This window comes from Jaculus jaculus, chromosome 7 (assembly GCF_020740685.1).
Source record: "Jaculus jaculus isolate mJacJac1 chromosome 7, mJacJac1.mat.Y.cur, whole genome shotgun sequence".
Classification (NCBI taxonomy): Eukaryota; Metazoa; Chordata; class Mammalia; order Rodentia; family Dipodidae; genus Jaculus; species Jaculus jaculus.
This window is the reverse complement of record NC_059108.1, coordinates 125,349,543-125,493,721: the sequence shown is the minus strand read 5'-3', so window position 1 is coordinate 125,493,721 and position 144,179 is coordinate 125,349,543. Positions and strand designations below refer to the sequence as shown.

At 45.6% G+C, this 144,179-nt stretch overlaps 1 protein-coding gene and 1 pseudogene across 2 annotated transcripts; one reads left to right on the top strand and one right to left on the bottom strand.

Annotated features, from left to right (window-relative positions):
- Positions 1-29,773: 29,773 nt before the first annotated feature.
- Map3k9 (mitogen-activated protein kinase kinase kinase 9) lies at positions 29,774-114,179 on the top strand. Of its 2 annotated transcripts, XM_004649312.2 has the most exons (12): positions 29,774-30,197; positions 37,881-38,294; positions 77,381-77,561; positions 88,792-88,940; positions 89,837-90,012; positions 93,618-93,858; positions 95,899-96,021; positions 97,208-97,361; positions 100,721-100,789; positions 102,407-102,519; positions 104,058-104,858; positions 106,245-114,179. In XM_004649312.2, exons 1-12 carry the CDS (start codon positions 29,774-29,776, stop codon positions 106,727-106,729), a joined length of 3,330 nt encoding a protein of 1,109 aa, XP_004649369.2. In that variant the 3' UTR covers positions 106,730-114,179. The 2 variants fall into 2 exon arrangements, with proteins under 2 accessions (XP_004649369.2, XP_004649370.2); XM_004649313.3 differs by lacking the exon at positions 100,721-100,789.
- A 24,790-nt stretch (positions 114,180-138,969) lies between these two features.
- On the bottom strand, positions 138,970-140,243 carry LOC123462194 (annotated as a pseudogene).
- Positions 140,244-144,179: the final 3,936 nt, after the last annotated feature.

The following is a 144,179-nucleotide window of genomic DNA, read 5'->3' as shown; positions in this document are numbered from 1 at the left end:
CAGGGCCCTTTAGCTTTGCAGTTAAGTGCCTTAACCACTAAGCCATCTCTCCAGCCCTTGCATTGAAGTGTTGAAGGCTCTAGTCCATGACCTTTCAAGCCCATGGCTAGGCAGTACACCATGTCAGGAATCATGGTGGAACAAAACCATTCACATCACAAGAAAGGTCCCCTCTGATGTCCTCATCATAAAAAGCTTCAGGAAGTCCCAAAGATACCACTATGGCATGGACCTCAACATCCCCAGGATGGGTGGTGGCACAGATAAGATCGACGCAATGACTAAGTATGACTGAGAGCCAGAGAGAAATCAGGAGGGTAGCTCGTAATTACTGCAGTGACAATTGCGATTCTTATATTTTGAAATAATGAACCTGTGGCATTTTTCATTTTCAATCCCTTATAGCTTTATGCTTTTCTAATATTAACTAGCATTTACTACTGCGGAGTATAAGTGTAGTTTTTTAAAAAGCCAATACTGCTCCCAACCCATTGGGTTTTTTTTTTTTTTTTTTTTGAGGTAGGGTCTAGCCTGACCTGGAATTCACTATGTAGTCTCAGGGTGGCCTTGAACTTATGGCCATCCTTCTACCTCTGCCTCCTGAGTGCTGGGATTAAAGGCATGTGCCACCATGCCTGGCTATTTTTTTTTAATGAGAGAGAGGAAGAGTTGGTGCACTAGGGCCTTAACCACTGCAATTAAATTCCAGAAACACACGCCACATTGTTTGCATGTGTCACCTTGTGCATCTGGCTTATGTGGGTTCTGGGGAGTTGAACCTGGGTCTTTAGTCTTCACAGGCAAGCACCTTAACTGCTAAGCCATCTCTCTAGCACCCAACCCATTGTTTTTATTCTTCTTCTTCTTCTTCTCATTATTATTATTTTGGTTTTTAGAGGTAGAGTCTCTACCACCCTGAGACAACAGAGTGAATTCCAGGTCAGCCTGGAATAGTGTGAGACCCTACCTCGAAAAAAAAAAAAAAAAACACAAGAATAAGACAAACTTATTTATAGTAAAGTTTATCTCATGTAGTGTACAGTGCCATGAGCTTTAATGAGTGTATAGCCATGCAAACCTCACCACAATCAAGTGACATAGCGCCTTCAAATTTCCCAGCAGGTCTATTTAAGGACCTGTCGGCAGATATTTTGGTTGTATGAGAGAGGACTAAATGGAAAGAGGCCAGTTTTTTTTTTTTTTAAATGATTGGGCTGACTCTAAACCACATTTAATTTTTAATACACAAAATTCACAGAGAGTTAATTATGTACATTCTTACCAATGAGCTCTGGCATTGCTGAAAACTAAACTAACTTTCCAAAAATGGTTGTCTCATTTACTTGCAAAACCTTATACCTGATTATATCTCAATTTTAGAACCTGAAGACTTCCAGTTCTGGATTCTTAATTGAGGAAGTGTGTAATCACAATATTTTGAAGGCTTACCTACATTGCTAGGAATATTTGATAACTAATAAATTTATATAAGTCAGGATTCTTCAGAGAATCAGAACTAATAGTGTCTGTGTGTGTGCATGTGTGTAAAGAAATTTATTTTAAGGAATTACCTTAGCATGCCTCATAGAAGCTCCGTGAATCCAACATTTAATGAGAGAGAGAGAGAGAGAGAGAGAGAGAGAGAGACAGGGTGGAGATACAACAAAAAGTTGTAGTTTTAGTGCAAAGGCAGTCTGCTATAGAACTAAGAAGAGCTGATTTGCAGATGAAGCTCAAAGTCAGCCTGTTAAAAAATGTGTCTGGCTTGGAGAAGGTCAGCCTCTTGGTCTAGTCAGACTTTCAGTAGATTGGGTGAGATCTGCCCATGATGGAGAATAGTCCACTCTATTCAGAGTACACCACCAGTGCAAATGAAGACTTTATCCAAAAACGCCATCACAGACATACACCAGATACTGACCGGCACAGTGGCCCAGCCAAGTTGACCATAAAATTAACCATTGTGAAATCACTGTCTCCAATGCATACACTGAGATGATATGATCTGACCCAAGTGGTTCGAGGGGATAAGACAAGTAGAAAGAAATGATGCAAAATGCTAAGGGTAATTGTACTAAAATGGTGGAATTAAGTTCATTTATGGTTTTTACCAAGTTCTTGGCTTGAGGAAATTTCTGATTCAAATATATTCAGATGAACCATAAATGAAGACGACTGAGTGGGGCAGAAAGAGTAAACGCCATGGATGGGTAGACCCAAGAACAGGACCTTGCCAGAAAGATCCCTCTGAAAGGTAAAGAAACAAGAACTCCAAGATCTGGGGCTTTTAAAAAATTTTTTTTGTTCATTTTTTATTTATTTATTTGAGAGTGACAGAGAGAAAGACAGATAGAGGGAGAGAGAGAGAATGGGCGCGCCAGGGCTTCCAGCCTCTGCAAACGAACTCCAGACGCGTGCGCCCCCTTGTGCATCTGGCTAACGTGGGACCTGGGGAACCGAGCCTCGAACCGGGGTCCTTAGGCTTCACAGGCAAGCGCTTAACCGCTAAGCCATCTCTCCAGCCCATCTGGGGCTTTTGAGTATGAATGCAACATTCCCTACACCTACAAAGGAAGCAAAAGGAATGAGGAGGAATGTGGGAGAGAAGGACAAAGTGTAAGAGCCTTGTCACAACACAGAGAATGTTGAGATCAAAAGCTGACCTTTTAGTGCAGAAATTACGCTCCTTTTACTCACAGGTTTGCTAGACATGCTGTCTTTTATATTTCTTATTTTCTTGATCTTTTATATGTGCATTTCCATTGCCTTTCAGGTGCTGATGGAAAATTAGCTTCAGTTACATTTCACGAAATAAATGAGTTTTGGTGAACACTATTAAATGAACCTCATAAATCAGCTTCCCCATTCCCTAATCATTTATTCTGCTCTAGCCTGCCCCATCTCCCAGCTATCTCCTTCTGGCATGGAGTCCATGGCTGAACACAGTGTTCTTGATTGTGGCACTCAGGGTTATCTCACATCCTCGCTCCTATCTCTCCCCAGTCCTTCTCACCATCTCTCCCTTCCAAGGACCTCACTTAAGTAGAATGTATTTTAGACGTTGATTGGGGCACCGCTCCCTGGACAGCACTCCAAGCCAAATCTTATCTGGGCACTTCTCGTGGACGTCTCGGCATTTGCCTACAGACTTGGCAAACTTCTTCCAACAAGAGTAACAGAGGTGACGCACTCATGACCCAGGAAACTCCTGCAGAAAATGTGACGAGGTGGAGGCTCTTGGGAGCTAGGGGCTGGAGTTCTAGTGGCCATGGTGAGGAAATGATTATGGAGGCCTTGGGGCTAAACTTGGACAAGATTGCAAGGCTGGCAGAATTTATTATCAGACCCACAATGTTCTTTCCAGCTCTCACAATCCCTCCACATTTTCAATGTTGGATATTCTCGTCTTCCAGACCTGCCAAACCTGAACAGCCAGTAATATTCTGGATCTGATTTTCCATGTTAACGTGTATTTAAATTTAGATTTAATTAACTTCCAACCAATAATACTGGGGCAAAAGACTTGAACAGATAGTTCATTCAAGAAGGCATGATGGGGCTGGATGGCTTAGTGGTTAAAGTGCTTGCCTGCAAGGCCAAAAGACCCAGTTTTGATTCTCCAGAACCCACATAAGCTAGATGTACAAGGTGGTACATGCATCTAGAATTTGTTTGCAGAGGCTGGAGGGCCTGGTGCTCCCATTCTGTCTTTATCTGCCTCTCTCTCAAATAAATAAATAAATAAAAATTTAAACAATGAAGACATGATGGGGGCTAGAGAGAAGGCTCAGAGGTTACAGTGCTTTCCTGCAAAGCCTAAGGACCCAGGTTCAATTCCCCAGTACCCATGTAAATCCAGATGCACAAAGAGGCACATGCATCTGGAGTTCATTTATGGTAACTTGAGGCCCTGGTGTTCCCATTCTCTCTGTCTGTCTCTCTTCTGTTTATCTTTCTGTTTGCAAATAAATAAACAATATTTTTTTTAAAAAAGAAGACATTGATGACAAATATGTGCATGAAAAGCTGACCAATCTCACTGGTCATTGGGTGATGCAAATTCAACCCACATGAGCTACCAGTACATATTTACCAGCATGGGTAAGATAAAAAGGATGGCTCCACACCAGGAGCTGGCCATGATGTAAAGCAACAGGAAACCGCATTCACTGAGGATGGCAGTGCGAGATGGTTACAGCTACTTTGGAAAACCATTTGAACAGTTTCTTTATATGGTACCTGCAGCACAGAGGCCAGCCATCCCAACTTTTAGGTAAATGCCCACAGAAATGACGGTCATCTCCACAAAAATGTTCACAGCTCCGAACTGTCAACCACGCGTTAGTGGTTAACTGACATGGCCATGCCACGGGCTGTATGGATTAAGGAACCGAAGATTATTTCTTCAGAGTTCTGGAGTCAAGAAAAGCCAAGGTCAAGGTTCTGATTGGATTTCTGTTTAGACCTCTTCCTGGCTTGCAGATGTCTTCTTCACGTGGTTTTTATCCCCCCCCCCCCTTTGAATATGCTCTGGGGTAGAGGCAGAGACCTTGAAGCTTCCACCACGGTCCTCTTAGGTTGCTCCTGCGGCCGTGTGAGACAGTGTCAGTCCACTGGTGACCTCAGCGGAGAGGAACAGCCAACACTGGTGAGCATTATGGCCCCACGCCTGTAAATGAGCTCATCTTGGATTATCTTGTTCCAGTCAATTCACACAACTACGGGCAAAAGTGTCCCTCCATGAGACCATAAAGCTGTGTAGGAGCATCCAGTCCCAAGTGTAGAATCATGGAAATACATGGGAGTTACCTATCTATATCTATCTATCTATCTGTCTGTCTATCTATCTATCTATCTATCTATCTATCTATCTATCTATCTAGATAAAATTTTTCTTTATTTTGAGAGAGAGAAATAGGCAGGAAGAGAAGGAAGAAAAAGGGAGAGAGAGAAAGAGAGAGAGAGAGAGAGAGAGCGCCAGGACTTCCAGCCACTGCTAATGAACTCCAGTTTCATGTGCCCCTTTGTGTACCTGGCTTATGTGGGTACTGGGGTGTTGAACCTGGGTCCTTTGGCTTTTCAGGCCAGCGCCTTAACTACTAAACCATCTCTCTAGCCCGATGGCAGTTGTTTTTAGGGATCTGATTCTTGGAGCGACTTATTATGCAGCATTACATAACGGCAATCCTCACCTATGCACCAGCCATTTGTGAAAAGAAAGGCAGTTCCCAGCAAGATCCTGAGAACCTATTTCCAGTGCTTTCACTGCCTCACTGTATAATAATGGACAAGTCAGTTGCCATTTGTACGTCAGTTATTTTGCTTTTATTCTAGATTTTTTTTTGGGGGGGGAGGGGGTTGAGGTAGGGACTCCCTCTATCCCAGGCTGACCTGGAATTTACTATGTCGTCTCAAACTAGCCTCAAAGTCACGGCAGTCCTCCTACCTCTGCTTCCCAAGTGCTGGGATTAAAAGCATGTGCCACCATGCCCGGCTGCTTTTCTTTTATTCTTGATTTAGTTTGCTTTATTTTTGCCTTGTTTGTTTTGAGACAGAGCTTTACTAAGGAGTCTTGGTTGGCCTGGAACTCCCCATGTAGCTCAGGCTGGCCTTGACCTCACAGACCTCTTGCCTCAGTCTTCTGAGTGTCGGAGTTACAGCCATGCAGCCCTGTGCCTGGCTGGTTTCCTTTTCAAACAGGGATGCCACCATGTATTTTGGAGGGGTGACTTGAAGAACATTATTTTTGTAGGATGTTTCTATATGGAGTTGAGTGGGAGTGAAAATTTTGGGTATGTATTTAGTAAGTGGGTCTATTTTGATAGGTTTGGCTAATAAGTTTTCTTTGTTGGGGCTGTCCTTAAATAGACTCACTGTCAGGCTGTTCCTGGTTCTACTTACAATCTTCAGGCTTTTCACAATTGCCTCTTCTCTCACAGCTACTCCCACTCTCCTCCTCCCCCTCCCTTCCCATGCCCTTCCTGTCATCTTGGGGACATTCTGAGATTTGTGTGGTGAATTCTGTCACCTTTATCCTCCTGTCTGAGGAAAGCCTGTGTGTGTGATTCCTATTTCTGGCTCCTAAAAAAGTGTCCTGTATGCAGTTGGTGCTTGATATATGCTGAACCATTAAGCAGCCAAGCTTGGGTAGAAGGGCTCCATCAAAGCCAAGATTTAGTTATGTTGAGAGAGAGAGAGAGAGAGAGAGAGAGAGAGAGAGACAGAGAGAGACAGAGAGAGAGAGAGACTGCATTCAAGGGGCTTCTGCTAAAGACGCTGTCTGTGATGGGTGCAGATTCCCTTTTGTAAGATTGAGTCACTGGGCTCTTTGGTTAAGCAAAGTTGAAGCAAGTGGTAGCCACTGTCCCGCAGGAATAAAGCAAGCAGGACAAGTGGCATGGCTAAGGTTGTTTCATCTCGGATATGTGGTTGACTTGGAGAACGAAGGGAAAATATTCCCTGGAAACCAAGGGTTCCCAGTGAATAAAAGGGATCTAATAATTGACTCTCTCTTGGGGTTTAACATTATTTGATGCTTTCTGATGCCTGTGATGGTCCAAACTAAGGCTAACAGACAGAGAGGGACATCAAGACTCCCCCACAGGTAACCTAAATTAACAGCACAAGAAACCTGGAATGGTAAGTTGGCTCAATGCCAGCACCTATTGGAAAGGCTGGTATGGGCAGAGTTAAGGTTGAAAAGTTCTTCTGGCCTAGTTAACCTCTCAGTGAGCTATGGAGGAATAACTGTACAAATGAAACACAGGTGTAACCCCCCAGGGCCCAAGACTCTGACCTCGTATAAAGCCTGGTGGGATGGCTCTTTTTCTATGGATGGTTTAGGTGTGAACTGTTGAAGCTTGCTCCACAGCTGGTGGCTCCACTCACTGGGGTGGGTGGTGGGGGGCGGGATTAGAACCCAAGGCTTTTAACTTCATCGGTGAATTCATCCACTAAAGGCTTCATAAGTAGGAGGCATTATCTGGAAGTGGTGGGAGCTGGCTGGAGAAGTAGGTTACCCTTTAAAGATATCTTGTTTCTCTCTCTCTCTCTCTCTCTCTCTCTCTTTTTCCCCCCTTCCTGGCTGCTGAGGTGAGCATCTATTCTTTGCCATGATGGTCTTCCTTAGTCCCACTTGCAATGGAGCAAGTCAATCATGGACTGAAACCTCTGAAACTGGGGGCCACAAGAAATCTGTCTTCTCGTGAACTGTTTCTCTCAAAAAGCAAAACAACTGACTAACAAAATCCTGTATATACTGGCTGTCTTCTCTCTGATGCAGAGTGTGTGGTGTAGAGTTTAAGAATCAGGGCACAAATCTCCATTCTAACAACTGCCACGCAGGGAGGTTAGGTCTAAATGGCATGTCTGCGTAACTTGGAACAAGTGCAAGTACAGAGGGAAAGGCCAATAAATGTTAATGTTGGTTATGGGTTACTTGTTTTTTTGGCTTTGCAAAGTGGGTCTCACTGTAGCCCAGGCTGACCTGGAATTTACTATGTCGTCTCAGGCTGGCCTCAAACTCATAGCGATCCTCCTACCTCTGCCTCCTGAGTGCTGGCATTAAAGGCAGTTTAAAGGCATAAGGCTGGTTGTTTCCTTTCAATATTTTCTTTTTTAAAAATTTTTAATTTTTATTTATTTGAGAACAACAGAGAGAGAATGAGGCAGAGAGAGAGAAAGAGAGAGAATGGGTGCACCAAGGTCTCCAGCCACTGCAAATGAACTCCAGATGCATGTTTCCCCTTGTGCATTTGACTAACGTGGGTCCTGGGGAATCAAGCCTCGAGCTGGGGTCCTTAGGCTTCCCAGGCAAGCGCTTAACCACTAAGCCATCTCTCCAGCCCTCAACATTATATTTTTATCTATCTATTTGAGAGGGAGAGGAGGGAGAGATAAAGGGAGAGAATGAGCATGCCAGGGCTTCCAGCCACTGCAAATGAACTTCAGATGCATGTGCCACTTTGTGCATCTCGCTTATTTGGGTCCTGGGGAATTGAATCTGTTCAGTGCTCTTGAAAGCAAACTGCCAAGTGTGTCCATGGTCAGCATCAATATGAAATCTGGCACTATCTAAGCACCGAGTCCTCCCCGCCAGCCTTGCTTCACTCCATCCTGCTTCCTAACGGTCTTCACTCAGAATTACTTCCTGCAAACACCCCTGACCCTGAGTGACCTTTGTGAGAAGTCGGAAGCCTTCTATCTCAGCTGGGAGCCTAGTGGAAGCTACCAGATAACCACCATATCTTGTCACTCTGGCTGTTGTGTCCTAAAGTAAACCACTGAGCACTCAGGATCTTTTCATTCATCTGGGAAACAGAAATTTGATTTTCTAAGTATCAACTAAACACCCAACATGTATGGAGACCATAGCTGGGTACTGGGGATCTAGATACAAAGATAATTAAGATATGCTCTCTTCCTTGAAAACAATATAAACTCAAACAAGAGAGAACATGTTAAAAGTAGAATTCACAGAGTAGGGTATCTCTAGAAGTAAGACCATTACTAGGCAGGGATAGCAGGCGGATCTGAAGACCCCGCTGCTCTGGAGGCTATGGTTGGAGGCTTGCTTGATCCTAGGAGTCTGAGACCAGCCTGAGCAACATAGCAAGACTCAGTCATACACACAGCAACACATATCTGATTTGCCCTCTTCGTAGGAGTATATCAAGAATCAAATGAAAGAAAAGCTATTTTTCTTCAAACACTATACAAAGGAAGGAAAATACTGTTATTATATAGCTTCTGAAGGAGATACCAACTAGCTGAGTTGTCGGCCCAAATTCCTTTCCCCAGACTAGCTCCTTCAGCCACGTCTGCATGATAATAGAGGTGCCCCTCCTTGGGCACCAGTTCGTCCCAATTGGTTGACTGAACCAGATGCAAGGTCCTGATTCCAGCTGAGTGCCTTGGAGCCCTTGCACTGGGTTTGCAATGGGCGTAAATGGACCTCAGTCTCACTTTGGGGAGGGGGCAAGGGTTGAACATTTAAAAAAATGCTGGCCTGCAGCAGGAGAAGAATGGAGCAGAAGTTCAGAGAGGAGGAACAACGAGACACAAAGGATCCCTGGACTTGGTTCACATCTGTCCCCACTTGTCAGAAACAGAATCCTAACAAAGACCATCTTTTTTTTTTTAAAGATAGCTCTAATCCCTTCAACACTTCAACTGTATGATTCATAATCAGTTTCTAAACTAACATGATTAAGACAAATGTAGAGATCAAACTAAAGGTTGTGCCACTTACTCACTCAATCAGTGAGTATTATCAACTATCTCCAGGGCCACAGCCAATGAACTCCAGACACATGTGCCACCTTGTGCATCTGGTTTATGTGGGTCCTGGGGAATTGAACCTGGGTTCTTTGGCTTTGTGGGCAAGTGCCTTAACCACTAAGCCATCTCTCCAGCCCACTGTCCACCTTTTTTTTTAAAATTTTTAAAATTTATTTTAGAGAGAGAGAGAGAGAGAATTGGCATGCCAGGACCTCAGCCCCTGCAATTGAATTCCAGATGCTTGCGCCACCTAGTGGGCATGTACACCTTGTGCTTGCCTCAGCTTTGTGCATCCAGTTTACGTGGGATCTGGAGAGTCAAACATGGGTCCTTAGGCTTTGCAGGCAAGTGCCTTAACTGCTAAATCATCTCTCTAGTCCTTTTTCTAAATTACTTTTTTTTTTTAGTTAATTTTTTAACCTTTATTTTTTGAGACAGGGTCCCTCACTAGTTTGGCTTAGAAATTAGGCTAGACTAGCTGGCCAGTGAGCCCCAAGGATATACCTCCCCATCATTGGGATATACCTCTCTGCCTCCCCATCATTGGGATTATAAACATGCACCACCACACTTAGCATTTTCTAAAAAGAAAAAAAATTATTTATTTATGAGTGTGGGGGAGAGGAGTGGGGGCATGCAGGTGTCAGGTTCTCTTACGACAGCAAACAAATGTCAGAAGCCTGAGCCACTTTTCTTTTTTTTTTTTTTTTTTAAATTTTTTTTGTTTGTTTTTTGTTTTACAAGATAGGATCTCACTCTAGCCTAGGCTGGCCTGGAATTCACTTTGTAGTCTCAGGCTGGCCTCGAACTCATGGCAATCCTCCTACCTCTGCCTCCTAGTGCTGGGATTAAAGATGTGTGCCACCATGCCTGGCTCTGAACCATTTTTTGCACCCAGCTTTGGGTGGTTGGGTAATTGACCCAGCCTTCTAAAGTACCTTTAACTGCTGCATCATCTCCCCAGACCCACATAACATGTTTTCTGGGTATCAAACTCAGGTCCTCATGCTTACCAGGTAAGTGCTTTACATACTGAGCCATCTCTCCAAGTCTTAGATGTTCCTTGAAATCTGTAGCCTTTCTAGTATCCATCAATCAAAATAAATAAATAAATAAATAAATAAATAAATAAATACCATTTTCGCAAAATTAGCCAAAAGTTTTTTTTTGGGGGGGGCGCTTTTTGAGGTAGGGTCTCACTCTAACCCAGGGTGACCTGGAATTCAATTCACTATGTAGTCTCAGGGTGGCCTTGAACTCATGGTGATCCTTCTACCTCTGCCTCCAGAGTGCTGGGATTAAAGGCGTGCACTGCCATGCCTGGCTCAACCAAAAGTTATTTTTAATGGAATTACCTTGATACATCTCCTTTATGCTTTTCAAAATAAATACCATGAGTGAGTGAAGAGAAGAGAAGGGAAAGGTTGTAGAGAAAAGTTGTATCATATTCCTCCCCAGGCTCAGAGCCCCAGCCAGGCTCCTATTTTAAGACCCTTCAATGAATCTATATTTACCTTCATGTTTTTATTTATGGACATCTACACAAGTCACTTGGCTTCAGGTTGAAGCTTATTTCTGGCCAGTGAGTCTTATATTTGTACAAAGCCCCCATCAGTCCCCTCTGCACCTGTTTTTGTTTTCTCTTCTGCCAAACCACCTATGCCCATTTCCAAAGGCGAAAAAAATAAAATCAGAGCTCAGATTCCAAAACAAGATGCAAATGGTACTTAAAGAAACAAGACTAAGCCAGGTACACAGGCACATGACTTCAGTGCCAGCTTCCTGGGAAGCTAAGACCAGCTGAGCCTGGGGCTTCATAGCCAGCCTGGGCAATAGATAGAGAGAAACTTCAGGGAAGAAGGAGGGAGAAAGAGAGAGAGGAGAGAGAGAGAAAGTGAGAGAGAAAGAGAGGGAGGAAGGGAGGGAGGGAGAGGGAGAGAGAGGGGGAGGAAAGGATTTTAATGGACATTATATGTTCTCTCAAGTCAACACAAATGCATCTTTTAAAAGTATTTCTGCTGTCATGTGTTTCCTCCAACACCAGCACTCAGTAATAGACCAATAACCTGACAGCGGTTCTAGACTCAGCACGCAGGCCTTATCACCACCAGAGTAGAGCTCATCCTGCTACCCCATGCTTTCTTTTACATTGCAACTTATTTTCCTCAAGTACAAGTGTTATGGTTTGGATGTGAAATGTGCCCCACGGTCTCACGTGTTTCAACACTCGGTCACCATCTGGTGTCACCATTTGGGAAGATTATGGGACCTTTAGGAGGTGGGGGAGTGGCTTGATGAATTATAGCCGGGCCCACTCCACAGTGCTGCCCAATGAGATGTGAGCCAGCCTCCTCACTCTCCAGGGGAGGGAGTCCCTCCCACCTCTATGAAAACCACCATGCCTTCCTCACCAGGAAACTGTTAACTAAAATAAATTCTCTCCCTAAATCGTTCTGTCATGTATTTGTTAACTAAAAATAAATTCTCTCCCTAAATCGCTCTGTCATGTATTTTGTCCTAGAGATGGGAAAAGTAACTAATTAAATAAATCATCATCCATTTTTTACCCTTTCCATATAAATGTTTCTTCGGGTAATAAATATTAGACAAAGAATCTTATAGGAATCTCTAAAATCTTTGTTTCCACTAACATTCAAGGCACACAGATTATGCCAGTAGGATGCAGAATCCAAACACCAATTTAATGCATGTTCAACTCCTAAAGTTAAAAAAAAAAATTATTTATTTATTTATTTACAAGCAGAGAGAAACAGAGGCAGAGAGAGTATTGCACACCAGGACCTTTTACTGCTGCAAACCAACTCCAAATGCATACACAACTTTGTGCATCTGGATTTTGTTTGTTTGTTTGTTTGTTTGTTTGTTTGTTTGTTTTTGTTTTTCAAAGCAGGGCTTCACAGCCCAGGCTGACCTGGAATTCACTATGTAGTCTCAGAGTGGCCTTGAACTCATGGAGCTTCTCCTACCTCTGCCTCCCAAGTGCTGGGATTAAAGGTGTGCGCCACCACCAGCCTAAAGATGTGCAGAGTGCTGGAGCTCTGTCTGGGGTTCCTGGAGTGGGCTTGCTTACGGTGCTGGAGGCGGTATTTCTCCCTTGGTGGGCCTGTGAAAGGGGGCCAGCTTCTCCTGCCATTATGGAACTTTCCCTGGATCTGTAAGCTTCAAATAAACTCCCTTCCTACCATAACCGTGCCTGGTCTGGAAGCTCATCCCAGCATGTGAAACTGTCGGCTGCAGAAGTGCTCTTTGCTGAACCATCTCACCAACCCTGATGCACATCCGACTTTTAACCTGTGATGTACGTGAAAATGTACATGAAGCTTACAATGAGTTCACTGGTTTTTGATGGTTGTTGTTGTTTAGCTGCAGGTATATTTGTGGGTGTTATGTGTGTGTATGTGTGTTCATATGTGTGTGACTGCATGTACTCAAGTGTGTGCATGTGTGTGGAGGTCAGAGGTCAACATTGGGTGTTTCCTCAGTCATTCTCCACCTTAGCTTTTCAATTTTTTAGTATATTTATTCGTGAGGGGAGAGAGAGAAGGAGAATGAGAGAATGATGTCAGGATCTCTTGCAGCTGCATATGAACTCCAGATGCATGCACCTCTTTGTGCATCTACCTTTACATGGGTACTGGGGAACTGAACCCAGGCCATCAGGTTTTGTGAACAAGTGCCTTTACCACGGAGCAATCTCCCTAGCTCTTTCACCTTATTTTTTTTTATTTTTATTTTTTATGTTTTGGTTTTTCTAAGTAGAGTCTCGCTCTAGCTCAGGCTGACCTGGAATTCACTGTCATCTCAGGGTAGCCTCGAATTTGCGGCAGTCCTCCTACCTCTGCCTCCCAAGTGCTGGGATTAAAGGCACGTGCCACGCCCGGCTTTTCACCTTATTTTTTGAGACAAGGTCTCTCACTGAACCTAGACCTCACTAATAAGGGTCAGACTGGCTAGCCAGTCAGCCCTATGGATCCTGCAGTTCCTGCCTCCCCAGTGCTGGGATTAAAGTCGCACGCTGCTGGCTGCAGATTTTACGTGTGAGCTGTGGGTCCGAATTCATGTGCTTATGCTGGTATGGCAAGCACTGCCCTGCTGAGCCGTCTTCCAGGCCCCTGCTGTTATTGTTTTTAGCTTCCCAAATAACTCAATTATATAGCATAGTACATGCCTTCTTGTTGCTGGGATGAGATGCCGGGGCAGAAGCAGCTTATGGGAGGGATGGGTTTATTTCAAGCTTGCAAGTTTCAAGGAGGTTTCAGTATGGTGGAGGAAGCCTGGCGGAGCAAGCAGCTGGGGTGTCACATCTCTATCCCATGCAGGAAGGAAGTCAACTGAGTGAGCCAATTCGGAACACCTAGTGGTCTGGAATAATCAAACCCAAGGTCCACACCTAGCAACACCCCTGCCTCCAGTAAAACTGTGCCTCCCAAAGCCTCCATGAGCTGGGTGAGGCCTAAGTAGGAGGCTTAATTGGAAACATGACAGGCTGTAGGAGATATTTTACATCCAAACCACTGCATGCAGTAAGATCAAAACTAGGAAAAGGAAATGATGGGAAATTTGATTTGGGTGGGGCATGTCCAAAAGAACCTTCACATGTGGGGAGATTCCCATTACCAGGGGTCAAGCAAAGATTAAACAAAACCATTTGGCAAGGGTTCTGTAGGACAACAGTTTTGCCACTTTCTCAAGCACAACAGGGTTGATAGTTAAGGCAAGAATGCTGGGTCTCACAGTTTCCGCTTCAGAGCATCTGCAATGGGCTTGGGATTCTGCCCTTCTGCCCAGGGACAGACAATGCTCATGACACTCGTCCAGGACACACACGTGCCCTGTGAAGGAGAAGCCAGTGAATCTGCCACTGCCACCCTAGAGGGCACAGCTGGATTAGAGGGCATACTGCCCACACCTATGTCGCCCTTGCTCATAACTGTTACAACGCACGCACAACCAGGGGCTGCAGAGAGGGCTCAGTGGTTAAGGTGTTTGCCTGCAAAGCCTAACAGTCCACATTTAATTCCCCAGTGCCCAAATAAAGCCAAATGCACAAAGTGGCATGTGTATCTGGGGTTCATTTGCAGTGGCTGTAGGGCCCTGGAGCACCCCTTCATTCCTCCCTATCCCTCTCTCTGCTTGCAAATAAATAAAAACAAAACAAACAAGCAAAAAAAAAAATAATAATAACCAGGGCTGGAGAAATGGCTTAGTGGTTAAGGCACTTGCCTGCAAAGTCAAAGGACCTAGGTTTGGTTCCCCAGTACACACGTAAAGCCAGATGCACAATGTGGTGCATGCATCTGGAGTTTGTTTATGGTGGCCGGGAGGCAGAGGTGGGAGGATCATTGTGAGTTGAAGGCCACCTTGAGAATACATAATGAATTCCAGGTCAGCCTGGGCTAGAGCAAGACCCTACCTTGAAAAACCAAAAAGAAAAAAAGCAAGGAAACCAAAAAAAAAGGAGACAAGTGCACACCTTTAATCCCAGCACGTGGGAGGCAGAGGTAGGATCACTGTGAGTGGACGCTAGCCTGAGACTACATGGTAATACCCGGTCAGCCTGGGCTAAAGTGAGACTCTATCTTGTAAAGCCCCCAAAAACAAGGGAGGAAGAGGAAGAGGAGGGGGAGCTAAAGCAAGGAGAAGGCTGAAGTAGGAGTAGGGAGTACGGGCTGAAGGCTTTACGGCCAAGAAAAACAAGCTTCCATGACTGGAGATGAAATCAGCACCGGAGAAATCCTACCCTTATCCGGACCACCGGCTTTGGAAGCTCTAGGACACAGCATCCGTATTGTCCTAGCACATGACTAGAAGGAATCCAGGTGGCTGATGCCGAGGGTTTATCAGAATGACCTATATTATTGTCTTCTTTTCTTCTGTTCTTCTCACCCACCCCTACTAAAGATCTGCTGTCACCGCCCTAGGGACAGAAGCAGACCATTAAGGGTGGAACGTGGGGTGCAAAGGAAGGAAGAGAAGCAAACCAGGATGCATAAAGCCTGCAGAATCTTGGGAGCTACACAAGCCCCTCAGCCTGGGTGGGAAGAGCTGTGGGGAGGAGGGGAGGGAAGAAAGGGGGTCACCGAGTGGTTCGAGTGACAGGAGGCAAGTGTGCTGAGAATAGGTTATTAATAGGAACTAGACTATATATAACACACGACTTAAATAAAGGGTGAAACTGTCACACCTAGAGCCATATGAGCCCCACACAAAGGCATCCCAGCAGCAGAAAGTGATTGAGCGTGCTTGACCCAGTTTCCCCAGAGACAAGGGGCTAGGGCACGGGTGGCGAGATCTTTGGTTCATGTGTGCTAGGGCTGGGTACTTTAGCTCTAAGGGAGGGAGGAGGAGAGGGAGGAAAGAGGAAAAGAAGAAAGATATGGAGAGAGGAAGAGAAAATGAAAGAGAGAGAGAGAGAGAGAGGACACTGGGTTGCTCATGTCAAAATGTAAGTCCCGCTGGGTGTGGTGGAGCACACCTTTAATCCCAGCACTTAGGAGGCAGAGATAGGAGGGTCACTGTAAGTTCCAGGCAAGCCTGGAATTACAGAATGAGTTCCAGATCAGTCTGGGCTAAAGTGAAACCCTAACTCAAAAAACCAGAACAACCCCCCCCACTCCCCCTACCCCCATTCCCCCTCCCCGCCACACACACCCACGTCCAGGCCAGCCCTCTCTGAGGTGTCTATTTTGTCTCCAGGTTCCATCTGAATTGAGGGGGGGGGGATGGAAATTGTATTTTTTAACCTTGAGAGGGAAACTAACTATTTGTTCCATTCTGGAACCTCTGGACATCTAAACATCAAAAGACAGTGAACCGAAGCTCATCTCCAGAGGATGTCTGCAGTGTGGGAAGTACAAGCGAGGCCCACTCACTGGAGCATGGGACTCAGATGTCCCAGCTGATCCCACATCAGCAACAAATTTGGCCATGTAAAGATCCAAAACTGTGGGTAGAAGACTGGGCCTGGGCTGTGCTCTGCCGCGGGCTTGGCAAGGAAGAGAAGTGAAAGCCCGAGGAAAAGAGGCTTCTGGGTGTAATGTCACTGTTGGCACTGCCAGGCTCGCTGAGGCTGTGGCGAAGAGCTGCCAAGAAATGTGTCCCCTTCCATCCACCAGGAGTCCTGAAGGAGGCCCACTGGGTAGGGCATGCTGTGATCTGTCCACAAAGCTGGGCTGCTGGCAGGGGGGTCTTGCTGTTGTCTGAGTCCTGGGAACTTGATCAGGATTGCTGAGTTCCCCTTCTCATTCCAATGAGTCCCACCCCTGTGTCCCAGTTTTAATTGGAGGGGGTCACTGAAAGTACCAAGTGCATGGATTTTTGGTGAATGAGAAACTTGTGAAGTGTCTGACGCACAGACTGAATACTCCCAAAATGCTATTTTGGTTATTCCCCTTGAACTCCCAGCAAGTTCTTTCCTAGACAAAGCCATTGGACGCCAGGAGACAGGTTAGAAAAGGTGGGTTGTGTAATGGTTTAAATGTGAAAAATGTCCCCTATATGTTCATGTGTTTGAACACTTGCTGGCGGCACTGTTTAGGAAGGTTGTGGACCCTTTAGGGAGGAGGATCCCTGGGTCACTGGGGCAGGCCTTGAAGTTTAGACCCCAGCCTCACTTCCTGTTTCCCCTTTGCTTCCTCACTGTGATGTAATGTGACTGGCCATGCTTTTCCTGCCATGATGGGATGCATCCAGTGGAAAATTTTAAAATATTTTATTTATTTCTTTACTTGAGAAAGAGAAAGAAGGGGCATGCCTTTCGCGACTGCAAATGAACTGCAGATGCATGTGCCACCTTGTGCATCTGGCTTATGTGGGTCCTAGGGAATTGAACCTGGGTTGATAGGCTTCCCACACAAGAGCCTTAACCACTAAACCATCACTCCAGCCCATCCAGTTGAAATTTTAAGCCAGAAAAAAAAAAAAAGAAAAGAAAATAAACCCTCCCTTCCTTAAACAGCTTCTTGTCAGGTATTTGGTCATAGCAACCAGTAGTAAAGTGAGGAATAGTTTATTCAACACAAACCAGCACACTCCAAAGAAATATATTCCTACCCCATTTTCTGTTGCTATTAGCAGGTATCACAAGCTGAAAAATCTTTAAAGAATAAAGATTAACTTGGCTCAAGTTTCTGGAAGCTGGGAAATTCAAGATGAGTCATCAACACCTGGTAAATTTTTCTGCTTTATGGAGACTCGCACAGAGCCACCTAAGTAGTCAGCAAGTATGGTGCAGAACGCTGGCTTTTTCAACAAAGCCACTCCCTCAGTCGCCCATGGCTGAGTAGACTAATCCATCCTGTCGTCTCCAGATGCTACTAATATGTGACTCTGGGGAGTGAGTTTCTAACACATGAATTCTGAGGTGGTGGTGGAAGGGGGTGGCATGTAAACTTTTGCACATTCCGAGTGGGGATAGCCTGTGAGAAGCAGGTACCTGTGAGTGGGTGTGATCAGCTTAGTATTGCTTGCCACGTTGACTAACCTCTTGGAGCCTAGTTTCCCCATTCGTTAAGCTGGTTAATAGATTACCTATCACATAGGGCTTTTTGAGGACCCAGGCGTGAGCAATGGCACACGTCTTTAATCCTAGCAGTTGGGAGGATTGCCGTGAGTTGGAGGCCACCCTGAGATTGCATAGAGAATTCCAGGTCAGCCTGGGCTAGAGTGAGACCCTACCTCCTAAAACCAAGCAAGCAAACAAAAACCTTGAAATCACCCTAGACACCTGACTTTCTTTTGGCCCTTTTCTGAGTCATCGACAAAGCTGGTCCACCCTTGAAATAGGTCTTAAGGTTCTGCCCAGCTTCATTCTCCTCTGTCACTTCCCTGGTCATTACTGAACAGCCTGTCTCCTGACCTTGCTTTCTGCAGTCCACTGGGAACCCATTAGTCAGTCTGCCCACAACACTCATCTGCTCAGGGCTCCTCCATGGTCTGCTGCTCTAAGAGTCAAAGCCCAAATCCTCCTTTGACATGCAAGTCCCCACATGAACCGGACCCCCATCACCTCCTGCAGCTCCTAGTAGCTTTGAGTTCTTATTCTGTTTCTCCTTCCTGGAGTATTTTCTTGCTCCAGGGCCTCTGCACAAAACTTGCCTGAATGCCTTTCCTGATATCTGTAAGGATGATTTTTTCAAGTTGTTTTCCTTTGGTCTTTTGGGTCTCGTTCAAAGGCCTGGCCACTGTGAATTGTAATACTTTCTAGCATTTCATATCCTCCACCCCCACCTTTCTTCCTGGTACATTATTTGTGCGTCTCCTCGGTTGGATCACGGGAGGGGAACTTGCCTCACATATAAATATAAATATAAATATAAACATAAATATAAATATAAATATGCATATAAATATTTGGTGAGCAAATGAATGGGTTCAATAAAAATCAATGGGCTTCAAATTAGCTGAGAACCCTTTAGCAAGTCATTTTATGCCTGGAATTTGACTTTTTTCTTGTGAAACTGAGTATCTCGCTCTAACTTCCCCACCAGGCAGCCCTGAGTTTGTTTGGAAAACTGGGAGCTGCTGTGTTGAGAAAAGGTTTGCGCCAGCATCTCTTCTGGGTCTTCGTTTCCACAGTAACTGAAAGGGCGCCACCTAGTGACTACTAACGTTACTTCTAGATGAATTAATTAATTTTGGTTTTTGGAGGTAGGGTCTCTCTCACTCTAGCCCAGGCTAACCTAGAATTCACAATGTAGTCTCAGGCTGGCCTCCATCTCACGGTGATCTTCCTACCTGGGCCTCCCGGGTTCTGGGATTAAGGGCGTGAGCCACAGCCCCCACTTCTAGATTTTTTTTTTCTTTCTCTTTTTTATCAAGGTAGGGTCTCGCTCTAGCCCAGACTGACCTGGAATTCACTATGTAGTCACAGGGTAGCTTAGAACTCATGGCAATACTCCTACCTTTGCCTCCCAAGTGCTGGGATTAAAGGTGTGCGTCACTAAATCCAGCCTACTTCTAGATTTTAAACACGTAAAACCAAAACCACAAAACAAAACAAAAACCCCCCGAAAGACGCCACACCCTTCAGCACCACGCGGTGGCGCAGTCGTCCGCTATTGTCTTGTGTTGCTGTGCCAATTCCTTTACAAAACAGCTGCGGCTCCTGTGACATATGTTCATGGACAACGGTGAGACTTGCTAATTCATCATATTTTATTGGTTTGTTAAATAGCAAATAAAAAGAACTTTAAATTACTATAGCTTCAGATAGGTAAGAAGGCATACATCTCATATCCAAAGCAATAAGTCTGAACTAAGGCTTTTAAAAAATTTATTTATTTAAAGATCAAGGGTAGAAAAACTGAAGAATCAAAGGAGGGCGTGTCAGTGCTAGGTCAGGGATTCCACACCAGGCTAAATAGTCCACAAGCCCATCTGCACACCGCCACCACCATCCTCTCCCTAAGGTGGGAGGCTTAGGGATTGAATGGAGTGTTTGCCTTCCAGGATTTTGGTTTGTTTGGAGGCCTTTAAAGTTCTGATAAGGAAAAGATTGTGAACCCTATGACACCCAGCAAGCCTGCTTTTATTTATTTATTTATTTTCAAACAAACAGCTGTTATGACTGTTAATTATTATTATTATATTATAATATTAAATTATTATCTATCGCATGTTAATTATTGTTAGCATTATTGGTTGGCTCTGATGTTTGTCCTTTCTCCACCATCTCTGCAGCTATCGACAACACCTTCACTGTGAATTCATTTCATTAGCACAAAACGCTAAGTTATTTTGTAGCTCTTTATTTCACTTATAGACGTATTACATGGTTATTATGACCACACAGAAAACAGCGTTAAAAATGAAACAAGAAAACTTACCTATGTTCTATCCCTTGGCTCAGAATGTTAAGAGTCTGATACCCACACACATTTGTGATCACATCGTGTGAAAAATTTTCACTACTTTTCCAGTTATCAGCATGTTGCACACAACTCCATGGCATTACAATGTTTTATAATCACCAGTAACATTCTATTCCTTTTGGGCGGCATGATTTTTAACAGACAAAATTATGTGCATTTATGGAGAATAACGTTTTGCTGCATGGACACTTTGTGGAATGATTAAATCCGACTAACTAATGTATGCTTTGCCTATCACACAGCAAGAACACTTAAACAAGCTCTCAGCAACTTTCAAGTATAAAATATATGTGTTATTACCTTTGGGGGGATGTAGGGGTTCGAGGTAGAGTCTCACTCTAGCCCAGGCTGACCTGGAATTCACTCTGTAGTGTCAGGTTGGCCTCAAACTCATGGTTATCCTCCTACCTCGGCTTTCCAAGTGCTGGGATTAAAGGCGTGTGTCACCACGCCTGGCCTATGTTATTATTATATATTATCTCTTGGATCCTTTGCTCTTTTCTAGCTGAAATTGTGTATGCTTTTGACCCACATCTCCTCAACCCTCCAGGTCTACAGATCCCCATCACTGTAGGGGTTCTTGAGTTCAACTTGTCTGGAGAACACATGAAAGTGAGAACATGTGCTGTCTGTCTCTGTGTCCAGCATACTTTTCTAATTAGCTAAGCAGCACATTTTAATCGTAGGAAATACTAAATGGGGGCTGGGGAGATGGCTCTGTGGGTAAAGCCGTTGTCATGCAAGCTTGAGGAGCAGAGTTTAGGTCCCCAGCCCCAGCAGAAACGTCAGGTGGAGTGCTGGCCTGCCTGTAACCCAGCACTCCCTCTGGGAGGCAGAAACAGGCGGATCCCCGGGGCCAGCTGGCCAGCTGGACTTAGCGAATCGGCATGATCGGGGTTCAAAGGAGAGAGTCTGCCTCAGTAAGTAAAATGAAGTGATTGACAAGACACCCCACATCACCTCTGGCAGACACACCTGCACACATGTGTGCCCATGTGTATCCACATACGTGTATCACATACACACCTGCACATAAGAAAAAGGGAAACACTAAATGGCACAGGACAAGGAATCATCTCTAATCCCAAAGAGGTATGCTGTTCCCATCTGGATACAGCTTTTACAACAACATTTGGTTGTTGTTTTTTTGTTTGTTTGTTTGTTTTTGTTTTTGTTTTTTCGAGGCAAGGTCTCACTTTAGTCCAGGCTGACCTGGAATGCACTATGTCGTCTCAGGGTGGCCTCGAACTCACGGTGATCCTCCTACCTCGGCCTCCCAAGTGCTGGGATTACAGGCATGCACCACCACGCCCGGCTTCTTTCAACAATATTGATGGACTTAATTTTTCACCAAGTTAGGAAATCTTTTTCTAGATTTAACAAATTAAAAATCCTGTTAATAGTTGGGCATGATGGCGCATGCCTTTAATCCCAGCATGTGGGAGGCAGAGGTAGGAGGATCACCGTGAGTCCAAGGCCACCCTGAGACGGCATAGTGCATTCCAGGTCAGACTGGGATAGGATGACACCCCGCCTTGAAAAACCAAAAAGATTAAAAAAAAAATAATTCTGTTTAAATTACTACAGATGGAGCTGTAACTTTTTCACTTTATATGATTATTTCTCCAGCTATTATTTTTACTTATTATTATTATTTACTTATTATTATTTACTTATTATTATTATTATTTTTACTTCATAAAAAGCAATTAAAGAAATAATTTCCTTAATGGAATCTCTCTTCTTTTGATGGGATTGACTTAGGGTCCTAGTTGAAAAACCTAAATGAAGTCCTTACAGGTCCAATGGTATAAACTCCTAGAGACCTGTCTCAGAGGTTCATTCTGCTGTGCATCTGGATGAAGCAGAAATTCTGTTTAACTTTCATTTCTTGACTCAAGGCTGTGATCATTGTTAAATGCAGCTCTCCAGAATTTCCAGTCTAAATAGTCCCCATAATCTTTTCCTTTCCTGAATCAAGGTTTTCATAGCAAAGTGGGAAAGGAGGGAAGATTTCTTCCCATTGCGATGTTTCAAGCAGCATTAATTCTCATAAGACAGAAATTAAAATACTATCAATTGAAATAAGATCATTTACAAATTAATTTAGTCCTTTTACATTAAGTACTGCCAGGAGACCTCTTATTCCAGCCAGCCCCTTCAGCAATCCCATGTTACACACTTTTTCCTTAGAAACAGAGAAATGGGGCTGGAGAGATGGCTTAACAGTTAAGGCTCTTGCCTGCAAAGCTAAAGGACCCAGGTTCAGTTCCCTAGGACCCATGTGAGCCAGATGCACAAGGGGGCACATGCATCTGGAGTTCATTTGCAGTGGCTGGATGCCCTGGTGTGCCCATCCTCTCTCTCTCTCTCTCTCCTCTCTACCTTTTTCTCTCAAATAATACAAAGAAAGAAAGGAAGGAAGAAAGGAAGAAAGAGAGAAAGAAAAAAAGAAAGAAAAAGAAAGAAAGAAAGAAAGAAAGAAAGGAAGAAAGAGAGAAAGAAAAAAAGAAAGAAAAAGAAAGGAAGGCTCAGGAAAGGGAAGCACCTCACCCGAGTCATGCTTCCGCTGGCCGGGGTGCCTCCCAACTTCTGTCCTATCCCCACTCCACATACCTTCTGAAAGCTTTTACTTCAAATTCTACATGATGCCAATGGAAGGTATATGAATCAGGAACTGAGCACTTCTCTCCTGAAATGGCATCATGTGTGAAATGAGAGGGGCACGCTAGCTTTATTTTTAAAAAGGTCAATATCTGCTTGAGGGATTTCAGCACCAACGTACTAATTTAAAATGGTCCCCAATTATGCACTGCTGATGGGAATGCAAATAGGTTCAGACACTGTGGACATAAGCATGGAAGTTCCTCACAGCTAAAAATAGAACTACCATATAACCCAATATACCATTCTTGGGTACACACCCAAAGGACTCTAAGTCAGTGTACCAAAGAAATGCACATCCATGTTTACTGAGGCACTATTCACCATAGCTAAGGCATCAGTCCAGATCTATCCATGGAGAAAGGGATGAAGAAAGTGGGGTATATATAGACAACAGACTTTTCTTCAGCCATAAAGAATGATATATCATTTGCTGGCAAATGGATGCCACTGGAGATCATATGAAGAGAAGCCAGACTCATAAAGACAAATATAGCATGATTTTCTCATTTGTGGAGCCTAGATTTTATAATATAGCTACATAACATCATTCATATAGATGACATAAAAGCAGAAGGGAGACTAGAGGAAGACTAGAAGGAAGGGCAGCGGAAGAGAGTGGAGTAGTGGATATGGTCAAAGCACATGGTATACTTGAAAGAAAAGGGTATCTTGATGAAACCCATGTACAATGAATACATGCTAAAAACAAAGTAACAGGGGCTGGAGAGATGGCTCAGTGGTTAAAGGAGCTGACATGCAAAGCCTGACAGTGAGAGGGAGTGCAGTTGGGGTGACTGGACCCCTGGAAGTAAAAAAAAGGGAGCAAAGTCTGCACTGACTAGAAATCAAAGGTGATCTGATGTCTTATCTAGTTTCCTAGACCAGCTTTTCCACAAACAACCAGGATCCCTCCTGGGAGGAAGGTCTTTCATAGGATTTAAACACTGTGGTTGGTCAAGTTCAGCCCCTGGAACTTGGTGTCAGGGCTAGCCTTGTCTTGAGATAGTCCCTAGTCCTAACCAAACAGATGTCACTCTGGTTCACCTGAGCTGGAAGACAGCCCAGCACTATGAAGTTATAAATACCTCTGCAAGGGGAGGGCAGACTCTGACCACTTGGGAACTTCTGTCTGTGGGTGAGGTCTCCCTCGGCTGGGCCCAGCCGGGCTGAGCTGAGAGCCCTCTCGGCCTTACTCTCCACATGGGTTCTTTATCCCCACATGGCAGGAGCTCCTTGAACTTTCTTTTCTCTCTTTTCTTTCCATGCTTTTTCCAGGCCCTCCATGTGGGATCTCTAGCCATGTGGGTGCCTTTCCTTGGCTCTGTACCTCCCTCAGTAAATATAAGAATTTAATAATTATCCTTATCGGTCTTCTTTTTTATTCAATTCTTTGATTAAAATTAGAAATGAACCTAGGATTTGGGGTTCAAGGACTTACCTGGATCCCGCCCACCCCATTATAACAGCCCCGGTACAGTTCCTTAGTACCTACGTAAAGCTAGATGCACAAAGTGGCATATGCACCTGGAATTTATTTGCAGTGGAAGGAGGCCTTGGCATGCCCATTCTGTCTGTCTGTGTCTTCTCTTCCTCTCCGCTTGCAATGAAATAACTAAGTAAAAATATATTTTTTAAAAAAGCCATGCAAGGTGGTGTATGCCTTTAATCCTAGCACTCGGGAGGCAGGGGTAGGAGGATCACTGTGAGTTTGAGGTCACCCTGAGACCACATAGTGAATTCCAGGTCAGCCTGGGCTACATTGAGACACTACCTCGAAAAACCAAAAATAGACTCAAATAACAAGTGCCAGAATCCGTGTTAAGCATAAAGTATATATCCAGTCCCTTAATCAGTCTGGGAGGCCAGAGAGATCCAATTATTATCCTTGACTTCCAGAGGAGGGATTTGGGGCACAAGGGGATTAACTTGCCTATAGGCATCAATCAAAATTCAAATTTAAATTCAAATTCAATCAGAATCCAAGGCCTTATTCATCTGTACTTCTTCACTCCCTCCCTCCTTCCTCTCTTTGAAAAACCCATGGCTCAGCTCCCAATCTAGAGGCCTCTGCAGTTTTCCAGAGTGCAAGTAAATGATGTTTTTGAGGGTGACGTACAAAGAAGATGCACTAACTACTTACTGGTGTTAAGTAGCATGCTTCTGGGAGGTAGTCATGTACCTTTGTTAGGTAGTGAATTGGCCCCTGAAGTAAAAAGCAGAACTGTCTTTAAGTCTGCCCTTGGTTAAGCTCAGCCCCAAAACTTGTCTTCATGGCTGGCTGGCTTCTTTTTAAGCCAGGGTCTAGCCCAGATCAGCCAGTCTTCACTCTGGCTCATGTGAGCCTGAAGGTAAGGCCCCCCACAATAAGGTTATAAGGTGGGCAGGTCCCTTTATTGCTGGCTGTCTTTCCTGAACATCCTAGTTCAGGAGCTCTCTGCACTTTATTCTCTAAATCACTTCCCACACAGGTGATAGGACCATGTGGCTGTACCCATTTTCCCTTGCTCAGTTTGTGGACCCTCCCTGTCCCTCATATATTCCTGAATAAATGTAATAATTTAATAATTATCCTTCTCAGTCTGGTTTATCTCAATTCTTTGAGTAAATACAGACATGAACTCAGGGCTTGGGATTCAAGGACTTCTCCTGAACCTCCCAAACCCTGTTACACTTCTGTATGACTGAAATCATCCATAAAAAACCAGGTTCTGAGCCGGGCATGGTGGCGCACGCCTTTAATCCCAGCACTCGGGAAGCAGAGGTAGGAGGATCGCCGTGAGTTCGAGGCTACCCTGAGCCTACATAGTTAATTCCAGGTCAGCCTGGACCAGAGTGAGACCCTACCTTGGAAAACCAAAAAAAAAAACCAAAAAAAAAAAAACAGGTTCTGTTATTTTCTGTTATTATACCTATCTTAAAGAGTGTCTCAAAACTTGTCTTGCATATAGATTTTTTTTTTTCTTTTGAGGTAGGGTTTCACTCTGCCCAAGCCTGACCTGGAATTCACTCTGTAGTCTCAGGCTGGCCTTGAACTCACAGTGATCCTCCTACTTCTGCTGGGATTAAAGGCGTGTGCCACCAAATTGGTCCCATAGATCTTTTTATTTATTTTTTTAAGGGATACGGTCTATATACGTGTATATTCCGCAATCTTCTGACCTCAGTCTAGTGCAGACTTGTATCACTGTTCTTGCTTTGTGCCTTTCTTTCCACTGTGGTCCTTTTTTCTGGGTGACATCTGTCGTCTTCCTGCTTAGGATCCCTATAGTGGGGAAATTCCAGTAATTGAACCTGGATTTTGAGTCTCTTAGAACCTGTCTTTCTTTTATTTCCTGTTGCCTTTCCTTCTCCTCTTCTCTGACTGGAATGCCTATCACTGTTAGTCATTGCATTAATCCCCACACCCAGGCCTTCTCTTCTCCCCTAATCCAGTTGCACGTGACCCTCAAATCCCAGCTTCAGCACTACATGCAATCTGCATCTAGTCCAGTCCCCATAAAGGTAACAGCTGCCTGTCTCACAGTTCAACTCATTCACTTCACCCCAGGCCTCTCAGTGATGATCATTGATCTGCCCAAGCAAATCCAGACTTCGTCGGCTGGCAGCCAAGTCAGTCATCAGGTGTGACTGTCCTGAGAGATGTCTATGGGCCATACTGTCTCAGATGCCAGGGCACTGTGAGGAACGAGAAAGGCAGGGCCCTGCCCTTATAGCAAACACCTTGGGCATTAAGTAATTACAAATGATCAATTAAATAATTACTACGGTGAATCAAGTCATGCAAGGGCCTCTACAATCTTCTCAACTTAGGTTTAGAGAATTCTTTCACCATCCTTTTATGTCAATCAAATGGACCAACCTTTCCACAATTTCCCACCTCTGTGGTATCTACTCCTTTCCTCCTTCCCTGAACACAAGATCTTCCCTACTTCACCCTATACGCCCCCAGGACCAGTTCTGTTTCTAGTTCTTCCACAAAGCCCTGCCAGGCAGCTTTGGTCTCATGGATCTCTCGTCCTTTGAATTCCTGGCACTTATCCATTCAACAAATATTTACTGAGTGACTTGTTGGAATGTCTGGTGAGCGATGGTTCACGAGATCCTAAACACATGCTGTGGTATGAAGTATGTAAATTGTACAGGGAGCTATTTTTCCTGTTCCTAAGGGAAGAGGACAATAGTCCTCTTCCCTTCTCCCTGGAGAAAGGGTGGGGGATCCACAAAACTATACTGTAGGACATATGAAATTACAGAGAAGCAGAATGACAATAAAAATTTCAATTACTCATAATCCTACTACTTGAAGAATTTCATCACTGACATTTTTCTTTTCTTTCTTTCTTTCCCTTTTGTTGTTTTTTAGTTTTTCGAGGTAGGGTTTCACTCTTGTCCAGGTTGACCTGGAATTCACTATGTAGTCTCAGGGTGGCCTGGAACTCACAACAATCCTTTTACCTCTGGGAGTGCTGGGATTAAAGGCATGAGCCACCATGCCCAGCACTACTGACATTTTTGTCTAGTGTTTTTTGTTTCTTCATCCAGTTTGAAAGCTCATTTTCCATATAAATGAAAATTTAATCAAGAGAGTGTTTTTTCCCCTTGTGCTTTTTTTTTTTTTAAAGCTATTATATGCGAAGTACTCCCACTCCCCAGTGGCTTTTTTGTTTGCAGGTGGGATGGTTTTGTCTTACCAGCTAGAGAACTTACTCAGACTCATGTGACCTTTCCTAGTTCACTGACCCTATCTGCACTGGAAACTCAACAGTGTTCTAGGGCATCGCATTCAGGGATTCTTTCTTAGGATCGACTCTGTTTTGTTTTTCAAGGTACGTTCTCGGTCTAGCCAGGCTGACCGCAGGACCTACTCTGGATGCTCTTTTGAACAGCACTATCTCATCTCTCTCTCTCTCTTTTTTTAAAAATTATTCATTTGTTTATTTATTTGAGAGCGACAGACACAGAGAGAAAGACAGATAGAGGGAGAGAGAGAGAATGGACGCGCCAGGGCTTCCAGCTTCTGCAAACAAACTCCAGACGCGTGCGCCCCCTTGTGCATCTGGCTAACGTGGGACCTGGGGAACCGAGCCTCGAACCGGGGTCCTTAGGCTTCACAGGCAAGCGCTTAACCGCTAAGCCATCTCTCCAGCCCTCTTTTTTTTTTTTTTAAGACAAGTCCACCGGACTGGCCTGCTTTTTATATGAGAGAGCTACAGCGACAGCAACAGCGCGAGAGAGCGCGAGAGTGCGAGAGAGAGCAAGAGAGAGAGCAAGAGAGAGCGAGAGAGAGAGAGAGAATTGGCATGGCAGAGCCTCCAGCGACTATAATCAAACTCCAGATGCGCGCTGCCACCTTGTGCGCATGTGCGACTTTGCACGCTTGCATCTCCCTGTGCTTCTGGTTTACACACCAGGCAAGCGCCTTAATCGCTGAGCCATCTCTCCAGCCCATCACCGCTCTTCTTTTAAGACCTTAAAGGTACAGGGTGCCTAGGTTTGCGGTGCAGTCATGTTCACCTGTAAACCACATGCTGTCCGGCCGTACAGATCTTTCTCTTACTTCAGAATGAGCAGGCAACAGTAAGCACTAAGCCCTTGCTAAAGTCATGCTGCGATTACTTTTCCGAATTGTTTCAGTTTTCCCAGCAATGCACTTCAAACTAAAAATTACACGAAATGGGATGGGCATGGTGGCACATGCTTGTAATCTCAATACTCGGGAAGGACTGTGAGTTCGCAGCCAGCCTGGGCTACATAGGGGTATACTAGAAAACCAAAAGAAAAAAAGTCCTGCGAAATAAATAACTCTTCAGTTCTTCCTCGGACAAGGTACCAGTTTGCAAACACCAGAACAGATCCTTCGGTACCGGCTTGCTTTCGAAATATCAGAACTTTTCTTTTTTTCTTTTTCTTCAGTACTTTTATTTTTATTTATTTGCAATCAGAGAGAGACAGAAAGACCAAGAGAGAATGGGCACGCCAGGGCCTCCAGTTGCTGCCTGCTGCAAACGATCTCCAGATGCACGCACCACTTTGTACACCTGACTTTACGTGGGTACTGGGACATTAGACTCGGGACCCACCCTTCCTTCCTCACGCACCCAACGAGACCCGAGCCTCCCGCGGGTAGCCGCGAGGCGTCCCTGTCCCTCCCTCCCCCGCCTCTATCCGCCCGGAAATGGACAGGTGCCGCGGACCAATGAGCGCAGCCGCGGCGAGCCAATGGGAAGCGAGCGCTGGGTCGACCTGGGCTTTGCGAATCGGGGAGCCGGCGAAGGGGGCGGGGCGAGCGCAGGCGCAGGAGGTGGAGCCGGACCTGCCTGCGAGGTGGCTGACGAGAGGAACCTGCGGACGGGGCGGGGATAAGCGCGACCAATCAGCAGGCATATTGGCGTGAGGGGGCGGGGCGCCTGCGTGGCTCCGCCCACACCTCCCTCCTCCTCGGGTCCGCAGGGCTGGGGCGGAGCCAGGCTCACGTCAGGTGGTCTAGGGCGTGCGGGGAGGCGGGGCGCGCGGCGGCGGCGGCGGCGGCTGCAAGGGGAGCGGCCGCCGGCGGGCAGGTACGGGGCGCTGAGGTTGACTGGGGCCACCCTCGCGGTGGGTGGGTGGGTGGAGGACCGGCGACGGGCAGGCCAAGGCACTGGATCCCGCCGCGCCCCTCGGGCTCACGGTGAACGCTCGCGCTCCCGTGCACTTGTCGTCCCGCCGCGCGCGCTAGCCTCGGGCCGGTCGGCCGGCTGCTCGGGTCCCCGCCAGTCCCCGGGTCCTTCACCTACAGCGGCCGCCGGGGCGGGGGGGAGACGGGGGGGAAGTCTCCCCATCCTCTACCCCCCCCACCCCACCTCCCACCCCAGCGCTGCGGAGCCGTATGAACAATAGGCGGCGGCGGCGGCTCCTGCGGGCGGCGGCGGCCCCGCACCCTATGGATCGGCCGCTCCATGGAGCCTTCCAGAGCGCTTCTCGGCTGCCTGGCGAGCGCCGCCGCCGCCGCCGCCCCTCCGGGGGAGGATGGAACGGGGGCCGGGGCCGAGGAGGAGGAGGAGGAAGAGGAGGAGGAGACGGCGGCGGCGGCGGCGGTGGTCGTCCCCGGGGAGCTGAGCTCCGACACCCCGCTGCCCTACTGGACGGCCGTGTTCGAGTACGAGGCGGCGGGCGAGGACGAGCTGACCCTGAGGCTGGGCGACGTGGTGGAGGTGCTGTCCAAGGACTCGCAGGTGTCCGGCGACGAGGGCTGGTGGACCGGGCAGCTGAACCAGCGCGTGGGCATCTTCCCCAGCAACTACGTGACCCCGCGCAGCGCCTTCTCCAGCCGCTGCCAGCCGGGCGGCGAGGACCCCAGTTGCTGCTACCCGCCCATTCAGTGTAAGGCGAAGATGGGGGTTCTTTCCCCCCAACACACCCCCGGGGAGGGGGAAGCGGGAGGGATGGAGGGAGGCCTGGCGTGGTCGGGGAGCGAAGGGCAGGGGAAGGGGTGGGGGACGGAGGGCTGTGGGTGTGTTCGCGGGTGCGGCGGCCGGGGTCCGGGGTGGGGTTGCGTTGGGTATACTAGATACGCCGTAGAGCCCTGCCTGAAACTCGGATTTGGCTTTTTAATCTCAGCAAAGACGACTCTTGGTTTCCACCTTGTGAAGCCCCACTCTATTTCCCAGTCTCCCTACTTCCCAGTCCCTTCCTCTTCCTCCTCTCGCCGTCCCCCATCCCCCCGCAGATTACTGTCATCCATAACCTTAGTCTCCCAGTCAAGGACCTTGCTGACCTTTGCTGTGGCCTGTCCTGCCTGTTAAAGGTATTTCCCTTGAGAGATGGAGGTGTTCATCCCCCCCCCATCCCCCGCCCAGCCCGCGTGGGCTGGCTCTCAATTCCCGGAAGCATGTGTGAACTCAAGCCTGAAGTGCTTTTGAGATACCTTGTATCGTTATCCTGTATCTCAAAGTTGTACTTTTTTGAAGAGTCTCACTGAATACTGTTTAAAGAAGGTGTGAGGAGGTGGGGTAGCAGTCCTCAACAGAGAAATAAGCAAGGGAAAGTATGTCTCGTTCCTTTAAAGAATTGAAGCGCAAGGTGCAGTGGCTAAGCCCCTGTCCCTTACAGCCGTACCATTTAGACAGAACCTTTTATTTTCCACTCTAGTTCCTTGCCTATATTTGGAACTGGACCAATCTCAGGAGGGCCAAGGTTCCCTCCCAGGGCCTTTCTCCCAGTGTCCTGGTTTTTTTCAACTTCTCAGAGCACCCCTGTTCTACACTCTTAACGAAATTGCCTCTCTTTTCAAAGAGGTTAAACTGCCATTAGAATTCCATAATCATTTACATATACTTGGTTGGTATAGAAGATTCAGATAATCTGATAGTACTATTTACAATATTTGGAAGTTTCCATAATTTCCCTGTTAGCATTCCTTATGTGTATTTTTACTACTGTTTACTCCTTTATTTATATACTCTGCATCTTAGCTGAGTTAAAACAAATCCTTCCCAAAGTCCAACTTTGATTATTTAGCTTTAACTTTTCATTGGTAACAGCTGTCTTTCATTTTCACCTGAGCAATTATGTTACTTTAAGATGAGTTTTAAATATTAGCAATGTCAAAATCTTAACCTCTTTGCTTTTTTTCCTACTCTGCTTTTTCCTCCCAGTGTTTTGACTATCAAATTGACATCCAAATTCCTACTTCTTCTTATGTCTCCTCTCTCAGTTTATGTTTATTATTTCTACATTTTTCTTATAATGCCCGGAGGTGGCAAGTTACTTCAGATTGTTTCTCTATGGTACTTTTTTTTTTTTTTGTATGTCAGAGGTCTTGGCATACTGTTTTGAAATAGTATTTAACATGAACTTGACCATAGAATAGTCTTATATGTTAGGCAAGACTTTAGTTTTAAACGTAAGTCAGAATTTGAGGTTCTTTGTGAGTGAAGCTCTGGGATTTATTTTTAGGGATAGCTAATGTGAGAGTATAAGAGCTCTGTGAAGTTGATGAGCAGAAACTGTTTCTGCAGTGCCTCATTCCAGTCAAGAGTGAATCTGACTTAGGGCCTTTCCATAGAGAGCCAGCCATGTCAACAGTGTGCTACCTTGGGAGCTGATTCCTTGAAAAGGGGGCCAGGACTTAACTTCATTATAACAGAAGTTAACCTTGCAGAGAGTGGATTCCTCAGTGCAGTATCCACATGGGAGGACCTTGTACTTGGTCAAAAGGACTGACGTGAAGAACATGGCATTTGAAAGTCCTGCTGAATGCTGTAATCTGACCTCATTGGTGACTGGCATTAATTCTTGAGTACCTACTAAGTGATAGATGATGATGTTAAGTACCAAGGGATAAAGATGGTAAGGAGTTGCCTGCAAGTTACACAAGAGAGACTGGTGACATAAAGTTTCAGTGCAGTGCTTTGAAAAGTCAGGTGTGTGTCTCATCTGTGAACCCTGGCCCACCCGTTCAGTTAGTGTCACTTAGAAAACAAAGCTAATCATCAAAAATTTGGCCGCAAAGACTTGGAATAAAGTGAAGCTGCCAACAACTCTGTCCAGAGATATGCTTTTGAACTTCCACTCTGGGGACTGTGATGTGACATTCTGGGCGGTAATAGAAGACAAGCCATAACTTTAGGATATATATATATATATATATATATATATATATATATAATTTCTTCCAAGTACATTTTTTCAAGCTTTATTTAAAACAGAAGAGGAAATTATTTTTCTTTTTTGTCAAATAAAGGATGGAATAGTGGTGTTATAAACCATTTTACATTTATATTTATAACCCTTCTAGTGGGTTCTCCCTGAATGATAAATGTATTTATAACCTAGGAGCCTAGTCATCCTCTTTATTTTCATGGAAGATAAAAAATATAAAGCTCCCCAAATTTGTCATCTTGGGAGATATAGTCCTAGATATTAAAAAAAGTTTCTCTTGGGCTGGAGAGATAGCTTAGCAGTTAAGGTGCTTGCCTGTGAAGCCTAAGGACCCAGGTTTGATTTCCCAATACCCACGTAAGGCAGATGTACAATGTGGCACATGCATCTGGGGTTCGTATGTAGTGGCTAGAGGCTCTGGTGTGCCCACCTCCACCTCTCTCTCTTTCTCAAATAAAAAATACTTTAAAAGGTTTCTCTTGCAGGGTGTGGTGGCACACACACCTTTAATTCCAGCACTTAGGAGGCAGAGATAGGAGGATCACCATGAGTTCAAGGCCAACGTGAGACTACATAGCTTGGAGTAGAGTGAGACCCAACCTCGAAAAACAAAAAATAAACAACAACAAAAAAAGAAAAAAGTTTCTTTTAAACAAGGGTTGTGCCTTATTTGCAAATAGGACATTAATGGGGTCATTATTTATTTATACTTACTTTTCCTAGATCCATTACAAATGTGAAGATACAGTTTTCTATGTACATAAAGTGTTTAATTTATGTTTTGAAATAGGCTCTCACTATGTAGCCCAGAGTAGCCCCAAACATAAGACCCTCCTACATCTGTCACCTGATTGATGAATTACAGGCATATATCACTGTATCTGGCTATGTATATGACATTTTAAGTATGAGCAAAGTATATCATTTACTTGTTGAAAAATCCCCTGTACATCCACTTTCCAAGCGTATAATCAAGAGGGAATAACACCTTGATTCTAGAATGAAATGAAGTTTTGTTCTTGATATTCCTGGAAATTATCCTCCCACAGAAACTAAAAAAAATGTACTGAATGCAAGTTGACCTGATTTTTGCTTAAAACCAGGTCTTGACTGGAGGGAGCGGTGCAGGGAGCAGAGAAGAGGTAGCTTTGAAGGGAGGACAGTCTTGCTCCCCGTTCAAGGTTGTCTTTACGTGTGGGCAAGCTGAGTTCCATGCTTCTCTTCAAGGATGCCTTCATTATATTCCTTCACTAAGCAGGGAAAGGCTAGTTCTTACCTTTTACTCAAAGAGTTTATTTCTCTTCCCTTGGCCACTGAGGGCTTCTGACCCTGTGACATGCCCGGGGAGGAGCTGTTCTTTCAGCACCATGGCTGGAGTTAAGCTCTTTTGCACCCTCAGGCATTTAAATAAACATTGAACATCTACTGTGCATTGACAAATATGCTTTAGACTAAAGGAAAGAAGGCAGAGTATTAGAGAAATACAGTAGTTCATTCAAAGACTTCATTGAGGAAATAAAGTGGTAAATATGATTTGTAGTAGAGGCACATATTATAGTTTTTGGTCAGTGTAACCGCTGATGGGGTGGGGGGGATATTCTTGGTCCTCCAAGACCAAGAAGACTTTTGACATACATATTTCTTCAAAGGGATTTCAAATCTCTCTTTAGTGTAGGCATGTTTTCTCATTCATATAGATGGCATCAGGCAAGGATTCGTGGGAATAATCAGGGATCATTTTTAGGATGCAAAACATTTAAGCTATTTTAAGCAGGGAAGGGATTCAGCACAGGAAATTAGGTGCTTGCAGAACTGTTGGTAGGGCTGGGAGAAGAGGCTTTCAGCTGGACCTATGGAAAGCACTCCCAGAACACTGCAGTGCTGGCTTAACCAGGCAAGCCTCCACTGCTCTGTGAGGGAGGGCTCAGGCTCTGGAGCTGCCACTGAAGATGTTGGCTTCAGGGACGTCTTGTTATGTCTGCAGCCTGGAAATGAAGCAACCACTTTGCCATGACTCCCTTCCATCTATATAGACCTAGTGTTTGGATGCTTGTGTGCTGATGTAGACCGTCTTGCTTGCCAGGAGAAGTCACCAGAAGATGGTCTCCACCTCTCTTCTGCCTTGTACATCTTATGTGTCTAGTTGGCTTAACTCATAGGGAGTCTGGGATATATACTTTAAAAAAAATACTTTCTTCAAGGTTGGGTCTTGTTCTAGCCCAAGCTGGCCTGGAATTCACTATGTAGTCTTAGACTGGCCTTAAACTCATTGCTATTCTTGATTCTCCTACCTCTGCCTCCTGAGTGCTGGGATTAAAGGTGTGCACCACCAAGCCCAGCTTGGGGATATGTCGTTTTTAGCTCTCTAACCTCTCCAGTGCTGAAAGGTATGTTAGGAGGATTTTGGAGTTCATGGTGCCGGCTAGCCTACAGTGTCTGCCGTTTCATTTGTTCAGTAAGACTGTCAGGTGAGACAGTAACTCAGCCCCCCTTTTTTTTCCTTCCTCCTCTTATTTATTTATTAAGTTTTGGTGGCACTGATGACCAAAGGGAGACCCTTGCCAACGCTAACTAAGCGTTTGTACTCTGTCACTGAGCTACACCCTAGGCCCAAGGAGAGAACCTTTTTATCATTTGAAACATTTGAGGGCAGGATGGGTGCTACTTTTCATGTCCCTGAAGACAGCTCATCTAACTTTTCCTACAAGTTTCCTTTGTGAAGATTGACAGTTGCATTGCAAAATACAAATCAATATAGCCCCAGATAGGATTGAAAGTACTATAATTAAGGAAGAACAGATTTTTTGAGCACTACCAGCATCTGAGTGGAGAGCGGGGTGTGACAGGGGTGCCCCAAGAAGGAAGGGAACAGCCAGCAGTGGGCAGTTCCTCTTTTTGTTTTGCCAAAAGTTAGAAACATATCTTTGTTTCACTAGTTATTTTTGGCACAGTGTGGTGATTCTCTGTTTCAGAAGGCCCATTTCTGAATTCACTTTTCTTTTGCAGATCTAGATTTGGTTTATGTCCTACTGAGGTAGATACTTTTATTGGTCACCTAGTAAATGTGGTGCAAGGGCAGATAGGATCTGCCCAGTGGGTGTCATGGGGCAGCAGGGTGACAGGCAGGGGACAAGTAATTAATGGTAAACTTGATGAGTCTTGCAGAATGGAAATTGCTATGGAAGTGTTTAATGTGGGTTTGACTTCATTTGGTCTGGGGATTCTGTGAAATTGACTATTTATTTGCACATATATTCACGTGTATGGGCATGCCAGGGTCTCCTGCCGCTACAAATGAATGCCCCTATGGCTTTACATGAGTGGCTGGGGAATTAAATCTAGGCCACTGGGGTTTGCAAGCAATGCCTTTAACCACTGAGCTGTCTCCTGAGCCCCCAAATTGGCATTTTTAAGTTTAGACCTGAGGGATGAATTTAAATTGTAAATCAGCAAGATAAAGTCAGAAGAACAGGGTTTCATGAGAGAAACATGAAGTAGCATTGGGTTCTTACAGAACTGAACATCATATCTAGCCCAGGATTTATAATCACTGCTAGCTCTGTTATCTATCTATGAAAGCCTTTCCACACAGAGCAAAAGGTATAATCAAGTGCTTGTTCAGACTCTGGACTTGGGACGTAGAATGAGTGTTTGAGGTGACGGTCAGGCCGAGCGGGGACACTGATGTCTTCTGGAGTGAGATGTCTCCTCTGACGCTTCTCTCCTATACTTCTCGGGCACCAGTCCTGATAGAACCAAGTCCTGGAAGTCTCTCCTGTTGATTCAGAACTCCCCGTATTCACTGCTTCTGAGGTTCAGCAGGCCTGGGTCACTGCATGAGCCTCCTTAGTGGTTCTTTTTGCTGTGGATTCTCTTTCCCATTCTATTCTACATGACTGCAAGAGTTGATGTTCTTTGTAAATCATAGGTCTGACAACACTCCTCTTCTGAAAAACGTACAACTCCAGTTACTTATAGTGTAAAATTCAGTCCCTTCATTAGGGCTTGAAAGCATTTTACCACCTGGTTACCTCCCAGTGCACACAATCCAGCTGCTGTGGTTCCCTGCCATTTCTAACATTTCATGTATCTCACACTCTATGTTCTTGCTCACGTCTTTCCCCTGCCTGGAGTGTCCTTTGCCCCATTCACTTCATTGTCTGATAGCATCCCTTCTACTCTTTCTTTTTTAGAGCAAAAAAACCCATACATATATGTGTGTGTGTGTGTGTGTATGTGTGTGTGTATATATATATATATATATATATATATATATATGTATATGTATATATGTATGTATATATATATACATGTATATCTATATATATATGCATACACACACACACACACATACATGCACATAATTTATTTTGAGGTAGAGTCTCACTCTAGTCCAGGCTGACCTGGAATTCACTATGTAGTTGCAAGGTGGCCTTAAACTCATGGTGATCCTCCTCCTTCTGCCCCTCAAGTGCTGGGATTAAAGGCATGCACCACCATGCCCAGCTAAAGTATATTTTAAACATATTTTATTGATTTATTAGGGGAGGAGGGAGGGAGAGAGAATGGGTGTGCCAGGGCCTCAGGCCATTGCAGACAAACTCCAGATGTATGTGCCACCTAGTGCATCTGGCTTGCGTGGTTATTGGGGAATCAAACCTGGGTCTTTAGGCCTTGGAGGGCAAGCACCTTAACTGCTAAGCCATCTCTCCAGCTCCTGTTCTTTCTTTAGGGCCCATTTAAGATGTCCCTAAGAATCCTTTCTCCATTCATCTTAATCCCATGTTCTGTGGTGGGAGTTACTGACTTCCTTTATCCAATGATCATATTTATTTTCTTTCTCTTTTTTTTTTTTTTTTTTTTGAGATAGGGTCTCACTGTAGCCCAGGCTGACCTGGAATTCACTATGTAGTCTCAGGCTGGCCTTGAACTCATGGTGATCCTCCTACCTCTGCCTCCCGAGTGCTGGGTTTAGAGGTGTGCATCACCACGCCCGGGTCACTGATCATATTTCTATAAAGTATCTTTACAAAGTACACTGTAGCTGTTTCCTGTCTCCCTCAATACCAGACTGTGAGCTTCTTGCCACCAAGTATGAAACAATGCTGAATACTTCTCAGGAAACGACCCTAGGGTTCTCTTTTTAGTTAAAATGGCTGATTCTGGTACAAGATCCTCCTTGATTTTCTAAGTAGGATTTATTTTATGAATGTTTACTGGACATCTAGTCACTACTTGCTAGTCAACGAGGATAATGCCAGTGAAGCTTACTTTGTAACAGGTCGACCAGAAAGCCTGGTGCACATACAGCTAGCTCTCTGTTTACCCATGCAGTATGTGGATGGTTAGCTAGATGGTGTGCTCAGGGTAACCTTGACTTGTTTCTTGTCCTTTTCCCTTCAGTGCTAGAGATTGACTTTGCGGAGCTAACCCTAGAGGAGATCATCGGCATTGGGGGCTTTGGGAAGGTCTACCGTGCTTTCTGGGTGGGCGATGAAGTTGCCGTGAAAGCAGCTCGCCACGACCCTGATGAGGACGTCAGCCAGACCATCGAGAACGTTCGCCAAGAGGCCAAGCTGTTTGCCATGCTGAAGCACCCGAACATTATTGCTCTTAGGGGAGTATGCCTGAAGGAACCCCACCTCTGCTTGGTCATGGAGTTTGCTCGTGGAGGGCCTCTGAATAGAGTGCTGTCTGGGAAGAGGATCCCGCCAGACATCCTGGTGAACTGGGCTGTGCAGATTGCTAGAGGGATGAACTACCTACATGATGAGGCCATTGTCCCCATCATCCACCGCGACCTTAAGTCCAGCAACAGTGAGTATAGAGGACTGGGCTGGAGGGTACATGGACTCTCGTGTGGAACCTGCTCCAAAGCGTTTTGTCCTTGAGTTGAGATGTAGAGGTGGAATAAGGGACAGGAAGAATTGGTCTAGGTAGAGAGGAATAGGCACCTCAGGGGTCTGTGCTAATTGTTTCATTTTTTGTCTTTTTTTTTTTTTTTTTTATGAGAGAGAGAATGAGAATGAGAATGAATTGGCATGCCAGGGCCTCAGGCCACTGCAATCGAACTCCAGACCTGTGTGCTACCTGGTGGGCATGTGTGACCTTGCACTTGCCTCACCTTTGTGCATCTGGCTTACATGGGATCTGGAGAGTTGAATATGGGTCCTTAGGCTTCGCAGGCAATCACCTTAACTGCTAAGCCATCTCTCCAGCCCTGTGCTAATTTTGAAGTGGTATTATGTGTGCTTCTGATATGCTGGGCAAAATCTTGATTTAATCTTTTCCTTACTTATGGAAAGTATGTATATAATCCCAACAGGGGTTGTCCCCTTTGTGGAACAGTGGGTAAAGCAAACCTATATGCCTGTTGAAAATCCTCCTGAGCACCTCAGCCTGAGGCACTCACTGGAGTGGGGACCATCACAGAAAATGAGGCATGTTATTAAACTGCGGCCTGGTGTAGGTAGTGATGTCAGTTTGGAGAGCATGACCTGGCTGGTGGTGATATAGACCTGGTGGCCCTGGGGTAATATTAATTAATTCTATAATTCCTGGTGTTTAATTGCAGGGAACTGAGAAGTAACTGTTTATCAGATGCCTTGATCCCATAAACTGGGTTGTAAAGCAAGCCTTAGGTATAATTAAATAGTAAGTTGGTAGTGCCTTTCCCTGGGCTGAATTAGAGGGCTGGGAGTAAGCTGCTCTCGCTTGTCCATGCTGACCTTAGAGCAGTTATAGCTGATTAATGGTACATGTTTGAGATCACTTGGAATATTCTGTTCCAGAGAGGGGGCAGTGTAGAACGTTGGGGGCAGCATTAGCCCCGGGGACTTCACCCTCTGCCTTCTGCATCAAACCCAGAAACCCTTCAGTTCTTGTTTTGTTCTGAGTTGTTCCCAAATGTGGCTTGTTTTTCTGGGAATGCTGTTGTGATTCTCCTTGTGTGTGTTTGTGCACGTATGCACATAGGGGGGTCAGAGGACAGCCTAGGGGTGTTGGTCTTCGCCTTGTACATGTTGGACACAGGATCTCTTGTTTGTTGCTACTATGACCACAAGACTAGCTGTCTCAAGAGCTGTGGAATTTCCCTGAGTCTGTTTACTTTTTTAAAATTTTTTATTGACAACTTCCATAAATATAGACCATGATCATAATCCCCTCCAACATTCTCCTTTTCTCTGTCCCAAATTTCACCTCCACTGAATCCTTCCTTTCTTCCATCTACTCTGTCTTCTAATTTGATATCATCATTGTTTCCTTCCTATTATGCAGGTCTTGTGTAGGTACCCTCAGCCACTGTGAGGTTATGAATATCAAGGCCATCTTGTGTCTAGGTGACAGCATTGTAAGCAGTCTTTCCCTTCCTTTGGCTCCTACAGTCTTTCCCACATTTCTTTGCAATGGCTTCTGAACTTTGGAGGGTGATAGATATGTCTCGCTTAGTGCTGAATGCCCTACTGTTTGCTTTTTTTTTTTTAATTTTTCTTTTTATTAGAGACAGAGAGAGGGAGAAAGTGATAGTGAGTGAGAATGGGCATACCAGGGCCTCTAGCCACTGTAAATGAACTCCAGACACATGCACCAATGTGCATCTGGCTTACGTGAGACCTGGAGAATTGAACCTTGGTCTTTAGGCTTTGCAGGCAAATGTCTTAACTGCTAAGCCATCTCTGTAGCCCTACTGTTTACTTTTTTTTTTTTTTTTTTGGTTTTTCGAGGTAGGGTCTCACTCTAGCCCAGGTTGACCTGGAATTCACTATGGAGAGTGAGGGTGGCCTCGAACTAACGGCAGTCCTCCTACTCCCGAGTGCTGGGATTAAAGGTGTGCACCACCACGCCTGGCTTACTTTTTTTTTTTTTTTAAGTTACTCTTTGAGCTGAGGTTTGTGGTGCACGCCTTTAATCCCAGCACTTGGGAGGCAGAGGCAGAGGCAGAGGCAGGAGGATCACCAAGAGTTAGAGGCCACCCTGAGACTCCATAGTGAATTCCAGGTCAACCTAGGTTAGAGCAAGATCCTAACTCAAAAAAAAAACAAAACATAAAATTTACTTTTGGGGCTGGAGAAATGGCTTAATGGTTAAGACACTTGCCTGCAAAGCCTAAAAGACTAAGGTTCAATTCCCCAATACCCATGTAAGCCAGATACACATGGTGGTGCGTGCATCTGGAGTTTGTTTGCAGTGGCTAGGGGTCCTGGCATGCCCATTCTCTCTCCCTCTCTCTCAAATAAAAATTAAAAAAAAATTAAGGGCTGGAAAGATTTCTCAGTGGTTAAGGCACTTGCCTGCAAAGCTTAAAGACCCAGGTTCCATATCCTAGTACCCACATAAAGCCAGATAAACAAGGTGGTGCATGAATCTGGAGTTCATTTGCAGTGGCTAGAGGCCTTGGTGTGCATATTCTTTCCTCTCTCTCTCTCTAATAAATACATAAATAAAATTTAAGAAACTTTATTCTTTTTGCTTGGCATGGTGGTGCCTGCCTTTAATCCCAGTACTCAGGAAGCAGAGTTAGGAGAACTGCCATGAGTTCAAGGTTACCCTGAGACTACATAGTGAATTCCAGGTCAGCCTGGGCTAGAACAAGACCCTACCTTGAAAAACTTAAAAAAAAATTATATATATATATATATATATATATATATATATATATGAAATTTATTTACTTTTTAAGATGTATTTTACAATTATGTAAGTAGTATTTATTGCAGGAAAACTAGAAATTTCAAAAGGAGAGAGAATATTAATGCTTTTCTTTCTTTATTAAAAAAATGATTTGTTTGTTTATTTACTTATTTACTTAAGAGAGAGTATATAGGAATGCCAGGGTCTTTTGCCAAGGCAAATTCCAGATGCCTGCTCCATGTTGTGCATCTGACTTCAAGTGAGTATTATGGAATTGTGGTGCTTTGATTCAAGTGTCCCCCATAAACTAAGGTGTTCTGAATACTAGTTTCCTAGCTGATGGAGATTTGGGAATTAACACCTCTTGGAGGCAGTATATTGTTGGGGATGGGCTTATGGGTATTATAGCCAGTTTCCTCTTGCCAGTGTTGGGCACACTCTCCTGTTGCCATGGTCCACCTTATGTTGGCCAGGGGGTGATGTCCACTCTCTGCTCATGCCATCGTTTTCCCTGCCATCATGGAGCTTCCCCTCTAGTCTGTAAGCCAAAATAAACTCCCCTTTCCCCCAAACGCTGCTCTTGGTCTAGTGATTTCTACCAGCAATGTGAACTTGACTGCAACAGGAATCAAACCCGGCCTGGCAGGCTTTGCGAGCAAGAGCCTTTAACTACTGAGCCATCTACGCCCTGTTTTCCTTTAGAGAGAACAACTATTTCATTTGGCATATCCTTCTAGACATTTATTTTTAAAGTGTGTGTGTGTGTGTGTGTGTGTGTGTGTGTGTGTGTGTTGGTATAGCAGGGCCTCTTGATGCAAATGCCAGATGCTTCTGCCATTTAAAAAAATATTTTATTTATTAATTTAGTAATTTTGAAGAGAGAGAGAGAGAAAGGCAGATAGAATGAGTGCACCAGGGCTTCTAGCTACTGCAAATGAACTGTGGATACATGCACCATGTTGTACATCTGGCTTACATGGGACTTGGGGAATTGAACCTGGGTCTTTGGGTTCTCAGGCAAGTGCCTTAACTGCTAAACCATCTCTCCAACCCTGTTTTTACCATTTTTATGTGTAGCGTGGGAATTGAACATGGGCCAGCAGACTTTGCAAGCAAGCACCTTTAAGGGCTGAGCCTTTTTTGTGTTCATCCAAACATTTATTTTAGAAGCATATATGGTGTGTGTGTGTGTGTGTCTTCCTGTCTGTCTGTCAAATGATAGGTAGACTTCCCAACTTACTTTAAAATAGCCTTTATTACTTTTATCTCTTCTCTCTCTGCCCTCTGTCCCCTTAGTAATTGGAAATTTCCTCTTTGCCAGTAGTTTAGACAGTTGTATTATATATTTGATAGAAAGATATTTAAGCTATTTGCAGTAAAATCTGGCTTCTCTTTTTCTCTTTGTCATGATTTTATGGTTATTGTTATCCCTTCTTCAGAACTCTGTTCTTTGAATACATTAAATAATTTCAAACTTTTGGTGACTTAGAGTACCCTGGGATTGCTTTAGATGATAGAGTAAGAGGCAACAGAGGTACTAGTGGAAAATATAGTGTAGAAGGTGAATTTTCTTTGTCTTTTTTTTTTTTTTTTTTCGAGGTAGGGTCTCACTCTGGCCCATACTGACCTGGAATTCACTATGGAGTCTCAGGGTGGCCTTGAACTCATGGCGATCCTCCTACCTCTGCCTCCTGAGTGCTGGGATTAAAGGCGTGCGCCACCACGCCTGGCATTTTCTTTGTCTTTTATCCTTAGAACCCTGAGAGAACTAGGCAGAATTCTATAATGTTATGGAATTGAGTCCATTTAGGAAGCCTGGCTAGTATAATAGAATTGTAAACTTTTGTAATTTTCTTGGTACAGTTTAAAGCTACACATGCAAGGTGTATTTACCTTTATGGGATTCCTGTTTTGGAAATGAGGCTCTTATGAAGGAAAGTTGCCTTCTGCTGTGGTAGGAGAAGGCAGGAGACCCGAGTGTCATGTTTCCACAGTCTGGCTCTTTCCGTGAGAGAGAGGAGCTCTCAGGGGTAGGCTGGTGCGGCAGCAGTGGATCTCTACCCAGGGCCGTGTTTTAAGGGTGTCCAGGCATAATGTGGGACCACATGCTTGGTGCTCATGTTGGTGTCAGCTGTAAATTTCACATGTCAGCAGAGGTAGCTTGCTCTTGTAGTCAGCTCCTTGTTGCTGGGATGAACGTCCAACCAGACATAGTTTATGGGAGCAATGGGTTCATTTCAGCTCACAAATACAGGGCAATCTCCATCAATGGCAGAAGAAGGTGCCTGCTTCCATAGATCCAGAAGAAAGGAACATCTACAGCAAGAAAGCACCAGCACATAACTCCAGAACTCAAACTGATCTCTCCACACCTTTGGACTGGAGTAAGATTTGCCCCCAGTGACATGCCATGCAGCAGGGCTCTGGAGACTTAAAAGCAGGAAGCTAATCTTGATAAAACACCTGGGACTATGGGGCCACACAACTTGCACAATCATATTCAGACTACCATACTCCTCCCTAGTAGCCATTTGTGGGTGGGTGTTGCCTAGGATTGTTTATACCATGATGTGAGCCATGATGATGCTATCTTCCTTACTCCACTGCAGTGTGTGTATGGCCTGAACATCATTTTAGAACTGTTAGAGCCGGTGTGGTGGCGCATGCCTTTCATCCCAGCACTAGGGAGGCAGAGGTAGGAGGATCGCCGAGAGTTCAAGGCCACCCTGAGATGACATAGTGAATTCCAGGTCAGCGTGAGCTAGAGTGAGAGCCTACCTCAAAAAAACAAAAGATAAAATAAATAAATAAATTAAAAAAAAATAAAAGAAATGTTAGGCCGTTTCCTTGCCCTTTGCCTCCCCTTTGGGAGTTCTGACTTCTTTCTTTTGTAGACTTGAGGACACTTTTCTGATTTCCTTTGTTTTTATCCAGGGGCTTTAGAGAGTTAGATTTCGTCACTGTCATATGTGGGCAGAATATGTCTCTTGGTGGGAAAGAGAAGGTAGTTAGTGGTAAACATCAAGCAGTTATAAAGTTAGAAAAAAAGTGACTTATCTTGTTCACCCACTTAAAACAATCATTTGCTGTTTGTTGGCATATGTGTACCCTATGGTAACATATAATTGAGAAGTTTAGGTTTCATTGTGTTTAACCCAAGAAACGAAACAAAATGAGAATGACTGGCATAAGCTATACATCAATTTGCCTTTGAACAGAAGACAAGGGATTTCAGGGCAGTTCCATGGTATCATTAGAGCTCCTGGCTCCTGTTGTTTATACCATTATCATTGTCTCCTGGTCCTAATTGGCTGTGAGGGTATCAGTTATTTGATCCAAGGACAGGCCTGAAGGAGGAGGAAAAGAGGATGTAGAGAAGATTTGCTTGTGCGGCAGACAGTTGCTAGTAACTTCCCAGAGGTCCAGTTTAGTCCACTTTCTTGCATCAGTTGGCCAGAACATGGCTGCATAGGTGTGGCTAGCTGGTCTGCAGGCTGAGAAATAGTGACTTTTATGCTGGGTGCCAGTGAGCCCCATTAATAGTCAAGGTCTGTGACCAGAGATGAACATGGTTGATGGAAAAAGTAGTCAGCAGCCTTTCCATTGAAGCCTAATGCAGGACGTGCATTAGAACAAACTGTATCTCAGATATTTTGCATCACAGTCAAACAAGTTAACCAGGCCCTGAGACATGTAGCCCAGACTCCTTTAAACTAGTGTCTTATACTGCTTTACCACACCACCTGTTAGCTTAAACACTGTATCTTAAGACTACTTGTAAGAAGCTGCTGGCCATAAAAATGGATCTACATCTCCTCACTCCCATCAAACTTGTCATGAGAAGCATTGGTTAAACTATGGTCCTTTAGGGGCAGGTAGATGGCTTGCAGGATTTTGTGTAGTAGCTAGCTTGGCATGAAGGCATTCAGCACTTTCCCCACAAAACAAGCTGGTCTCCTTTCTCCCAGAACCTACCCTGTGCTTCCAAAAGCCACTAGGCTGATGGCACAACATTGCTGTAGGAATAGCTTTGCTTACATGGGTGTCCTTGCTTCACCTCTCTACCAATCCCAAACCTGCCCAGTTTCCTGTGCTCAGTTCTGCTGCTGCATCCATAACTCATTTCAGATCCTTGGTGTGGCCAGTGCCACGAGGCGTTTGCTGAATGTTCATTACCAGATAGTATGTGGAAGAATGTAGACTTTAAAAAATTTATTTTATTTTATTTTTTGTTTTTCAAGGTAGGGTCCCTCTCTAGCCCAGGCTGACCCGGAATTCACTAGGTTACCTTCAGCTGGCCTCGAACTCATGCGATCCTCCTACCTCTGCCTCCTGAGTGCTGGAATTAAAGGTGTGTGTCACTATGCCCAATTCAAGTAGACTTTTTATCTTTTGCTCCCAGCATGGCTCCAGTGCATAGCTGGGACCTCAGCTAGTGTACATGTAGGACAAATGAATGAATGAGTGAATAATTACATGAACTGTTTTTCTTATAGGATCTCAGATTGTAAGGCTTCACTTTCTCTTATCCAGAGATGTCATTCATACCTCATTTGCATGGACTTTGCTTTCCATCCTCACCTTAATCCCTAGAGCCTGATCCTTCCTGATTGAGTTCATCAACCTGTTTTGGATGCCTAAGTATAGATTAAACAGTGTGTTGATCCCCAGCCTTGAGTGACTCTGCTTCCTTCTCTTTCCACACCCTTCCTAAATGCCAGCCCAGCTAATCTTGCTGGGCAGTGTCCCCATGGGAGCCAGTTGTTGACTGACAGGAGCTTTGGAGCAGCCACTGGATTCACTACTGTGGTTCTGTCCAGCATCAGCACTTCTTTTCTTACCAACTTGGGAATTGCTCCCTGTTGTGGTTTAAATGTGAAATCTCCCCTATAGGCTTATGTGTTTGGTCCTTAGCTGGTGGCAGTGTTCGGGAAGGTTGTAGAATGTTCAGGAGTTGGAGTCTTGCCGAAGGAAGTGAATCACTGAGGTTTTATATTTTATACCCTGGCCCTTTGCTCCCTGACTACAGATGCAGTGTGACTAGACATCTTCAAGATGAAATGCATTTCCTAGAACTGTAACCAGACATAAACTTCCTGAAGTTATTTCTTGTCAATTATTTGGTAATAGCAGTGAGTAAAGTAATGAATCCCAGCCCTCATGGGCTTAATACTGCTTTTGTCATTTTCATAGAGCCTCGTATAGGCTGCTCCTCTTGCAACTTACGGTCATTAGCTCCACCTCCTGATACCCAGGCCTGTGTTCACGTGTGCTTTGTACCTGTCACTAGCCTTCCCTTAGAATTCACAAGGTCGGGAAGCTGAAAAGGAGCTTTCTTGAAACATGGGAGCTGAGTTCCACTTTCCCCGGGCCTCGGCCTGGCTGAGTAGAACTGTCTAAGCCTGGAATATGTCTAGGCCAGACATTAGCTAGGCCCCCCTGCCTGCATTTCTGTGTCTGATTTCCTATAGCTGAGTGTTTGCTGGCTGCCAGGCCTGTGCCACCTGTGGCTCTCTGGATTCCACTCTCCAGCATTTTGTTCCTGCATGTCTGGAAAGGCATATTCCGGCCTGGCCAGGAGCAGTGTGGTCTTGGACTTGCCTGGCGAAGGATGAGGATTAGCCAGAGAAGCAGATGACCTATAGGTGAATAAAATAAGAAACCCCAAAATATTTCCAGAGCAGATCTGGGAGACAGCAAAGTATCAGCCGTGGAAACCAGTTCCACATCTCAAGGATGTGTCCCCACAAGAGGTGCTTCCAGAAGTACCCGACTCAGATACTTCTGAATCTCTTGGGCCCCATTATTCTTCTCACTGGGATTCTTCTGTGCATGTTTCTGAGCATGAAGAGTTGGAAAAAGGACAGGGTGTGAGGACTTTTCTGGGCAGAAGTGCACCAGTCCTCAGAGTCCTCTTTTGTTGGTAGGAAACTATGCCTAAAGTCAGCTAGTAGCCACTAGCTGTGTCCCGAAGCATTGTGTCCAGTTGATGGGAAACGCTTACTGTGAATACAGGGCCGTATCTGTAAGCCAGAATGCAGACATAAGTGAATAAAGCCAGAACGGAGGAAACAACCTGCCAGTTGAGCATGACTCTGCAGAAGGAAACAGCGAGGCCAGAGGGCCGGTGCACAAGTCCCGTTGAATAACACCCCCCCCCCCCCCCACTGGGCCTTCCCAGCCTTTCCTTTACAAAGATGTCTGCCTGCTCCTTCCCTCCCTCCTTTCATCTCTTCCCTTCTTCCTCCTCTTTTTCCTTCTCCCTCTCTCCTCATCCTGGTTTTCTTTCTTTTTTTTTTTCTTGTTTGTTTTCGGCTGTGCTAAAACCCGGGCCTCATGTGCTACTTTACCATTAACCGACACCTATAAGCCTGATGCCTTTCCTCCATGTGGAGCCTGAGCACAGGGTATTAGGAATATAACAGCAAAAGCTCATCCAGGTCCTACCTTCAAGAACCTTCTGTGAGGCCAAGAAGAAAGATGTGGATTAAAACAAGTCACAGGAAAATGTCAAGTCCAGAGGGTAGTCCGCGCCACCAAGGGAGATGCTGGTGCCACAAGAATGGCAAGGCACATGCCTTGACAGGCTGCATGTGTTGTGGGGTTTCCTACAGAAGTGTGGAGTGTGAGCTGAGGGAGGGAAGAGTGGTTGACTAGAAAGTGGCAAGAGAAATCGGGGTGAGGAGGTTCCAGGCAGAGAAACCAGCTAGTCCAGATGCCCTATGAGATTGTGCTTGGGGACACAAGTGACATCCTTGGTGTTCCCTGTGGACTTTTTTTTTTTTTTTTTTTAACTCAGTCTCTTCCTCTGAGTTGGTAGAGCTGAGGAATCCTAGAATCTCATGAGGGAAGTTGACCTTAATGAGCACTTGCCTTCATTTCCCCAAGTGCTGCTGGCGATCCCTGTTCTGTTTGGTCCCTTCCGGGGCTTCTCTGCAGCGCCACATCCTGGGCTCCGGTTAGGCATGAGCAAAGCTCATGTTGGAGTTGGAGCAGAAGGTTGCATCGGGTGAAGGACTTTGGGAGGGATTTCTGGACTATGGTTGAACTATCTCTTCCTCTGAGAAAACAGCCTCAGGAAGTTTTCCATTTCAGTATAAGGTCCTTTAAGGGCAGGTAGGCTCTGATTTTCAGATCTTTAGACTTTTCCTCTGTCTCTTCCTCAGGTTTGAGCTACTACTGCCTTGAAAGTTACATAGATTATTCTGCCATTCCTTCCCCCACCTCCCTCCCTGAGCAAACCAGGCAGTAGCAGATAGTGACCACTGCTCGCTCACTCGAAGATGTGGCCCTGTCATTGCTGAAGGTCAAGATTTGTAGGAAAACACGAGCCTACATTTTCTCTCCTTTGCTCCACATCTCTTGGAGAATATTCCATTCCTTAACTTGGTGCTTTGCCTTGTTCCAGTGAGGGAGCTCAGGGTTGTTCATGGAAACAAAGGTGTGCCGTTAGAGGTTTGGTGCACTCGAGAGGAGGAGGTAACTTCTTCCCAGGCTCAGGAAGCTCCAGAAGCTTCCTTTAGTACCGTGGAGCCTCTTGTAGAACCATACTTTATTCCCCTTACATAGTTGGGAACGTTAACATAGGTCCTATATGCTCATTGACATCTGTGCAGTATGTGCTGGTTGGGTTTAGCAGGAGAGGCTGAAAACTTTCATTAACTCAGGTCTCTGAGATGATTACAAGTCAGCACTGTTACGGAGTCCTTAAATTGGACATTTGTGTAAGAGGTGGACTGGGTCAGTAGAAAGACTGGCTGGGTATTATTGAGTACGTACTACACAGTCACTGGATTTCACATTCCTCATTTGTAAGAGGAGAGGCGTGGATGAGCTAGTGTCTGCGTAAGAATGTTGGTGTGGTAGGGACACCACAGTCCGCGTCCTCACGTCAAGCTGCCCAGGCAGGTAGGCTGCTTCATACAGGGACTGAATATCTGAAGGAGACTCTTGTTGACTGGTTTAGTGGAGAAGCAGTCAACAGGAGCCTGCAGTTGTCCCCATTGCTGCCCAAGCTGTGACAGATGGCCTTGCTGAGAGAAGATGCTCTGGTCACATGAGTCATGGCAGGGATTTAAAACAGACCAAGGACAACGTTCATCCTGGAAGCAGGACACAGCCGAATGTCACTTCTGTCCTTGGAGCTAGCTGGGGCCATCCAGTATCTCAGATTTGCTATAACTCTGTCTTACCTGAGTCAGCATGGGGCTTTTTCATGTGGGGCTCAAGACCATGTCAGTGATTTGTGTCTTCTGTCTCCTTGCACACCAAAAAAAACTTTAGGAAGACCTGGTGCCCAGTGCAAGGCAGTGTAAGAGTAGAACGTGGAAAATAAACATATTAAAAATTACTTCACATTCATGTTCCTTTCGCTTCTAGTTTCCCTTGGGTTTGTTCTCTTTGAGAGAAACTTAGAGGGTTTTATTTATTTATTTATATTATTTATTTGAGATCAGTAGGCAGAAAGAGGTGGAGAGAGAGAAAAAGAGAGAGAGAATGGGTGTGCCAGGGCCAACAGCCCCTGCAAACGAACTCCAGATGCATGCGCCCCCTTGTGCTTCTGGCTAACGTGGGTCCTGGGGAATTGAACCTCGAACCCAGGTCCTTAGGCTTCACAGGCAAGCGCTTAACTGCTAAGCCATCTCTCTAACCCAACTTAGAGGTTTTGATCTGAGAAGGAAGTGTTTTCCTGTTTTGGGCTTGGTTTTGGTATCTGCTATGTCAGTGATGGAAGGAACACTGGCTTGGGAATCACACATATTTGGGTTGACCACCTAGAGCTGGCCATGTGGTTGACCTCTTGGAACTCCAGGAATCTTATCTGCAAATGTGGACAATACAGACCAGCAAGATGGGTTAAGATGACAGGGAAAAATACAAACAAAGCCTCACGCAGACACCATGCTCAGTGTATTGCACTGTGCTTTCCCCCTTTCCAAGGAGAAAGAGAAGTTTCTTCTCATTCCTTATCATTTTAGGTAATAATAGGGTATGGTTGGATTTCGCTTCCTGAGTGTTTTGAGGATTTCTGGGAGCCGTCACTTTCCTAAGCCAGCCAGGTATGGTTTCATCCCTCCTGCTGAGTCAGACGTATTTCAGCTGAAGCTGCAGAACAGGGTAGATCCTCACTAGCTTCTCATGGTACAAGGGCCTCTGTGAGAAACCGCATGGCTCTCACTTCCTCTGGAGCAACCTTAGCTCAGAGGTGCTAGGTACCCTAGAAAATGCTTCCTCGTGTTGTATATTAGGCCTGTGGCCTGATTGAACAGGACAGCTGGCCAGTTTATGGCTCTGCTGGACTCTTGAGTGATAATTAAAATACTTTTGCCCCAGGAGGAAGGCCAGACTTGCTCTCTGCCGCTCCCTCCCATCTTTGTTGAAGCAGCCTGCTGCTGAGGTCCAGGCAAATGCTTCTTCTCACAACCCATCCTGCCCTTTTCCCCTCATGAGCTTAGTGTTCTTGTCGCACGGTCTCTTATAAGACTCGGGAATATTTAGAGTGGGTGAAAAGTGTTATATGCCTGTCTGTCTGTCTGTATTGTGGTCCTCAGGCATTTCCTCCCTGGGACTGAGGGAGATTTAATGTTTTGCCCAAGAATATGCAGATAGAGAATGGCTGAAGCTGAATTTCAGTCCTGAGCTCTCAGGTGCGTATTATTCTTTGGGAGCAGACTGTAGTAGGAGACCGTGTCCAGCACTTGTTCTTGAGGGCATACCCTTGAACTGGCACCTGGATGTGTTGTGGATAGATAGACCTGGACCTGGCCTTGGGCCTTTGTGGGGTCCATCGTTCCCACATCTGGGATTGCAGGTAGAGGACCCTTCACTGTTCCACCCAGGCACCTCAGGCACCTCAGGCACCTCTAGACTTTATGGCTCTATAGAGCACAAGAGCTGAGGGCTAGTTTCTCTCTTTTTTTAATATTTATTTTTATTTATCGAGAAAGAGAGAGAGAGAGAGAGAGAGAGAGAGAGAGAGAGAGAGGGAGAGGGAGAAAGAGGCAGATAAGGAGAGTGGGAGATTGGGTGTGCTAGGGCTTCTAGCCACTGCAAATGAACTTCAAATGCATGTGCCACCTTGGGCAGCTGCCTTATGTGGGTACTGGGGAGTCGAATCCAGTTCCTTATGCTTTGCAGGCAAGCACCTTAACAGTTAAGCCTTAGTTTCTTATTTCTCTTTCTCCCCAAGTTCCCTCCAAAGAACAATTCGATTCTCTTTTCTGCCTTGTTAGTGTTTACCCTGAACCTAAATTGTACTAAGATATACATAGCTCTCCAAAGTTGGGGTATAATGTAAGTTTCCACCTTATTGGGCTTTTGTTTTGACTTGGGATTTGTGGCACTTTGATTCAGGTGTCCCCCATAAACTTGGGTGTTCTGAATGCTAGGTCCCCAGCTGATGGCAATTTGGGAAATAAAGCCTTCTGGAGACCATGTGTTGTTGGGGGTAAGATCATGGGTGTTGTAACCAGCTTCCTCTTGCCAGTATTTGGCACATTCTGCTGTTGTTGTCCACTCTCTGCTCATGCCATCATTTTCCCTTGTCAACATGGAGCTTCCTTTTGAGTGTGTAAACCAAAATAACCCCCCCTTTTTCCCTCCACAAGTTGCTCTTGGTCAGATGTTTTCCGTCAGCTATGAGTACCTGACTGCAACGGATTATATTGTGGTTTTATTTTTTTATTTAAACAAAAGAAATATGAATATATTTCAAACAACTTAATCATTATTTTAGAAAATTTAAAAAATTAACTAGAAAATTGTAAACGGTTGGAGAGATGGCTTATCGATTAAGGCACTTGGCCTGGGAAGCCTAAGACTCAGGTTTGATCCCCAGTACCTGTGTAAGCCAGATGCACAAGGTGGTGCATGCATCTGGAGTTTGTAGTGGCTGGAGGCCCTGGTGTGTGCTCGCTTGCTCTCTGTCTGCCTCTGTCCCTCATAAATAAGTAAATAAATAATGAATGAAAATATTAAAAAAGAAAAGCGATGTTAACATCAAAAAAGGGCTTGGACCTATTTGTTGATGGCAGAGCCCTAAAGTTATTTAGATGCACCCCATCTGTCAGCCAGAGAAGCCTCTTTCCTACTGCCTCAGTGTGCATCTCAACCTCACTGTTCTGGAATTTTTGAACTTGAGTAGTGGAAGGAATGGAAATGGCTAGTGAGTAGAATCCTGCATTCTTGCTCTGCCAGAAACTCTGTGTGTGTGTGTGTGTGTGTGTGTGTGTGAGAGAGAGAGAGAGAGAGAGAGAGAGAATATGAATCAAGAGACTCATGTGTTACACAAGTGCTGTATACATGCCCAACCAGAGATGATCGTTTGAAGGATTTTTTTTTTTTTTTTTAATGAGAGAGATTGAGAGAAAGCAAGAGAGAGAAAGAGAGAATTGGTGTGCCAGGGACTCCAGCCACTGCAGTCAAACTCTAGACACATGTGCCACCTTGTGTACATATGTGACCCTGCACATGCTTTACCTTGTGTGTCTGGCTGATATGGGATCTGGGGAGTCAAACATGGGTCCTTAGGCTTTGCAGACAAGCACTTTAACTGCTAAGCCATCTCTCTAGCATGGAAGGAACTTGTGAGCATGGAATTTAAGATAGTGAGAAGGATTACAAGGGGGGCATTTGAAACCATGTTGCTGCAGACCTATGGATTCTGTATATGCCTAAGAAAATGAGAATCAAACTAATTTACTTTAGGATATTGCCTTCCCTCTTCCTCCTGGCTGGACACAGCTCTGCTCTGGGGTTCCTGTGTGTGAGTCTTTGGCTTCGGCATGACTGTGGATCACATGAGCCACGAATGTTGCCAGTTTAGGTTCCTCATAAGTCTTGTGGGACTTTATTTGATGTGTAGTATACAGGAGGAGAGGCTGGAGGTAAGAATGCCACTGGTAATGACTTTCCAAGGAGAGTAATTGTATCTGCCAAAGAGGAGGGGGATGAGGCATTCTTCACCTGGAAGTTCTTCCAGGACAGGAGATGAGGCCTTTGAACATTTTCCTAGCAATTTCTGAATATGCCTGTCAGGTCCGCCTTCCCAGGTAGTACAGAAGGAACAGACTAGCTCTCTGAAAATTGAAGAGACACACCTTTACAATCAGTGTGACTTTGAGTTTTCCCAATCATGATGAGACACTGAGCTCTGCTTCATGCAGAAGAGGTTTGTAGAGTAATCTTTGGAGAGAGGCTGCGCAGGTGTGAGAACAGACCCTGTCTTCCTTCCCAGTGGGCATGGAAGTGGGAAGAAGGAACCAAAAGAGGCTTCCCTAGCAAAGTGTGAAGGACGACGGTGAGTCAGAATAAAGCTTGCCTTAGCCTGAGGAAGTTCTTGCGGTTGATCTTTCCCTCTGTGGGATGGAGAGGACGAGGATGATTCATAGGGATCTTTAATCTGTGTTTCAACGCTTTCCAAGGCCATTAAGGACTTGTGGTTTAGGATGGAACCTCCCAGTGTTTTGAGCCTTTGGTTTTAAGCTCCCTTGCCTGTGAGGTGACCAGAGAAAGGTGCTGCTTCCTCCTCTGTCCTCACATACTTTCTCTTCTTCATGCCCTGCATGAAGTGCAGGTTACAGAGCCTGGAGTGTTTACATTGTATGTAGATTATGGTTCTCAAGCAGTTTGATTATCCACTAGTCCTGGGTATGCTTACTATTGGATATTGTAGGAAATAGGATGTGTTTATCATTAACATTACTTCCATTTTATTTTTTCTGTACTACTATGTAAACATCCCAGGAAACTAGAAATGTGTCAAACAGTACAAAATAACCTGCCAAAGATGCATGAGTTTGGAGTTGATGGAAAGCAGATTCATAGCAAGGCACTGGTCGAGGTGCTGGGCCTTAAGGAATGGGTGGGATTCAGGAGAAATTGGTAATAGCATGAGTAGGCCACAGGTATGACCTTCTAGGGAAAAGGGCCTGCCCAGCTGTAACAGGGCCAAGTGTTCTTTGATATTATGTCCCAACACCTAGGTTCTTTAGGAAAATTTCAGGCATAGAATAATGAGCATGACCACCACACTCCCACACAGGCAAATCTTCTGGTAGATACAGCTCATCTTCATGTGGCCAGAGCACGGAGCCCGGCACAGTCAGTGTGGTTTTATGCAGAGTCTCAGCCTCTAAGCTCATGTCCTCTTCTGTAAGATGAGGACAATCCTAGCATGGTGGTGAAGAGCAGATGCAGTTATAAATTAAAATTCTTAGCATAATGCCTGGCATGAAGTAAAGTACTCAATAAAAAGCAACTTTCCCTTCATTAAATAATATTCTTTTTTTTATTTTAGATAGGGTCTCATGAGCTCACAAGTTTTAGGGGATTTTTAAAAATTATTTTTTTATTTATTTATCTTCAAGCAGAGAGAGAGAGAGAGAGCGGGGGGGGGGGGAGGGAGGGAGGGAGGAGAGACAGACAGAGAGAGAATGGGCACACTGGGGCCCTCTAGTCACTGCAGACAAACTCCAGATGCAAGCATCCCCTTGTGCATTTGGCTTATGTGGGTATTGGACAATTACGCCTGGGTCCTTTGGCTTCATAGGCAAGCGCCTTAACCATTAAGCCATCTCTCCAGCCCTGAGAAGTTTTTTTTTCTTTTTTTTTGATAGTCCCATGTTATTTACTTGAGAGAGAGAGAGAGAATGGGCATGCCAGGGCCACAGCCACTGCAAACAAACTCCAGACACATGCACCACCTCGTACATCTGGCTTACGTGGGTACTGGGGAATTGAACCTGGGTCCTTTGGCTTTGCAGACAAGTGCCTTAACCACTAAGCCATCTCTCTAGCCCCTGAACAGTTCTTCTTCGGTAGCGACAGATATGACTAGACCCACAACTTTGTTACTAACAATTTTCATTATTACTGCTTCAAATCAGCCAGGCTAAATAAAACCTTTTCATTTTGCTCATGGATACTGTGAGTCAGGAATTCGGAAAGGGCTTAGTAGTGTGGCTTATCCCCACTTCTCACTGTCTGAGGCCTTAGCTGGGAGGACATGGAGGCTCAGAGTGAGGCCGCAGAGTGTGGCTTGGATCTTCTGAAGGCTGTTTCCCACAAGTTTGGTGCCTGGGCTAGAAGGCCTTCAAAGCTACGACCATGGGGTGTCTGTATGCAATCCCTCAGAGACATGGTTGTCTCCGGTTCTTGGTCTTATGTGGTAGCTCTAGGCTTCAAGCATGAGTGCTCCCATGAGTAGTGTAGAAGCTGCCATCTTTTCTGCTGTAGCTTAGAAGTCATATGGTGTTACTTCGATTGTGTTCTTTAGTTACAGGGAGGTTCCTGTGCAAGCAGGTCCAAGGGACGGGGACATAGACCCACCTTGCAGTAAGGGAAGTGCCAAGATCACATTGGACAGAACATAACAGAGGGGGTACTGTGTGTGAACCTGAAAGTAGCACACACCCCTCATCCACATGCTAGGGAAAAGGAGCCACTGTCTGTTGACAGGACCGCCGAGGGTCTGCTGTGCTTCCTACTTCTTGGTTATTTTTTTCTGCATGTTGTGGGGTATGTGCAGGGCCTGAAGAGACCTGGCAGCCCTTCTTGGTCAGTCAGTGCTGGTTAGGGGGAAGAACCAAGGTGGGAGAATGCAGCACAGGCGGGCAGGCATTTATTTGAGGTACTGGTCTTCAGCAAGGACAGTGGCTGCCCCAAAGCTCTGCCTCTGACTTCCTGTTTTCTGCCGGTGACATTTGTGTCTAGCTGGGCTCAGGGCTTGGGCCCCAGCTGTGTTTTCTGGGCTTCATTTGCACAAGAAGATGGCAGACTGGATGTCTAAATTGATATCTTTTGAAGCAGTTATATTTTAGGATGTTAGAGAGAGCAAACATGCTGGGAGATTTGGTCAGAGAAGTGGCACCTGGTTTTCTGTGTTAGTCACAAGAAGCTTATATTTGGCAGCAGGGAGTTGTGGGGAAGGGTACAGCATGCAGGGAGGATGGGAGTGGAGTTCCCATGGGAAGTGAGGACTGGCCAAAGCAGCTGTTTTTCAAGCCTCATGAATTGAGACCTTCAAATGTGAATGTGCTTGTTCCCTGTCATGTGTCCTCCTGTCCTCCATCTCAGTTTGGCTGTAGGCGTCCACACCATGCTGTGAAGTCATGTGGCAGGTGCAGGTGTGGGCACATTATGAAGAAGGCTGGTGCTTTGATTGGCTTCTCACATCCTGCTTCACGTCTGTACATCTGCTTCTTCCATGGTGCATACACCTCTCAGGCAGACTTGGGCTTGAACTGAAGCCCCGGTATGGAGGCCCTGTGAGGTACCTGGCCTGTCTGAGCACTGTGCTTGATCTAGATCTACTGAAGAGGATTTCAACCAGCCTTGGGTAGCTCTTCGGTCATTCTGTCACCTCTACTGTACTCTTAACCTGTGTTGTTCCCTGAGCTCCCTGCTGAATGCATGCGACTGACATTTAAAGGGCGGTGCGCTCTTCCTCTCTCTCTTTCTTTCCCTCTCTCTCAAATAAATAAATAAATAAATAAATATATTTAAAGAAAGGGCTGGAGAGATGGCTTAACAGTTAAGGCCTGTGAAGCCTGAGGACCCTCAGGTTCATTTCCCTAGCCAGATGTACATGGTGTATGTGTCTGGAGTTTGCAGTGGCTGGAGGCCCTGGCGTGCCCAATTCTCTCTGTCTCTATCTGCTTCTTCTCTCTCCCCACCCCCTGTCTCTCAAATAACCAAATAAGTAAAGTGCACTGATAACCTGGAAGCTTGTTAGTGGTCAACAGTAAATGTAGGACTGAGCCACTTGGAGCACACCATGATTATATAGAACTAGATATGGTGCTTGTGTGGGTGGTCAGTATGTATGAGTTGTTGTCCACAACTGAAAATGAAAGATCCGTTTTCCTTGCTGGTGGTTGTGGAGGCTGGAAGAGATGGGGAAGCTTCAGTATGTGTTGGAACAGAAGAGTGAGTGAGTGGGTGGTTTTCCGGTGGTCATGTGTTAGCGACTTTTATGTCTTTGACAGACTACCTGTCAGGAGCAACTTAAGGGAGGAAAGATTGATTTTGGCTCAGGTTTGAGAGGATGTCAGCCCTGCTGGGTGGGGAAGGTGCGCCAGTGGCCTGGTCCATGGCAGCAGGAGCCCACGACAGTTGCTTGTTGTATAGGACGACCTGGAGGCAGAAAGCTGTGGCCTGAACTGGGGCCAGGCTATGACCCCCAAGGCCTTCCACTCAGCAATGGGCTTGTTCCTGCTGGGCCTCACCTCCTGAGTGTTCCATGGCCTCCTAAAACAGTGCCACTAGCTGAGGACCAAGTGTTGCAAGCACGAGCCTGTGGAGAACATTCCACACCGAAGCAGCACAGGTAGGGAAGGAGGACTACTGAAAGCCACCCTACTCACGAAGCGCTAGTGCCTTCCTGTAAGATGGCGTACCGGTACCCTGCCAGAGCAAAGGGGTGATGTGATGCCAGAGAGGTTTCTCAGCACTCGTTACCTCGCTGTTCCTCTGCATGTGAAATGAATTACTGTCTCTTTCTCCTGCCATCCTTATCTCTTTCCTTGTCTTTCAGTATTGCATTAGTTACTTTCCAGACTGAAGCAACTTAAGGAAGGAAGGGTTGATCTTGGCTCACAGTTCGAGGATGCAGTCCACTCTGGAGGGAAAGGCACGGAGGCAGGAATCGCTATAGCTGTGGCAGCCGTGATGTGAGGCAGCCGGTCACATTGTAGTGTGTGTGTGTGTACACATGTACATACGTATATACACACACTCCCTTTCCTGGAAGGAGGTGGAACAGAACTCACATGGTTTGGTTTTAACCCAACATCCTCGGGCTCCAGTGGAGAGGGCTGTGTACTTAGAGGTAGAGTTGGACTTGGAACTAGCTTTGGTGGCTTCTCTGCCTGTTCTCTTCCAGTCTAAACACAGGTTTTCTTCCTTGACCCTGGCAGTGAGAAATGCTCAGCTGGTGCTCTGTAGAAAGCCACTTATAGCCTGGTGGGGTCTAGCTGTGGAGCAGGCACTATGTCCATATAGAACATAGGATCAGGGGAGGCTGTCTGTCAGTTAGTTTATATATAATCTTAGATCGTTTCCTGAGAAAATGAAGATATGGTTTCAGTATTATGGAAAGGTGAAGATAGAGCTGCTCAACATCTGGGCTCGTGCAGATCAGTGTGGGCGATGCAAGGAACACGGACTGAGAAGCCAGGCTGCTATTCCAGTCCTGGCTCTTCCTCGTAGAAGTGGAAACGTCATATAATCTCTGAGCCCTAGCTTTCTCATGGGTAAAATGGAGGTGCTATCTAGCTTGCAGGCTAGCCAAGAGGAAGGTGCAAATGAGGTGCTGTGTATGTGACTTAATTTATTTTCTCTGTCCCTTCCTTCCTCCCTCTCTCCCTCCCTCCCTTTCTAGGCAGAGTTTACAGATTTATTTTTTAAAAACAAAAACAAAAGGTTAGGACTGGAGAGATGGCTTAGTGCTTAAGGCACTTGCCTGTGAAGCCTAAGAACCCATGCTTGACTCTCCATATCCCACATAAGCCAGACGCACAAAGGTAAAGCCCACAAGGTGGTGCAACTGTCTGGAGTTTGATTTTAGTGGCTGAGTCCTTGGCACACAAATTCTCTCTTTCTATCTTTCTCTCACTCTAAAAATGTTATGCAAAAATAAAAGCATAAAACAAAACAAAACAAGAAAAACAGTTTAAAAAAAAAAAAAGGCCTCCATTTTCAACTCTGCCTGGGGGTGTGGGTGAGGAATGGAAGCCAAAAAAGTTATCTGCCCTCTGAGTTGGTGGTGTAGGGGGCAGTCCCTCACCCTTCCTGCCCTACCTCCTTCTCAGGCAGCTATGACTGCAAATCAGTGTGGGTGCCTCTCCTTGAGTTAATAGGGCCTCCCCTGGGGAGTCCAGGGGTGGACAGGCAAGCAGGCCACAGGAGGCTCAGCTTGGTGTGGCATGGCCCCTTGTTTTTTATATTACCACAAATACATGTATAAGGCTGGGTGCGGTGGCACATGCCTTTAATCCCAGCACTTGGGTGGTAGAGGTTGAAGGACTTAAATGAGTTCAGGGCCACCCTAAGACTTCAGTATGAATTCCAGGTCAACCTGGGCTAGAGTGAGACCCTACCTCTAAAAACCAAATAATAAATATAAAAATAAATAAAATGGATGTACACAATGTTTGTGATTTCTTTTTGCATTGTATGTGGTGTGGTGTATGTTCATGTTTATGTGTGTTTGGCTGCATGAGTGTGTGCACATGTGGAGGCTAGAGGTCAATACTGGATGATCTTTTCATTGTTTGCTACCTTAGTTTGTGAGACAAGGTCTTGGTGAACCTGGAGCTCTCTGATTCAGCTAGGCTAGACATGCAGTGAGTCCCAGGGATTCTTCTGTCTCTAGCTTCCCCTAGGATTGCAGGTGCAATTGCTGTGCCTGGCTTTTACGTGGGTGCAGCCTCAGGTCCCCATGCTTGCCCAGCAAGCCTTTATTTAGTAAGATAGCTCCCTGATGATTTTGACAATATGGATGAATGCAAAGAAAACTTGTCACTTGTAATTCCATGACCCAGAGATCACCACTGTTAGGATTTTTTATTTTTTGTTTTATTTTTATTTATTTTTGGTCTTTTGAGGTAGGGTCTCACTCTAGCCCAGGCTGACTTGAAACTTACTGTATAGTCTCAGAATGGCCTGGAAGTCATGGCAGTACTCCTTCCTCTGCCTCCTGAGTGCTAGGGTTAAAGGTGTGTGCCACTGTTGCAGTCAGGTTTGCATTGCTGGTAGAAATCACCCAATTAAGAGCAGCCTGTGGGGAAAAAAAGGTTTATTTTGGTTTACAGGCTCGAGGGGAAAGCTCCACAATGGCAGGGAAAATGATGGCATGAGCAGAGGGTGGACATCACCCCTCACCAACATAAGGTGGACAATAGCAACAGGAGAGTGTGCCCAACACTGGCAAGGGGAAACTGCCTATAACACCCATAAGCCCGCCCCCAGCAATACACCGCCTCCAGCAGGTGTTAATTCCCAAATCTCCCATCAGCTGGGAACCTAGCATTCAGAACACCTATGTTTATGGGAGACACCTGAACCAAACCACCATAGCCACCATGCCCTGCAGCATTTTGATATATATCATTCAGGCTTCAGGCATTTATTTTGTAAGATAAAGACAGAATGTTCTTAAAAGCATAATTAAACCTTCCACCCTAATGCTGGGATTAAAGGTTCATGCCACCATGCCTGGAAAAATTGTGTTTTGTATACTATTGTTTATTATAATATTTTGTTTATCTACCACTATTTATTTATTTATGTGAGAAAGGGGGAAAGAGAGGAAGAGGCAGATAGAATAGGCACACCAGGGCCTCTAGTCACTGCAAACGAACTCCAGATGCATGTGCCACCTTGTGTATCTGGCTTAAGTGGGGCCGGGGAATTGAACCTTTGGCTTTGCAGACAAGCACCTTAACCAGTAAGGTATCTCTTCCTCCCTGTTTTATTATAATATAGTCACAAATGTTCTTAGTTTACTGTCACTTTGGATATGATTTTGTTGGTGTGTTAGGGATGAAACCCAAGGCATTGTGCCTGCTAGAAAGGCATTCTGCTGAGCCACGTGCCTACCCCTGAATAACATGTGCCAGATCTAGTTTAAAAAGCCAAAGCAATTCATTCTTATTTTAGGTGTCTCTCATAGCTAACCTAATCTAATTAATATAAAGCTTACTTCCAATAGTACAAAATCTCTTCAAGGCCAAACCAAAATGTAGCCGGGTGTGGTGGCATACACCTGCTACTTAGGGGGAGCCAAACCAGGAAACTCACGTGAGCCCAGTAATTAAAGGCCAGTCTGGACAACACAGTGAGACTTCCTGTTCTCAAAACCACGAAGAGAGGACTGGGTGTTTGCTACTCAGTGATGAAGACCTGCATTCAGATCCTTAGCATCCACCATAAAATTCAGGGCATCAGGTACATGTTTGTAATCTCAGTGCCGGGGATACAGTGGAGACAGGGAATCCTTGGGACTCACTGGCGAGCTAGTCTAACCAAGTGGGCACTAGCTTCAATGAAAGACCCTGTCTCTAAGAAAAAAGTGGAGAGTGACTGAGGAAGATACTGATGCCTACCTCTGGGGAATCTGGGCATGGTAACCCATGCCAGAAATTGCAGTACTCAGGAAACGAAGGCAGGAAGGAGGATCAGGAGTTCAAGATCATCCATGCTTACATAGTGAGTTTGAGGCCAATCTGGGGTACATGAGACCCTGTCTCAAAACATGATTGAGAGAGGGAGCTAAATCATGACCAAGGCTTACAGTAAATAGCACAGGTCTCTGACTTCCTCTGACTTCTCAAAGACAGGTCCTGGCTCAGTTTGTATTGGAACACCCTGTCCCTCATATGGTGTCTGATTCATATGGGCTTTCATACATGTGCATGGTGTGTTTTTTTGAGAAAAGATCTATCTCAACACTTATTATAGAATGTGACGTCTTACTTTAAAAATATGCAGCAGAAACATATGTTTCAGGTTGGTTCATTTTATAGCAGCATAGAGAGGCTGTCCAAATCTCTGCCTATATTGTACTGATCTGACTGACTGGAATGTTACAGTTTTAATCCATGTCTGCTGTTAGTTTGAGTGTGAAATGTCTCCCGTAGGCTCATGTGTTTGAACATTTGGTTCTCAGCTGGCGGCAGTGTTTTAGGAAGCTATGGAACCTGTGGACATGGGGCTTAGATGGCAGATTTGAGGCTTTAGGAGTGGGACTAGAAGGCTGTTGTCTGCCCAGGCTTTCTGCATCCTGAATGCAGTGATATGTAACCGGTTGCTTCATATCCTGTCACTTTAGACTATCCTCTGAACCATAAATGAGTATAAATCCCGTCTCCTTGCTTTCTGTCATATAATCTATCACAGTAATAGGGAAGGTAACAGAAAATTGGTACTAAACTGGGCATGGTGGCACGTACCTTTAATCCCAGCACTTGGGAGGCTGAGGTAGAAGGATTGCTGCAAGTTCAAGGCTAACCTCAGACTACATAATGAATTCCATGTCAGCCTGATCTAATGAGAGACCCTACCTTGAAAAACCAAATAATAAAATAAAATAGAAAAGAAAGAAAGCAAATTGTTACTAAGAATTTGGGTTGTTGCTTGACCATTTGGTTCTTAGCCTTTCTGACTGCCTTAGAGGAGCAATGTGCAAGAGTTTGGGACTGTAGGCTATGGAATCCAGAGTGCTGTGAGTAGTGTTCAGTAAACCATTCTGGTGGATGTGCTGAAGTGAATGCCAACAGAAATGCAGACCTTGAAGGCCTGTCTCACAACATTTTTGAGGAACACAAGGACTCTATCACTCTGTCAGGGATTTGACTTACAGGCCATTCATGTCGCATCTTGGCAAAGAATCTGTCTGCTTTATGCCTGTGTCCTGAAAGTTTAAGAGAGGTTGGATTTAAAGATGATGGGCGAATTTGTTTGGTAGAGGCAATTTCAAGACAGCTGCTTTTAGCCAGCTTGACAGTGAGCCACAAGATATAGATTGTGCACAGCCTGGCCAGCAAAGGAGCATGAGTGAGTGGAGCTGTGGATCAAACTGCTGCAGCCAAGTGGAAGAAGATACTTAAGAGATTAGTGCAGGGCTGGAGAGATGACCTAGTAGTTAAGCACTTGCCTGTGAAGCCTAAGAATCCCGGTTCGAGGCTTAATTCCCCAGGACCCACGTAAGCCAGATGCACGAGGTGTCGCACGCATCTGGAATTCGTTTGCTCTAGCTGGAGGCCCTGGTGTGCCCATTCTCTCTCTTTCTCTCTCTGCCTGTCTCTCTCAAATAAAAAAATACAATAAACAAAATTAAAAGATTAGTGCAGCTGAAAAGAAGCCTTTCATTTTCACTGGGACAAATAGGAAAGGTACTTTTTGGTAAGATCTACCCATTGAAGGCTCTAGGGCACTCCCTTCCCACACAGCCACCAAGGGAAATGTTCCCAGGTTCAGCTGCCCAGGTACTCAGAGGCTGCTTCATTGTTGAGAGGAGTCCAGGCACCATCTCAAGCAGCACAGTTTGGCATCATCATCCACATAGTGCTCATTTTGTAGGCATAAGGATATAAGCTACAGGACTATGGAGGCTGGACCAAGGATCCAGAAAGCTCTTGCACAGAGCTCTTTTGAGGGCTGTGAAGCCTAAGTTGCAGTGGAGACCCCTGGGTGTTGGAAATGCTAGGAATAGGAACATGGGATCTCTACTGAGGAAGTCTACAGCCACCAACTGCAGCCAGCCTGAGAAAGAAGCCACATGGGCCACAGGCAACAGGGCCGTCAAGGCAGAGCCACCCAAATCTGTTGGCGCCTATAGGATGCTACCCCAGTCCCTGGGTGCTGGATATGAGCTTTAGGGTGTGATGTTTGCCCTGCTGAGTTTTGGTCCTTTTTTTTTTTTTTTTGAGGTAGGGTCTCAATCTAACCCATGTTGACCTGGAGGTCTGTAGTCCCAGGCTGGCCTCGAACTCATGGTGATCCTCCTAGCTCTGCCTTCTGAGTGCTAGGATTAAAGGTGTGTGCCACCACACCCAGCTTTGGTCCTGTTTTTTCCTTGCTATGTCCCTATTCCTCCCTTTTAGAATGGGAATGCTTACTTTGTAACCTTGTATGTTGGAAAGTATATAGTTTGTTTTCCCTTCGATAGAAACTCACGGTTAAGAGATTACCTTGAATCTATGAAATAACTATGGATTTGTGAATAGTGTCGGCACTATTAAGACTATGGGGACTTCTGAAGTTGAACTCACGTGGTGGCCATGAGCTTACGGGTGTCCCAGGTGGAATGTTATAGTCTGATTGTAAAATGTACCCCTAGCTCATGTGTTTGAATTGAACACTTGGCCCAAGAATACTTGGCACTGTTTTGGGAAGTTGTGGAGCAGTTTCATACATGGGGCATAGTAGCTGGCCCATTCAGATCCATGAGAGAAGAGCTTAGAAGGATCATAGTTCTGCTGTTTCCAGCCCAAGCTGTATACTTCCTGACTGCCAGTAAGATGTAAACAGCGCTCTCACATTCCACCCGACCTACCATGCCTTTCCCAGTATGATGCGCTGTATGTATTCTTCGAACCGTGAGCTGAATCAGTCTTTTTTTCCCTCCATTGTTTATGTCACAGTGATGAGAAAAGTAACAGATAAAATGTATAACGTGTATCTGGTGTTTGGTTTGCAGACAGGATCTCACTATACAGTCCGGGGTGGCGTGGAATTCACTGCGTAACTCAGGCTGGTCTTGAACTTCCCAGCTTCCTGCTTCAGGTGTGTCACTGTGCCTGGCTCAATTAGGTTAGCTGTAAGAAACAAACACCTAAAGTAACAGTGGCTAAAATAAGACAGATGTCTGTTTCTCCTCTGTTGAGAGTCTGGAGAGAGGCAGCCTGTGGCTGGTGTGATATCTCTATTCCATGAATCTTACAGCCCCTTCTGGTCATAGCTCTACCAACCCTTGGACACAATCCTGGAAGGGTGGTACAAAATAGTAGTGTGGTAGTTTGATTCAGTGTTCCTCATAAAGTTAGGTATTCTGGATGCTAGGTTCCCCAGCTGATGGCTATTGGAAATTAAGGCCTCCTGGAGGTGGTGTATTGTTGAGGGCAGGCTTATGGGTGTTATAGCCAGTTTCCCCATGCCAGCGTTTGGGCACACACTCCTGTTGCTATTGTCCACCTTATGTTGGCAGAGGGTAATGTCCACCCTCTGCTCATGCCATCATTTTCCCCTGCCATCATGGGGCTTCCCCCTCAAGCATATAAGCCAAACTAAGCCCTTTTTTTCCCAAAAGCTGCTCTTGGTCAGGTGATTCCTGCCAGGAGTATGAACCTGGCTGCAATAAGTAGCAAGGCCTCCAGCTTTTATATTACTCTTCCAGACAGCACCATGTAGCTAGCAGTGGTGCTGAAGCACATGTCTTTTAAGACAGATTCTAGAAAGCAGACAAATGGCACTCGTTAGTTACCTGGATACCCTTGGAAGAAGGGGACTGGGAAATGCCACGTTCTAAGTATCCAAGCACCCATCTGGAAATTGTGGAGACTGTTACTGTGGAGGAAGGGAGAATGTCCATTGCGACTAGCAGAGGGTCACGGATTTTAGGCTCTTTTCCTGTCATGAATCTGCTCAGTCCTTCTGCAGTGTGCTGCCAGGATTGCTGGAACAGCAGTCCTTCTTTGCTGTGTTTTCAGTTTGCTTTCCTCTCTCCCAAACACTGCTGACTCAGACCTTCAGCTTTAACCCCTTACTGGAGATCTCTCTCCCATTGGCTCCTCTGGAGCTGGCGGCTTTGAGACACTTGTGTGGATGTGAAAAAGGCAACAGGTAGGGCCCTTTCTTGGGGGCCACTGTTTATTGCTTTCCACGTACCATGTTTCTGGTTAAAGCCTTGTTCTCAGAGGTCTTTGCTGGAGGTGACTACTATCATTGTCTGCAGAAAACATGAATATGTATATAGCTGGTGTTTTTTGAAAGTTTTAATATTCTATTTATATATTAGAGAGAAAAAGAAGTGGGCGGGGGGGGGTGGAATGGGCTCTCCAAGTCCTGTAGCCACTGCAAATGAACTCTAGATGCATGTGCCACCTTGTGTACCTTACTTTATGTGGGTATGGGGGAATTGAACCTGGGTCCTTAGGCTTTGCAGGCAAGCACCTTAACTGCTGAGCCATCTCTCCAGCCCCATAGCTGGTATTTTAATGATGAAATGCAAATTCACTTACAAGTCTCTTAGGGGTGTGTACATGGCATGGTGTTCTAAATTCCTGTCTCCAAATCTGGAGGTGAGAATAGTACTTCCTACTTGTTGGGAGGATTAAAGATTGTGGGTGTAATCAGTTAGCCAGGACCTGGCACTAAGGCCCTTGCAGACCTGGGCTGTGGTTACATTTTTCTCTTCTAAGTCAGTAAACACTAAAAGTTCAACTAGCATCATAATGGCTTTTTTTTTTTCTTTAAGCAGAAAGGATATATTTTAAAAGATTGAAAGTTGTTTCTTAGGTGAGTGATTCAGAGCCCTTTGGTAAATACTCATGGGCCAAGGCCTGCACTGATTTCATCAGAAATACTTTGTGATGGATTGCCCTTATTCATTGCAGACATGTTTATTGGACCCTTCGCATTCTAGGCATAGAAGTAGAGGCCCATCATGACTTCACTCTAGCTCTGGGACCCAGGGAAAGGTCATTGACTGGCTTCTGGTTTTGCACACACCTATTCACTTTGTTTTCTTTCTATACCGGGAGGTGGTGGGTTGTAAATCCCCAGGGACCTGCATCTCTCCACCTCTCTCCATCGGTCCTTCAATAGGGCTCCTGGCTGCCTTTGTCTGAATACTGGTAGGGAAGTCCCACTTTGCTGGTTGTACCAGTGGAACTTGGTGCAGCTCTGCTGACAGTGCAAACCCAGCCAGGGCCTCAGCTGCTGCTGGCATCTCCCTGCCACCTCTGGGCAGTACCACACCTCTGCTGAGGCCTAGAGTCGAGGAGTCTAGGCAGTGAATCATTTTCACAGTAAGCAAGTGTAGCCTCCCGTGGCCATGCCTGGAGGGACCTAGGAGGCAGAGGAGCAGGGTCAGCAGAGTCTGGGGATCGGCTCTGGCTGTGCTTTGGTGCCTTGTTGTGGTCCCTAGCCATGCCTTCCTGTGAGGCCCTTGCTGATGGGTACACAGGGCCCACTCACTGTTTGTGGCTGCTCTGTTGGCACTCTGGCTCCTGGCTGCAGATGGTATTTGAGCTCATCCTGCCTCTACCACTGGAGACATTGTGCTGCCGGAAGCAAACGTCTCAGATGCCAACTTAGATGCCCTAATGGCTGCAGTGATGAGGGAATGGGCCTTTCTTCCTGGGCAGAGTCACCTTCCCTAATGCCTCTCTGCTCTTGAGGTTGTGGGTTCGTATTAGATTATTTATTTTTCTGCTGTGGCTAAATTCCTAAGAAAAGCAACTTAAAGAAAGAAGGTTGTATGTTGGCCTACAGTTTGGGGGTAGTTCATCATGATGGGAAAGTCATGTGGCAGGGCCTTGAGGTGGCTGGTCACATTGCACTCAAAGTCAGGAATCAGAGAGCCATAATTGCTGGTACTCAGCTTGCTTACTCCTTGGTATTTAGTGTGAGATCCCAGCCTGCGGTGTGTTTCCACCCACAGCTAGGGAGGGTCTCCCCACCTCAAGTAACCTAATCTAGAAAGTCCCTCACAGAGATTTGTCACCTAGGTGATTCCAGGTCTAATCAAGTTGATAATCAAGAATAATCATCGCACTTTAAAAAAATTTTTTTAAAATTTTTTTTCTGTTTTAAAAAATTTATTTATTTGAAAGCAACAGACAGACAAAGACAGAGGCTGATAGAGAGAGAGAGAATGGGCGCACTAGGGCCTCCAGCCAATGCAAATGAACTCCAGATGCGTGTGCCCCCTTGTGCATCTGGCTAACATGGGTCCTGGGGAATGGAGCCTCGAACCAGCGTCCATAGGCTTCATAGGCAAACGCTTAACCACTAAGCCATCTTTTTTTTTTTTTTTTTTTTTTAACCACAAGCAGGTAGTGGAGCTCAGCTGGCTCTGGGGAAGGCTGATGTTGCTCTCAGGAAATCTTAGACTTTTTGAGAATGTCAGAGGTACAAAAACGGGAACATGGAGAAGACTACACAGAGGTGGTTCCAGGCCCCAGATAGTCTGACACTTGTCACTGTTTTCTTTCTGCCTTGCAGCTAGCTGCTCAGGGCTTATTCTTATGAGGTGTGCCTTCCTCTCCTATATTCCTCTGGGCAAGTTTGCATGTTGGGAAAGATGGAAGAACTACCAAGGAAGGATAGAAGCCTTTGCAAGTCCCCTTGGGCACAGAGTACATTATTTCCTGCTTCCTATTTCAAGAGAACAAGCACAACTGAGGCAGGGCGCCACAGTGGGGAGACAGACCAAGTACATAAACAATGCATCTGCCTTTGCTCACTCCTGAAACAGTCTGAAATGACAGCTGACCTCAGGTGCACCTTGGAAGGAATGACAGCCACTAATTTGGAAGTTGGAAAGCAGATGCAATGGTGAAGGAAGTCTAAAACAAGGATTGCACAGTAGTTGTGTGAAATGTAGTTGAACCCACAAATCACTCCCTCCTTTACTCCATTGCAGTCCCTCTAGCAGGAGTAAAACAAATTTCCACACTGGAGACACCAAGCTCGGGGAAGGAAGGGGTACTCTGTTTTGAAAAGGGAAGATTAACACTGAAGCCTGTATGTGGAGACCACCCTAGCCTTTCTCACACAACTTGATTCCTACCCACTGAAGCCACACCCTTTATCCCTTAGCAGATTAGAGGGGTGCTGTTCTCTGGGAGCCACCATCCCAAGAGGAACAACCTCAGGTGCTTATCCTGTGCTTAGTGTTCTCCATACAACAGTGCTTGAAGTTGATGAATGGCCTAATGAACCCCTTCCCCTCATCCTCCTGCTTGAACAGTTACGATCTCATGGTAGTCTGTCTATCACACCATATTCAAAGTATTCATTCTCCACCCTTTATTCTTTTGAAGGAAGTCTCCAATATCTTATTATTTCACTTGTAAGTATTTCAGTAAGTGCCTTTAAAATTTAAGGTAAATTTTGCCAAATATGGTTTCAGTTGAGACATTTTCTGACCAAAAATATCTTCCACACATTCTCCCCTTTTAAACACAAACACTATTTATGGTGCTTATTCTTGAGCACATAGCCAGGGATGACCCCACCTCTAAGCAAAAATACTGGGAGGGAATAAACAACAAAAGTCATCTGTTGTCCTCCATAAACTCATGTGCTTTGAATGCTTGGTCCCGAGCTGATAGCATTTTGGGAGGTGGAGCCTTGTTGGAGTAGGTGTGTTGTTGGGAGTGGGCTTAGGGGTATTACAACCAGCTCCCCCTTGCCAGAATTTGGCTCACTCCCTGCTGCTGTTTTCCACCTGCCATGGCAGAGGTGATGCTTAGCCTCTGCTCATGCCATGTTTTGCCATCATGAAGCTTTCCCTCTAGACTATAAGCCAACATAAATAATTTCGTCCCAGCAGCTGCTTTCAGTCAGGTGCTTTGTCCCTGCAGAGCAAAGGTAACTATGGCAGAAATCGAAAGGGCAGATAGTATACCTATAGTACAAAACAATAGCTGCTTCACTGCATTTGTATTTCTTACCACAAAAAAAAAAATTAGAAATGAGAAAAAGATCTTTTATAAACTATAAGATCTTTTATAAATTATAGTAGGGAAATAAAAACACAATAGAAGGGTTAGAACACAAGCTGACATAGAACAGAAGGTCCTGGAGAGCTGGTTTATTGGTTAAGGTGCTTGCCTGTGAAGCCTAAGAACCCATGTTTGACTCCCCAGGTCCCACGTAAGTCAGATGCACAAGGTGACACAAGCGTAAAAGTTGTGCATGCATACAAGATGGCACAACTGTCTGGAGTTTGATTGCAGTGGCTGGAGGCCCTGGCACAGCAGTTCTCTTTCTCTCTCTCAAAAAAAAAGAGAGAGGAGCCAGGCGTGGTGGTGCACTCCTTCAATCCCAGCACTTGGGAGGCAGGGGTAGGATGATTGCCGTGAGTTTGAGGCCACCCTATGACTACATAGTGAATTCCAGGTTAGCCTAGGCTACAGTGAGGTGAGACCCTACCTTGAACCCCCCCCCCCAAAAAAAGAGAACAAAAATGATAAAAAAAAATAGTATATGAGAAAACTGAAGAATTGGTCTAGAAAGCCCATTACTGGGATGATAGATTGTGTGTAGGGAGAGAGAAATAATGGATTAACAATACTTCAGGAAAGTGTCCATAGCTCAAGGATAAAAGTGTTTGGCTTTGAAAATATTTGTTAAGCACTTTTAAGGTATATGTCTCTGCCAGGCATGGTGGCGCACACCTTTAATCTCAGCACTCAGGAGGAAGAGGTAGAAGGATTGTCGAGAGTTTGAGGCCACCCTGAGACTACACAGTAAATTTCAGGTCAGCCTGGGTCAGAGTGAAACCCTTCCTCGAAAAACAACAACATCAAAAAAACCAAAAACAACAACAACAAAAAAACCCACTAAAAATTTCCACAGGGAAAAAGTGTTGTATCACTTGCAGAGTATCAAAAAACAAAATGTTTGGAGGCTTATTGACAGCAGTGTTGGAAGTAAGATAGTCATGCATGGATACCTTCAACATATGAAACAAAATCTCTAGTTATCTTTTATCTTCTACCAAATGTGGTTTTAGTTGAGACATTTTCTGTCCCAAAAGTATACCTTCCACACATTCTTCTAGGAGGTACTAGAGATTAGACACCACCAGAGTGAGAGAAGGAGGCAGTAAAGAGAAACTGTGGGGTGCATGATGCTGGGTGAAGGGAACCCTAAGGACTGACGGGAGATACTGGGGAATGGCTATGCCCAGGGTGGAGGACGGTGGCTGACATGCAGGGGTGTGACTCAGGTTGTCATCACCTGCTGTCAGTGGGTCACTGACTGAACTGGAGGATCACCCACATGGGGAAACCTGGTGCAGGTGACTGCACACAGCTGTGTGCTCATGGACTGATGAAGCGCCTTCCCTGCTTTCCTGACCAGATAGACATTCACTTTAACCCTGCTTTCCTGACCAGATAGACATTCACTTTAACCCTCCCAGACATGCTTCCCTTTCCCAACCTGGAACTCAGGTAGGCCAGTGTGAATTTAGAACCGGCCAACCGTGGAGGACCCCATAGTTCCAACCCTATTCCTTAAGGATGTCCAGCATCTGCCCTCTACGCCTGTGGCCAGATCTTCCCACTGTGGTTGCCTATCTTGTTTTCACAGGACTTGTTTATGATCTTGCCTGTTGACTTTTCTAGAAATGACTCTTGGAAAGTCTTTGGAACTGTGGCTGGAGACTCTGTTTAGCTCACTTATTCCCTCCTGGGAAGCTTCATCAAGAATAAGCAGTCTTTTAACTCTTATGCAGTATTGGTAGAATTGTACACGTGCACACACGTTTGCAGCCTGCAAAAAATACATTGAAGTCCTAACTTGTGAAGCTTGGAAATAGAATCTTCGCAGATGTAGCCAAGATGAGGTCATAGCGGATTGGGAGAGGCACTCATGCAGTGCTGTTGTCTTTATAAGAGACAAATGAGAGAACAGTGTGACCACAGAGACAGACACACGGAGACAAGAAGGCCATGTGGAGTTGGGTTCGAGGTTAGTTATGCCGTCCTATACCAAGGGATGTTAAACCCTGTGGTGTCTACTAGAAGCTAGAACAAGCCTGTGGAGGAACCATAACCCTCTTGCAGTTCATTTTGGACTTCTGTCCCCTGGTACTGTGAGAAAATAAATTTCATTTGTTTTATGCAATCCAGTTTTTGTTAATTTGTTAAAGAACCCAGTTTCATTTTTGCTTGCCATTTTCTTTTTCACAGCTATGCATTATCATAAAGAAAAATCAATGAATGAGCTAGACAAGTCAACACTGTGGAGCTAAGGTGAGCTCTCTGCTTAGCATGTGTAAGGCCCTGAGTCAAACCTCACCCCAAGAAAAAAATAATTAACATTGTAACACTTCTGAGAAGAGACAAAGAGATGTGGTAACAAGGCCCCATGGAACTTCTAAAGGGAATGAATAGGGCCTTTATGTTTTTAAAACAATATATATTTTTATTCAATATTCTGTATATATAATATATTTATAAACAGACCAAAGCAAACACAACTCTCAAAACAGATTACCTCCTTATTTGGAAGAGGTGGGATGGAATTATCTAAGTTCATTGGAGGCCTAGGGATAGGAACCTTGGTGCTGAGGTGAGCATTTTGTAGATCAGATCCTCCATGCCAGTGGAGGTGAATAATAAATAAGAAATCTCAGGATGATAACTTATCAGCCAAAGCCTTATTTGCCATTAAGAACTGGTGGGAGAGAGTTCTCAGTTATGCCCAGCTTTGAGAACCCAAACTTTAAACAAACAAGTCAGTTGAAGGCTGGAAAGATGGCTCAATGGTTAAGGTGCTTGCCTGCAAAGCCTAAGGACCCAGGTTTTATTCCCCAGTAACCGTGTAAAGCCAGGTGCACTAGGTGATGCATGTGTCTGGAGTTGGTTTGCAATGATTGAAGGCCATGATGGGCTCATTCTGTCTATCTCTTGTCTCTCTCTCTCTCTCTCTCTTTCTGACATACACACACACCTAACTAAATAAAATATTTAAAAATTTGTTTTTATATTTATTTATTTCAGAGAAAGCCAGAGAGAGAGAATATGAATGGGTGTGCCAGGGCCTTCACCCACTGCAAACAAACTCGCAGACACATGTGCCACCTTGTGCATCTGGCTTACGTGGGTCCTGGGGAATCAAACCCGGGTCCTTAGGCCTTGCAGGCAAATGCCTTAACCACTAAGCCATCTCTCCAACCCAGTAAAGTATTTCTTTAAAAAAAGTCAGTTTAAATAAAGATTAGTGTTAGCTGGTGTTCTGATCTGGAAATAAGAACAATGTCCTTGGTTTACTGAGGTTTGCAAAAGCATTGTTATCTTGTGTGTTGTAACACAGCTATCAACGCCTACTTTGTCTTGATCTGATATTCAGTCTCATCATGAACCTTTCCTTATGGAAGGTGAAAGATCACTGTGATTTGCATCTAAGTGTCCCCAGAGGTTCATGTTTTGAACATTTGCTTCCCAGCTGATGGTGGTGAATTTCAGGTCAGTCTGGGCTAGAGGGAGACCTACCTTAAAAACAAACAACAACAACAACAAAGAAGAATTATGCAGAAATTAGATAGACCTTATAGATACAGATTTTTTTTTTAAATGCCCTGTGGATTGGATCATGTGGCACAGAGATGAAGGATATGGCTGTGAGGTGAGCTAGGTGTGGATTCAGTTTCTGTCCCTGTGCCTCACTAACTGTAGACAACGAATTTAACCTTTCCCCTGGCCTCTTTGGTTTTCCAGGGCAGAGTCTTGCTCTAGCCCAAGCTGACCTGGAATTTACTTTTTCATCTCAGGCTGGGCTTGAATTCATAGTGATCCTCCTACCTCTGCCTCCCAAGTGCTGGGACTAAAGGCCTCAAGAAGAGTATGTAGGTAAGCAGTGTGTTGTGTGATCAGTAATGAGTAATGATCATTAACCACCAATCTGTTATTTATACAGCAAAAATTTATTACCTTGTTATTACGTGTCAGGGATAGATAGGCTTCCTGTATTAACCCTTGGATGCTGAGTCCCATGTACATGGTACTTAATTATAATAGCTTAATGATCTATATGCTAGGCACTCTGCTAAATGCTTCATTTCTATATTGCCTTTAATCTTAACCGCCCCCCTTTTTTAGAATAGAAATCAGGTTATAACATTTATGGAATGTTTCCCATATCACAGAGTATCAAGCCCAGACCTTAAATTGCCTGTTGTTTTCCTCTGTTCCACACCGACTCTTGTTCTTGTTGATGTAGACCTCCCACATCCAAACTTGAACTTGATTTCCTGAAATGGGCAGTCCCTGTCAACCAGCCAACATCATCATCTTATCACCCAGAAGGGCTGGAGACTTCTTCCTTCTCCATCAGAGCCTTATATATGGTTAATCACCGCATCTTTAGTTCAAATGCATCTTTTTCTAATTGTTCTTCTGATCCTGGCCAAGCCCCCATTGACTCAGGCTTGGGCTCATTTATTGTTGCCAGTATTTTCTCCACTGCCCCACCCATGAGGTGAAATTTACACAGGGTACTGTCATGAACTTTACCAAGATGTGAAAACACAATGCTTGTTACTGTTGCGGCTGTGGGAGTAGCTTATAGTGGGCTCATGGCAGTGGAGGGAAGGCAGAGGTAGGACGATTCCCAGGGCTTGCTGGCTAGCTAATCTAGTGGAATCTCTGAGTCTCAGGTTCAGTGAGAGACCCTGTCTCTCATAAAAAAGGTAAACAGGGGCTGGAGAGATGGCTTAGTGGTTAAGCGCTTGCCTGTGAAGCCTAAGGACCCCGGTTCGAGGCTCGGTTCCCCAGGTCCCATGTTAGCCAGATGCACAAGGGGGCGCAGCGTCTGGAGTTTGTTTGCAGTGGCTGGAGGCCCTGGTGCGCCCGTTTTCTCTCTCTCCCTCTATCTTTCTCTCTGTCTGTTGCTCTCAAATAAATAAATAAAAAATTTTAAAAAATATATTTTTTTTTTAAAAAAAAAGGTAAACAGGCTGGGTGTGGTGGTGCACGCCTTTAGTCCCGGCACTCAGGAGGCAGAGGTCGGAGGAATGTCCGTGAGTTCCAGGCCACCCTGAGACTCCATAGTGAATTAATTCCAGGTCAGCCTGGGCTACAGTAAGACCCTATCTCAAAAAACAAACACACACAAAAAAATGATAAGAGGGGCTAGGAGAGATGGCTTAGCAGTTAAGGCACTTGCCTGCAAAGCCTAAGGACCCAAGTTCGATTCCCAGGACCCACGTAAGCCAGAAGCACAAGGTGGTGCTTGTGTCTGGAGTTTGTTTGCAGTGGCTGGTGGCCTTGCCCCCCCCCCCCTTATAAATCACTACAAAACAGTAAAACTTCCTCAAATTTTGGCACTTACTAGATACCATTGTTTCAGAACACTGTCCCCTGCCACCCTTCCATGAAGATTTCTAGTTGGTTTCTGACTATAGACCTTCTTCTTTGAAGAGGGAAGACTTCCAGGCCAGAGGATCCGAAACCTGCAGGGGCCCTAGCAGTTGGGGTGTTTGAAGTCAGCCGGGTGCCGGGCAGCAGGGACAGTGGGGGTGGACGGAACATACTGCAGCTGCACTGTCTGTGCCTAGCGTTCCCATGGCTGAGTCTTGCCATCAGTCTAGCATTCCTTTGAAGCCCTCCAACTCCCCTCACCTTAGGACTTGGGATGGCAGGACTGAGCCCCCCTGAGGAAGAGGAAGGACCCCCTTTGAATAGTCTTGTTTTTATAGGTTGTGGAGAACAAGCTTGTGGTTTCTGTAGGGGTGTGGTGGGTCTCCTTAAGTTCACTTGCCCTGGCTACTTGAATGTCTCCTTTCCTGAAATCTCTGCCTCAGAAGGGTGTAGAACTATTTTTTTTTTAATTTTTAATTTATTATTTTTTTTATTAGTTTTCTATTCAGCAAATACAGGCAGTTTGGTACCATTATTAGGCTCATCCATGACCTACCCCCTCCCCATTGGCCCCTCCTTATTGAGGTATATGGGTCATGCCTTGTGGAGTTAGCCCACAGTTATTAGTACGATAAATGTCTCTGCATATCATGACCTAACATGTGGATCTGACATTCTTTCCGCCCCCTCTTCCGCAAAATTTCCCTGAGCCATGTTGGGTTCATTTTTGGTCTGCTTCAGTGCTGAGGTGTTGGGGGCCTCTGAGGCTCTGGCTCTCTGATTTGGTAGTTGATTTTTCTCTGTGTTGGTTTCCTTCCCCCTTGTGCTGGTATCTGGTTCATCAGGAAAAGAGCACTCTGTTGCTTGTTCTGCTAATTTTCCTTAGTTTCAGCTGGGGCTCTTTTGAGGTATGATGGGGTGGCTCTTAGAACTATTTTGTTAAAAGATGAGATTGGGGAAGGAGTTTCCTGATCTTGCTTTATATCTGCTTAAGCACTGAGGTTTGCATCCGCTCTGGGTGCTGTGGGCGCTCAGGGTGCGGGAAGCCGGGGCAGGGAGGGTGGGAGAAGGGATGCTTAGTCCATTAGGTCTAGGGAGTGGCTATTTTCTTTCTTTTGTGCCTTCAGCTCCATCACTGCTGATAATCCCTGTGTGCTGCTGCTCTTCTGAGAACACTCAGGACACAGATCTTGGTGGCCCATGTCATTCAACATGGGGGGGGGGGTAGGCAAAGAAAGTGGCTGTTTTTTGAGCCACTTGATTCTGTCCCTGCCCTGAAATGTTCCCTCCAAGTACTGGGTGGTGGTCTTTAATTCTGGAAGGTACTCTGTTAGGTACCCTGGAAACTCACTCGGGAAGTAGAGCCTAGTGGGAAGCCTGTGGGCAAGCCTGGCACATCGGACTAAGAAACTAACGTGCATTTCCTTCAGTTAGTCCAGAGCTGTGTCTGTAGTTTTTTTCAGTTGCAGTACTATCTCTGGCAGATTTCTCTGTCACGTTCCCATTTGGTCTGAATGATAGGGATGAGGAGGGAACCTTCCTTCTTGTTCTGAAGTCCTGCATACAGAGAATTCCAGATGATCTCTCAAGATCTAGCCCTCAAGAGGCTGTGCCCACACAGAGCCTTTGAAGCCATCCCACTTGTCAAATGGAGGCTTGGCTCTCACATATCCAGAGAGCTCCTCAGCTGCCCACTCAGCAGAGTTCCTTGGTTTGCCTTATAGAACCTTAATCAGTTAGTGAGATTGGTTCCTGCAATGGCATATGTATGGCTGGGACCGTCCTGTGGGTGAGATGGCTGCCTCTGATACCATCCTTGAGAGCCAGGTTGGCTCCCCCACTGCGGTGCTTTCAGGCTAAACTTTGGTGTCACGTAAGGTCCAGAGAAAAACTGTATGCCTGCACCAGCTCCTCCTTCCTGGGGCATGCTTACCGACAGCATCATGAGCATGAATGTGTGTATGCCTCTCTAGCTTCTCAGGTGATTCTCAGTGGAAAAGAACTGCCCAGATTATGCTGGAACCTCTGGAGCCCAGTAAAGGGTCAAGGATCATGAGTACTGTCCAGACACTATCTAATCCTCGGAAATTCAATATGTGCCTCCAGAACTTATCACCTAGTAGGTACCCCGGGTAGTAACTAGGCAGGCCAGGTAGATGCTCCTCAGAAGGGTCCCTGTGATTCTGGGCTCTTCTTTCAGGTATGAACGGGGTGCATGTCAAGAGAGCAGCTCTGGAGTTGGGTTCCCTGGGGTTTATTGGGCAGTCTTGGGAATTTATTTCGCAGTGCTCTATCAGAGTTTCCTTATCTGTAGAATAAAGATGTCCCTACAGATTAAATAACCCTTATCTTAGATTCCTGGGACCAGAAGACTTTCAGGTATAAATAAAGTTAGAGGTTATCTGTGTAACTTTACTAGTTGAACACCCTTAAATCATTTTTAGATTAGGAATGTCCATCCTTTAATACCTATCTTGTAAGGGTGTTGTGGGGATTTGAAGAAATGCCTATAAAAACATGTGCTGGAAAAAATGAAGTGCTGTTGCTGCTTAAGAACCGGAGCTCCTACCATCATCCGTGATAGCCAGACAGCGGAGCCTGCAGGCCATGCTGGGTAGTTGGCAGGGGGCCTTGTGATTAATGCAGATCTGGTTTCCTCTGTATTTCACACAGTATTGATCCTGCAAAAGGTGGAGAATGGAGACCTGAGCAACAAGGTTCTGAAGATCACTGACTTTGGCCTGGCTCGGGAATGGCACCGGACTACCAAGATGAGCGCAGCAGGGACCTATGCTTGGATGGCACCTGAAGTCATTCGTGCCTCCATGTTTTCCAAAGGCAGCGATGTGTGGAGGTAAGGTCCAGAGACATAGCCACCGTGTTCCTGGGTCTGATTTGGCTGCACACATTTCAGGACTTGGAATTGAAGTTGTTACATAGAATCCAAGGCACCCCAAGTAGGCCTCCATGACCCCTGAGAACAGTCTGTGCTAATTCCCATGTTGCCAAGGGCCAGCTTCCCACACTTCCATCTATGAAACAAATTCCTCTAGTGTGGTAGTGTGCCACATCTGTGCAGGCTCCTTTGTGTTGGAGTTTGGCCCTTAGGAAAGGCCAGCAGATTTCAGGGGCACCATGGGCTCCCATCACAGACCTGGAAGATGACAAATCGCTCCCGGGGAATCTTGCTCTGCCTCAGTCTTGCTCAGTAGCAGTGCTAGGCTTCACAGGTTGTGTTGCTGGATTCAAGGAGGACTTAACTCAGTGTTTTCCCTGTAAGTTCCCAAGCCAACGAGTAGTTTTTGTGTCTTTTCTCTCCCTTTCTCGATGGCTTAGAAATTATCCTTAACAGTTACCCAGTTAATCTTTTATTCAAGGCTGTGTGTGTTGAATGTTGATTAGAAACAGGAATGGATGGGTCCCAACCAGGCCTTAAGAACTACAGTTATAGACTAGAAATGATCAACCACCCTGAGTTGCAAATGTCAGCCCAAGAGGTCACAGGTTATGGATCTCTTAAGTCTTGCCCCTGGGCTGGGGAGATAATGCTGTACTTCCCCCACAAGCATAAGGACATTAGTTTGAACCCCAGGACCCACATAAAATCTGGGTGTGATAGCATGAGCCTATATATCCCACTGCTGGGAAGGCAAAGACAACTGGATCCCTGGGGCTTGCTGACTAGCTTGTCTAGATGACTTGATGAGTGAGATATCCTGTCTCAAAAAATACTGTGAAGAGCAATTGAGGAAGAACCTTCATGTCAACTTCTGGCCTCTGCACGCCTTGACACATATTCATGTACACATACCCCAACATGTCCTCACACACATATGAGCACACATGCCGAAAGCTCTTGCCCCATTGTAAGAATGAACGACTGCAGATGTTACTTTCTCATGGCTGTGGGACAATAGTGTCACCTTCTATAGAAGAAAGACTGGGTCATCAGTGTGCAGTGGGCTAGGAAGTCGGGGATTCCTGGGTATTGTACAGTGAATGTCCATGTGTTTGTATGTTTCTGTGTACATATATTTTCTTTAGAATAATGTTAGTAAGGTATTATTCACTTATCACCTTTTAAAGTCTATATCAGTAATTTTACTTATTTATTTATTTTCTTATTTGGAGCCCTTGCAGTTGGGCTCCATTTTTTTTTTTTTAATTTAACAATAAAAGGGTTGGGGAGAGAATGGGCATGCCAGGACCACCAGCCACTGCAAATGAACTCCAGATGCATGTGCCCCCTTGTGCATCTGGCTAACGTGGGTCCTGGGGAATCAAACCTGGGTTCTTTGGCTTTGAGGGCAAATGCCTTAGCTGCTGAGCCATCCCTCTAGCCCTATGTCAGTAATTTTTAATGTTTATAAAGTTGAGCATCAGCCACCATTTTCACTAGCTCCTCAGGCTGCTACAACAAATTTTCACACACCAGTGAGTGTCAGCAGGGTTACCTCCTCCAGAGCTTAGAGGAGATCCTAATCCAAATATGGATTCCAGATATTAAGGCATCAGCATATCTCTTCAGAGTACCATTCAACCCACTGTGTCTATTATTTCCAAGACATTTATACCACCCCCCAAAAGAAAGCCCGTACTTGTTTTCAGTCAATTCCCAATCCTTCCAGGAAATCACTGACTGACTTTCGATTTGCCTACTCTCCACATTTTACATGAAGGAATCATGAGTATGTTTTCAAGGCTCAGCCATGCTGTAGCTCATCAGAAATTCATTCTTTTTGTGACATTATGATGCTATGTGATGCAAACACTCCACATTTAATAATCTATTCAGTAAGGGATGGGCATTGGGTAGCTTTCATTTGGGGGCTATTTTGAAAGATGGACATTTTTTTTTTAATTTATTTATTTGAGAGTGACAGACACAGAGAGAAAGACAGAGGGAGAGAGAGAGAATGGGCGCGCCAGGGCTTCCAGCCACTGCAAACGAACTCCAGACGTGTGTGCCCCCTTGTGCATCTGGCTAACGTGGGACCTGGGGAGCCGAGCCTCGAACCAGGGTCCTTAGGCTTCACAGGCAAGCGCTTAACCGCTAAGCCATCTCTCCAGCCCGAAAGATGGACATTTTTGCCCAAGTTTTTTCTGTCAACATGTTTTTAGTTCTCTTAGGGCTGTGCCTAACAGTCATATAATTCTGCTGTTAACTGTTTATTATTTACTTATTTAAGTTATTGGAGGTAGAGTTTCCCTCTGGCCTGAGCTTACTTGAAACTCACTCTGTAGTCTCAGGCTAGCCTCGAACTCACGGCAGTCCTCCCACTCCAGCCTCCTGAGTACTGGGATTAAAGCCATGAACCACCATGCCTGGCTTGCTCTTAACTTTTTGAGGAACCAGTAAACCATTTTCATCACAGAAGCACCATTTAAATTACTCTTAGCTGTGTATAAGGGTTCTAATTTCTCTACCTCTCTGTAATGCTTGTCATTATCTGTTCTTATCAGAGCCATACCAACCTATGTGAAGTTCCATCTCATTGTAGCTTTTTTTAATTAAAAAATATTATTTGTTTTGTGAGCGAAAGAGGCAGATAGAGAATGGGCTTGCCAGGGCTTTCAGCCATAACAAATGACCTCCAGACACATGCTCCCCTTGTGCATCTGGCTTATGTGGGTACTGGGGAATCAAACTTGGGTCCTTACGCTTCTCAGGCAAATGCCTTAACTGCTAAGCCATCTCTCCAGCCTTCATTGTTGTATTTATTTTTTTTTGGTGGGGGGGGTTTCAAGGTAGGGTCTCACTCTAGCCCAGGCTGACCTGGAATTCACTCTGTATTCTCAGGGTAGCCTTGAACTCACAGTGATCCTCCTACCTCTGCCTCTTGAGTGCACCACCACACCCACCTGGCCTCATTGTTATATTTTTAACTATTCTTTTTTTTTTATATATTCTTAATAGTCTTTTTGAAATGCAGATGTTTTTAATTTTGATGAAATCTATTTTCTTTCTTTCTTTTTTTTTTTTTTAATCATACTAAGACACCATTGCCTCATTTAAAGTCAAAGGAAGCCGGTGTGGTGGCACACGCCTTTAACCCAGCACTGGGAGGCAAAGGTAGGATTGCTGTGAGTTCAAGGCCACCCAGAGACTTCATAGTTAATTCCAGGTCAGCCTGAGCTAGAGTGAGACCCTACCTTGAAAAGCCAAAAAAGAAAAAAAAAATAGTTAAAGTCAAAAGATGTACCCCTGTCTTTCTTCTAAGAATTTTATAACCTTGGTTCTGACATTTTAGGCTTCTGATCAATATTGACTTACTTTTTATATAGTATATGTTTGTTTTGTTTTGTTTTTTAACGTGACTGGGAGTCCTAAGTTCATTAGGTTGAGCTCTGTCTTGAGATCGACTGCTATGTAGATCTGTAAGAGCAGCTTCATTGCAGATCATCACTACTAGTGCCTGGCCATATGATGGTGGGTGACATATTACTATTTTCCATTGCTGTATTGGCTAACCTGCTATTATACAGAGACCTATAAACGTGAAGCTTAAGTAAGATGGGGGCATTTTTCTTTTTCAAGGAATAGTGCAGCTGTACCCTGTGAGATGACGTGGGTCCTTCTATGCTCCCTCCGTGCTTTGTCCTTGTCTGAACAACTAACCCTGAGCAACTGTAACTTCTGTGTTACTATACGCCAACAAGGAGAAGCTAGCTCATTCATGACAGGCACCTTGTCATAATGTGGAGCCATTCCACTTACGGTACACGGCTCCTCTGCGCACAACCCACTGCCTACGCCCACTCTGTGGCCCACCAGCTTCACAGGAGACACACAAGCACAGGGTTAGCGGAACAACTGTGTTTCCAGCTAAAAACGTTGGTTATAAAACAGTAGGAAAGGGATTTGGGTAGACAGCTCTCTTGTCTGTCCCCTCCCTGGTCACAGCCACGTGCCATACCTTTTTCTTAACCTTTCTTCATGGGAAACCATGACGAAAGTAGTGTGCTTATTCTCCTGCCTGACCCTGGAACCTTTCAGGTTTTAGTCTTCCTTTAGTAGTTTCTACTGGCAGTCACCACAGGGAAAGTGTGAACGCCTAGTATAGGGGCTCAGAGTGACAGAAGTAGCAGGCAGAACATGATTGTACCCATCAACATGTCATAGATGACGGAGAAGGGAAAAACGTCATCAAAACAGAAAAGGGGCTAGTTGGAAAGAAAAAAAAAAGAGTCTGGGGCAGGGAGGGAGAAAAGAAAGTAACCAGAGGAGATTGTGATCAAAATATATTATGTACATGTATAAAAATTGTCAATACAAAAAGTGAAAAGAAAAGAAATGGCAGGCAGGGAAAGACAAGCCTACTGCAGGGGGGTGTGTTCTATGGGAGGACTAAAGGAAGACCTTGCAACTCTAACCAGTACTCTGCTCCAAGACTCAGGTCTTTCCTACTACAGATCCAGTGCCAGCTGGAGGAATCTTGAATGAGAGCTCTGATAAAAATGTTTGACTGTAAAGGGTATAGCTTAGGAGCAACCAAAAACCAGCAGTGTTTTGGGTGAAGTATTTTGGATATGGTCACATGGTCTGCCAGTAGGTCTCTGGTTTAGAATTATCCCCAGACTTAATCTCTGACCCAGTTTGGTTGGGGAATGTGGTTGGAAAATTTTCTTGGCTCCCATGCTGCAGGATTTCCTTGGAGACACAGATTATGTAATCTTTCAAGTGGTTAAAAAAAAATATTTAACTAACTTATTTATTTGGGGGGGTGGAGAGAATGGGCCTACCATGGCACCTAGCCACTGCAAACAAATTCCAGATGCATGTGCCTGCTACCTTGTATATCTGGCTTACATGGGTCCTGGGGAATTGAACCTGGGTCCTTTGGCTTTGCAGGCAAGCATCTTAACCACTAAGCCATCTTTTCAGCCCTCAAGTGGGTTTTAATTCCTTTTACTCAAGCCTGTCCATCTAAGTGGCTCTGAAAGATGTCAGAGGAAATGTGTCCATCACTGTATGTATATACTACTTAACATACTGCTAACGTGTCATCACTGTATGCTCTTGTATACTTCATAAACTCTCTGGTTTGGGCAGGCTCTTCAAAAATATGGGTCCACCATACCTCCACCCCAGCAGGTGTCCTAGAGAGGGCTGACACACATCTAGGAATTTGTACAAAGCTGTCTCCTAAGCTGACTTCAGTTTATTCAGTTAATTTCTTCAGTTCTTCAAAAACTGTTTGTTGGATGGTTACTCTATGCCGAGTATATGGCTCAGTCCTCATCTTCCTGGAATTCATCAGGGTCCCTGCTACAGCTAGGGAGGGGTCTTATCATTTGATTTGTATTGCTGTTTGATGTGGGCCCGTAAGTCTCCTCCTGCTGCTGTGTTGGAGGTGAGATGATGACCTGGATCCTCACTGTTATTTTCCCACTCTGTGTGGACTGAGGACTACCTCGAGAAGAAAAACTGCTGACACCTGTGGCTGTGCTGTACAGGAAGAGCATGTGACACCCAGGGGCATCGTCTTGCAAGGGTTCTTAACCCGTGGTAGGTGAGAGGAAATGAAGGCATTTCATTCATCCTTTTAAGTTTTGAAAATTACAATAATTAAACCTGTTCTTCATAGAAGATAAAGATTAGGAAGTATAGATAAATAAAAAGAGAAGTAAGTCTCCTCCCCCCTACTTATAAAATTAGCTTATATTGAGCTAGAGAGAGAGCCCAGCAGTTAAAGGCACTTGCTTGTGAAGCCTGATGACCTGGGTTTGATTCCCCAGTCCCCATGTAAAGCCAGATGTACTAAGTGGCACATGAATCTGGAATTTGTTTGCAGTGGCAAGAGGCCTTGGTGTGCCTGTACTTACTCTCTCTGCCTGCTGCTTTGTCTCTCTCTCAAACAAGAAAAGCATTTTTCATAAAAGATAACATACTAATATTTTGATAAATTACTTCTATTCTGTGCTTATCTACCCATACCTTAAAATGGGATCATTCTGTTTTAAATGTGCTTTTAAAAAAATGTTATTTATTTATTTAAGAGTGAGAGAGAGAAAGAGGCAGATAGAGAGAATGGGCACACCAGGGTCTCTAGCCTCTGCAAATGAACTTCAGACACATGTGTCATTTTGTGTATCTGGCTCTACGTAGGCATTGGGGAATTATACTCGGGTCCTTAGGCTTTGCAGGCCAGCACCTTAACCACTGAGCCATCTCTTAAGCCCTATAAAGCTGATTTGTGTTTATTTTTATTTATTTGACAGAGAAAGAGGGGGGAAGAGAGAGTGAGAAAATGGGCACACCAGGACCTCCAGCCACTGCAGATGAATTCCAGATGCATGCGCCCCCTTGTGCATCTGGCTAACATGGATCCTGGGAATCAAACCTGGGTCCTTTGGCTTTGCAGGCAAATAACTTAACTGCTAAGCCATCCCTCCAGCCCTATAAAGCTGATTTTTGAAAGTCATATAGCATGACCATATTACCACATTAATGAATATATTGTGATGTATATTCATTGCATGGATAGGCCAGTGAAAATATCAGCTTGAATGAGTTAAACAGAGAATAACTGTCTGTTACTTTTTAATTCCCAGATTAGTTCACATTAATTAGTGATACATTAGTACAGTTATCTTTGCCAGAAGTTATTAGTGTGGTTTGTGGATTGTGGTGTCACTAAGCACAGTGTTCCCCAGTCCACCTCACCCAAGTGAGACTGATTTTCTTTTTTCAGAGCATGGGTCCAAGCTGGCAACCCTGAGGACAGCTCAGGTTAATAAGAAAAAGCCGTGGCTCAACACATTTGTAGAACTGCGATGTCTTTGGTTGGGAAGGGTAGTTACCTGTTTTCATCTTCTGCCTGTGGACCTCTGAAATGACTAGGGTTTCTAAACCCCTTGAGGTGGTTAATTAGTAACCAAGGGTAAATTCCTACAGATCCCATTAGGCAGTGAGTAGCTAGTGATCCTGTGTTGAGGGGAAAGGCTCAGATGTAGCTAAGCTGGCCCCACTGGCTGCTTGCAGATGTTTTTGAAAGTACCTCTTCACCGTCTTCAACCCTGGGTCCGTGGTGTGGTGAGGGTGGGGAGGTGGAGGACACATCAGTGACTCTGTCTGAAGAAAGTCACTTCGCACCTACCTGTGCTGCTCAGTCTCCTCTAGCTTGCATTTCTCTGGTTCTTTCCTTGAACTCTATTCTTGTCAAAGAAATAGCAAATTTTTGTTTATGCCACCAGCCTTCAGGTGTAAAAATAAGAAGACACTGGTTTAGGAAGAGCTACGTTAGTCATATCTAGAAGGGCTGCTTCTGTGAATGCCACTGTTCCTCAGAAAGGCTCGTACCAGATACTGTGCCCTCTACCTGGCCTTCCCTAGATACCTCCTTACTTCTGGCCCCATCTGAGAGAAGAACCACGCACGTTTACCAGCCACTGCTGGTAATTCTGTATGAAGAGGGGCTGCTGTTATTTATTCCTGGTGACTCTTCACTGAGGTCGATACTGTTGCCTTTGTATGGACGGGGACATGGAATTTGGACAGGTGACCTTGCTTCCCAAGGTCTGGTAGGAGATGGCATAGGTAGGCATTTGCCTTAGCCTGTCAGTCTTTCTAAGGTCACACTCCCTACCTTGAGCAGCAATTCTCACACTTCTCTTGAACAGAGAACCTTTCAAGTAAAGCAGAGTGCAGACAGACATACGCGTGTGGTAAGAGCAGAGTTGCCCTCTTTGAAGTTGAGAAGGGTTATGACCCTACCTCCTCGCTCCCAGGTGGCCTGACACATCTTCATAGGACACTTAGGTAGGGCTAGTGGAATCAGCACCACTGAAGGGATAAAAACAGGACACGTTTAGGTCTTTAAAACACTCTGTCTTTCCAGATATTTAGGGCTCAGACTCCAATACTTTTTGCCTGGATGTAGGTCATGTGATTTGAGACCTTTGGTTTTTTGCGCTCTAGGATAGAAGTGGGCATTTATGCTAAGAGCAGGCAGCTAAGGATGGGACTGGCTGTAACCGAGGAATCCTTCCCTCCCCAGGATGGACCCCAGGGCATCGCGCATTAGGCAAGGCAAGTGTTCTACCACTGAAGTACTACCCAGCGCTAATAGTGTAATTTTTGATGGTATTGAAGCCTTTCTCTAGCACACCCAGTATAACTTTTAAAACTATCATACCATGCAGTTGTTCCCATACTCCTCTACCAGTTTGTATATCTGTGAACATCTACTGTATGCCAGGGCCTGAAGTAGGCCCTGAGAATGCAAAAATTACATACTGTTATTCCCGCCCTTTAATAAATAATACATAGGCTGGCAGACAGAACAGCTATGACGCACGGCAGCCAAAAGAGCAGATATTGGGGAAGGATTGTTGACGTATCCAGTGTTCCCATTAGCTATCAGCTAAAATCCAACTCCCTGTCTAAACAATTCAGGTCCTACAACTGGATGTTTCCTATTAAGATACATAAAGGAAGTGGTGGCTGGAGAAATGGCCCAGTAGTTAAGGTGCTTTTGCCTGTAAAGCCTAACGACCCAAGTTTGATTCCCCAGTACCCATATTAAGCCACATGCAAAGTGGTGCATGCATATGGAGTTCGTTTGCAATGGCTGGAAGCCCTGGTGCAGCTGTTCTCATTCTCTCTGCCAGGTGTGGTTGGGGGCATGCCTTTAATCTCAGCATTCAGCAGGCTGACGTAGGAGGATCACTGTGAGTTTGAGGCCAGCCTGAGACTGTTTCCAGGTCAGCTTGGGCTCAAGTGTATTCTGCCTGTGTCCTGAAAACTCAGGTGAGGCTGAATTCAAAAGTAATGGACTAATTTCTTTGGCAGATGAAATTTCAAGACAGCACAGCATTCAAGCTGTGGCATAGTTACTGTTCTCTGCTCTTATTTATATTTACTCTAAGAGAGCGAGTAAAAAGGCATAGGAACACGTAAAGTTTGGTGAGGAAATACGTGTGAGCAAGTTGAAGATTGTGAAGGAGAGTGCAGGTGACAACAGCGTTTGTAATTAGGTTATTTGAGGTGGGAAGACCCACCCTAAAAAGCAGTGCCGTGGGCTGGGATCCTGGACTGTATAAGCAGGAACAAGGTAACTGGCCAGGAGCATTCCTCCCTCTGTGTGTTGTGACTGCAGACTGAAAGCCACCAGCTTCTTGAAGCTCCTGCACCATGCCTTTCCCACCGTGATGGGCTGTCGTCCCTTCTCCTTAAGTTGCTCTTGGCAGGTATTTTGCCTCAGCAACTAGGAAGATAACTAATATGTCATCTTTTCTATCCTTCTCACTAAGCTTTGCACATAAAATCTCTGTTTTTGGGCTGGAGAGATGGCTTAGCGGTTAAGCGCTTGCCTGTGAAGCCTAAGGACCCCGGTTCGAGGCTCGGTTCCCCAGGTCCCACATTAGCCAGATGCACAAGGGGGCGCACGTGTCTGGAGTTCGTTTGCAGAGGCTGGAAGCCCTGGCGCGCCCATTCTCTCTCTCTCCCTCTATCTGTCTTTCTCTCTGTGTCTGTCACTCTCAAATAAATAAAAAAAATATATTAAAAAAAAAATCTCTGTTTTTTATTCTGTATTCTGATACTTAGCACTGGGGCTTTATGAATAGTAAATATTGAGTAGCTGTTTAATATGAATGAATGGGTGAATGAGTGATGGTGGGCATTTGAGTTGGAAGATGTTTAGTGTTTACCAAGCAGAGAAATAGTAGAAGGGAATTCTAAAGAGAAGGAATTAGGAGTTGGCCCAGGGAACACCATGATCTACTTCGTGTGTATACTTAATATATGCCACTGAACCTACCTACGAGCTGCTTTCCTTACCTTCCAATCTTCCTTACCTATCTCACAACCTTGCAGGGAGTCAAGGTGCTGTTTGTGAAGTGCCTCAACACTCTGCACTTATAAAGTATGGTAGGCTGGGGAGGGTCTCAGTAGCAGAGTACTTGCCTAGCATTTGCAAAGCCCTCAGTCCCATCCCCAGTGCAATGAAAATATGAATAAAGACAAGAGTTAGGTGTGATGGCATATGCCTAGAATCTTAGCACTGGGGAGTTTGACTCAGGATAGCAAGTTCAAAGCCAGCCTTGGCTATGTAGCAAGTCTCTGTCTGAAAAATAAATGAATAGACAAGGTACCATGTTAAATGGTTACTGGGTTTATATTATTATTTATTTAATATTGTCTTTGTTTCTGGCTATATACTATGGCGGAGAAATGTAAGAAATTTGAGGTTGTTAAATATAAAGAGAGCCAGCCATTCTCAGGAGTGTTCATAGTCCTGTGGCTTCTTGTTCTCACTTATTCTTGGAAGGATTGAATGCAGTGTGAGCTTGCCTGGTGGTGACTGTGAATTCAGGGAAAAATTCTTCCACTAAGCTCTCTATGGTACATTCCCTGACTCATAGGACATGAGAAAACCCTTATGCGGACTTGTTAGCTAGGAAGGTACATAGAGGTTCTCCCAGCTAACACATTGTCCTTCTAGTATAGTCTACCCTTGAGATACTTTCCTCTTTGAGCTACACAGATGTCACTGGTAAGGCCCCACTTACACTGGTCTGGGCTCCAGAATGTATGCAAGCTAGTGAACATTTAAAGAAATCTTTGGCAGGAGTAAAATCCATCTTAAACTGGCAGCTCATTGCTTTTCTAAAGCTTTAAGAACATATCTGTGACAAAAGCTGAAGGTTTATGAACACACAAAAAAATTATATTTGGGCAACTGTCTCTTCTATAAATTTATCTCATTAGTAGTAGTATTAGCCGGTCATGGCAGCACACCATGTAATCTTACTTCTGTATCAGCCTGTGAGACCGTCCGATAGTGTTATTTGCTCTCTACCAAGGAGGAATTAGAAGCTGAGAGTGATGTAGTAATTTGCCCAATGACTCATAGGTAGGGAATGACAGAACAAGACTGAAACCAGGTGTACCTGACTCTAGAATCTTTGGTCTTAGCTCGCAGGCTTTGTGGCTTCACTTTTTTTCTCTCACATGCATGTACTCTTTGCTGCGGATTGGGGATGATGTGCGAGGCTTGCTAAAGCCCCAGGGACTACCTTGCCAAGCTTTGTAATACCTGTAATTTCCCGCATGGTTTCTGTCTTCTTCCTCTCCCTAGCTATGGTGTGCTGCTGTGGGAGCTACTGACTGGTGAGGTACCCTTCCGGGGCATTGACGGCTTAGCAGTGGCTTATGGAGTGGCCATGAACAAACTCGCCCTTCCTATTCCTTCTACATGCCCAGAACCTTTTGCCAAACTCATGGAAGGTAAGTAATTTCCTTGCCTAGGCAAACTGGAGACAGCGTGTGCCTTTTTACAGGTAGATTGGTTGATAGTGGTAAGATACCAGCCAATTTCAAGCTGTTGCAGAAGAGATGAGATATTAGCCATCCAGGGATAGTAACCTCTGGGTGGTTGCAAGAGCTGTTTCAAGAGGGTGGCAGTGCCTTGCTGAAGCAGGTCCCTTTCTGCTCATCTCCACTGACTGTAGACATTAACTTAGTGACTGAAGCCTGCCACCTGGCATTTCGTTATCTTATTACTTAATACGAAACAAGAAAGTATACGGTAGCTTTCATTTCTGGATCTTGAGTGTCTTACATGTAGACTGAAGAATATCTGAGCAGCAAGGGACTCTAGAATCACTGAGTCAGATGCGTTGTTTTCTAAGTAAGAAATAATGATGCTGAACACGGTGAAGAGAGTGTCTGTCCCATTTGTTCCTGGTCAGTCAGGGATTAGATAGGATTCACTTTTTCTGACTCCTACTCTGATGCCTTATGACTTCACTGAGGTGGGTGGGGAGAAAGCTCGCTAAAGCATTTATGGAAATTGAGTCCTAGGGTACAGTTCCCCGATGTCAAGACTTGAGTCATGTAGTCACGTGGTAGAATGTGGCAGTAAGTCTTGGCACAGAAAATTTTCCGCTTGGTTTTCTTTGGCTTCTTGGAAGGAACTGGATGTCTGCGGAACTGCTGTGTGTGATTTCCAGGTTCGCTGTTTGTGGTTGATGTTAGGCATGCTGATTTACTGCCCAAAACTTATCTGGGGTTCACTAAATTTCAGTCTGTTTCTGCAAGGAGAAATGAGAGGTCTGGTGAAGGAACCAATGCAGTAGCCTCTGTGCATTCATGTGTTCTGTCGCCTCACGTTGTCCATTCAGACTGCTGGAATACTGACCCTCATTCGAGACCATCTTTCACAAGTATCCTGGACCAGCTAACTACTATAGAGGAGTCTGGCTTCTTTGAAATGCCCAAGGACTCCTTCCACTGCCTGCAGGATGACTGGAAACATGAGATTCAGGAGATGTTTGACCAACTCAGAGCCAAAGAAAAGGTAAAAAAAAAAAAAAAAAAAGAGCAGGGGCCATTCATTAAAATAGCAGACCTTCTTCATAGGGCCTCTGGATATGTCTGCTGAACCACTGTGATGCTGACAGGATCACCTTCCTCCCTGGGCTCTGCTTAATTCTGCAAATCACAGGAGCTGCCCACAGGTGGTTCATCCTCCCAACTGAAAGCATGAGCGAGTCCCACAGGGGACTTCTTGAGAGAGGGCAGCACCATAGGAGGCTGCGTCAGGGCTGAGAATGGCCTTCAGAGCATCTTGTCAGTGTCTTTAAAAAAAAAAAAAAGGGCTGGAGAGAATGCTTAGCAGTTGAGCACTTGTCTGTCAAGCCTAAGGACCCCAGTTCAAGAAAGCATTTGCCTGCAAAGCCAAAGGACCCAGGTTCAATTCACCAGGACCCACGTTAGCCAGATGCACAAGGGGCGCATGCGTCTGGAGGTCCTTTGCAGTGGCTGGAGGCCCTGACGTGCCCATTATCTATCTGTCTATCTGCCTCTTTCTCTCTCTGTCACTTTCAAATAAATAAATAAATAAAATTATTCACTTATTTATTTTATGAGAGAGAGAGAGAATGCATGTGTCAGGGCCTCCAGCCACTGCAAACGAACTCCAGATGCATGTGCCCCCTTGTGCATATGGCTAACGTGGGTCCTGGGGAATTGAACCTGGGTCCTTTGGCTTTGCAGGCAAACACTTTAGCTGCTAAGCCATCCCTCCAGCCCTTGTCAGTGTCTTTTGATACCAGTCAGAAACAGGATGTGAGCTAGGATGTGGGTCTGAAACTGGCATTTCTCATGGAAAGGGGTCGAAGCTCAAACCACCTGGGAAGTTCCGAGCTTCCCAGCTTGCTGGAGTCTGCCTTTTGGGTTCAGTGGCTGTTCCCATCTGTCCTTGCTCTGCCCCTCTGCTGTGTCTCCAGCACCACTGTGCGCAGCGCTGAAGCTAGCAGTCAGCAGCTGCGTGGCCTGAACTGTAGGCACAGGACTCAACCCAGGGTCCTGTATAGACTTGCTCATTTCTTTTTTCCCTTCTTAGTCTACTGTAGAAATCGGGGTTATTCACCAAAATTTCAGAGGCAGGTGTGGTATAGCACATGCCTGCCTTCCCAGCATCCAGCATGAAGATTGTAAGTTTGAGGCCAGTCTGCGTTACACAATAGGTTCCAGCCCCGGGCTATAGTACAAGACCGCCTAAAAGGCCAAAAACAAAAAAAAAGTAACAATATGATAATAATAAAAGCTAAAATTGTATATGGCTTTATTGTTTCTCAGTGTTTTTTTTTTTTCCCTTGAAAGATATGATGAGTCCTTTTTGTACTTTTAATCCAGGATCCTGAAAGCTCCTATCACTGGTATGTAGAGCAGGAATTATTATTATTTTTGTCTTAGAGTTGAGGGCCGGTGGCTTCCAGTCACAGAGCTAGTAAGTGGGAAAGTAGGACTTTGAACCTGGGTCAACTGATTCCAATATATTTGTAATGTCATTGTTCTTCCCCTACACATGGCGTAAGGATAATTCCTGGATCTGATTCAGTATGATTATTAGTCTTTTCTCATTGTTGGGATGTAATGTCCAATCAGAAGCAGCTTAGTGAAGGAAAGAGTTCATTTTGGCTCCTAGTCCTGGAGGGTAGAGAACATCATGGCAGGACAAGCATGGCAAGAGAGTAAGTTGGCATCGTATCACATCTGCAGGGTGGACATAGAGTGATGAATGCCTGTACTCAGCTAATGTCCTCCTTTCCGTACAGTCCAGGACCTCAGCCCATGGCGCTGCACTGCCTGCACTGAGGGTGGGTCTTCTACCCGAATAACTTAATCTAGGAAATGCCCTGCCAGATATGCCCAGGAGCTTGTCTTCTAGATGATTCTAAGTCCTGTCAAGTAGACAACCAGAGATTAACCATTACGCAAATCCTACTTGCCAGCCATGAGTATGCTATATGGCAGATCCATAGGGTCCAGTGGGTGGCCCTGCACTGGCCGGTAGTTGAATGATCACAAGAAACTGTTCCTTTCACTACTCTTCCAACTAAAAGAGTGGCTAGTTTTTTTTTATTTTATTTTTTATTTATTTTTATTTTTTTATTTTTTTTAAGATTGCTAGGCCAGGCATAGTGGCACACACCTTTAATCCTGGCACTCGGGAGGCTGAGGTCAGAAGATCATCATGAGTTCAAGGCCACCCTGAGACTACATAGTGAATTCCAGGTCAGCCTGGGCTAGGGCAAGACCCTACCTCAAAAAAACCAAAAAAAAAAAAAAAAAAAAGATTGCTAAAACATTGACCCATGCCAACCTTTCTTTTGATTGATAAAATTGTAATTAATAAATTACATAAACTGGTAAGAAAAATGAAAATTGAATCTTGCTAGTAGTTACCTCTTCCTTACCCACAGTTTTTTTTCTTTCTATGGTTTAACTTCCCTGCTATCAAACACAGTCCAAAAATATTAGGTGGAAAATTCCAGAAGTAACCAGTACATGTTTTATTTTTATTTTTATTTTTTTTTGTTTTTTTTTTTTAATTTTTATTTATTTATTTGAGAGCGACAGACACAGAGAAAGACAGATAGAGGGAGAGAGAGAGAGAGAATGGGCGCGCCAGGGCTTCCAGCCTCTGCAAACGAACTCCAGACACGTGCGCCCCCTTGTGCATCTGGCTAACGTGGGACCTGGGGAACCGAGCCTCGAACCAGGGTCCTTAGGCTTCACAGGCAAGCGCTTAACCGCTAAGCCATCTCTCCAGCCCGAGTACATGTTTTAAATTGCATGCCATTCTGAATAGTATGCTAAAATCTTGCTCTGTCCTGCCTCTGATGCTCTGTGTACTACCTGAGTTAGACAGTAGTTGTCTGTTATGCCTGCTCTCATGGTGTTCAGGTAACCCTTATTTTTAATTTTTTAAATTTAAAATTTTAAAAAATTTTTTATTTATTTTTATTTTTTTTGTTTTTCAAGGTAGGGTTTTGCTCTAGCCCAGGCTGACCAGGAATTCACCATGTAGCCTTAGGGTGGCCTCGAACTCACAGTGATACTCGTACCTCTGCCTCCCAAGTACTGGGATTAAAGGCATGCGCCACCACACCCGGCAGGTAACCCTTATTTTACTTAAGAATTCATGGCACCAAAAGATAAGATAGTGATGCTGGTGATTTTATTATATTTTATTTTTATGTTAAAATTTAATTTTATTGTTAATTGTTATTAATCTCTGTGCCTAATTCATAATTAAGCTTTATCATAGAGATTTATTATAGGAAGACACATAGTACATGTAGAGTTTAGTGACATCTGTGGTTGCAGGCATGCGCAGTGGGATTTGGACGCTGCCCTGCATGGATAAGGGGGCACTACTGCTCTATGAAAGCCGTCCACAGGCATGACTGCTGTTAGCCTCTGGCTATATTCCTGGCATGGCTGTTCTGAGCCTTCTTTTCTGCACCACTCAGGATGGGCAGGTGTGCACTTACTGGCCAACCTCTGACCCCCCTCTCTTTGAGCATCATGGAAAACTTTCAGTTTGATTCGCCCCCCCAAGCCCCTTTGCACTGAGCACCCCATTCTTCCTGTGACAACTCTGCCTGTGTGTAGGAGCTCCGCACCTGGGAGGAGGAGCTGACACGGGCTGCCCTCCAGCAGAAGAACCAGGAGGAGCTGCTGCGGCGTCGGGAGCAGGAACTGGCTGAACGGGAGATCGACATCTTGGAACGTGAGCTCAACATCATCATCCACCAGCTGTGCCAGGAGAAGCCCAGGGTGAAGAAACGCAAGGGCAAGTTCAGGAAGAGCCGGCTGAAGCTCAAGGATGGCAACCGCATCAGTCTTCCTTCCGGTCAGTGGCCGGGGCAGCTGGGTCAGGAACTGGTAAGGTGGAGGGGTCTGTGAGAGTTGGGCTGAGCTGGGAAACCACACACTCTGACCCTCAAAATGGAGCCTGTTGGAACGGGCTGTTCTGTTCAGTTAGAAGAGTGGCTTGTGGAAAATCTGCCACAGTGCAGGAAAACTGCAGAGTTGTGAGGTGACAGTGAAAACAGACACACAAGGTCTAGGCTGCTCCACGCATGAGAAGTCCAGAAGTGCCGACGCATACCTCACTGTAGGCAGAGATGGAGAACAAAGTGTGTGATTGCGGTATGCTGGGTGTCGACTTCAGGGTGTGCATATGTGAAATGAGAAGTAGTATTTTTTTGTTTTTGTTTTTGGTTTTTCAAGGTAGGGTTTCACTCTAGCCCAGATTGGCCTAGAATTTACTATGGAGTCTCAGGGTGGCCTCAAAAGTCATGGCGATCCTCCTACCTCTTCCTCCCGAGTGCTGGGATTACCATGCCTGGCTTGTTTTTGCTTTTTGAGACAAGATTTCCTGAAGTCCAAGCTGTTCTGAATTCACTATGTGGACAGACTGGCTTTGAATTGATGTCAGTCCACCTACCTCAACCTCCCAAGTGCTGGGATTTACAGGCATGAGTCACCATACCAGCTGAGATGAGAAATCTTGGCTTCACAAAGCAGGTTATCTCAAAGTTTCTTCAAATAATTAGTTCTGAGTGCGGGTGAGATTAGGTTAATATGCAAGAATTGATATCCTAAGATTTACATATTGCTTGTCAGGAATGTGTTAGCTAAGTAAAAGTACATATGTGTTTCTATAGCCTTGGGGAAAATGCAAAGAAGTGCCTCTATGATTTAGAATCTTAATGGTATGTAATGTACTATGGAGGGAGGTGAGTGTTCAGGTATGTGCTTATACAGATAAAAATGTTCTCTGTGTTAGAAATCTAGAAGGCCTCAGGAAGCAAGCTTATTAGATATATAAGGAACCAAGGGGGGAAAAAAAAAGATCCTTGGGGATGATTTTTTTTTTTAAATTTATTAGTTTTGTTTTCAGTAAATACAGGCAGTTTGGTACCATTGTTTAGGCTCATTTGTGATCTACCCCCTCACATTGGACCCTCCTTGTTGATGTAAATGGGTCGTGCATTGTGGAGTTAGCCCCCAGTTATTGGTATGATAAATGTCTCTGCAAATCATGACCCAAATGATTTTTAAACCTTAGGGCAGTGCTTAAGCTTAGACAAGGGAATTTGTTAGTGACATGGAGAGAAGGTGTTCATAGCACTGTGTGCTGGTTGGTTGCACTTTTTTTTTTTTCCTTTTTGGAGAGTATGATATCTTTAAGTACCTCTTGAGTATCTAGCCTATGCCAGGATGTTCTTGCACACTGAGGGTGAAGACAGAAAGCTATAGATCTATAGGGAGATCATTGTCTAGATGGGAGACCGAGGCACAGACAGCACTGTGTTATGCCTCTATGATGGGTGAGGAGGCTGAAACTCAAATTCAGAGCTGAGAGTCTCACTTTTTATGCTGTGCCCAAACTGCCTTTGAAATGTGTCAGAATTGGTACCACTTCCCCATCTTCCTTGAACCCCTTGGTTCCCACCATGGGTTAGTTCTTAATCCCCTCATCTGCCCAACTTCATGTGGAGTTTCAAGCTCCTTGCTCTAGTACCTAAAAGGAAGGCATGTAATAATAGATCATGTGAACCAAAAATCTCAATTTACATTTACTAGAATAATCAACAAGATGACATGACCTAACAAGCTGCTATTGGCATATGTAATTGCTCCCTCTTTATCCATTGGCAAACTTTGTGACCATTGTTTAATGTCATCCAGGTAATGAAGTTTCCTTCATTTAGTACATTTATTTTGCCATGTCCCTTTTGGAAAAACAGGTGATTTCAAAAGAGAACAGAGCTTTTTAGGGAACTAAGACCTATCCCTCAGGCCTTCCAGGAGACACATTTCTCAAATGAACTGGATTATGGGATTGCCTCTGGTGTGCACACATGTGTTTGTCTTTCTCATACAGATTTCCAGCACAAGTTTACGGTGCAGGCCTCCCCAACCATGGATAAGAGGAAGAGTCTTATCAGCAACCGCTCAAGCCCTCCTGCAAGTCCCACCATCATCCCTCGCCTCCGAGCCATACAGTGTGAGACTGTTTCCAAGATCACTCGAGGCCAGAGCATGCGAGGGACACTTGTCTCCTCATCCAGCCATTAGCTGGGATGGGCTTGCCCCTTCCGTGCTTTCTACCACCATCTTCAGCCATGTGCACGCACATGCAGATGTGTGTGCAGGCCTTCAGCCTTCCTGCCCCATGGCCCTCTGTTAACTTGACTGCTGCTTCTTCCTCCATTGCTTATTCTTAGTCCGATATCAGCGTAGAGGTTTGTGGTTATGGGAAACTAGCATGTGATAGAGCTACAGATGGGTACCTTAGCTTGGGGACCTGACACTGTCTGCTGTGTTTGGGACATCATTGTTTTACTTTTGTCCATGTCTCCCAGGCAAAGGCTTTTTCAAAATCTACATCCTAACAACACTTAGCAAATGCTCTTCAGTGGCAAAGCCTTGGCTGGCTTCATGCTTATTGTAGTATTTGTTTTAAATATATAAATATATATACATACATGTTTCCCAATTTAAATTTCATTTTGAGTTTTGGTCTTCGTAGAAAAAAATTCCGTGGCTTCTCCTTTTCACGTGGCCACAGTGGGCTGGAACCGACTCCGGCTCCTCTTACTTGCTCCATATTTTGCCTCAGTCTCCTCGGCTCTGTTTTACCAGGCACTCATTTCTGACATAAACTTGGTCTCCGAGGCCTTTGGGTCTCAGCTCTTGCTCTAAGGTGTAAGAAGAGTATTTGTCCTCTTTTATTTGTTATATATCTCTCTAGGCCTGCTCCTGCCTGCTTTATTCTGCCTCCTGGCTTCCTTTTCCCCAGCCTTGAACTCCCATTTTCTTCCTGCCTATCCATTTCCTGCTAAACGTTCTGCTCTTGTACATTCTCTGCCCCTCCCCACAGCCTCTCATTTGTTAATTTCACCCAACCAAACAAATTCTTTAAGTCATGTCTGTTTGGAAATCTTGTGTCTTGCTGGTGTGAGTTCCAGTTTTACACTGGACTTGTGAAAATGTAAGAAGTGTGCCATGTTTGGTGCTTTGAGAGAGCCAGTTTGTGACTGAGGGCTCCACTGCCTAGAAGGGTCCACTTGGGTACAGAGTTTCTGATATTCCCTGCAGTACTCCTGTGCCTGTGTATGTAGAGAGGGGCTAGTTGTGGAGGGCCCTGTCTTTCCACTTTCTGTACTTTACCCGTCCTCTGTTATTCACAGTGACACCAGCGGAGAGCAGCAAAACCTGGGGCCGGAGCTCAGTCATCCCAAAAGAGGAGGGAGAGGAGGAGGAGAAGAGGGCCCCAAAGAAGAAGGGGCGGACATGGGGGCCAGGAACAATTGGGCAGAAAGAGCTGGCCTCAGGAGATGAAGGGTAAGAGCCACTTGATAGGAAATTCTCTCTCACTTGCACATTGGGTATATCATCTTAAACTACCACTTTTTTCCTTTTGTGTGTTTCAATACTTTCTGAGAAATTGTAAGTTTCTTTGTTTTCTAAGACATATAGTCTCACTAGCCTAGACTGTTAATCTCAAACTCTTTTATCTCCCTGCCTCTAACTCCCCAGTGCTGGGATTATAAGTGTGTATACCATAACACATAGTGCTTCTTGTCTCTCAATAGGGTTTTCTAGTCTCCTGGTTCCTAGATTCCCTCCTGCGTTAGAGATTGGCAAGCTTTTTCCTTAATGGTCCAGTTAATATTTTAGGCTCTATGATATATAGACACAGAAAGGCAAAAGCAGCCATAGACTTTGGACAATACATAAATTAAATGAACAGAATGACTGTGTTCCAGTCAAACCTTACTAAAACAAGCACGAGGTGGGTTTAGTCCACTACTTTGCTGCCCCTTCCTCCAGAAGTACTTCTTAAAGTATCAAGTAGAAGTAGCCCAAACAATAAGGAAGTGAAGAAAGTTCTACTCAAGTGTGCTGCTTATTCCTGGATCTGCCTCTTAAAACATCCAAAAGAAAGGGTGGGTGGCACGCGCCTTTAATCCCATCACTCGGGAGGCAGAGGTAGGAGGATCACTGTGAGTTCAGGCCCACCTTGAGACTACATAGTGATTCCAGGTCAGCCTTGGCTAGAGCTGAGACCTTACCTCAATAAGTAAATAAATAAATAAAAAAGAAAGAAAGAAAGAACAAATGAACAGGGTTAACAGCAGGTTTATCCTGAAGCAGGGGCAAGCCGAGTAACCTAGCCTGGTGGTGCTGTGGAACGTAATTGTGGGGCCCTCATACAGCTGTCAGGCCTCACCCCATGACCACAGTGTACCTACAGGCCAAATGTAGGCCCTTGGTACCTTGAATGTACTGTGTCCTCATGGATTTGAGGCTTAGGAGGCAAATTCTGTCCTGTATCTCATTTCTTCACAAGCCGCAGGCAGTCATGGTGCAGGGGAGAGGAGGTTGGACACAGACTCTAGACAGCCTGGGCATGAACTCAGCCCACCATGTCTAGCTCGTGCTGTTCATCCTTGAGGGGTTAGTCCTAGTGCTCAGCTTGGGGAGTTGTGAGGTGCATAGAAGGTTAGCTGGCCTCTAATGAATGTGTGTAAATAGGATAATGATTTTTCTGCCACTCACACAGTTGCATTTCATACCCAAAGCATAGGCATGGTGGTTTATGGTTCTTATTCTTAGTGTTAGACTCTAGAACATTTCCTGACTCTTCTAAATATGAGGATAGCCAGCAGTCCTCTCACCTTTTAAAATGACTCTCCACTAGGCTCATAGGTACTCTGATTAACTGGAGTTGCCATCTTTTTGAATACTAGGATTTCATGTATAAAATCTACTACCTTATGTCTGTGCTCAAGGTGAAAATAGCAGTTTAATTCACAAAAAAAAAAAAAAAGAAAGAAAGAAAGAAAGAAACTGACTCTTACAAGCAAGGCTTCGAAATCACTAGGTATCTTTGAATAGAAAATGTGCACATTCAGAAAAAGCTACCTATCCTATGTATAAATTCAGAAGTTGAACTCTTGATTCAGCAAATAGCACTATTCAAACCAAATTCTGTGGGGGCAAGAGCTTTTCAGTGTGTCCTTTGTGGCCTCAGTCTGAGAAATTCAGTCACCATGAATCTCTTGCTATTTCTGACATTATTGTAATTCTACAGTTAACCTAGTGATATACCTTGGTAAATTTTTTAAAAAATAAAATTTTAAGTTATCACACACAGTTGTGGGTTTCAGTGTGCCATTTACATATATATGTATCCTCTTCCCCCTACCCTCCATATCACCTGTCCTCCTCCTTGTTGATCCCTCTTCTTCCTCCAAATAGAATTCCAGAAATTTATATGACTCTGCTTCATTTAAATAATTAAAAAATATATTTATTTACAAGAGAGGTAGAGGGGAGAATGGGTGCAGCAGGGCTTCTTGCTGCAAATTCCAGACACATGTGCCACTTTGTGCATCTGGCTTTATGTGGGTACTGGGGAATCCAGACCCAGGCTGGCAGACTTTGCAAACAAGCTCCTTTAATCCCTTAGCCATCTCACTAGCCCCATTTAAAGGATTTTTTTGAGCAGAGGGGTTCGAGGTAGGATCTCACTCTAGCCCAGGCTGTCCTGGAACTCTTTCTGTAGTCCCAGGCTGGCCCCGAACTCATAGTGATCCTCTTACCTCTGTCTCCCAAGTGCTGGTATTACAGGCTTGGGGTACCATAGCCAGCCCCATTTAAAGATTTTTTTGTTACAATAGTAAATTCATTTTATTTCACATAACAGAACATTACCTTTGCATTTTTCTATCTCATTACATAGTTTTTCCTTGTAGACTTTAAAAGTAATTAAAAACATATGCTTTAATTTTTATTATCCCTAATTGCTATTGAAGAAATGCACATGTATTCCATCCAGTCTTAATTAAGATCACTTTGGCCAGGTGTGGTGGCATGTACCTTATATCCCAGCACTCAGGAGGCAAAGGTAGAAGGATTGCTATGAGTTCGAGGCCAGTCTAAGAGTACGTAGTAAATTCCAGGTCAGCCTGGGTTAAAGTGAGACCCTACATCAAAACAACAAAAAAAAGATCACTTTGAGGGCTGGAGAGATGGCTTAGCGGTTAAGGCGCTTGCCTGCAAAGCCAAAGGATCCTGGTTCGATTCCCCAGGACCCACGTAAGCCAGATGCACTAGAGGGCACACATATCTGGAGTTTGTTTGCAGTGGCCAGAGGCCCTGGCACACCCATTCTCTCTCTCTACACCTGCCTATTTATGCGTGTGTCTCTCTCTCTCAAATAAATAAGTAAAAATAAAATATTTTTTAAAAAGAGCACTTTGTTATCAGAAAATTTTGAGACATCTTCATAATAGTTCTAATTTCATTGCCTGTCAACTGAAAGAAAACATACACTGGTAAAAGAGCTTAAATTCAATAATTTAAAGTGGATTCACATTTTTATTCTTTTAATAAGATGTACATGTCTATAGAAAACACATAATTAACTGTCTATAGACTGGATATTTTGACTCACAGCCCCCTACCATTACCTTATTATTGTTCAGGCACTTTTGTCCTGTACGTTGAGGGGCCAATCAGGTTGAGGCAGCTCAGTCAGGTTGATCTAGTTAAGTTCTTTTCCTGGTGTGGGTTTGCTAACAAGGGGCGGGCAGCTTACTGTCCATCTCAAATGCAAACCTGGGAGTTTGGGTTTGGGAGAAGCTGAGCTGGCTATATCTTCACTGCCCACCACTGATTCTCTTTATTCATTGAAGATCCCCTCAGAGACGAGAAAAAACTAACGGCCTAAGTACCCCATCAGAATCTCCACATTTCCACCTGGGGTGAGTCCAGGCTTCGCCCGTTCATGACCTGCATTGGTAGCAGTTGTCCTTCCACTCCCTTGTTCTCATACCATTGAGTCGTCACCGCCAGGGCTGAGCTGATTTTTTTTTAAATTTTATTCATTTATTTTTTAAGTACAGTACCTGCCTGCACCTTGGGGAAATTCCTATTAATTTCCAGACTGCTTCAAATTATTGCTGGAATATTCCTTGTACCTTGCTTGGTTTTAGGGAGAAGGCAGTTGGCCACTAATCCTTGTCTTGAGCACTGGCTTTGATTTGGCTAATTTGGACTTCGCAAGATCTAAAGCAAAAGTAATGTCATATCGTTGCCAGTTGGAAATCTCAGGCTGTTGACTTAGCAGCATGCTTTTCTCTGGCTCTGGTTTGATTGGAACCAGCATGGGATGCCCTTTAGTTGGCCAGTATTTCTGTCTGTCTGTCTCTCTTTTTTTCTTTGAGGCAAGCCCATTAGACTAGCCTTTTCTTTTTTATGCGGGAGAGAGAGAATTGGTGCACTAGGGCCTCAAGCCACTTCAATCAAACTCCACATGTGTGCACTCCCTTGTGTGCATGTACGGCCTTGCACACGTGCATCAGTTTGTGCATCTGGCTTATGTGAGACCTGGAGAGTCAAACTAAAGTCCCTAGGCTTCCAGGCAAGCACCTTAACTGCTAAGCTCTCTCTCCAGCCCTGGCCAGTATTTCCTATAGCACTGAAAACAGAGTTCTTAGGTCAAAGAGAAAACTCATTTCTCTCCAGCAGGTGGCCTGGGCCTCTGGAAGACTAGGCTGTAGTTGAATGGGGGATTCCCGCACTGCCACAGCACACATTCCTCGTCGCCCCCTTCTACTGCACGTTTACAGTGCTTGCTGGTCCCTGGTTCCCTCTTCATTTAAGGGAGCTGGTGGGGGATCCAGCCTGTGTCTCTGGAGAGGTATCAGCTTGCCCAGTGAGCTGACTGCAAGGATTTGAAATTGAGCTGCTGCCCTTTCTCTTCCTGCCCAAATGAGGGCTAGCATACAGCACAGTGTCCTGCTCACATGGGTCTGTCCCAGAGTGCACTGGGTTGGTACAGCTTCGTTGGTTGATTTTTTTTTTTTTTTTCTATTTGAGAAGTGGATGGCCTTGAAAGCTGCCTAAGCATGCCAGACAGAAAGGTGGAAGGAGAGGCTGAGAAGTGATCTGAGTGGAGTGGCCCACGTCGTTTCTGAGTTCACCTGCCGCATGCTTGCCTTGCACTGCAGGTGTTTTCGTTGTCCTGTGTGTACTGTCTTGAGTGCGCTGTGCTCAGTGTCTGTGGACTGGTCGCCCCTCCTTTAAGAATGGCTCAGACAAAGCCTCCACAAGCTGGTCAGCCCTCATTCCTTCTGTCTGCTTGCCAGCCTGCCCACTACAAGTTTCTGCAGTTGCCCAGCATGTGAGGGGCTTACTTCTGCTTTTCTCTGCCTAGAGCATGAGCGCTTCTGTTTCGGAAGCAGATGGGCTGGTAAGAGCCGGTTCCTGCACATCCAGGGGCTTCACTGTGTTCATGCGCACAGGGGTCACATTTTCCACAGGCCCGTGGAAGCTAAGGTAAATAAACAGCTCTGACAGTTTCGTTTCCTCCCCTTCAGCCTCAAGTCTCTGGTAGATGGATACAAACAGTGGTCATCCAGTGCCCCCAACCTGGGTAAAGGGCCAAAGAGTAGTCCTGCCCTGCCAGGGTTCACCAGCCTTATGGAGATCGGTAAGCCTCGCTCTTGTTGCGGTTCTCTTCCTGTTTCCTCAGAGAATGCTTAGCTGAGCTTCCAGGATCGCTTAAGGGCCCCTAGGACCGTTCATGGGCTGTTTCACTATTCAGTTGCTTTCTTTTTCCTTAACTCCTAATTTCCTACTCTCCCTTCCTTGGTTTGTTCTCCCATTTGATTTAGTCTTCCTAAGTCCCATCTTCCTCCCACTGCAGCCATGGAGCCCATGTTTCACTACTTTCCACAGGGGCCAGCAATCATCTCCTCAGGGCAGTTAAAAGGCTGTGGACTTGAATCAAACATTTCGCTTTTCTGAGCCTGTTTCCTTGGAAGGATTAGGGGCTCCACACAGTGGAGGATGGTGCTACAATACCCTGCGGCCCTCCCAAGATACCTTGCAGTGTTACCCTTGGGTTCCCGAAGGGTGGGCTAGTTCTCCATGGGCCCCTTCATCATGCTTAGTTTTGTAGGTTCCAGGTCATGCAAGGCTCATCTGTGGAGCAGACTGGTCGCACCCATGTGGGCCATGATTCTCCAGTCCTTTTGTGGACATGTTGCTGAGCACCATGCTGAAAATTCTAAAGCCCTTCCAATTTTAAGACACACAAAAAAATTAGGGGGCTAGAGAGATGGCTTAGTGGTTAAGACATTTGCCTGCAAGGCCTAAGGACCCAGGTTCAATTCCCCAGTGCTCATGTAAGCCAGATGCGCATGAGTCTGGAGTTCATTTGCAGTGGCTAGAATGGCCTCCCATTCTCTCTCTGTGTTTACCTCTTTCTCTCAAAATAAATACATCACACACACATATGTGTGTGTATATGCATATATATACATATATGTATGTATATGTATATATATGTGTGTGTATGTATGTATGTGTGTGTATGTATGCATACATATGTATGTGTGTGTGTGTGTGTATATATATATATATATATATGTGTATGTGTATGTGTGTGTATATATATTTGGTTTTTTGAGGTAGGGTCTCACTCTAGCGCAGGCTGACCTGGAATTCACTCTGTAGTCTCAGGGTGGCCTCAAACTCACAGCAATCCTCCTACCTCTGCCTCCCAAGTGCTGGGGTTAAAGGTGTGTGCCACCATGCCCGGCTTAAAATATTTAAAAAAAAAAAACTTAGAAATGTTTTTGTTTTATGCAGTATTCTAGAAACACACCCTGCACAAATTCCTATGGGACTAAGTAGTTCAGCAGTAGAGCACTGCTAGCCTTGCATGTACGGGGCCATGGGCTCAGTCTCTAGTGTCACCCCCACAAGAAGGGTTTCTCTAGGAGAGAAGTAGCAAACTCGCAGATCCCCTTTTCTGCAAATAGAGAAATGGGCTCTGGAATGCAGATTGCCACGATATAGGCCCTGTTGGTTCAGTTCCCGATTCCATGTCCTGCCCATCAGGCTGCTTGACCTTTGCATCTCTGACACTGAATCAGGAGAGCTTGGGTTGGGAAAAGGACCCATGGGTTTTTCATGTTGCTTCCTTCCCATTTTGTATTTATCCTGCACCCCTCTTCTTCACAGAGGATGAGGACAGTGAAGGCCTGAGGAGTGGAGAGAGTCATCTGCAGCAGTCACCTAACCAGTCCTACCTCTGTATTCCGTTTCCTCGAGAGGATGGGGATGGCCCCTGTGCCGACGGAATCCACGAGGAGCCTACCCCAGTCAACTCAGCCACCAGTACTCCTCAGCTGACACCCACCAACAGCCTCAAGCGCAGTGGTGCCCACCACCGGCGCTACGAGGTGGCTTTGCTCGGCTGCGGGGCGGTTCTGGCAGCCACAGGCCTAGGGTTTGACTTGTTGGAAGCTGGCAAGTGCCAGCTACTGCCCCCAGAGGAGCCTGAGCCACCAGTCCGGGAGGAGAAAAAGAGGCGTGAAGGTCTTTTCCAGCGGGCCAGCCGTCCTCGTCGGAGCACCAGCCCCCCTTCCCGAAAGCTCTTTAAGAAGGAAGAGCCCACACTGTTGCTTGGAGACCCCTCCGCCTCTCTGACTCTGCTCTCCCTCTCCTCCATCTCTGAGTGCAACTCCACCCGCTCCTTGCTGCGCTCTGACAGTGATGAGATCGTGGTATATGAGATGCCAGTCAGCCCTGTTGAAGCTCCTCCCTTAACCCCCTGCACCCACAACCCCCTAGTCAATGTCCGTGTGGAACGCTTCAAGAGAGACCCCAACCAGTCCCTCACTCCTACCCATGTCACCCTCACGGGTCCCCCACAGTCAAGTGGTCACCGACGGACTCCTTCCGACGGGGCACTTAAGCCAGTGGCTCTGTTGTCTAGCAGGAGCCCCTCCAGCAATGGATTGAGTTCCAGTCCTGGAGCAGGTAAGCCCTGCCTGGGCCCTTCTTCTCACTCCTTCTCCTGTGGCCCCCAGGGAATGAAGATGTTTATAGGTGCCTCATTTCCTCTTTCTACTTCAGATTTGAATAAGCTCCATGCCTTCTCTTACTCAGCCAAGGAGGAAATATGGTTTGGTACTGGTAAGGCAGCCAGGCCTGGCTGCCTCCTCCCTGCCCCGTGCCGCAGGACGTCTTCCCTGGCAGTTCAGAGGAGACAGCTTTAGGAAGAACTAGACCTGGGGCTTCAGTGGGGTTCTTACACCCTGGGTCTGGGCAGCGCAGTACTTCCACCATCCAGAAAGGGCTGCCGTCTGGCTTCTGGTGCTTTCCCTAAGGGTCTGTAGCTACTAGAAAGAGACCTGTACTATACCTAGGAGGGGGTGTTTTCTGCCACCCAGCTGGGCCATTGCCTCCCATTATAGCATTAGTTGAGACATACATGAGGTCAGCTGCCACCCATTCATCACGTTCTCCATCACTCATCCCTGAGTCACACCTGTCTCTTCCGACTTGGCGAAGTGTCCAAGTATAAGGGGCTGTCCACGTGCACAAGCTTGCCTTCCACGACATCAGACTCCTGAGCGTGCTCACTGATTGATACCTTAGGACTTTCCTGCCACTGTCCCTTGTTCCCTAGAAGCCCTGACTTTGGTTTGGAACTAGGCTGTAGTCCAGGGAGGAGAGGGGGTGGCCATACCTTCAGTGAGATTTAAGTATCAGTGCCAATTCTGTTACACTGTTCATGTGGCCTTTCCTCCTGTGGACTTGTCCATTACACTCAGGTGTGTGACCTTTTGGACTAGAGACTCTTTTCAGCTCTACGCTAGATGCCTAACTCTTCTCCTGCCACATGTTATTAAGTAAATGATGGGCATTCCCTTAATTAGCAAACTGTTTTGAGAAAGGGCCAAATGGTAACTGTCTTAGGCTTTGTGGGCCATATAGTTTCTCTTATAATTACTCAACTATGCTGCTGTAATTGGAAAGCAGACATTAAGTGTATTCAAAAATGTGTGTTTAGCCAGGTGTGATGTCGTGCACCTTTAATCCCAGCACTTGGGAGGCAGAGGTAGAGTGAGACCCTACCTCGAAAAAAATAATGTGTGTTTACAAATACACATCTTTCAGACCTTTCTCCAATATCTGCCTTGAGTTATTTCATTACAGAAGTGACCTCATGTGTTTCTATTAAGGAACCCAGGCAGCTTGGCCTTCTAGTTCACTGCTGTCCCACAGTACCTTGCAACACATCGTAGGTGTTCGGTTATCCCAAGTGCGTAGGGATGTGGCAGCGTGGGAAGGGACAATGTCTGTGTCACATGGCAATGCATTTCCATCATCTGACACTTTTCCCTTTGTGTCCCTGACCAGGAATGGTAAAAACTCCTAGTCCCAGCCGAGACCCAAGTGAATTCCCCCGTCTCCCTGACCCCAACGTGGTCTTTCCCCCAACCCCAAGGCGCTGGAACACACAGCAGGACTCTACTTTGGAGAGGCCTAAGACTCTGGAGTTTCTGCCTCGGCCACGTCCTTCGGCCAACCGGCAACGACTGGACCCCTGGTGGTTTGTGTCCCCCAGCCATGCCCGCAGCGCCTCCCCCGCCAACAGTTCCAGCACAGAGACCCCCAGCAACCTGGACTCGTGTTTTGCCAGCAGCAGCAGCACTGTGGAGGAGCGGCCTGCTCTTCCAGCCCTGCTCCCTTTACAGGCAGGGCAGCTGCCCCCCGCCGAGCGGACACTGCTGGACCTGGACGCCGAGGGGCAGAGTCAGGATAGCACCGTACCGCTGTGCAGAGCGGAACTGAACACTCACAGGCCTGCTCCTTACGAGATCCAGCAGGAGTTCTGGTCTTAGTGAGAAAGCGGTCAGGGTGGGTAAGGGGGAAGGCAGAGGAGATAGAGATAGAGGGAGCTGGCTGGCACAGTCCTTTCTCAGAGTTGGGCCCCCTGGGATCCAGCCCTGCTTCTTGCACTGATAATGCACTTTGAAGATGGAAGGGATGGAAACAGGGCCACTTCAGAGAGTCTGCTGTCCCGCAGGATCTTTCCTCCCATGTCCACTGGAAGAGCTGTTGCCATCAGCTCTGGTTACACGTAGAAGAGGAAGGGGTGCGTGCATGTCCCCTACCCTCCAGTCTTCCTCGCCTTTAGGGTGACCCTGCAAGGTCACTCAGCCAAATCTGTCTGCTACTCTTCCTCGGTCAGAGCTGTCTTTGGGGTCCTTTTGTCAGCCCTGAATCCCACTTTCCCCACAGCAGTATTGGAAGCTCTGTGGTTGTCGTTCCTCTTCCGCTTTTTCCAATACCCGCTACTCGGAACCTTGTTTGGTGTGAGATGAGCTGTCCTGTGTTCTAAGCCCTTTTGTGTGAGCTGCAGTATGGAGGCAAGGTGGGCCTGTTACTACCTACCTGCACTTCCAAGTGCCCCACCCATTTATTTGAGGCCACAAGTGGCAAAGGGCAGTGGCTCAGTAAGAACGGAGGTGCTGAGGTTGGGGGCAGTTAGGACAAACACCGTCATTTTGCAGTGGAACAGGTTCTGTAGTCTGTCCTCGGTTGCTCATGGTTTTGCTTTTGTTTGTAATGTGTAATAGTCAGTGAAGGGCAGAAAGCAACACCTAGTGAAGGGGCCCATCTGCCCTTGTTAGGCAGTAGTTACATCAGGCTCAGATATGAACATATTCATCCCAGGAGCAGCTTCTTGGGAGACTCCCTCATTGGTGCCTATTCTGAAGTCAGTCACAGTCCCAGCATTGGCCTCTCCTGATGAGTCTGTGTTATTCCCTCTCTTTGTCTTTGCTCTAGTCCCTGGAATCAGTGGGATTTTGTTCATGTATAGTTAGCAGACACTCAGCAATGCACCAGAATGGCTTATGGGAGAAGGGGTTCGGGACAAGGAGGCTCGGAAGAGTTGGGGGTTCCTTTTATACCAATGTTGTTGAAGTAAGATGGATCCCTTTGTGATATCTTATATAATTGTATACAGTAATAATTCTGTTTTTAAGGTGGTCAGTGAGCTACCGATGTACAACAGCCATGAGGTCCCAAGCACTGAGCTGGCCAAGGCCACCTGTCTCCGCCTAGGGGGTCCCTTGTGCTCAGCTCCCCTGCTGTGACCTGGGTAGGAAGGACAACAGAGGCCAGTGCTGACTTGTCTGTTACTTGTTTCCCCAACATGAATGGTGAGCTTCATCTACGGCTTTCTTACATCTCCCTGCACTGTCTGCATACTCTGAGCCTTGCGTGTCACGTGTACCGTAGCCCGGATGTGGTAGCGTCGGCGTAGTTGGCTTACGCCCTCTTCTTCCCCTCAAGACTCTCAGCGCCGCCCCATTGCCTTTTGTCAGGGAAGATTCTCAGAGACGTTGGAGGTCTGCCTGCAGGTTGCTGTCTCAATGCCCAGACAGGGCAGGCTGGTACAACTGGTGCAGGGGGCAGATCTGGTCGTGCTCTTTCTCTGTAACTGTGATAGAAGTCCTGGCCTGGGGAGCACTTGAGAGGTGACCTTAGTTTTCACGTTGTCCTTGTTTCATGAGCCCATCTGCCCTTTAGCTCAAGCCCCGCCTCACCGCAGGCCTTGGACAGGGTGCTGCCGCTCGGGTGTTGCCCAGGGCTTGGCCGCTGCATCTCATCTACCCTCTTCCTTCTGTGAAAGTCAGGTTGTAGATTGTCTTTGCCCTCGTAGTCCTCCTCCTCAGCCAGGGAAAGAAAGACTGACTCCTGTGAGCAGCTCCAGCCAAGCCAGTGAGAGCCCTTCATTTTTGATGGAGGGAAAGACATAAATAATGTTTATGCCCTCCCCCTGGGTCCCTAAGCCGCGAGCACATCTGTATGTCCTTTGCTCCACTGCGCAGTCCTCAGATCAGCTGCAGCCGGCTCTGCACCCTGTTCTAGTATGACGTGGGCTTTGACCCACCTTCTCTCGTGGATCTTTACTTTCTGCCATCTTTCTTGGAAAGATATGGTATAACAGATGTGAGGTGTGTGACAGCCACCTGCTATTGAGTGAGAGACTAGACCTAGATCTTAGTCATCTACCCTGGGGACAGACGATTGAAGGCTGGGTCTTTGCTAAGGAAATAATTGCATGTGACAGAAGCAAGAGCAGAGCTAGTGTGAGATGCTGCCATGAGCACATGTGATGATGGGAGAGGACCGTCTCTCATCTTCCTGTGATGCTCAGCTCCCTGCCTCACTGGTGCAAATCTGGAGGAGGGATAAAAGCCAAGAAAGTAGCAGTTTGGGGTGGCCCGGCCTTCCCTTCACTCAGGTTCCTTTTCTCTGTGGCTATGGTCAAGAGCAGACCTTGGAGCTGTGGGTGAAGCCACGTGAGTAGCTGCATCCAGCCCTTACTTCCCCTTTCTCACGACAAGGTCCTCCGGCTCTTGGCAGATGCTCACTGCAGGGAAGATGTGCCAGGATCAGATACTGTTCTCTGCCCCATCTTTCGGGTTCTTCAGCTCTTACTATGGTTCTAAATTTGGTCGTTCTTCAGGCCACTGACAGGAGCTGAGTAGATGTCTCAGCCGTCCTTACGTTAGTTCTGGGAGGCACTGGTGGGAACCCTTGACTTGGCATCCCTGGGGTCTGGCAGGCATGATAGTAAAAACAGGGCTTGCTTTTCTTTCTGACCTTTACAGAATGATATCATTTTCCTTCTCATTTGATACACTTTCTAGTACAGAGGTGTTTAAAGATGAAGATGCAAATGAAGAGAAACCCAGGTGCTGTCTGGATGATTGTTGGGTGGGACCACCAAGCTCTGAAATGAGACACGCTGGCCCTGTTCCTGTGTTCTGCTTTTGCTGTGTGACCTTGGTCCTGTCCTCAGCCCCTCTCAGGTTTCTGTCACCTGCCTCCCTCACAAGGGTAGTAAGAGTGTATCAGAGGTCAGTGAAGCTCTGTGGCTCCCTGCCAGCTCCCCAGGGGAAGCTGCTCGCCTGAGCAGGGTGACTGTGCTGAAGCCAGGTGGTCCTCACCACCTTTGCCTCAGGGGACCTGGCGTCTCTTTCTTTGCCTTCTGTAAAGAGGAGTGACTTCAAGCTGGCTTCTTATGACTAATGGACACCGTGGCTGGGCACGTGCTCGTCTGTCACGTTGTATAGCCAAGGTGATGACACACATCCTTTGCTAACTCCCCCACTTAGCCTGGCCAGCCGGGCGTCCTCGCCATATGTGTCTTACATGAGCCAATGGGAATCAGAGTGACAGTTAGCTGCCTGCTCTCGTAGGGTCTTCCTTGGGGTCAGAGTTGGTGAGCCTGGAATCAAGCCAATTCCTGGAAGAATCTTTGGGAAAGGGTCCCCCGTCCAGAAACCATCATTTGTTAGAGCCGCTTTTTCCCTCCGGCCCTTGGTGCTCAGGGACGTAAGGCATCCCAGGGTGGTTTTGCAGCCCCACATCACAGACCCTCTTGCATCATGGGAGTGAGCATTTTTAACTCACTAAGCTCATCTTCCCACCCTCCTTTCTTCAGTATTGAGACCTTGCATATGCTTAGCAAAGGCTCTACCACTGTCAGGCTCACTTTTAACAACAAATGGCCCTGAAGCGGGCCCTGAAGGCTGGGAGGCTGGGAATGGATTTACCTCAGTGTTAAAAGCATCTGCCTAACCCCCACCATGAATGCAGACCCTTGACCCTTGTGTCATGTGCTTATCTGAGACTGTGCCTTTAAGCAGATGTGGGAGGGAGGTTCCAGTTCAGTAGGTCATCACCTGTGGAGGGCCCTGGGTGAAGAAACAGGTCCTAGTATTAGTGCAGTGCCAGACTTTCCCTGGGGACTTGGCCCTACTGTGGACCTAGGGCACTGCAGTCGGCAAGCGCCCGGTAACCTTGAGCTGTCCCTTCCTAGTTGTAAATCTGCCAAGGTCTGTCTCACTGGGCATCAGAAGCTCACCTAGGAACTGGGGTTGATGCTCTGTTCTCTGTCTGAAGTCCTACCTTCAAGTGTCCCATTCTAGTCAGGTGCCGTGATAAGTGCCTGGAGATCCAGCTACTCAGGAGGCTGAGGCAGGTCAACAGCTTGAGCCCAGGTGTTGGGGGCCAGCTTTGGGCCACAGCAGAGCCCTGACTCATCTTGTTCAATTGCTTCCCTGAATGTAGAAAAACACCTCAGTGTATGTAAAACTGTACGTCAGAAGGTTTGCTAAAGGTCCTATGGCGCATTCTCATTTATCACTTGCCTTTCTGCTTGGCTTAACTCACTAAGCTCATCTTCCCACCCTCCTTTCTTGTCGAGATAAAAGTGTCACGATAAAATGACTGTTGAGAACACATTCCCTGCCACCTCTCCTCTTTCAGGAAAATCAGTGTCCTTCTTAGATCAAGAATTATAATAAAAATCCCCATATAAAAGGAAACCCCACATAGTATTTCTAGGGAGACTCCCTTTGCCTCTGCTTTTCCCTGGCAATGCCCAGAAACTCAACAGCTCAGTGTTGATGGCAGAAGGCAGGATCCTGGCCCAGGCCTGGGTGCCTGGCTGGCTGTGAAGGCCAAGGGAGCTTCATTGGCTTTGTCTTGAGCTGTTTCTAAGTATTTTCCCTTGATCCTGATGATATGGACACCTTCCGCCCCTTCCTTTGCCCGTTTCCTGTCATGGGAACTGGAGGTATGCAGGCCTTTCCAGACTGCCGAAGAAGCCCTGACCTTGGCTCTGAGAGTTGTGCTGCACTCTGGTCTTTCCTGATCTTTCCATCCTGTTTCCCAGCATCCCCTTGGGCCTTGAGTTGGGAAAGGAAAGGCTCAGGGCCTGACCGGTTACCTGAGCTGGGAGTTTTTCCATACCTTTGTTTCCTTGGAAACAGGCCCTGCCTTGCTCTGACCCATGTCCCCTTTTAACTACCACCACCTGCCCTTAAAGGTAAGTTTCCCTAGGCTGATTGACAGGTGTGGACAGAACAGAACAGCTAGATGGGCGTCTCCCAACAGGATATCGGCATGCAGTTGCAGTGGTTTCAAAGACCAGGGCTTCCTAGTGGGACATGTCAGGCAGACGTCCGAGAATTCTGAACTCAGGTCTGAGCGGCGGCCAGAGAACCCCACACAAGTGAAGGCCCACAGATGGGGTTACCTGCTCTGTCCTCTCTGAGGTACAAGGCCAGACTTCAGAAGTAATCTTTTGCCCACATTAGTGAAATCTTTTAACACTTGCCCACACAGCCTGGCTTAACATTTGGTACTGTGCATGTGCATTGGAATAGTTTATCCCTTCATTACTGAGTGAATTTTTTTTTTTTTAATGTCCCATTGACTTGTACATCCAAGGCCAGTGCCTCCCTCCCCTTCCTTCCCTCCCCTCCCCTCCTCTCACCCTAGCCCGGGGCCCTGCCCGCCTCTCCCCTGGACCTGCAGCTGGGGCTCAGGCATCATCCCGGAGCAGGTCTTACGCTTCGCCCTAGTTGCCGTTCCCCTGCATGCAGTCCTAAGTGAGGTCACTTTCTGAGAACACTCACATGTATAGCGAAGCACCCCAGCTCTTCACTTTGGAACTGGAACTGGGGTGACTTTTCCTCTGCGTTCTTTGGCTGCCTTTCAGGCTGTCTGACACCCTGAGGCCACTCTCTGGGTGTTTCGGTTTTCTGGGAGAAGGAAGGTGATTGCTGGAGAGAGAACCCAGGCGAGGCTGGTCTTAGCCTCTGGGAGTTACAGAGATGATAAACTAGTAAACCCGCGTCCACTCTTCTCTCCAGACCGCCACAGGGCCTCTGCGTGCAGGTCTTCCCCGGCCCCTGCCTGCCTGCTAGGCCACGCACCCCAGCCTGCACTCGCCCTGCACACCTCCACGCCCTCCCTCACACCCTGCCCCGCTGGTGCCCGCCATCGTCATCTCACTCAGCATTTCTTGACCTCCAGTTGCAAAGCCATGCTGGCTGTGGCTCCCCCTCCCCCCTTTTCTTCTTTTTGAGATAGCATCTCATGTAGCCAGGGCTGGCCGCAGACTTGTTATGTAACCCCTGGCTGCTTGAACTCTTATCACCTTCAGCCTCCCAGGTGCTGGCGGTGCAGTGCATTGCCACATCTGGCTTGCTTTTCTCATTACTGTCAAAAGGAGGCATGGGTTTATTCCAGTCCACATATGTAGACCAATAATAAAATTTAAGAAACCACTGTATTTCTTCCATGTGGGAGCTAGGAACTTTATATGTACATAATTATGACTCCTTACAGTAATCCTGGGAGTTGGGGATTACCTCCATCTACAAATATGTAAACTGAGGTGTGGGTGTTTCTGTCGCTTGCCTGGGGTCACACAGCTGGGATGCAGGTTGCTGATCTGCTTGGTTCCAACACTGTCTCTAGCCTCTGAGCACATTTCTAGAACACTATGGAGAAGCCCCGAGGTGAAACGGGCTCTGCGATGCTCTGAACTCTCTCCCTCTGTCCAAGGAGTTGTGCGCCTTGGCTCGCCTGTGATCCATCTGCCTTTGTGACTGCAATGTCACCCCTGCGGGCTCCTGCTGGCTGCTTTCCTCCCCTGCCATTCCCGCTACTTGATTCTTCAGGGGTCGGTACCTCTCAGTAACGCCTCCCAGCATCCCTGCCTTTCCTCTCTCTAGCCCTTTACTGCCCTCACACTTCCTGTTCCTTGTTACAGCTCCACTCACCTCTCTCTCAGCATCGTGAGCTTGGAAGTGTTATTGTAGCTTTGTTTCCTCCTTGAGAAATCAGGCCTTTGCCTTTTTGTCACATGGAGACACATGCCTTGGTACCTAGCTGTAGGAAAGCAAAGAGGTGATGAACTCATGAACTTCTCTGCTGCTTTTTCTCCCTCACTCACTATCTGCATATTCACCCCTCCCTCCCACCCACACACATCCACACAGAGTGTAGTCCAAGGCTGTCTGTAAGAAGATCTTAAGGAAGAAATTGGAGATGGGTTTTAGTTTACCAAAAAGCTTTCTTTGGGCCTTTCCTTTCCCTTTGGGTCTTATATCTTATATGTTTGTTTGTTTGTTTGTTTGTTTGTTTCTTTTGTCCCTCTGTATTTAGCTACCAGTTTCTAGCCCTGGGCCTTCCCTGCACCATCTTGTCCATGTGTCTTGAGCTGTTTACTTTTAGAGTTTAAGTTATTGTATGTCATCAACAATATTTGAAGATGGAAAAGTCCTGAAAGAAACTTAACAGATTCTTTCCTTTGGCTTTTTCTTGTTTTTCATTCAAGGTACTGTAAATTGTTGACAAGGGATGCCAAGCAGGCTTGGTTTAGTGGCTAAGCCTCTTACTGTATTACAGTATAATGCTGATCTCAGCCTGGTCCCAACACCAGAGCACACAGAGACTTGAATAAAACTGTCCTAATTACTCCTGGTTTACTGTGGTACTTTGTAACTTGTCCTACCCATGTTCTTTTTTAAAATATATATTTTTTTAATTAGGGAGAGAAAGAGAATGGGCACATCAGGACCTTCAGCCATTGCAAACAAACTCCAGATGCATGTACCACCTTGTGCATCTGGCTTACGTGGGTCCTGGGAAATCAAACTTGGGTCCTTTGGCTTTGTAGGCAAGCACCTTAACCACTAAGCCATCTCTTCAGCCCCCTTTTCCTTTCTTTTTTTTTCTTTTTAATTAAACCAGATGGCCAGGTAATTGCTTGTTCTTGGGGAATTTTTACATAATAAAAAAAAATGGAGATGACGCTGCTACAGCACAGTGGAGGTGGGTAAGGGTCCCCTGTGAGTCCTTAGGTCTCCAAGCTGATCACAGGAGCCTTAGGGAAGATATGGATGCCCACTCATAAGCCTGGTCAAAAGTCCATGCATGGCTGGGGAAGCCATAGGCTCTGGGGCTGGGGAGACCTACTAATATTATACTAAGTAAGTTGTTAACTGACTTTCTAAACATTTATGTGTATACCCATAGATTACTGTTGCTCTCAGCCTCCATCAGAGAAGTTTCTTTTCACAGCAGGCAGATGTTAATGCAGCGATGCATAGCTGGAAAAAGTGCAGAGAGTAAGTGACTACTCTGCACTCAGCCCTAAACAGGACATCTGTGTCACCCTCTTCAAAGCTCAAGGAACATCATAGAAGAGGAGGCAGAAAGAGTGGAAGAACTGGTAGATGGGGAAGAGTGCTAAGGAGTGCTGTCTTTTGGGCTTAACGTGACTGTTACATTCATGAACTCACAGCAGCTGTGGTTTCCTGCACAAGATTGATCTTATCACCACCATCTGAAAATAGAAGCTTCTCTAAACAAAAGTGAGAGTCACATTAATATATGGGTATGAACGTTAAGAAAAGTGCTTACAGGGCAGTTTGGTGAGCATAATATATGCATTTAACCAGACAACAGTAGGCATTACTTCCCTAGGGCTCATGACCTCCCCTGCCATAGGCTTTTGACTAGGTTTTCAGTAGCAGGCATGTATTCCCTCCTGTGGAACAGGCCTCCAGTCTAATTAGCCCAGGCTGACCTGGAATTCTCTATGTTGTCTCAGGAAGGTCCCAAACTCACAGCAATCCTCCTACCTCTGCCTCCCAGAGTGCTGGGATTAAAGGTGTGCACCACCATGCTGGGCTTTTCTAGTGTGTGTGTGTGTGTGTGTGTATACACACATATACACATACATACATACATATTTTTGGTATACCTCTCAAGTGTGTGTTTTTTGAAGTTGTAAATATATCTTATATATATAATGGGATCATTTGTTTTAAGACTGAGTTTTGCTATAATGCCCAGGTTGGCCTTGAACTTGCAATCCTCTGGTATCAGCTTGAGTGCTAGGATTATAGGCATGTATGACCATATTTGGTTTTTGTTCTTGTAGTTTTTTTTTGTATCCTGCCTTTTGATTTACCATGGACACTTACTGGTTTCCTTAAGTATTCTTGAATAATCTTACTGGTTACATACAATATCTTATGGTTAATGATAAAACCAGACTTAGAAACCCAAGATGAAGTATCACTCAAGTTTGCTTTTAAAAAAGAGAGATGGGGACTGGAGAGATGGCTTAGCGGTTAAACGCTTGCCTGTGAAGCCTAAGGATCCCGGTTCGAGGCTCGGTTCCCCAGGTCCCACGTTAGCCAGATGCACAAGGGGGCGCACGCGTCTGGAGTTCGTTTGCAGAGGCTGGAAGCCCTGGCGCGCCCATTCTCTCTCTCTCCCTCAATCTGTCCTTCTCTCTGTGTCTGTCACTCTCAAATAAATAAATAAATAAAAATTTAAAAAGAAAAAGAGAGAGATGGGTGTAGTGGTTTGAATGTACAACTGTTCCCCACTGTTCAGGGCACTTATGGGAGAAGTATGGCACTGTGGAGTGGCCTTCAGGTGTTGCAGCCCAGACCCACTTGCTGGTCTTCTCTCTACTCCTCCCTGCAGAGGTGAGGATATGAGCTGCCTCCTTGCTCCTGTCATACTTTCCCCGCCACCGTGATCTTCCCCTCAACACAGCAAGGCCGACATGCACCCTACCTCGAAAAATAAATCTTTGTGGAGAGGAATCATGTATGTTTTTTAAATGGTCTCTTACGATTTTTAGAATGGATATAGGATATTTTTATATTCCACAAAACAATGGCAAATAAAGTAGTTTTGACATAATTTCTCTGATATTAGGTTCAGAGGCCCAGGCCACTCATTTTGAGGCATCCCCTGTTATAAGCAATGAGGCTGGTGACTCCAGAAGCCTTGCTTTTGGAAGGTAGAACTGAGGCCAAGGCAACAGCCAGCTCCTTTGTTCTGGTGGAAATGCCTCCTGCCCCCTCATTATCCCTTCCCCCACTAGAGAGTGTACCAGGAACGTGAGTCACCTGTAAACTGTAGGCAGAACCTCCTGAGGATGGGAGCAGAGAAAGTTCTAGGAGAGGAGGTGCTGAGCAAGTCTAGAGGGCACAGCTGGGTAGGAACGTCAGGTCCTGGATGGTCGGATAGCAAGCTGTCACAACAGACTCAAGCACACAGCACTCCAGAGGAAAGCTGGGCTGGCCTGCCTTGCCACACCCTGTTTACCTGACTGGAATGTGTTTCATGCAAGGCTGGGACAAGTGTCTAATCCTCCAAGCCTCCGCGTCCCCACCCAATCTAGTCCAACTAGCTGAAGTTGGAGAACATGTTTTGGCACCAGGAAGTGAGGTGGCATGAAGGGTGGGTATCTGCTGCTCTGCCCAGATCTTCCTCTTGACAGTGATCACTCAGTGCCATCCAGTCAAGACATGTTGTGCCGTCCCATGGGGAGACACCAGATACTTTGTAATGAGGAAAAGGTATAGAGGAGGACCAAAAAAAAAAAAAAAAATCAGGCCTAGGAAAATATATGCCCATAGAACACAAGTAACCCCCCAAAGTCCACACACTTCAGTATGACCTGGAGGGCCGCATGATCTGGTCTCATCCCACCTTGCCAAACTCCTGCCTCTAGTCCTTTCCCATTCTGTCAGCTATGAACTTCTGATTCCTATGACAGTATTTTCCAGGGATGGAGGCCACCTGCTTGAGAGAAAGATGGTTCATATATGAAGACTATCCACTAGCCTAATAGTGGTAGAAATCAGGAGGAAAACATAAGGAAGAGTCCTAGGGGCAAGAGAAAGGTTGGGGGAAGAAGAAAGAAACTGGAACCAGATTCTTGTTCTCAAGATGATGAAAGTCTCCCCTGGGATACAACAAACAAATTTGCCAAGCATCACAGGACACCAGCTGATGGAACAAAGTCCTGAGGTCAGTTAGACACTCACCTCCATCTCGTTCTGTGCTCTACCCAGCCTGAAAAGATTCAGCTCTCTGATGCTCTCATAACTACTTAATGACACCTACTCCAGTCTGCAGAGTGCCTGGCAGGCAATTACAACTGTGTTTGGAGCTTGATATGTTGCATAAGTTGTTTCTCTTGTTGGACCTTTGCAGGTAGCTTTTCGTGGCTGGCAGAAAATATTTTGGCTTATACACTCAAGGGGAAGCTCCATGATGGCAGGGGAAAACAATGGCATGAGCAGAGGGTGGACCTCACCTCCTGGCCAACACCAGGTAGACAGCAGCAGCAGGAGAGTGTGTCAAACACTGGCAAGGGGAAGCTGGCTATAACACCCATAAGCATGCCCCCAACAATACACTCTAACAATGTTCCAGTTACAAATTGCCACAGCTGGGGCTCAAGCATTCAGAACACAAATAAGTAGAATCAAACTGCCACATCCCACCCTTGGCCCCCATAAACTGATAACCATCCATGATGTAAAATGTAATGCATTCAGTCCAAGTTTAAAAGTCTCCGTAGTTTTTGTTAATCTTAATGCTGTTCAAACATACCCATAGTCCAAGGTCTTTTAACTGAGCCATAGTAATAAAAATAAAACCCCCACAGAATGGCCAGAATAAAGATTAACACTGCAAAAGATAGCACTGGGCATAGTAAAGAAATATTCAACCAATACAAGATTTAAAACAAACAGGGCAAACATCATTCAAACTCTGTAGTTCCAAGTCTGACAACTCAACTCAGTGACAAATCTCTGGAGTTCCAATTCCAGCTCTTGTTGGTAGCCATCCCATAACCCTAGCATCTCCACTGGGTCTCCACTGCAACCCAGAGTTCATCTTCATGGCTCCATTGAGCCTCCATGCAGGTAACAAGCCTGCTTCACTCTGCCCATGGCCATTTCCAAAATACAAAACTGTGTTTCAAATTTAAGGATTCTCTCTTTCCTGCATTTGTTATACTCCAGAGTACCAGGTGGGCTACCAACTTGTTGATCCATGAGGGAATAAAGCAGACTTTGAAGAATAGGACAGTCCTTCAGCATCCAGGCCCCTTCAAAAGACTCCACATTCTCCCTGCTGTCCCAATGCAGATCAGCTGTCTCAGTCTCAATGATTGTAATCTCTCAAACAATTGCAGCTGAACAGGCAGCAGTTTGGGCCCAAAGATAAAATTTCTTTCTGTGCCATGTCCTTCTGTTCAGACCAGTCCATTTCTACACAATGCAACCTTACACAAGTTCTCAGGACACAGGCATAATGGCAAGCCTCTCACACAGATGCCTTTTGCCCAGCCTCAAGAAAGCTCTTTCTTCCCCTCATGAGACAAACCCCACAGTCCACAGTTCCTACCACGTTTAGGTCTTTCAACTCTGACCAGTATCCACCAAGCTGTACTTACAGCACTGCAAGGCATCTCTTAGACCAAGGCTTTCCTCCTGCAAATCAGTTCCAACAGGCCAAAAGTCACACAATCAGGTTTCTAGCAGTAGGAACCCCACTCCTTGGTACCAATTTTATTGTTGCAGTCAGCTTCACATTGCTGACAGAAAACATCCAACCAATATGGGAGGAAAGTGTTCATTTTGGCTTATAGACTCGAGGGGAGGCTCCATGATGGCAGGGGAAATGTAACATGAGCAGAGGGCTGACAACAGTAGCAGGAGAGAGTGCCAACCACTGGCAAAGGAAACTGGCTGTGGCACCCATAATCCTGCCCCCAAGGATATACCTCCAACAAGGTTCCAATTCACAAATTGCCATCTTCTGGGGATAAAGCTTTCAGAACACGTAAGTCCATGGGGGACACCTGAATCAAACCACACAGTGACAAAATGTCCCATAAATAACTGAAGAGAAGGAAGGATTTGTTTTGGCTTATAGTTCAGAGAGCTTAGGTCATTGGTTGCTTGGACACGTTCATTTGGACAAACATCATGGACGCCTCCACCTCATGATAGGAAGCAGAGAGAGGTGAAGAGACTGCCTTCTGGAAGTCAAGGTAAACTCACTGTGAGCCCCAATAAAATCAAAAAGAAAATTACATCTTTCTTTTTCAAAAGATTTTTATTATTTTTTCATTTGTTAGGGACAGAGAGGGGGAGAGAGAGAGAGAACAGGCATGCCAGGGCCTCTAGCCACTGCAAAAGAAAACCTCCAGATGCATGTGCCACCATGTGCATCTGGCTTACATGGGACCTGGAGAATCAAACCTGGATCCTTAGGCTTCGTACGCATGTGCCTTAATCACTAAGCCATCTCTCTAGCCCAGAAAATTATATCTTTCTAAGAAGTCATGGGACAGAGTAACACTTTCATTCCCAAACGGAGGGATAGGGCAAAAACAAGGATGAATACAACCAGAGCTAGACCACTCCCCCATCCCCAGCCCCTGCCAAAAAAAAGTAAACATTAAATCCTATCGCTCTGTTCCTGGGCATCTGAAGTATTTGGTATCACAATAAGAGCTCCAAAGAGCTTGGGCAGTCCTACCCTTAGGACATCAGTTGTAGTCTACATAGCCTCTCTCTTGAACTGATTCTACTCATTTCCCGGAGCTTTTCTTGGCAGTCAGGCCACATTCCTGGTTCCTCCAGAATCCTAGAGTCTCCATTGCAGCCCTGGCTTTATCATAGTTTGAGGCAGAGATCCTGCTAGAGAGTGCCAGGTTTCCTTTTGAAATGTGGAGGTCTTCGTGACCCCGTTACTTTTGCATTCTTAGTCTGCCTGATTGGCATACACAGACCATCCCAATATCTACTGCCAGCTCGAATGGTGGCTGGGCTCCCTTGGACCGTCGGTGGTGGCAGCCTCTGAGTGCCCAGGTAGCTGGACTTGAGAAAATACATTCTTAGGTGGCCCCATGCAAGCAGAAAACCTTGAACCTCTTCTCAGAGTGAAATGTTTACATCCAGAGCTGGGCGTGGTGGCGTGTGCCTTTAATCCTAGCATTTGGGAGGCAGAGGTAGGAGGATCACTGTGAGTTCGAGGCCACTCTGAGACTCCATAGTGAATTCGAGGTCAGCCTGGGCTAGAGTGAAACCCTACCTTGGAAAAAAAGAAAAGAAAAGAAATTACATCCTTGCTCCTTTGTCGGGTGGGGTCTGCCCAATCCCTGAGATGCTCTGAAGGCATCTTTCCTATTGTACCCATGTAAAATGCATGATTTCTTTAAAAAACTTTTTTTGTTTATTTTTAAGAGATAGAAAGAGGTAGAGAGAGAGAGTGAGAGACAGAGAGAGAATGGGCACGCCAGGGCCTCTAGCCACTGCAAACAAACTCCAGACGCATGTGCCCCCTTGTGCATCTGGCTAACGTGGGTCCTGGGGAATCGAGACTTGAACTGGGGTCCTTAGGCTTCACAGGCAAGTGTTTAACCACTAAGCCATCTCTTCAGCCCATGTGATTTCTTTTTAATGATGTCTCCTTAGAACCACACTGCCTGATGTGGACAGCTTCACATTAGCTGGGATGAACATCCAGACCAGGCACGGTATATGGGAGGAAGGGATTTACTTCGAGCTTGCAGATCCAATGGGAAGTTCCATCAATGGCGGGAGAAGCTGTTTCCATCCAAGCAGAGAGAAACAACCAAACAGGCATCAAACACCAAAAGTGGCAGACACACAACTGCCAGCACCAGCAGGGATCCAGGCGGAGCTCTGGCATCTCTGCCTACCTTACGGCTGGAATTCAGATCCGCCCCCAACACACCTCATGGCTGGACCCCAGCATCTGCCCCCAGTGACACCTCCTCCAGCCAGGTGGCTGAAGACAGGCTTTAATAAGGTACCTGAGTCTATGGGGCACATCCATTCAAACTACCACCCTTCCTGTGTCTACAACTTTAAATATGTGCTCCTTCTCTGGCCAAACTCTGTTTTTCAAGTCTTTCTGGCTCTGCTTTTTGCTCCTGTTTCTTCTAAAAGCAGCCATCAATTACTGTGCCAAAGCCTGAGTGAGTATGCTGCCTTGAAATTTCCTCTGCCAGATTAGTCTATCACTTTTTTGTTTTGTTTTGTTTTGTTTTTCAAGGCAGGGTCTCAGTCTAGTTCAGGCTGACCTGGAATTCACTATGTAGTCTCAGTCTGGCCTTGAACTTAGAGCGATCCTCCAACCTCTGCCTCCCAAGTGCTGGGATTATGGTCCATCACTTTTAAATGTAACCTTAAGGTCTTAGGACACACACAAAATATAGACCAGTTCTTTTGCCAGGATTGGCCTCTAGTCCAATTCCTAATAAAATCCTTGCTCCCATCTGAAATTTCAGCTGTCTGGTCTTCTGTGTTTACACTTCTCTTTGCATCCTGGCTTCTGAACTCCCATCAAATTCACCCATTAAGCTTTGCTTGTAGCATTCTAGGCTTTCCATAACCTACTTCTCCAAACTCTTCCAAATTTATGCTACAAAATACTTCCGAAGGCTTCAGAATTCCATGGTCAAGCTTAGTAACAACATCAACCCCACTTCTTTAGCATCTGTTTTCTATGTTAGTTTTATTGTTACTATGATGAAATACCTTGATATAAACAACCCAAGGAGAGGCTCATGATTTGAGCAGGTTTAGTCCATAGTTGCTTGACTTGGCCACATGTACTTGAACAGAATATCATGGAAGTGGGAAGATATGGTCGAGGAGCTTCTTCGCGTCATGCTGGATAGGAAGCAGAGAGACAGTAAGGGAGTGGGACTAGGTGTTAACTTCAGAGACATGCTCCTAATGGTCTAATTACTCCAGCTAGGCCCCACCTCCTGAAGTTTGTACCCCCCCTTGACAAACAGCACCATTATCTGAAGACCAAGTATGCAACACATGAACCTGCGTTCCAGATTCAAACTGTAATACAGGAGAACAGGTGAAGCACTCGGGATAATCAGAGGACTGTGGTGAAATCAACAGTTTTCAGTTTGGTCTACTGATCTGGGGCTACTTAAGGGCAAAACTATTTTTACAATTTTGGTGGCAAATTGTAATCTTAGAGCTCAGGAACCTGAGGCAGGAGGATTGCCGTGACTTTGAAGCCATCCTGGGCTACATAGTGAGTTCTAAGCCAGCCTGGGTTAACTAACAAAATCGTATCTCAAAATCCCCCCCCCCAAACTATTTTCTTTTTCAGATTTTATTTATTTATTTACTTGAGAGAGACAGAGAGAGGAAGAGGCAGAGATAGAGAGAGAAAGAGAGAGAATGGGCGTGCCAGGGGCTCCAGCTGCTGCAAATGAATTCCAGACACGTGTGCCCCCTTGTGCATCTGGCTAACGTGGGTCCTGGGGAATCGAGCCTTGAACCGGGGTCCTTAGGCTCACAGGCAAGCACTTATCCGCTAAGCCATCTATCCAGCACCACCAAAGCTATTTTCTTTTTCTTTCTTTTTGGATTGGAAAAATCAATATTATGAAAATGTCAATCTTATCAAAAGTAATCTACACATTCAATACAATCCCCACCAAAATTCCAATGGCATTCTTCACTGAAATAGAAGAAAACAATTCTAAAATTCATTTGGAAGCACAAAAACCTCAAATAGGCAAAATAATTTTGAGCAACAAAAATGAGGCTGGCAGTGTCACCATACTATATTAAAGAGCCATAGTAACAAAAACAGCATGGTACTGGCACAAAGACAGACATGTAGATGAATAGAACAGAATAGAGGACAAAGATGTAAGTGCAGACAGCTACGGCCATATGATTTTTGACAAATGCCAGAATATTCATTGGAGAAAAGACAGCTTCTTCAACAAGTGGTGCTGGGAAAACTGGATATCTGTATGCAGAAGGATGAAAACAGATCCTTATTTTTCCCCATGCACAAGAATCAAGTCCAAAAGAATTAAAGACCTTAATATCAGACCTAAAACTCTGAAATTGCTAGAGGAAAAAGTAGGGGAAACCCTTCAACATATTGGCATAACCAATGCTTTCCCAAATATAACCCCACTTGCTCAGGAACTAAAACCCCTTATCAACCACTGGGACCTCATGAAACTACAAAGCTTTTATACAGCAAAGGACACTGAATAGAGCAAAGAAACAACCTACAGAATGAGAGAAAATCTTTGAGGATTAATATCTAGGATATACAAAGAACTCAGAAAACTAAATAATAAGAAATTAAATAATCCAATTAAAAATGGGCTATGGAACTAAATAGAGAGTTCTCAAAAGAAGAAATACAGATGGCCTATAAACATCTTAAAAATGTTCTACATCCTTAGCTATCAGGGAAATGCAAATTAAAACCACTTGAGATTCCATCTCACTCCTGCCAAAATGGCTATCATCAAGAAAACAAATGACAGTAAATTCTGGTGAGGACGCAGAAAAAAAAAGGAACTCTTCTATACTATTGATAAGAATGTAATCTGGTACAGCCATTGTGGAAATCAGTGTGGAGCTTCCTGAGTCAGCTGAAAATAGATTTACCCTATGACCCAGCTATAGCACTCCTGGGCATATATCCTAAGGACTCATCTTACAACTTTAGAGACACTTGCTCAACCATGTTTACTGCCACTCTATTCACACAGTAGCTAGAAAATAATATCAGCCTAGATGTCCCTCAACCGATGAGTGGATAATGAAGATGTGGTACATTTATACAATGGAGTTCTATTCAGCAGTAAAGAAAAATGAAGTCATGAAATTTGCAGGGAAATGGATCTGGAAAGGATTATACTAAGTTTAGTAACCCAGGCCCAGAAAGCCAAAGGTCACATGTTCTGTCTCATATGTGGATCCTAGCTACAAATATTTAGACTTGTATGTGAGTTGGAGTAAAAATCAGTAGCAGAGGCCAGTATGCTAGAAAGGGGCTATAAGGGGTGGGGAAGGCAAGGGGAAGACTTAAGGGGATGGTGTTGTATATATGTAAGTAGATGAACAGATTACTGGGGGAGCATCACCTAAGCAAGGCCAGGGGAAGAGACTGAGTAAAGGAAGACTGGAGGTACAGTTAATCCAAATTCAAGATGTGAATTAGCATATATGGAATATATATATATGTTTGGATAATGACACACCCAGAAGCTATAGAGTGTTACTAGAAAATTTTCAGTGCCAGGGATGAGATAGCTTCCAGTGAGTTGTTGTCTAGGGAGGTCCCTGATGCCCACAAAACATTAAAGGCCATTGCCAAGGCTCTTGAGTTTCCACCATAAATAGATATTAAAACCCTATTGCTGAAGACTCCACATGCCTAACTACAAGGTCACTGAGAAATCAAGCTGGAGCTGAGCTGAAAACCTCTTTTCTGTAGACCAATTGATGAAAAGCTGGAAAAAAAAATCTGCACTGCATGCAGCTCTATCGGAGACAGAAGTCATCAGCAGGGAAAACAGTGGACACTGTAAGCCTTAAGTTGAGCCAGTCAGGCAAAATGACTGAATGGGTGCAATAGTGGCATGTCTGTTATGGGGGCAACCAACTGCTCTCTAATTGGACTGGAGGCCCACTCGATGGGAGGAAATACATTCCTGGCACTGAAAACCTAATCAAAAGCCTATGGCAGGGGAGGTCATGAGCCCTAGGGGAGTAACACCTGCGCTTGTCTGGCTAGATGCATGCATTATGCTCACCAAACTGTCCTGTAAGCACTTTGCTTAGTGTTAATACCCATATATTAATGTTACTCTCACTTTTGGTTAGAGAAGTTTCTCTTTTCAGATGGTGGAGACCATTGGGATGACCCAAAAGGCACCATATTGCCGAGATGAAGTGACAGAGGAGAGCTCAGCACTGAAACATTTCTATCACACCTTCCAAGGATCAGGGTCCATTGCAAAAGAGGTAGCGAAAGAGTGTAAGAGCCAAAGGAAGGGTGGGACTGCTTACAATGCAATCGTCTAGACAGAAATTGGACTCGATATTCATGACCTCATAGCGCCTATCACTGCCTTCACAAGACCCTCATAATACGAGGAAAAGATGATGACATCAAAATAAAAGAGAGACTAAGGTAGAGAGAGAGGGGATATGATGGATTGTGAAAGGGGAGAGTTGGGGAATGGAGGAAATTATCATGGTTATTATGTAATTATGGAAGGTATTAATAAAAAAATAAGTTTAAAAATTATATTAAAAAGCTAGGCATGGTGGGACACACCTTTAATCCCAGCACTTGGGATGCAGAGGTAGGAGGGTTGCTATGAATTTGAGGACACCCAGAGACTACATAGTGAATTCCAGGTGAGCCTAACCTAGAGTGAGAACCTACCTTGTAAAACCCAAAATAATAATAATAATAAAGGATTTTAAAAAGAATGCTGTAGGATTATGGCACTTGAGGCTTAAGAATTGTATCATTTTATACAACACTGGGCTCTAGGCATACTGTGTGATTGCAGATTCAATGGCAGGATTGTGGATGATTCTGGAACATTAGCCTGTAAAATGTTATATGACTTTTTATTCTTGGCTTTAATAATGCTGTGTCATTTTATAACCTGCTGTGTTTCTGGAACTTGGACCTGAAATAAACTAAATTAGCTCAAAGGAAATATTATTTGGGTCCAGTAACTTGGCTGCCAGAATGGGACTGTAAGTTAACACTGAATAATTTCAGAAATTTTCTTCATATACTGTTGTGTAATTCTGGAAGCCTAATCTAAAAGGTAGGGTCTCACTCTAGCACAGGCTGACCTGGAATTCACTATGTAGTCTCAGGGTGGCCTCGAACTCATAGTAATCCTCCTACCTCTGCCTCCCGAGTGCTGGGATTAAAGGCGTGCGCCACCACGCCCGGCTCAAAGCTATTTTCTTAATCATACTAAATGGCAGTTCACCTTTCTTCACTGAGCAGGCACAGCAGATAGAGCTCCTGACACTTTAGCACATGACGTGGCACCAGACTGGTAAGTGCTCATGTCCATGGGCTCTCTCAGTAATGGAAATGTCAGTTCTACCCAAGAATGATAGCATAAGAAGGAACTACAAACACAGGCTGGAGAGATGGCTTAGTGGTTAAGGCACTTGTCTGCAAAGCCTAAGAACCCAGGTTCATTTCCCCAGTACCCACATAAGCCAGATGCATGAGGTGGCATATGCATCTGGAGTTCATTTATAGTGGCTGAAGGCCCTGGCACACCTAATTTCTTTCTCTCTGATAAATAAAATAAAATATTTTTAAAAAAAATTAAGTACACACATTACTAACTTAACTTCATCTTGACCCATGAAAAGAACATCTTTCCACGTTCTGTATTAATGAAAAAAATACCGTATCTCTAATGTTTCTAGCTTATTTGAGTTTAGATGGAGAATAATCTATGTATGTATAAGAAATGTAGATGTCCCTACGAATTTCAGTGAAGTGATAGATGTTGCATTTCCCTCCTCTGAAACTGCAGTGGGGAGATTCCTCTGATAGTAGCTAATCCTGTGACCCTGAGCCTGACCTCTTTGGACAATATATACCCTCCTTATCTCAGGAGACCACTGCCTGTACTTAATCTTACTTGACAGAACCCTACACTCATGGATATAAATCTCTCCCCTCTCCAAGCACGGCAGAGTTCGGACACAGGACTGAAAGGTGTGTAACCCCAGCACAATGGAGCTCAGGGCCTCCTTTCTGGCATCAGCCGGCAGAGGTCTGCGCAAGGCTCTCTCCTTCTCTGAAGTGGATTTTTGCCTGATTTCGCTCCCTGACTCAGATCTTTCCTATAAGAACAGCATGATGAAATGCAGAGTTTACATCAAGCACTTGGGTTGTGTATGAGAGTACAGGATTTCCTGAGGAAAAGCACACGTTTGTGGAGCTGGGAACTGAACTAGCTGCCTGTTTTCATAGACTACTACCTTTACTTGAAACAATGATCATACTCAGATTTCATTGTTCTGCAGACATTTTCTTGAAAATGGATGAAGACTGCCACTTCAAGGAACAGGACTAGATTTGTTGACCGTGATAAAAGTTAAGGTTTCCTGGGGCTGGGGAGATAGATGGCTCTGTGGTTAAAAGTGCTTGCTTACAAAGCCTCTGGTCTGGAACCACCCATGTAAAACTGGAAAGCATTCTTTTGCAGCAGCCCAACCATGACCCACATGTACAAATAAATAAAATAAACAAACCTGTGTTTTAGAAGTTAAGTTTGGTGGGCTAGAGAGATGGCTTAGCAGTTACGGCATTTGCCTGAAAAGCCTAACAACCCAGGTTTGATTCCCCCAGGACCCACGAAAAGCCAGATGCACAAGGCGGCACATGCATCTGGAGTTCATTTGCAGCAACTGGAGGCCCTGGCATGCCCATTCTCTCCCTCTTTCTCTCTTCTCTCTCTCTGCTATCAAATATAAAAAATAATAATTTAAATTCAATTTTCATCTGAAGATTAGAATTTGGAAAAGTTTATGAGCTTGGCAGTTTCTTGATGTTACAGATGCTTGGTGAAATTTCTAGCCACATTAGTTTATGTTATTTTTAATGTCATTGTGGTGGTTTGATTCAGGTGTCCCCCATAAACTTAGGTATTCTGAATGCTAGGTTCCCAGCTGATGGAGATTTGGGAATTAATGCCTCCTGGAGGGAGTGTATTGTTGGGGGCGGGCTTAAGGGCTTTATAGCCAGTTTCCCCATGCCAGTGTTTGGCACACTCTCCTGTTGCTATGGTCCACCTTATATTGGCCAGGGGGTGATGTCCACCCTCTGCTCATGCCATCGTTTTCCCCTGCCATCGTGGAGTTTCCCCTCGAGCCTGTAAGCCAAAATAAAACTCTTTTTCCCAGAAGCTGCTCTTGGTTGGGTGATTTCTACCAGCAATGCGAACTGGACTGCAACAGTAAAGTGGTACTGAGGAGTGGGATTGCTGCTAGACACCCGACTGTGTGGCTTTGCCTTTTGGAGCTGATTTTCAAGAGGAATGTGGGAGGATTTGAAACCTTGGCCTAAGAGATGCCTTGCAGTGCTGTAAGTACAGCTTAGTGGACTATTCTGGTCTGAGCTCCAAGACCTGAATGCAGTAAGAACTATGCACTGTGAGGTTTGGCTTATGAGGGTGAGAAAGAGCTGTGCCTGGACTGGGCTAGCAGTTTGTGTGAGAAGCTTGCTCTTGTGCCTGTGTCCTGAGAAGTTGTGCAGGGTTGCTTTGCATAGAAATGAACTGGTGTGTGCAGAGGGATATGGCACAGAAAGGAAAATCTTTGGGTGAACTGCTGCCCGTTCAGCTGCAACTGATAAATTACAACCTTTGAGGCTGGGCTAGCTGACCTGCACTGGGGCAACAAGAAGAATGTAGACTCTTTTGAAGGAGCCTGAGTGCTCAAGGAGTGTCCTGTTCTTCAAAGTCTGCTTTATTCCCCCCTGGATTAACAAATTGGCACCCTACCTGGTATCGTGGAGTATAAGAAATGCTGGAAAGAGGGTCATTGAGTTTGCAACACGGTCTTGTGTTTTGGAAATGGCCATGGGCAGTGTGAAGTGGGTTTGCTGGTTGCCTGCATAGAGTCCCCATGGGGCCATGAAGATGAACCGTGGCTTGCAGTGGAGACCCAGTAGAGATGCCGGGACCATGAGATGGCTGCTGAGGAGCTGCCGGCCCCGATGAAGTTTCCCAGGACTGTGAGTAGCCTAGCTGGAGGGGCGGAATTGGAATGCCAGAGACTTGTTGCTGGTTAGAATTACGGGACTTGAAGATTTGTCACTGGTTTGAGTTGCTGGACTCCAAGCTACAGAGTTTGATGTTTGTCCCAGTTGTTTTAAATCTTGCATTGGTTGAATGTTTCTTTGCTATGCCCAATGCCATCTTTTGCAGTGTGAATATTTATTCTGTGCCATTATGGGTTTTTTGAGGTTATATTTTGGTATTATGGCTCAGTTAAAAGATCTTGAACTATGGGGATATATGAACATCATTGGAATTGATAAAAACTATGGGAATTTTTAAAGTCAGACTGAAAGCATTGTATTTTACATCATGTATGGATATCAGTTTATGGGGGCCAGGAGCGGAATGTGGTGGTTTGATTCAGGTGTCCCCCATAAACTTAGGTATTCTGAATGCTAGGTTCCCAGCTGATGGAGATTTGGGAATTAATGCCTCCTGGAGGGAGTGTATTGTTGGGGGCGGGCTTAAGGGCTTTATAGCCAGTTTCCCCATGCCAGTGTTTGGCACACTTTCCTGTTGCTGTGTTCCATCTTATGATGGCCAGGGGGTGATGTCCACCCTCTGCTCATGCCATCGTTTTCCCCTGCCATCGTGGAGTTTCCCCTCGAGCCTGTAAGCCAAAATAAAACTCTTTTTCCCAGAAGCTGCTCTTGGTTGGGTGATTTCTACCAGCAATGCGAACTGGACTGCAACAGTCATAAAACAAAATCTACCAATATTTAGAATATTTGCATAGATCAATGAGCCAATATTTTCCAAATGATAATGAAGTTATACATTTATCCACTAAAAATCCACTTATAGGTTAAGACAGGCCAGTGGATTTCAACATAATGTAGTACAAAATTCATGGATATGTTCTCAAATTCTACATTGCAGCTAAACTTTACGAAATCATAACTTGTTAAGTTGTGGCATAGGACCAAAGAAGGGTACCCACAATTATCTGAGAAGGCTATTGGAATACTCCTCACTTTTCCAATAACATAGCCTGTGAAGCCAGGTTCTCTTATGTTTCAACCAAAACAAGATATTGAAACCAACTGAATATGAAAATACCAGTATTTTTATGTAGAACCAGACATTAAAGAAATGTGCAAGCATGGAAAATGACGCCTCTTTATTTTTTGCTTTGGAAGACATTGCTATTTTATTAAAATGTTATTTATGCTAAACATTTAATGAGTGTATTGCTCTTCTAAAATGAACTATTGAATAGTTAAAACGTTTCAGTCTTATCTTTGAATAAATTAGGTAAAATATGATATCTGTAATGCATTACACGGGTACTTTGGGGGGATCTTCAGTAATTTTTAAGCACACTAGAACATTTGAAATACCACTAGATGGTGCTGCTGGGAAAAGAACACTTGAAGGGTATGTGTGAGAGAGAGGGGGCGTTGTAGTGGTAAGTTTATAGCATGAGATTTTCTAATAGCATTGATATTTGTAGACTCTGGGGGTGGGGGCGGGGTAATGACAGTGACAGACCTGAGACCTAGGACTTAATTCATAGGTTTTCACAATCTACACTAGACAGGCCGACTTATGCCAAATTATATGTTGTGATTTAGGGGATTTTTTTTAAGTATTTTTTTTTTTTTCTTTAATTCTTTCTTAACAAAGGCTCCGAGAATTCCTTGGAGAGGCTTCCTGCAGCCTAGGAAACTAAGCAGATTACCGGGTCTTTTCCATTTTGTGTTGCTAAGAAGATCACATTAATCTTTGGGGTTTTCTTGGAAAGATCGCCTTACAGAGACTTTACAACCTGTGGTTTCTTCCCATAGCTCCTTGGAAGCACTGAGTGGGGCGGGAGTAGCTGGGGCGGGTGGGTGGGTGGGGGTCTACTTTGAGGAAGGTGGCCAGGCCCCTGGGTGAACAAATAGTATAAATACAGGCTTTGTGTATGTGGAGGTGTTGGTGAAAGGAGCAAGCGGCCGACCTGGGGCCTGACTCAGCAAAGGGGTTCTGAGTGGCCAGAGAAATATGTGCCATGTCCCCCCACCCCACACACAGACACACAGGCTTGGGGTCCATGCGGGCTCTTCCGTGATATTTATTCACTCGTTCACAAACACTTCTGGGGAACCAACTAGGTGCATGCTAAGTGCCTTGCAAGATGCCAGGGCTATAGCTGACTGACAGGGAAATAGACACTGTTTCTCTCTCAAGTGCACTTGAGAAGAACAAAACCAATTCTGAAGAAACCTAGACCCCTTCAAGCTTTCACAGTTTTCCAAACACACTCTTCTTCTTCTCTAATAAAAACAGCAGTGGAACTGGACAAATTGAACTGCACATTTTCCACACAAAGATGGAGATGGCATGTGGCCAAAGGAGAGAGGGTCGGGATGCTGTTGGATGTTGGTGGTTCTTTTTCTTTCCCCTCTCTCCTTCCTGTCCTGTCCACAAATGTTTAATGCGCATCTACTCAGTGAGAAGTGCTGAGACAAGAAGCCTGAACAAGGGATTTTCAACCTTGGCATTAATTAACATCTTGGGACGATGAATACATTGGGGGCTGTTGTATACACTTTAGAATTTTTTTTTGAGGTAGGGTCTCACTGTAGCCCAGGATGAATTGGAAGTCACTACATAGTCTCAGGATGGCCTTGAACTCATGAAGGTCCCCCTACCTCTGCCTCCTGAGTGCTGGGCTTAAAGGCATGCGCCACCACAACCAGCTCACTTTAGAACGTTTAACAGCACCCTGGCCTCTGTCCACTGGATGCCAGCAGCACCTCTGCTCTCTTTTATGACAATCAAAGACATCTCCAAGCATTGCCAACTGTCCCTTGTGGGCCAAGATTAATCCCAAGTGAGAACTATGGATTTGAAATGATGCCTGAAAGATGAGGAGCCCAGGGCTGAGGAGATGGCTCAGCAGGAAATAGGGCTTGCTGTGCAAGCTTGAGGGCCTGAGATGGCCTGGTTCAATCCCCAGCACCTATGTAAAAAGCTGAGTAAGGGGCTGGAGAGATGGCTCAGCAGTTTAGGCACTTGCCTGCAAAGCCAAAGGACCTTTGTTCAATTCCCCAGAACCTGTATAAGTCAGATGCACAAGGTGGCACAAGCGTCTGAAGTTCAGTTCAGGTGCTAGAGGCCCTGGTGCACCCATTTAATTCTCTCCCTCTTTCTCTCTTTCAAATAAAGTTTAAAAAAAAAAAAAAAAGAATGGGGCTGCAGAGATGACTTGGTGGTTAAGTGCGTGCCTGTGAAGCCTAAGGATTCTGGTTTGAGACTCGATTCCCCAGTACCCACATAAGCCAGATGCACACGGTAGTGCATGCATCTGGAGTTGGTTTGCCGTTGCTGGAGGCCCTGATGCATCCATTCTCTCTCCCTTCCCCTCTCTCTCTCTCTCTCTCTCTCTCTCTCTCTGCCTCTTTCTTTCTCTGTCTGTCACTTTCAAATAACTAAATAAAAATAAACAAAAAATTGAAAAAGAATGCACACACACAAAAGCTGAGTATGTCCGTGTGGCCATGCACACCCGTGAAACCAGTCCTGTGGAGAACAGAGACAGGAGAATCAGTCACTGGTCAGCCAATCTGAATGAAGGGCTAGATTCAAAGAGAGACTCCATCTCAAGGCAACTACGCAGAAGAGCAATAGAGGAGGACACCCAACATTCTCCTCTAGCTGTGTACATAGGTGCATACACACACCACACCACATAGTACACACACACACACACACACATGCATCCTACTACATAGTACACACACACATGTGCACCATACCACATAGTACGCAGACACACACACCACACCACATAGTACACACACACATGCACCACACCCCATAGTACACACACACACACATGCGCCACACTACATAGCACACAGATACACACACGCACCACACCACATTGTATACACACACACACATGCCACCCCCTAAATAAGCCCATCAAGAGGCATGTGTTCTGAGTTATATAGGTCACAGTAAGTTGGTTTTATTCTTAGTGGAAAATAAATAACATTTTCATCCATGGGTGGCATTATCAACTCTGAAATTTGAAAAGTTCATTTAGGCTGGGAAGTGGACAATGGACTGGCTGGAGTGACAGAGACGCCCCAAAATATGAACACACCATTGAATGGGCTGGGGTCCCAGACTGAATAAAAAGAAGAAAGCCAGCCAACCATGAGCATCCACTGCTCCCTGCTTCCTGACCGCAAATGCAAGGTGAGTGGCTTCCCCACTGTGAGAGGCAGTGATACCCTGTGAGATACAGTCCATCCAACCGTAAGCCACATCAAACCCTTCCTCTAAGTTGCTTCGTGCAGTGATTTTGTAGAAGCAACAAGAAAAGTAACTGATGGACAAGGGTTCAACATTTTTGGAGTAGAACATGCAGGTCATGCTGGTGGATTTGAGATGCGGAGACCCCACCCTTAAGCAGACCCCCCCCAATCCCCCGCCATAGTGCTCAATGTGCTCCTGGGCTCAATGGTGAAGGGAAAGCATTTGCTCAGGGGTTAAAATTTGTGCCTATCACACATCTGCTTCCTAAAACTTCTCCTAAGAACTTCTTCTTGGGGGTGATACTCAGTGTGTGAAGTTGTGTAAAGCGAGTTCTCTTGGGTCACGAGTTCTCTGTCTGAGTTCCTGTGTGTCTCCTAAGCACGGATCTCCACTCATCAGCCTGGAAAGACGGGCAAAGCACTGATTAGTGAGCGAAGGCTAGTCTTGGTCAGATGCTGACATATCACTTTCAACTTCCCAAAGTCTCCGGAGAAGCTGGGAGTGTTGCTCAGTTGGTCTAGTGCCCAGCATGCACAAAGTCCTGGGTTCAACCCCCAGCATTTCATAAACCAGTCATGGCGGTGTGCACCAGTAATCCCAGCACATGGGAAGTGGAGAAGGAAGATCAGCTCAAGACTATCCTTGATGAGTTCATGTGCAATGGCAAGAGGCCCTGGCATACTCAGTCTCTCCCTCCTCACCCCTCCCTCCCTCTCTCCTCTCAGTAAATAAATAAAATAAATAACTCTTTTTTGTTTTGTTTTGTTTTGTTTTTTGAGGTAGGGTTTCTCTCTAGCCCAGGCTGACCTGGAGTTCACTATGTAGTCTCAGGATGACCTTGAACTCACAGCGATCCTCCTACTTCTGCCTCCCGAGTGCTGGGATTAAAGGCAGGCACCACCACACCCAACTAAATAGGTTTTCTTTCTTTCTTTTCCTTTTTTTTTTTTTACCGTTCAAAAATGTATTTGAGAGAGATAAACAGGTAGACAGAGAGAGAGAGAAAAAATGAGAGAGAATGGGCATGCCAGGGCCTCCAGCCACTGCAAATGAACTCCAGACACATGAGCTGCTTTGTGCATCTGGCTGACGTGAGTCCTGGGTAATGGAGGCTGGGTCCTTAGGCTTCACAGGCGAGTGCCTTTATCACTAAACCATTTCTCCAGCTCTAGATAATTAAAAAAAAAAAAAAAAAAAAAAAAAAAAAGATTACCCTTGACCGTAGAGTGAGTTTGAAACTAACCCAGGACACATGAGATCCTGTTTCAAAACAAAACAGACAAAAACCACCGGTGATGCAAAATCCACTCAGCGTCCCCAGCTCAGTCTAGTTCCTCAACAGGGGCCAAGGAAAGGATAATTACCTGGAAGCTCAGGGGAGGACTAAGCTGCTTTATTGGTCTGAATAGCATCAGAGCATGGTACCAGACCACAGCGGAGGCTGGAGAGTGATTGACAAGCACTTGGACAGGGGACTGACACAGCACGGTAAAAGCACTAACTGCTACAGGGAACTTGGTAATCAGCCGTGGGAAACTCGAGCAAAGCAATAGGGGCATGGTTAAAGCCTGTTTGTTAGTTTGCTTTTAATTGTGTTAGAACATGGCTGCCAGGATTTTAAATTGTAGTGCTGTAAGCATGTAATTAAGTGAGAGGGCTCAGATGGCACTGATTGGGCCCCAAATTGTTGATGCAGCTTATGATAATGGTCTTTTGATATTAAAATTCAGAGGCTGGGTGTGTGTATGTCCCCAGCTCTATTAGTATGTTTTTCCCCCTGGGTCCCAAGCAGCAGGTAAAAATAACCAGCCCACTTAAGTGCATTTTTCTACTGTCTGAGTGAACAGACTCAGTGTGGACTGTGGTAGAGATGTTTTAGCAGATGCCGAACACAGGTCCAATCACAAGCCGTTTCCATCTTTACCGATGCTCCTTGGCATCATCTTAAGCTTAAAACCACAGAATTTTAGAGCTAGATGTGAATATCATAACTACGTTTGCATCACTGCTGTAGGAGATCTGAGGACAAGCTGGGTGTGGTGGCTCATGCTTGGAATCCAGCATGCTTAGGAGGCAGAGGTAGGAGGATTGCTGGGAGTCAAAGCCACCCTGAGACTACATAGTGAATTCCAGCTCAGCCTGGGCTAGAGTAAAACCCTACCTCGAAAAACCAAAACAAAAAAGATATTTATTTTATTTATTTACTGTGAGGAGTGCGGGGAGGGGAGATAATGAACTTTTCAAGGATAGTCTTGAGCTGAGCCTTGGCCTCCTGAGTGCTGGGATTAAAGGCGTGTGCCACCTCACCCTCCCAACCAAGTCTGGGATTTTTTGTTGAAGGAATGATTAGAATGGAGGAGACATTTGCAAACAAACTCCAGACACATGCACCACCTTGTGCATCTGGTTTTATGTGGGTACTAGGAAAGTAAACTTGAGTCCTTTGTCTTTGCCAGGAAGCACCTTAACTGCTACAACGTCTCTCTAGCTCACTCTTCACCAATGAAAAAAAAAAAAAAAACAGTGTGTGTGTGTGTGTGTGTGTGTGTGTGTGTGTGTGTGTGCACGCACATATAACGCAACGCACGTGGAGGTCAGAGGACGACTTGCTAATAGGTCCTCACCTGTGCACCTCATTTGAGGCTGGGTTTCATACTCTGGGTTTTTGCTGTGCTGCGCTTCCCGCAAGCTTCCAGGGGACTTCTCCTGTCTCAGCCTTTTGTCTCACCATTGGTGTCAGTGGGCTGTGATTACTGAGGTCCACACATATGGAGCCTGCAGCTTGAAAGGCAAATGCTTTACCTATTGAGCCACCTTCCCGGCCCCATTCTTCACCTTATTTGAGACAGGGTCTCTTTCTGACCTTGGAGGTCACCAATGCAGCTAGACAAGTTAGTTAGCCTCTTCCTGCCCAGTGTTGGGGGTTACAGGCACATGCCTCCATGCCTGACCTTTGACACGGGTGCTGGGGAACCCAGGTGCTCACAGGTGCACAACCAGCCCGTCACGCACTGAGCCCTCTCTACTAACCCTCTTGAGTCGAGGTTTCCCACGTAGCTCAGCCTGGCCTTGAATTCTCAATCCTTCTGCCTAGGACCCTTTCTGGAGTAAGTCTGAAGCCCCTTACTTGGTTCTAGCAAATGTCTGCTCCATTCCAATCATGCCTTCAACAAGAAATCCCAAACTTGGTCAGGCAGGTGAGGAGGTACAAGCCCTTAATCCCAACACTTGGTAGGCAGAGGTAGGAGGATCACTGTGAGTTCAAGGACACTCTAGACTACATAGTGAATTCCAGGTCAGCCTGGGCTAGAGTGAAACCCTACCTTGAAAAAAGGAAAAAAGGAAGGAAGAAAGGAAGAAGGAAGGAAGGAATAAAAAAGAAAGAAAGAAAAAAGAAAGAAAGGAAGAAAAAAAAAAGAAAGAAAAAAAGAAAGAGGGAAAGAAATAAATCTCATACTCTTGGAAATCTGTGCTCCTTTTCCTAGTCTTTCTGTCAGAAACTATTGTGACCCTGCAGGCAAGGTCTCATGGACAGACAGAAGGAATGTCATAACCCAGGTAACTAAAACGCCTCATGAAATGGCAGGTTGACAGTTCACTTTTCAGGTCATGGGGAAAACAGTTCACCTTGGCCAAGGCAGTTGCTTAGCAGACCCTAAAGGTCTGGAAGAGTTCCTGCTCCTCCCCAGAGTGAGCAATTTCCTCCCGCAGCTCTGCCTGCACAGGCCCATGGCGTCATAATGGCCCTGCGCCATTTACCTAGCAATCATCTGGAGAGGTGCTTTGATCCAGTCCCAGCAACGTCCTCAGAGGTGGGCAGGCAGAGGAAGAGCCTCTACTCCCAGGAGGAAAACCAAGGCATCCAGCCTTGGGACACCCAGCAGATCCCAAGATTGATGGGAGTGTAGGGTATGGAGATGACTCAGTGCATAAAGCCCTTGTCTGGCAAGCAGGAGGACCGAGAGCCCACAGAAAAGCCAGAAGCCTTTACGGCTTCTGTAATCCCAGCACATGCGCAGGTGAGATGGGAGACAGAGGCAGGAGAATTTCCCAGAAGCTCAAGGGCCAGATAGCCTGGTGAACACAGCACTGAACAACAGCAACAAAAAGTAAAAAATAAAACAGAGGCCCTGTCTCAACTGAGGTAGATGGTGAGGACCAACACCCAAGAGTTGTCCTCTGACCTCCACTTCATGCACATACCTACGCAATGAGTGAAAAAGGAAATGAATAAAATCAAGATTGATCAGAAGGCAGAACTAAGCCTCTGGACCGCTGCTCTCCTGCCCCTGCATGCTGCACACCTGACGCCCTGGCCACCTCCCTCAGGTCTATACACCTGCATCTTTGTCTTGCTCAAGCCTGGGCTCGGCCCTTCCATGGCCGTTCTTCCTCCACTTGAAAGCCTCTCTCTGCTCGCTTAAGCCATCCTCCCCTCTGCTTCTGTTTCTCTGACGTGACTCACCATCTAGCATTTCATACAGCATTTGTGTTTTCTATTTACTTATTGCTTGACTCCACCAAGTTCCGTGTAAGCTCCGGAGAATAGGGATTTTTTGTTTGGTTTTGTTTATATTGGCTTTATTTGCTGTCTTATCCCTAGAGTTCAGAAAAGTGTTGAGAATCTGGGAAGGACCTGATGTAAAGGCGCTAAAGTCACCCCTCTCTTGAAGGGAAGGTGTGAAAACTGAAACAAGATGAAGATAATGGCCAACATATATGGAGGGCTTGCTCAGTGGCAGCAACTAGGTGCTTTGTGTGGATCACCCTATTTAATGAGGTTAGTATTATTTTTTTTAATTGTTTATTTATTTATTTATTTAAGAGAGAGAGAGGAAGAGGCAGAGAGAAGGAAAGAGCGGGTGCTCCAGGGCCTCCAGCCACTGCAAATGAACTCTAGATGCATGCACCCTCTTGTGGATCTGGCTTACGTGGGTCCTAGGGAATCGAACCTGGGTTCTTAGGCTTCGAATGCAAACACCTTAACCACTAAGCCATTTCCCCAGTCCATTAATATTCTTTTTATTTGCATTTAGCCAATAAGGAAATTGAGGCTTAAAATACTGGAGTCACTTCTCAGGGTCACCTAGGATTTAGGTCCATATTTATTTGAGCTCAGAGCAAGTCCTCTTAACCTTGCAAAGGTGACGCCAGGGCCTGCTGTGTAGCCACCGCTTGACCCTCCTAATGGCCCTTTCCAAGTCTTTTAAAAATTTTTTTATCTTTTATTTATTTATTTATTTTGGCAGAAAAGTACTTTATTTATATCAACATTTTGTAAACAATCACACTGTGAACTTCTCAATTCAACAATAGCATTCCCCCCCATGGACTTCCAGCAAGCCCTATTGTAAGTCAATGAGTTAATAATACACAGTGAGGATGAGTCGGGTAGAATAATTTTTGAAAGTGTCAAATTACAACACTTGATACAAAGACAAATAACTATATGTACCATAAAAATTTACATGCCATAAAACATTAATTTATAGTTTTAAATGTACAGTAAAACATTTATTAAAAAGCATCAATATTAATTTTACTATAAACCAGTGAATTACTCAGAGGAATACTTATTAAAACTTACTAAAAGTCAGAAAATATTGCAACTGAGGTAACAATTTATAAGTAAACAAAACTACCATTTATAAGGACCCAGAAGTGAGAAGAGGGGCAGACACATTTCTGTGGATGGCAGGGCATTACTCCTTGATATTCTGAAGCAACTTCAGCAAATGTGACTCAATAACCTGTTGAACACTTCTACAGCCCAAAGCAACAGCTAAATCCATAGAATTATACCCAGAGTCTGTTTCAATTGTCAGATCGGCTCCATTTTCTAAGAGCATCTTCACACACCTCACATGGTTCCCATGTACAGCATACAACAAAGGCGTCCCTCCGTTCTACAGAAGAGGAGGTGGATAGAGTTTTTCAGTGAGCAGGAGTCAACTGAACACTGCTATGGAACCAGTCATACTCATTGACGACAACTCCACAATCAAGCAGCATTTTGACAATGTCTGTGTAGCCTTTGCTACAGGCCAGTGACAGGGCACTTTCTCGACCTTTTCCCAAAAGTTGGGGACCTGCACCATTCTGAAGTAGAAACTCTACCACAGCTATTTGCCCGTGTGCTGCAGCCCACATCAGAGGAGTAAATCCTTCTTCATCCGTGTGATTAATAACATTTTCTTGCTCCATACAACTAGCCAGGTAGAGCATCTCCCCCTGAGCTGCCAACTGGTGAACAGAAAGAGAATTTGCTAACAGAGGTGTGGTTGAGACCTCATTTCCTCTGTGTTTGTTGGTTAAAGTCGTGGACTGTTTTATGGGTGGGAAATGTTTTGTTGTAGAGGGGGTGTAGACATGCCTTACTTGAATTCCAGGAGAAGGATATGTATGGATATTGCATTCAGCTTTAAGTAAGACAGATGCCACCTCCAGGTCAGAGTTCAGTTGATCTTGAATATGTTTTGCTATCCTCTTCATTTAAGGACTTCACAAATCGACAGCACACATTCATATCAAATCGGTTAGGCAATATGAACTTCATTCCCATGGCAACACCCTGAGCAGATCCTTCTTCTGAATTTGGGTCCAGTGGATGTTCTATTTTGATGTCTGGCATGCCAGACAAGCTATACCTGCTGGGACACTCTTCCACAATCAGCTGGGCCCCAATGCCCAGATTTGCTGATGTAGCCATGATTTCAACTATGGTTTCAAACATTAAAACATTTCTTCATGATTTCCTCTTGGTTTTATCAGAAGTGTTATGCTGTGTATTCATGAACTTTGGACGTTAAAATACCTCCCATCTGTCAACAGCCTGGGGTGACGTGAGGTCTGCGGGCGGCTAGCTGAAGTCTCCAGGGGTCGCCAATCCCAAGGAGCCTCTCCCGGTTCTCTCGGACCCTGGCGTGGTTGGCGGCACATGGAGAGGAAAACCGCCGGAACGGAACGAAGAGCGGGGATCTCACGGGAGGCCTGTGGACGGGGAAGCCGCCGGCGGAGTCCGCAGGGACCCCAGCGGCGCGGGCGAGCGGGGCTCCGGGGGTCCTGCAGGTCGCGCAGAGCCTCGCGACCACCCACGACTGCGGCACCGAAGGCCACGGACCCTCTTTTATTTATTTATTGAGAGACACAGAGAGAGAGAGAGAGAGAGAGAGGGAGAGAGAGAGGGGCAGATGGACCATGGGCATGCCTGAGCCTCTAGCCACTGCAAATGAACTCCAGACACATGCGCCACCTTGTGCATCTGGCTTACGTGGATATTAGGGAGTTGAACCTCGGGTCCTTAGGCTTCATAGGCCTTAACAGCTAAGCCATCTCTCTAGCCTGGCTTTCTTTTAAAAATCTTTTATTTAATTACTTATTCATGAGAGAGAGAGAGCACAAGAGGCAGAGAGACAGAGGGATTGAAGGAATGGGCAAACCAGGGCCTCTCAGCCACTGCAAATGAATGCCAGACACATTGCCACCTTGTGCATCTGGCTTACATGGGTCCTGGGGAATAGAGCCTGCGTCCTTAGGTTTTGCAGGCAAGCACCTTTACCACTAAGCCATCTCCCCAGCTCCCCTTTTCCAAGTCTTATGGAATGGTCTATCTGCCCCTCCTCTGAATCTTTTCCTCCACAGAGATTTGACATCCTGGGAGCATGCCCTCTCCTTGGGAGGCAGCATGGCTTGACAATGAGATTGTGTTAGTTTCTTTGCTTGTTTCTGCTGGCAAACTACCTGACAAAAGCAACTTCAGGAAGGATGGGTTTACTTTTGGCTCACAGTTTGAGGGGGTACAGGCCATGATGAAAGCAAAGGCACAGAGGCGGGAGCATGAAGCAGGTGGGCTCGTTGCCTCCACAGCCAGGAAACAGGGGTGAACGCTGGCGCCTGGCTGCCTTCCTCCTCTTAAGTAGTCCCAGACCCCAGCCCAGAAAATGGTGGTGTCCACAGTTAGGGTGGTTCTTCTCACATCTGTTGATCTAATCTAGAAACTTCCTCATGTCCAGATATTTGTCTCCCAAGTGATTCGAAATCTTGTCAACTTGACTTTCTTGGTTGTTGTGACAAAATACCAGACAAGACCCAGTTTACCCACGCTCAACCCTAAGTCAACTCAGTAGGTCGTACAAATATGCAAGGAAAAAAAAAAGACATGATCCAGGCGTGGTGGCACACACCTGTAATCCCAGCACTTGGGAGGCAGAGGTAGGAGGATTGCCGTGAGTTCGAGGCCACCCTGAGACTACATAGTGAATTCCAGGTCAGCCTGGACCAGAGTGAGACCCTACCTCAAAAAACAAAACAAAAACCAACCAACCAAACAAAGACATCAAAGTAGAAGAACTAGTTGGGAAAAGAGTTCAGTAGAAGGGCCATGAGCAGGGGCGAGACAGAATATGTGAGGTATATAAGTACAAAAGTTATCAATAAAATTAAATATTATCTTAAAAGCAGCTTAAGGAAGGAAGGGTTTGTTTTGGCTTGCAGTTTAAGGAGGTGGTGGGGAAGGCATGGCGGCATAAGTATGAGGTAGCTGGTCACACTGCATCTGCTGTCAGGAAGGAGAGAGAGAGAGAGAAATGCTACTGCTTGGCTCACTTCCTCCTTTTGATTCAATCTAGGACTCCAGCGCATTGGATGGTTTCACCCACAGTACAGCTGGCTGGCTCTTCCCATTTTAATTAACTTAATCTAGAAGCTCCCTTATAGACATGCTAGAGATTTGTTCCGTAGGTGTTCCCAAGTCCAATTGATAACGGAGATTAATCATGGCATATCACAAGTATGTCTGTCAGTCAGGCAGGCAGGCACCTTCTTTGCTGCTCACTTATTGAGTTGCCTGGGCAATTGTTTCCCCTCTGTAGGATCTGCTGCATTGAGGGGGTCTCCCAGCTCAAACATCCTGAGAGGGGTCATCTCACCTTAGTATGCTGCCCTCAGGCCATGTCTCTGCCAACTCTGCCCCACAGCCCAGTCTGCCCTGCTTGGACCATGGGGCTCTCCCCTCCTGCACCTCTTGAGCTTGAATTTCAGTCTGCCAGTTTGTGTGGGTGGATGGAAGGGAAAGAGACCAGTAATTCTCTCTCTAGGGTCAAGACAGACAGACAGAGAGAGAGAGACAGAGACAGAGAGAGAAGGGCTAGAGCTCTTCCCACATTTCTAGTCCACAGTCTAGGCAGGAAATCAGCCTCCCCTGAGTACTTCCCTGGAAATTTCAGGGGTCTGTATACAGAAAGGCATCTGTCCAATGCCCATGATGTGCCACCTCTTGCCAAGGTCCCAAAGACTGTTTTATTTATTTATTTATTTTTGCAAGAAAGAAAAAGAGGCAGATAGAGTGAGAGAAAGAATGGGCATGCCAGGTCCTAGTGCATCTAGCTTTACGTGGGTACTGGGGAATCAAACTCAGGTCCTTAGGCTTTGCAGGCAAGTGCCTTAACCACTAAGCCATCCCTCTAGCCCCCCAAAGATTGTTTCTTTATCAGCACTAAAGATGTCTTACTTCAGCTCCAAGTTCTAAGTAGGGAAGGAACTCTTCTTCCTCCTTGTAAAAGGAGGCTGAATAAACTGAACTATCGAGTGGCTAGGGTTATCTCTTGATCCCTTTATTCATTCACCCATTCATTCAACATGTATGTACTAGACTCTGCCGGGGACTACAAGAGGAAATTAGTCAGGTCCTTCCTGGCAACAAATTGGGGAATTGATAACGTGAGAAGAATTTACTAAGTAGACCCTTTTCCAAAGTGAAGACAGAGAGTAAGTAAACCCAGATGAGTGCAGAATCCTGGAGCAAGTGACACAGGGTGACATCATCAAAGTGGGCCTGAGGGAATCAAAGGAGAGGAAACCCAGAATCCACAAGGACTGTCAGATGGACTCTTGCCCTCTCCTCTCCAGCAGCTAAACTCCGCTGATGTGTCAGCCTCTAGGAGCTCCCAGGAAGGGAGAGAAGAGATGTAGAAACAGAGAGTTTTCGCTCTGAAATCAGACATAAGCACGTATGGGGTCCACACAGCAAAGGGCGAGAAAGCAGCGCAAAGAAAAATTTTATGAAAATATGCAGACACAGCAAAAGGGGAGTGAGCGGTTAGGACGTGACTGTCAGGGCAAGGGTTAGGGGGTGTGGAGGTTGAGGCAGAAGCTGGGAGTAGAAATAGTGTCCAAATCAAGGTCTCACAGATGGCCAAGAATAAACTGGGAGCAGAGAAAGAAAAGGAGTCCAGGCAGAGTGAAAGCCATGTGTAAAAGCTACAGGCTGGATATTACAATTATTTAATTCTATTGAGGAAATAAAGTTCAGAGAACTTGCCATGTACTCAGAGGAATCCAGTAGATGACAGAGTCAGGATTTTTTTTGGCCTCCAGGAGACATTTGACAGTGTCTGGAGAAATTTTTTTTTTTAATTATTTATTTATTTATTTGAGAGCGACAGACACAGAGAGAAAGACAGATAGAGGGAGAGAGAGAGAATGGGCGCGCCAGGGCCTCCAGCCTCTGCAAATGAACTCCAGACGCGTGCGCCCCCTTGTGCATCTGGCTAATGTGGGACCTGGGGAACCGAGCCTCGAACCGGGGTCCTTAGGCTTCACAGGCAAGCGCTTAACCACTAAGCCATCTCTCCAGCCCCCTGGAGAAATTTTTGATGAAAAAGGTCAAAAGTGGGAGAGATAGGGAAGAGACAGGCACTCCCAAAGGAGTATGATTGCTGCCAAATTCCCCACAGGACAGCCCCCTGCAA

What these genes read in the sequence shown, in the direction of transcription:
- Map3k9 (XM_004649312.2), top strand. Translation starts at nt 29,774, where the DNA reads ATGGAGCCTTCCAGAGCGCTTCTCGGCTGCCTGGCGAGCGCCGCCGCC. An exon ending in CTGCTACCCGCCCATTCAGT is followed by an intron (nt 30,198 to 37,880) that starts GTAAGGCGAAGA and finishes TTTTCCCTTCAG; the next exon opens with TGCTAGAGATTGACTTTGCG. An exon ending in CTGGCCTCAGGAGATGAAGG is followed by an intron (nt 97,362 to 100,720) that starts GTAAGAGCCACT and finishes TATTCATTGAAG; the next exon opens with ATCCCCTCAGAGACGAGAAA.